General features: G+C 34.1%; 10 protein-coding genes and 1 pseudogene across 18 annotated transcripts in view; all 11 read right to left on the reverse strand.

Moving 5' to 3' along the window:
• Nucleotides 1-6618: 6618 nt before the first annotated feature.
• On the reverse strand, nt 6619-8314 carry LOC102627588 (deoxypodophyllotoxin synthase). The gene is made up of 3 exons (XM_006465359.3): nt 7703-8314; nt 7254-7575; nt 6619-7050 (listed from the first exon to the last, which is right to left on the reverse strand). Exons 1-3 carry the CDS (start codon nt 8074-8076, stop codon nt 6802-6804), a joined length of 945 nt encoding a protein of 314 aa, XP_006465422.2. The 5' UTR covers nt 8077-8314; the 3' UTR covers nt 6619-6801.
• A 1742-nt stretch (nt 8315-10056) lies between these two features.
• Nucleotides 10057-11937, reverse strand: LOC107177211 (probable 2-oxoglutarate-dependent dioxygenase AOP1). The gene is made up of 3 exons (XM_015530690.3): nt 11431-11937; nt 11021-11342; nt 10057-10508 (listed from the first exon to the last, which is right to left on the reverse strand). Exons 1-3 carry the CDS (start codon nt 11883-11885, stop codon nt 10266-10268), a joined length of 1020 nt encoding a protein of 339 aa, XP_015386176.3. The 5' UTR covers nt 11886-11937; the 3' UTR covers nt 10057-10265.
• Nucleotides 11938-15971: 4034 nt separating this feature from the next.
• Nucleotides 15972-17953, reverse strand: LOC102608457 (probable 2-oxoglutarate-dependent dioxygenase AOP1). The gene is made up of 3 exons (XM_006465452.3): nt 17383-17953; nt 16871-17195; nt 15972-16383 (listed from the first exon to the last, which is right to left on the reverse strand). The coding sequence occupies exons 1-3, from the start codon at nt 17754-17756 to the stop codon at nt 16138-16140; spliced, it is 945 nt and encodes a 314-aa protein (XP_006465515.2). The 5' UTR covers nt 17757-17953; the 3' UTR covers nt 15972-16137.
• A 1869-nt stretch (nt 17954-19822) lies between these two features.
• On the reverse strand, nt 19823-21587 carry LOC102608166 (probable 2-oxoglutarate-dependent dioxygenase AOP1). The gene is made up of 3 exons (XM_006465451.4): nt 21170-21587; nt 20753-21074; nt 19823-20326 (listed from the first exon to the last, which is right to left on the reverse strand). Exons 1-3 carry the CDS (start codon nt 21532-21534, stop codon nt 20084-20086), a joined length of 930 nt encoding a protein of 309 aa, XP_006465514.3. The 5' UTR covers nt 21535-21587; the 3' UTR covers nt 19823-20083.
• A 9345-nt stretch (nt 21588-30932) lies between these two features.
• LOC102625655 (pleiotropic drug resistance protein 1-like) lies at nt 30933-69064 on the reverse strand. 6 transcript variants are annotated; one of them, XM_015530592.3, is made up of 24 exons: nt 39171-39656; nt 37642-37762; nt 37456-37544; nt 37292-37376; nt 37012-37171; nt 36846-36922; nt 36545-36598; nt 36358-36448; nt 35952-36253; nt 35516-35797; nt 35112-35428; nt 34849-35009; nt 34661-34764; nt 34419-34575; nt 34213-34335; nt 33959-34122; nt 33515-33847; nt 33079-33369; nt 32872-32955; nt 32617-32750; nt 32265-32492; nt 32019-32190; nt 31677-31931; nt 30933-31570 (listed from the first exon to the last, which is right to left on the reverse strand). In XM_015530592.3, exons 1-24 carry the CDS (start codon nt 39506-39508, stop codon nt 31313-31315), a joined length of 4380 nt encoding a protein of 1459 aa, XP_015386078.2. In that variant the 5' UTR covers nt 39509-39656; the 3' UTR covers nt 30933-31312. The 6 variants fall into 6 exon arrangements, with proteins under 6 accessions (XP_015386078.2, XP_052300206.1, XP_052300205.1 ...); XM_052444246.1 differs by lacking the exon at nt 39171-39656 and adding an exon at nt 68476-69064 and having other exon boundaries at nt 30952-31570; XM_052444245.1 differs by lacking the exon at nt 39171-39656 and adding an exon at nt 49479-50170 and having other exon boundaries at nt 30999-31570.
• Nucleotides 69065-73116: 4052 nt separating this feature from the next.
• On the reverse strand, nt 73117-83758 carry LOC102626526 (pleiotropic drug resistance protein 1-like). 3 transcript variants are annotated; one of them, XM_006465355.4, is made up of 24 exons: nt 83253-83757; nt 79776-79896; nt 79586-79674; nt 79406-79490; nt 79117-79276; nt 78948-79024; nt 78641-78694; nt 78451-78541; nt 78066-78367; nt 77691-77972; nt 77293-77609; nt 77030-77190; nt 76835-76938; nt 76591-76747; nt 76418-76513; nt 76146-76303; nt 75701-76033; nt 75266-75556; nt 75096-75179; nt 74852-74985; nt 74527-74754; nt 74250-74421; nt 73911-74165; nt 73117-73808 (listed from the first exon to the last, which is right to left on the reverse strand). In XM_006465355.4, the coding sequence occupies exons 1-24, from the start codon at nt 83576-83578 to the stop codon at nt 73551-73553; spliced, it is 4335 nt and encodes a 1444-aa protein (XP_006465418.2). In that variant the 5' UTR covers nt 83579-83757; the 3' UTR covers nt 73117-73550. The 3 variants fall into 3 exon arrangements, with proteins under 3 accessions (XP_006465418.2, XP_024954224.2, XP_052300207.1); XM_025098456.2 differs by having other exon boundaries at nt 77691-78367; XM_052444247.1 differs by lacking the exons at nt 73117-73808; nt 73911-74165; nt 74250-74421 and having other exon boundaries at nt 74626-74767; nt 77691-78367; nt 83253-83758.
• Nucleotides 83759-86925: 3167 nt separating this feature from the next.
• LOC102626827 (pleiotropic drug resistance protein 1-like) lies at nt 86926-94950 on the reverse strand. Its single transcript, XM_006465356.4, has 24 exons — nt 94468-94950; nt 93468-93588; nt 93279-93367; nt 93113-93197; nt 92841-93000; nt 92629-92705; nt 92249-92302; nt 92059-92149; nt 91655-91956; nt 91279-91560; nt 90877-91193; nt 90618-90778; nt 90434-90537; nt 90201-90357; nt 90023-90118; nt 89766-89914; nt 89320-89652; nt 88939-89229; nt 88770-88853; nt 88523-88656; nt 88183-88410; nt 87913-88084; nt 87574-87828; nt 86926-87466 (listed from the first exon to the last, which is right to left on the reverse strand). Exons 1-24 carry the CDS (start codon nt 94791-94793, stop codon nt 87209-87211), a joined length of 4326 nt encoding a protein of 1441 aa, XP_006465419.2. The 5' UTR covers nt 94794-94950; the 3' UTR covers nt 86926-87208.
• Nucleotides 94951-105918: 10968 nt separating this feature from the next.
• Nucleotides 105919-107952, reverse strand: LOC107178109 (uncharacterized). Its single transcript, XM_052431265.1, has 3 exons — nt 106451-107952; nt 106147-106345; nt 105919-106053 (listed from the first exon to the last, which is right to left on the reverse strand). Exons 1-3 carry the CDS (start codon nt 107950-107952, stop codon nt 105919-105921), a joined length of 1836 nt encoding a protein of 611 aa, XP_052287225.1.
• Nucleotides 107953-112166: 4214 nt separating this feature from the next.
• On the reverse strand, nt 112167-113403 carry LOC112498861 (pleiotropic drug resistance protein 1-like; annotated as a pseudogene).
• Nucleotides 113404-118261: 4858 nt separating this feature from the next.
• On the reverse strand, nt 118262-125731 carry LOC102627299 (pleiotropic drug resistance protein 1-like). Its single transcript, XM_015530308.3, has 23 exons — nt 125270-125731; nt 124831-124951; nt 124646-124734; nt 124481-124565; nt 123935-124094; nt 123785-123861; nt 123363-123507; nt 122954-123255; nt 122550-122831; nt 122151-122467; nt 121906-122066; nt 121715-121818; nt 121474-121630; nt 121265-121387; nt 121010-121173; nt 120601-120933; nt 120161-120451; nt 119971-120054; nt 119716-119849; nt 119421-119648; nt 119143-119314; nt 118796-119050; nt 118262-118656 (listed from the first exon to the last, which is right to left on the reverse strand). Exons 1-23 carry the CDS (start codon nt 125596-125598, stop codon nt 118399-118401), a joined length of 4371 nt encoding a protein of 1456 aa, XP_015385794.2. The 5' UTR covers nt 125599-125731; the 3' UTR covers nt 118262-118398.
• Nucleotides 125732-137550: 11819 nt separating this feature from the next.
• Nucleotides 137551-144179, reverse strand: part of LOC102625002 (pleiotropic drug resistance protein 1-like) — a 9224-nt gene continuing 2595 nt past the window's right edge. Inside the window, exons 2-24 of one of the 2 annotated variants that reach the window (XM_006465350.3) lie at nt 144084-144179; nt 143862-143950; nt 143651-143735; nt 143403-143562; nt 143241-143317; nt 143004-143057; nt 142806-142896; nt 142397-142698; nt 141939-142220; nt 141524-141840; nt 141253-141413; nt 140994-141097; nt 140762-140918; nt 140561-140683; nt 140320-140474; nt 139877-140209; nt 139424-139714; nt 139256-139339; nt 139008-139141; nt 138679-138906; nt 138405-138576; nt 138069-138323; nt 137551-137965 (exon numbers count right to left, since the gene is read on the reverse strand). The exon at nt 144084-144179 is cut by the window's right edge and continues 25 nt beyond it. In XM_006465350.3, coding sequence (XP_006465413.2) covers nt 137708-137965; nt 138069-138323; nt 138405-138576; nt 138679-138906; nt 139008-139141; nt 139256-139339; nt 139424-139714; nt 139877-140209; nt 140320-140474; nt 140561-140683; nt 140762-140918; nt 140994-141097; nt 141253-141413; nt 141524-141840; nt 141939-142220; nt 142397-142698; nt 142806-142896; nt 143004-143057; nt 143241-143317; nt 143403-143562; nt 143651-143735; nt 143862-143950; nt 144084-144179 — 4008 coding nt within the window. In that variant the 3' untranslated portion in view covers nt 137551-137707. The remainder of the gene's footprint in view (nt 137966-138068; nt 138324-138404; nt 138577-138678; nt 138907-139007; nt 139142-139255; nt 139340-139423; nt 139715-139876; nt 140210-140319; nt 140475-140560; nt 140684-140761; nt 140919-140993; nt 141098-141252; nt 141414-141523; nt 141841-141938; nt 142221-142396; nt 142699-142805; nt 142897-143003; nt 143058-143240; nt 143318-143402; nt 143563-143650; nt 143736-143861; nt 143951-144083) is intronic. The other variant, XM_052431453.1, reaches the window with a different exon arrangement.

Below are 144179 nucleotides of genomic sequence, written 5' to 3' on the forward strand. Positions count from 1 at the left end.
TTTGAATTTTGCTTCAATCATTTCTACTACTAGATCGGCATATTGAGAATGAACGTTCTTTTGATTGTGTCTGTAGGTTTGTTGAAAATGAAGTAGAGACACTCTTGCTCAATACAGTATTCTTCAAGTTCTCTAATATCACAACATATGTTTTAGAAAAACGGTTTTTATGTTATTTCAATTTCCCTTGCTCCAATGCTCATAAAGTCTAGAGTTAGATTATCCAAAATAGCACTACAAGGATCTTTTCAGTTTAAAAGGTATTCTTTTTTCATCCGAGTGAAAGCATTTCCTCACTATCTCTTCAATGATCTAGTAAAACTTGTTATGAGTCGTCACATGGCAACCCGTTTGGTAATGTATAGACCTTTTTGACATTCTCCTTCATATGATGCTATCATTTACTCTATATATGCAAGCATATCTTTAGGTTCAACGTTATCAATATTCTAGAATGTCTTTAATGTCAAAGCATGGGGGATTTGTACTAATATTTTCCATTCTTTTGCATGTTCTGTTGGTGGTTCTTGTTGTTGTTGTTGTGATTGTTGTTGCTGTTGAGACTGTCGTGATTGTGGCTCAGTTGATAATGATACTCCTGAGTGTTCTCAATTGTTTCACTAAATCCAAAAATATCATCCGAGTTTTCTACTTCATAGCAAGCAGCTTTTGTAGGCCATGGTTGTACTGGTGGTATTTTATAATTTCTCCAAAATGCTTAGCTGTTGTTGCCCGAAGGACTTTCTTCTTAGATATGCACTGATTTACAAGGCTTATCATTTTTCCAAGAAATTTTCTTTTGCTGCATTTTGTAGTACTCCTGGTAACATTGCAAAGTTCTCATTCTTTCTTCATTACTATCTACTCTTGTTCTTTTGAGCATAGTGATTCTCCTAGGGAATTCTTGTAGGTCTGAAAATGGTTTGGTTGTGAATCTCTAAATTTTGCGAGACTCCTTGGTTTACTTTCACAGTTCTTTTATATGTCTACAAGTTGATATTATGAAGCAATAATTTCTTCTAATGCTTTATTTTTGTTTTAAAGCATTTATATTGCTCCAGTTGATGGCCTTTTCTACGGGTCCGAATTCAGTAGGATTTATTTTCTGGACTATCCACTTCATTGTTCCATAATCATCAGATATTCTCCTTAGGGATTCTTCACCAATTTCTGGGGCATTGATCACTTAGATTGGTCCCATGAATTTGGCTAAACAATAACTTCGTGGCATACATAGGTAAGACTCTAAATGTTTTCCTTTAATTTGAAATTTTTCACACGGATACAAGGGTTTTGTTTCTTTGGGAAAAGAGACTGATATTCTTTCATCCGTCAATATCCACCATAGGGTCTCTTGTATATGCAAGGGCCTGTTATTTTGCTCATACTCATTGATCATTTTGGTGGAAAAATCAATTCGTTTTGTTTGAAAGCTTTGGGTTGAATGATTCTTCCTTTTTCAGCAATAAACTTGGTGATGTAAAGGTTGTTGTAGCTCATAAAAAACATGTGGGTTTGGACTTTGTAAGCCATGATATGGTGAATTGCAAGGGCTGGCTTATTTGGTTTCATGGTTAATCTATTTCACTAGATTAAGACTTTGATGGTTACTAAGAGAGTGGGTTTATGCAAATCTAAGGTGAAAATTTGGTTCTACCTGGATGATTACGTGTCCCTGGTTAAGCCCTACTTCCACTACTAAGAGCAAGGCCTTTTCAAAAGTTTGTCATTTTATATTGAGGATGGCTAGAAAGCATATAACATTCTTGCCTCTAAGAAATAGTAGTTGTAGCTTAACTTTAATAGCATCAGGATAAAATCCTTTGTAACCTTTATTCCTGTATCTCTTGATATTCTGCGGAGAGAGAATAAGAAGATATGTTTCTTGAACTAGAGGAAATAGATTGTACAAAACTTTAGAAGATTTATATACAAATTTAAGTTTGTGTTGTTTAATAGTAACAACAAACTTAATAAAATAGATCATGGTTTTTACATCATAAAATTTATAAGGGTTTAGGGAATCTAATCTGAAAGGTTAGACGGCTTTTTGATTATTTTCTTCTTAGGTCTCAAAGTGAAAGTTTATTATAGAGGAATGAGAATTTGAAGAAGAAGAGAGAGCTTCCATATTAGAAGCATGTATCTCATACTGAGTTATATTCTGGTTGTCTATAGTCCTCGACTGCCCTAATTGTGGGTCTTATTATTTAGGAGGATACACATCAGACTTCTTTTATTAGTGATAAGCCCAAAATACACAACTCTCATTAACCTAATAACTAGTTGCCACACCTTTTAAAGAATCTTTTCTATATATCTTTAGGCTAAATAACTTGATCTGGAAACAAGCTTATTTTAATTTCCTAAAATATTTATGATATGGAAGATCTGATTGAACGGCAATCATATATCATACTTTATTATAAAAAAAAAACTATGAAAGACTCCCTTTGGGACTACTAGCTCTGATACTAAAAAAGAATATTTTTGGAAATGTATTTTATTACAAATAGAGAAGAAAATGGTACCAGACTCGGTGATCGACAATAACATTAGGGAGTCTCTCTTATAGGACACCAAGGGAATCTCTTTTTACAAAACACATCATTACGCCTTATCACTAAGGAATCTTACTTTACAATGCACTACTACTTTATGTTACATCATATAGTACAACATTATCATTAGAGAATCTTACTTTATGACTTATTAGATATTACCTGTGACTGTGGTATATTTTGATGATATTTTGGTGTATTCTGTTGATGTGGTGACGCATTTAGAGCATTTGAAAATGGTTACGGATGAATGAAAATAAGTTAACCAGGTTTAATTCTTCTCTTGATTATAGACCACTGAGGGTTACATCAATATATTGATGTATTTATAAGGTTTTAGTGATGCACTATGTATACAATATGAGGATAAATACGAGGATATAGTACATAAAATGAAAATACTAAGATAGTAAGATATGATCATTTGTGGCTGCTACAAGACAAAATGTATTATTTGATTCTTTACAAGTGGTATGCGTAGAAATATACACTTAAAATATATAAAAGCTTACACATTAAGCAATCATTGTTGGGTTCCAGAAATTAACTAAAAACCATTGTTGTAATTGAAGTAATAATCTCTGTGTATGTTTGTGGACAAATTAATTTAAACTGTGATTTGTGAATTTAATTAAACTTGAAGAATTGAATGAGATCATTAAAACATATCAACAGTCTTTGGATGAATTTAAAAGTAATATTCTATTGAGAATTTTTTCCTCTTTTTTTAAAGTGTATTAATATTCAAATAAAAAGAAAGTTAGGCAAAATACTGACATAAACAAAGATAAACAATTATCAGTACCACGATCAATTAACATATTTAATTAATGTTCCAATCTGTAATTTTAAAGTGCGGGAAAGTTTGAAAAATGCATTAATCGTGTGGTTTAAACGTTTTAAGTTTTAAACTTTTAAAACCGTACGATTTTAAAACTTTCCCAGACTTTTCCCGCACTTTAAGATTTTAAATCAGAAAACTACTATATAAGTGTGTGTAGCTTTTGTCAACATTTTATCTTTTTATCATTTGGAAATAAATAAATCTATAATTGAAGTGAAATTAATAAGAATTTTTTACGAACAACAAACACTTTACTGTAAATTAATTACCCAGTGCCCAAAAAATATGAGTGGGCGAGGTATGAGATTCTACAAATGCTGGCTGCAAATATTGGGTCCTCCGAATGGACAACTAGCATTGCCAAAATATATCGGAATCCCCATTGGATAGCCTGTGATTTAGTACTTTGGGCCAATAACATTTGGGCTTAGGCTTGAGCTCCCAGGACTTGAAAGCCACTCAAATTTCTGTGACAAACTAGGTGCCCTTAATTAATTACAGAGTTAGTGATATTTAACCACTTCAATATCTCTCAGCAGCCCCCAATAATTAATTTTATGTTAGTTCTATATTTTCCTTAGTTAAAATTTCTAAAATGGATATATCTCTTTTCTAATCTCTTTTTACTATAAACTTTCAGTCTCTTAGTAGATCTTTAGCAATTGGTAGGCCGGTAGCAATGGTGTAATCACATTTGTAAAGGTTAACGGGTTAGCCATTGCTGCAACCATAAAAAGAAGCCTTGCCATCTGTCGACATAAGGAACACCAAACAGATTAACTTTGAACCCCTTCTTTGTTGATGACAGTTACCAAGTGCTTAAAGAAGTACTAAATTTTGCTTGGATTAGATTAAAGTTAATGAGCAGAGTATTGGAGGTAAACAAGTGAAGTGTGTGAAAAATAAGAACAGGGATAAATTGGAGACGTGTGGGGTATATTGAGCTCCTAGGCCTTCAAGGCCACTCAAATTTCTGTGACAAGCTGGGTGCCCTTAATTAATTAAGTACTTCGCTACCGCTGCCAAAATGAGTCCACTTGTTGAATGATAGATAGTATCGTGGATCATAGAATACTAATTAGAGCGGTAATATAAACATAGGTTACATTTGCATATTGAATTAATATATTTCGATTTCTAATCTAACATATATTTTAAATGTGCTTGCTAAGTGGTCCACAACCCTAAGGCGATCCTGCTTTTTTTCATATATATTAAGCTTGTGCAGGTCACGATCACAATTTCATGTCATCAACGAGATATTAATTAATCCACAAAAAGAAGCAGTTATGAATGATTGATTGTCACATATTTCATTAATTGAAAAAATAAAAGCAAAAACATATATCTTTCAACTTGTTTGGAGTTATTAATGCGTCATTTAGGTTTGGATTAATACATGATAAAGGCAAAATTTTTGTTTTGGTGACTCTTTTGTGGTCCTTTGAAATAATGTTCTTTCAGGACCTCAATTAAATTTCAGCAATAGTATTATTAATTTAGTTCTCTCCAATCAACCGCCAAAATCAAAATTGATTTTCGGATGAGATTTGAATATATTGATTGAAAAAGAAATGTTATAACAACATAAACGTCTCATCATCTGATATATCATATTAGGTGAGAGGTCTTTTATAATTTATATAATCAAGGGGCCATTTCATTAAAATTGAATAGAAAACAAGAGATGAAAATAACTTTAGTATTCTTCCCCTTCTCAAGTCCTATGATAGAGAGATGCTGCCTAAATATTGCCTGAACAATTTTAATTCAACTTGTACTAAGTATAATTTGTTTATGCTTTACTTCTTTATCAATAGCTTTTATTTGTAATTATCAATATAATTACCTCGCACATGACAAATTTTTATTTATGTCGCCATGTATTTTTTACTATGATCTAAATAATATTGAAAGAGATTGATCGAGATGTCACATCCTCATAGAAATTCAGGAAAACAAAATCAGTTACATTATGGTCAGAATCATTACTGAATAAAATCGAGATGTTAATTTATGGTTGAAGTTTTTGACTATGTTGATGAGGGGCACCGGCACATTATGATCCTGGAAATATGATCTTAAAACTTCTCAATCAAGACCATTGTGATCAACAAATCAAGTGTTTTGAATCATGTATATATGGAAATAGTTATTGCCATTATGATATTTAAAATATGACAAGAACCACATATTCATTACTGAGATCGATTTGTTTCTATTGAGGTTAAAAATTTGTTGTGTTTTTCATTTTATTAACTTGCAATTTTTGAGTAGTAACTTCATCTATAAAACTTATTAAACTTAAAAGTAATGCTCTAGTAGTAGTCTTAATTTAATCTTATTTTAACATTCTCTTTCACGTACATGACTCATTTGAGCTCGTCCCGTGGATGTAGTACAAGCAGTCAATTTAATTGAGAACCAATCACTAAACTTTTAGGTCAAACTAGCCTTGATACTATATTGAGTTACTGGTGATAAGTACTTCGGAGATTGATTAGTCTGTAAACAATTGGTCTGGCTTAACTAGCTAGCTAGAGGGGATGCAAAAGGCGTATACCTGAGAGTTACTGTTAATATTTCCTAATATATGCTTGTCTTGATAAATACATACATATGTATTAGTGATTGGTTATTAACAAAATAGAATATAAAAGAAGGATGGACTGTTCAATTTTAATTGTTGGATTCAAGAGCTTGTTGCAATTTTTCAATAGGTCAGGACACTTAACAATGGAGTTTTGAAGTAAAGAATGCCGTATTCCTTTGAAAACTAATTGGTATTCAGAAATTAACATTAAACCATTTAATTTTATCTTTTTTGTAGTTTTAACGTGGTTGCCGGTCCCTTATAAGGCCAAAATTGATTATAAATAAGATGCGTCAAGAGATTTTTCGAAACTTAGAGAGGATCGTAAATCACACAAAAGGTTTTAATTTACTTCATAGATTAACGATTAGTTGTTAACAAAACTTAGAGAGGATAGAGAAATTTTTTGAACCAGGAGAGCAGCATTATGATGCTATAGATCCAAATTATTCTCTGCTTTATTGCTGCTTGTAGTATGAATTCGAACAAACTTTTAAAGTTCGTAATTTGTTATAGATGTAAGATTTTGATATGTAGTAAATTTTTTTTGGAATCTTATATTATCTTCACAACGCACAAGACATTTTTACAGAAGTAACCTGAAGAGGAGGGGGGGGGGGGGGGGGGGAGGCTGTTAAATAACACACGACACAAATTCAAGATACCAAGAACCCTTATTACAGAAGCTTATAGCTTGAAATGACCAACTTACACTTATCACAGAAGTACGTAATTGGCACCCACATATAACTATTGAGTATGACACGTTTTTTTCTTTTGGTAGAGAATTGAAGTTCATCAAATTAGATGCCGCAGTAGGCTTTCATCATGTTGCGTTCTCCCTTGTTTTGGTCACTATTTGATAGATAGAATTGGAGGAGTCCAGCATGATCAAATGGCTTATATTGTAATGGATGTTCATCGTCAACTAGCTCCTCCGGCGTCTGTATCACCCCACTTAGGAATGAAAATAAGCCGAGTGCATATCTCACTTCTGGCCCATCCACAATCACTCTATGATAACAAGATTTTATCCTGTCATTGCTCCAAGCCTACGCCAACCCGAAAAAATTGTGTTAAAAAAATTTAATTAATTGTTGGAATTATATTTCTATATACACTTATGATGATGAATGTTTATGAATTTTTTTGGTTACTGTTTTAACACCTCGATGAGATGATGGGTTTTTAAATTCATATATCAAGTTATCAACCACCCAAGATGAAATGTCTTTGATAAATGATGTTGGCTCACCATGCAAACGTCGCCGGCTATGATCACAAAAGAAGAAGGCGAGGGCTCAAAATGAATCCACTCACCATCTTTAGTTCTCAACTCCAAACCCTTAACATGATTTGAATGAAGAATGGACACCAAGCTCTTGTCCGTGTGACCCTTGAAAGCAAGATTAGTGGTGTCCGTCTGCGATTTTCGGTATTTCAAGAAACGGAGAAGGTAAGTGGTTGATTCCTTTTGAGACTCATACAGTTTCTCTACGCCATAGCTCTCAAACAACATTTTCATCACTAATTGCTGCAATTCTGCCACTATGTTTGCATATGTATGAGCAACTTCACTGAGGGCCAATTTAAGTATTAACCAACCAACAAGCAAAATTAGCACAAGGTTCCGATTAATGGAATTATAAAGGATAGCAATTTAATAATAATAATAATAATTAAGAACCATTAATTGTTAATTACCAGAACTGATAATTTCCTTGAGGCCACATGAGGCTTGTGAATTTTTCACATTCTCCACGGTTCGTTGCATACTCAATGCCCATGCCCTCATGAAGTGGAAACGCTGATATTTTGCCCATGTAGCCATGAGCAGGCTTAGGGTTAACATTTTTCATTTTAGTTTCTTGTGGTAGATCAAACAACTCTTCCAGGGAATCAAACACTTTGTTACGAAATTCGGGTAAGAGTTTGTCGTATAATGCGACAAAGCAACCATATTCTTCAAGCGCAAGCCTGATTTCATTGCATGCTGTTTGCCATGAACTTGAACCAGGCTTCAGGTTTTCTTGAGACAGATCTACAATGGGAAGTTTTTGAGCTGCTTCTGAACCCATCTTGGCTTTAGATTGTCTTTGCACTAAGCAAGAAAGTTTATTGGGGTCAAAGTTGACAACTCTGGGAATGGGATACACTACTAATATTGTTCATAATTTATACAAATGTTAGGGACTGACATATAAAATAACAAGACAAACCAAAATATATTGCTTTTGAGATGGATGGAGTCTGATAGAGACTTGATTAATTTTTAGTAAAAGGACTGCTCTTCAGAATTAGGTGATTGATGAATTGCCTCAAAAAGCCTTCTCTTCCCCCTCATCATCCTAAATACGACTGGTTGTCTATACATGCTTGTATTATAGACATTCCCCTTAAAATCAAATCATCTCATCACTTTTTGAGCTCAAATTATCAGAGATCATCAATCGTACGATGAAATTTTGTTTTTATGACTTATTTATGCATTTAACAGGAAAAAAAATGATGATGTGAACCTTTCATCTATTTTTTGATGATTATATCGGTCGATGGTTCTATATGTACCATATATAATCGAATTTAACTTTTGCCAATAAAATGGACCACCTTTGGCCAAAATTTTGAAAACAATGTTGATGCGACCTTCCGTGTCTAAAATTAAAAACTGGCCTCTTTATTTTTTAATTCATATGAACTGTGATTGATTGAAACTTAATTATATTCTCTTATGATATTACTACAAGGAACAATGATGAATTATGCCTTTATTTTCTTGAGAAATCGCTTTCCTCAGTGATGCATGCAATGTATGAGATAATGATAATGTCTGTTCTGTCTTTTTTTTTTTTTCCTCTTTTCTGAACTTCTTATATGTTATTTTAAGATAAATGATTAATCGATTTACGTTAGCTTATATGATTAAATAAAGAATAGATTATATACCATTAACATTATATATGTTGAATAATGTACTTATGGTATCTTGATATTTAATAAATTGTTAGGAGAACAATTTTTTCTCATTTAGATTAGTTGTAACCCAATTCCCTCCTTATCTAGGGTTCAAACCACAAACCTTACCCATAATTTAAATTGTTAGTGTATATATGTTTGTATATGTGTGCGTGCATGTGTGTGTGCGCGTGTATAATTGTTATTTTTGAATTATAGTTTCCTATTATGTAACTTATAAAATCTATAACAATCATGTATCAAACATACAAGGACATAAATGTTAAAACACCATATTTAAGATATTTTCATTTATTAAAAAAAAATTTAACACTTATAGTTAGACATAAAAAAAAAAATTAAACATGTCATTCAGACATCTGCATTCAAACCTATTTAGATTTTAGCCAAATACAAAGCTATTCAAATTTAAAAAAGGAAAAAAAAACACTAGCTAAGACTAAGAGTGAACTCATTGTCATTTTCGGCTTAAAATCTAAAGCACTATAATAATCTATAGAACACTTGATGTAGTTTAGAAGATAAGTTGATTTTTATCACACACTTATTTGATGAATAACTTATAATATTTTTAATATTTTTGTAAAAAAAGTCATTCAAAATTTATATTTACTACACACTATCAACTTTTATTTCATAATTGTTCTTTTCCACAGCAACAATTGTGTTTTTTAAGCCACATGGTGCCGATGCAAAACAAGGCATAAAAGCATATGTGTCCTCATTTTGGTCACATTTGATATGCCAAACTAAGACCAAAAGTGACTATATTGGATTGAATTGGATAAGACAAGATTGGGCTGGATTATATTTATTATTGTCTTGTGTTTTTTGTTAGTACATTATAGGATTGATTAAATTGAAAATTATTTTGCTTATAATAACAAATTAATAAATAAAATTTTATTTAAATGTGATGTATGACATGCAGTTACCATATCCAAAACATAGATGACATGTCATAATGGGAATAAAAATTGTTTGCCTTGTGTTTATAATTCGGCATATAGTATTGGTTAGATCTGGCTTTCCTATTTCATCCTTTTTGTTTTTCTGTTTCATAATATATATGGCTGTAAATAAGAAGACTAGAATAGGAACTTTCGGTTATGAGTAATAAAATAATACAGAATAGAAAGAGTTGTTTCAATACATACATCATGGTAGAAACCTAGTAACTAATACATAATAATCACACTGCATCACAATTCGCTTATGCCCTCAACGATTAGGGCCATATGATCAAATTGCTTTCGACAATTAAGTAGATTTTGTCTGAGATGCATAATTTTTAGATACCACAAAAAGAAGTGATAGAACCATCTGTTTTCTTTCCCTCGTCAGAATCATGGAACCGAAGGAATTCGTAAATATCGAACGGTCTATAACGCAAAGGGTGTAATTCATCAACGAACTCTTCAGGTATATGTACGATGCCCCGATTGAAGGAAAACAGTCCCATTGAATATCTTGTTTCATGTGCATTTATGATAACTTGATGCTCACAAGATCTTATCCTGCCGTTACTCCATGCCTGGCTTACACAATATTAACACTAATCAGGGCCTACTAGTTTGGTCATGTTTTGGGTCATTATTATTGAAAAGAAATATGTTTCGTAAATTAAAAATCAGCAGAAATTGATCAATTTCACATTTTGATCAGGATTTAAGAATTGAATTTGAAAGAAAATTTGATAATTTACTTAATGTTTCCTTAATTCTAGTGTATAAGCCTATTCTCCAAGTTTCTGCTTTTAAAAAAAGTCCTTTGTTCTATATCTTTCTCTTTTAAAACATAAGTATTCATTAATTTTTATCTGTTTCATATTAGATTTTCATTATATAGAACAAAAACAATACCACTTTACCCTTGAAAAGAGAGATTCAACAGCTCTGAAAGTACTTCTATGGATGTTTAATGTAATACTTGAAAATTAAGTAATTAGTCCAAACTCTAGAGAATGAAGGAGAATTTACCCTTTGAGAAATAATCTAGTAACATGCTGTGAAAACAAGTTTTTGAAAAAGGATATAAGAACTTTACCAAGAGCCCATCGGCTGCCATGATCACGAAAGATGAAGGAGATGGTTCCAAATCAATCCACTCGCCATCTTTTGCTTTTATCTGCAAACCATTGATATGATTTTGATGAATTATAGACACCATGTTCTTGTCCGTGTGAGGGTACAAACCAACATTATGCTCATTGATTTCCGGTTTTCGATACTTGAAGAACCGGAGAAGGTAGTTACTCGTTTCAATGTGAGAGTCATAGTACTTCTCAATGCCATAGCTCTCCATGATCATTCTCATAACTAATTGATCTACTTCCACTATTATCTTTGCAAAAGAATGAACACTTTCACTAATTCAAAAAAAAAAAAAAAACAAATGAGACAAAATTGGATCAAATAAGATATTAGAAAATTCAATGACCTCATTTCGTTTCATACCAGAAGGGAGGATTGCCATTAGGCCACATACGATCTGTGAAGCTTTGAGTTGCCGTGAGATTAGTTGGATCATCGATGGCCAGGGATTCGTAGAGAGGGATACCGGTGTATTGACCAAAATATTCATGATAAGGCTTATCGCTGGTGTTTTGCATTTTGGTTTCTATTGGGAGATCAAATAGTTCATCTGCTGCTTTAAAAATTTCATTGTGAAGCTCTAATGGAATTTTATTGTAAATTGCTTCAAAACAGCCGGTATCTTCCATGGCTTGCCGGATTTCATTGCATGTCGAGATCCACGTACTGGTCCCTGGCTTCAAGTTTTCATTGCACAAGTCTACGACTAGAATTTTTGGTTGTGTTTGTGAACCCATCAAGTTCGAGATATAGATGTATTTGTAGCATGTTACTATATATAAAGGAAGAGTTAAGTAGTTATAATAAAAGCAGAACATATAGTAGCAAACATTAATGATAAGATGACGAATGAAAGTCCATGGAGATCAAGAGGCTTGATTAATTATTTTGACTTGCCAAAAGTGTCATAGTGATTATAAATAAGGCAAAAAGATCAAACGTTAATAAACATGGAAGCTTTCGTTCTTTTTTTTAAAAAAAAAAAATATTACATTACAAATTTACAGGAACTTTAAGATTAACTCTATGATGACAAGGTCTAAATATCTATTTATGTTCAGACTAAGCAGATTCTACTATTAAATATTTGAAATAAATTCAATGCATGTTGAAGAAATGGAAATAAGCTAGTTTAAATAGCATCGGACTACACAATTGAGTAATAATACAAACATGTCATAATATTTTTTGCTGATTTATAAAAATAGTAAGGTAATAAGTGGCATATATTAATTTTAATATGGAAAAATCTGATAATCTCTCTAGAATTAAATGATGCTAACTAACTTCGATGTACAGTTAATTAATAGCTTGTATAATATAAACGACCTATTTATTATCTCAATTATTGCATAACATTGCTCTATAACGCGCAATGGATGTTACAAGATACATATATGTGTGTATGTGTTTATTAAAATTTAAATTGATTGTTGAATATAATTGTCATGGCTCTCATGCCTTTTTCTTTTTCTTTCGCAAAATACATAATCCTAGGTGATCATGCCTTGAAAGAGAAATGTTATAAAACATGTCTTGAAAGAGAAATGTTTATAAAACAAAACTAAGTCCTGTTTTCGGCGTCTTAACGGCTAAATAAATCTTATTGTTATATTGATTTGGGCTTTTTTTTTTTTAATAATTCTTCACACAATAGTGAGGCTCAAACCTAGGTTCTTGGTTTTAGGGAAGCTGCTTCTTAATATTGGAGTTAGAATTTGGTCTTTACTTATTTGAACTTTCATGTGATCATATATTATTATATTTTTTTTATTGAGCCCAACGGCATCCCTAATTTCTTTCTCCATCCAATGAGTGGAATTCGAATAGAAAACCTCTTGATTTTAATATAAATAATTTTACTAACTCAACTAGTTGGCACCCAGATGACAACTATTATTATGACATGGATGATAACGATTGAAAAATTGGAGAAAAGACTCCAGGAGAGTGGTAAAATTATCAATTACTCAAAATTGATAATCTATAGGAAGTCCTTATGAACATCTTATTGTCATGTTTACTTGCATACCCGTCAACGCAAATTGAGAGGCGTCAAGACCAAGTGAAGTGCAGATTGAAAGGGTTTCGATTAATTGAAAAACAAGTTTTGGGCAGAAGCTACTGTAAACAACAGAAAAGTTAGAGACCTTTATATAGCGACACCGATTAGCTTCAAAACCCCGTTTGAATGAATATAATCAGCATAATCAGGATGATTAATTGGCTTATACTGCAGAGGAACGTGTATTGTCCGATCGTAAAATGTGAACAATCAAGATGACTACATGAACGGTTTTGTTCGTTGCTCCATATTAATGGCTTGTAATGCAGAGGAACATGTATTGTCCAATCATGAAATGTGAACAATCAAGATGAGGAAATGAACGTCAACGCGAATTTGGGCTTTGTCCTTCCCCTTATCTTTAATTAAAATAAAATATGTAGTATTTAAAAAAAAAGCAATGTTAGATATCCAACATATAAGTTCCAATTTGAGTCCCAATTGCTATGACATTCATTTATTGGAATGTGGTTAAGTAATTTTACTAGATATAAAATCCATCATCCAATAAATGAGTGACATATTGCATTGGGACTCAAGTTAAAACTCAAATGTTGGGATCCCAAATATTATTATTAAAAAAATATTTTGTAGGCTTGAATTATAAAATTATTTGTGTGATTTTTTTTCTAGACGCGCTATAGCTCTAACACTAACTCTTATGATTCGTTTACTTTTTGGATTAGGGAATTGGAATTCAGAATCGAAATCATTAACGACGTTTACTTCGCAAGATAGAGGCGATAGTCGGAATTAGAATCAGAATCATGAGGCCCACCACAATTTGGGAATAGAGAATGGAGAATGAGAGATTGATTCCCATGGGTGGTTGGGAATGAGTCTCCCATTCCCTAAACTTCCAATTTACCCCCATTTACATTTCAATATTCCCAAAATGCCCCTTAATAATAAAAATAAATTTTAATAATTAAAATTTATTATTATTATTGTTGTTGTTATTTTATTATTAGTGTAGCAACAACACAACAACAATAATAATGTCATTATTTTTATTTTAATATTATTTGAGTAATGATATAGCCACAAAATCTTATACAAATTTATTTTGTACAAACTGATGTGGCATCATAAGATTGGTTTAATTAAATATCACTTGCCCCACATGATTTGTTTTTATTATTTTATATTTTCACTCAACCAATGAATTAATGCCACGTTAGTTTGTACAAAATAAATTTATACAAGAGTTTGTGGTTGTATCATCACTAGGGATGGCAATGGGCACCGCCCGTAACGGGTTTGCCATTACCAAACCCAAACCCGCACAAAATTTAAATTACCAAACCCACCCGCAACCCGCAGCGGGTTTTAATTTTTTTAAAAAAACCCACCCACCCGCAGCGGGTTTTAACAATTACCAAACCCGCAATGATACTTGGCAGATTTTTTGCGGGTTTTCGTATTTAAAATCACAAATGTTTAATATATAAATTTATAAAATAACTTCAAATTCCATATAACATACTCAATTTTATATTTAAACAATGTAAATGAAAAATTAAAATTTCAACATCAATCCAACACAAATTCCCAAATTTAAGTATAAATTACACAAATCTATTTAAAAAACACAAACTAGTATCTAAAAATAATAATTACATTTTATATTATCATTTAAAACAAGCTCCGAAAGAAGATATTCATTTCATTCACCACCATAAGCACCCATATAACACAATGCCTATAATAATAATTAAGATTAATATTTTCAAATACTAATTCGAAGGGAAATGCCTTTAGTTTTCTTTAGGTTATGACTTTAGAATGGGAAATGGACCACATACACACATACACAATTTTGAACCTTTGGCTATTTGGTAATTTGAATAATGACATTATTTTCTTTATACATTTTTAGATTTAAATTAAATTAAAAATATTTGGAAAAAATATTGTGGGTTTGGTGGATATCTATGCGGGTATCCACTGGATATAAGATTAATACCAAACCCACCCGCATCCATGTGCGAGTTTTAGTTTATAATACTAAACCCGCCAACAACGGGTAAAATTACCCGCAGCGGGCGGGTTTTGGCGGGTGGGTTTGGGCGGGTTTGTGGGTACAATTGCCATCCCTAATCATCACCCATATTATTTTATTCAAATTTATTAATTTTTATCAATTTATTCGTTATTTATTATTATAATTGTCATTATTATTATTATTAAAAAAATTAAGTTTATTATTTTAATTATTATTAACTATTGTTATTATTATTTTGATTAATATTGTCATTATTAAAATTTATTATTAATAATTTTATTCTTTTTTATTATTACTATTATTATTATTTTTTATTATTTTTATTGTTTTAATTAATATTATTGTCATTATTATTAAGGACTCTTTAGTAATTTGTAATAATTTTATTCATTTCGATTCCGATTTTTATAGTTCAAGTAAACAACTTATTTTAATTCTCACTCGCTATTCTCATTCTAACTCATTCTCATTTTTATCCACTTTGATTTCAGCCCATTCTAATTCCATATTAGTAAATGCACCATTAGTAAGTTGGGATCATTTTATGATATGAACTCACCTAAATTTTTAAAAATTTTATTTCACTTGTGTACCAATGATAGTTTATGGTTAATTCATATTTAACTGCTCTTACATTTGTATTTACTAACCATCTATCACTTGTATTTACGCAGAAGAAGTTAATGTGGACTGCACTCGTGGATGAGTTTAAAATCGTATAAAATCTCATGAGCTTAACTCTAGTCAAAAGTTAGTTTATGGATTAAAAATTGCCTCAAATTTATAATATTCACAGGATTTATTTTCGATCGATGTTTGATAATCTCTTTAACAATATATGCAATATATTCTTTTATTCATGAGAAAAATATTGGAAATAAGCCTTCACAACATTAATTAACGAGGAATCAATAATTTATTACACCGAACAATTATCTTGCACACGAATAGTGACCACAGCAGAATCATCGAATGAACCTTCTTCAGCTAAAAAGATTTCTCAAATACCACAGTAAGCTTTGATGGAAGAAGCCGATTTCTTACCCTCTTCTGATTGATTAAAATGGAGGAACCCAAAATGATCAAATGGTTTGTATTTTAAGGGCTGCGTTTCATCTCCAAGCTCTTTTGGTATATCCACGACTCCACTGCTGAATGAAAATAACCCTAGAGAGTATCTTGTTTCACTTGCATTGTCCATAATCACTTGATGGCGACAAGGTCGTATTCGATCATTACCCCATGCCTGAAAGGAAAATAAAAAAAATTATGTGATTAAAACAATTCATGTAATCAATTTTATAGGAAGAATGATGCTTAGGTCATTAATATTTCTCAGATTGACCACTTAGGTCCCTTTTTTTTTTATTACCCATTATAATTTTATTGTTGAACGATAAATAATAAATTTTTTAGTATACAAAACCATCGGCAAAATCACACATTACACTGACAACAAGGGTATAATATATGTAGTTTTTCAGTCACTACGTCAATTCAGGGATATAATGGATAATTAAATCATAATAATAAGGAACTATGTGGTAAAAATAAGAAAAGTCGTTAAGAACTGAAGTGAGTGATTTTCTTTTTAAGCAAACCATTTATGTGATAATGGAAGGGATTCTTTGTTAAATTAAAAAAATGGGGGAAATTCCCACTCTTTTACGAAAACAAAATTTCAAATATCTTATGAAATATTTTGCAAAAAAAAGAGTTAATTAGTGACTCACCATGAGTGCATCACCTGCCATGACAATAAAAGATGAAGGGGAGGGTTCAACATCAATCCACTCCCCATCCTTTGCTTGTACCTGCAAACCATTTATGTGATTTATTTGATGAATTATTGATGTCATGGTCTTGTCTGTGTGAGGAGTCAAGCCCATCTTCGTCTCGTTCGGCTCTGGTGCTCTGTATTTGAAGTATCGGAGAAGGTAATTGACTGATCCGATGTATGAATCGTAGTAACCCTCGACGCCATAGCTTTCAAATAGCATTCTTGTTACCATTTTGTCTAATTCCACTACTAGCTCCGACATGGAAAGAGAGCTTTCACTATAATTGTAAACCACAAATGAACGACATAGGCTTTTTAAGTAAGTTTTAAAAATATAAGACTAAAAGTTTAATTATAGCTTAAAATTTAGGGGAAAATTTAGCTATCTTAAAATATTTTTGGGACTGGTGTAAAAAGAAAAAAAATACTCAAATGCACACAGTAAGGAATAGGGGCAAATCATACCAAAAGCAATCATTTCCTGCAGGCCACATGAGGTTGGTGAAGCTTTGAGTCGCGTTGCGAGTATCTGGATAATCAATGGCCAAGGATTCATAGAGCGGAATGATGGTATATTGTCCATAATATTCAAAGTAAGGCTTAGTGCTTGTGTTCTTGACTTTGATCTCTATTGGGACATCAAATAATTCTTCTGTTGAGGCAAGGACTTCGCTCCGAAATTCTTGAGAAATTTTTTGATAAATTGCTTCAAAGCAACCGAATTCTTCAAATGCGTGGCGAACATCTTTGCATGTTGAAAGCCAAGTGCTTGTTCCTGACTTCAAGTCTTGTTTCGACAAATCTATAACAGGAATCTTGGACTTTGTTTGGGATCCCATGTTCTTGTTTTATGTTTTCTTTTTCTTTTTTCCCTTTTTTTCCTTCTCTTTATCCTTTTGGAGATGTGTTTATAATGTTGCATATGCATGTTACTTATAGATGTTCAATGGTTCACTTAAAATCATCAGTCCGATATTGGTTAGATATGGTATGGTATGAAAGATATATATGTTAAGTTGGTAAATGTATAGCCACATAGACTTTGATCTTGTTGACGACACATGTATTCATAAGAGCGTATGGTTAAATTTTAATTACATATAAATATGTATCCAACAACTACGTATCCAACAACTATTAATCATAATCATGTAAAAAGAAAAGAGCGAATCAAACAAGTACTAAATCTAGAACTGACTATGTATGACAAATTAATTTTAGATTTGGACACAATATTGGTCTTCTTCTTTTTTTTATTAGGTTGTAAATTTGTGGTTATTGGATAAACTAAAATGCATATATTATTAAATTTCAACATTAAACTATCATAAATAATGGATATGTGACATCAGATCTTTAAAAGATTAGCATAAATGATCAGTTCTATATCTAGTTAAATTCATACATTTTAATCCCTATATCATAGCCAGGTGGGATGGTTTTTGGTATCAAACCAAAACATCAGTTAATTTGGTGGTAAATAAGGTAATAGTTAGAGATAAAATTTTTAAAATATAAAAGAATTAATATGTGGGTGGTCGCAATTTTTTGGCAGTTGCAAATGTAACTATAGCATGTGAGTATTACTATAGACATAAACTCTTGCACAGATTTATTTTATACAAACTGATGTGGCATGATAAAATTGGTTAAATTAAATATCTCTTGGCCCACATGATTTATTTTTATTATTTTATATTTTCGTTCAACCAATGAATTTGTACAAAAGTTTGTAACTATATCATCACTAATAGCATGTATATATATGACTAGATTGGAGAAATTATGCATTATTAAACAATATTGTGACAAAGATGTTGTAACAGAGACAGCCAAATTAAGGACCACTAAATGATTGAAAGAGATTGGTCTGTAACGCTCTTATACATGAAAGTGAGCGACAATTGACCAGTTTTATAAATAAACAGATAATGCAGAAATTATGATAGCCAATATACTTTATTTAAAAATGTCAATTATTTAAAGTTCTGTGATATTATAAATTAGGAGTGTGGTCCTCTACTAGTTAGCTCATTTGCTGCGTCGTTGTGCCATGCAAATAAATAAAAGCTAGAAAGGACCGAGTCAAAATCGAATGACGAATAAAAAACTGAGTAATTGATAATCTATGTGGGACTAATGTCACGTTAAGTGAATATGGGGGGAAAATTTGGACGATATATAAATTAATGTCACCTATGTGAAAAATATTGGCGAGCCATGGATAGGACTAAAAACTACGTGCATTATATAGGTTGTGCTTTTCCACAAATGATGGTTGAGATTTAAGATGAAAGTAAGGTAAAACCAAATCTGTTTTGTAATAAAAGTTCTAACAGTTGAATAAAGGTCGATAATATTCGGAAAATTAAATATTTAAAAAATAAAAACTTTTATATAAGTGGAAAAGCCACCAAAACTCCCAATAGTCGTTATAAAAGTATAATTTAATGTTAGAAAGTATTCAAAGTCGAATTCAAAAAGAATGTTCGCCTCAACAAAAAACGGAAGGGGAAATTAGACTTTCATCATTCGTGGGACTTGTTTTTACTATTTAGGTATTTACCCATTTCATTCTTGGCGCTAAAATAGTTTTTACCATTTAGGTCTATTACCCATTTCATTAATTCTTGGTGCTAAAATAGTCACATAAAAAAACACATGGTTGAAGGGTAAACATGATATTTTCACTCGCAAATTAATTGTTTGAGAATCTACAAATTAAAACTAATTAATTAATTTGTTTGCTAAAATCTCACATTCACCTTTCAACAGAGGAATGATTAACAAAATGTAGAGTTCTAATAACAATTCAATGAATTAACTAAGCAGTAGCTAGTAGTCTTTGGTGTAATTTAATGTGTAACAAATAGTAGCTCACATAATATTAAACTCAGATAACTGGTTAAAGAAACCTACTTGAAAACCACTTGGTCAAACTCTTGGAAACGTTTAATCACATAACTTAATAACATATTGATAACAATTATATTAAACAGACACTCAAGATTACCGGTACCAGGCCAGAGAGAAGCTGCTTAAAATACAAATCTAGGAACCCCTAACACAATCGATAATTAACCCTAAGACAGTCGATACACACATTTAAGATTACTTGTGTTTATTTTCAAATCTAGTTTGGAGAGCTTAGAAGCACTAAAGAGTTTCAAATGCCACAATAGGCTTTAATTGGACACTTGGATTTGTAGCCCTCATCCGTACGAAAGTAACGTAACAGTCCAAAATGCTCAAAGGGTTTGTACTTTAATGGATGTTCGTCATCAACAAGCTCGTCGGGAACTTTCACGATCCCACTGCTGAATGAAAATAATGCCAGGGAGTATCTATCCACAGCCCCATTCATGATCACTCGGTGGCTTGGAGAATGTATCCTGTCATTGCTCCATGCCTAATCAACCAATAGATAAATAAATAAAATCAATATGGTGATCTATGATCAAGAGAGAATACTTGTTTTGTATTAGAGAAAATGACACCTCGATCCCTTATTAAATTTATAACTTTTATCACTTAACTCAGTGTTTTTAGTTATCCTATTACAATCTCTAATGTTATAATTTCAACATTTTTAACTTTATAGTTGAAAGATAAAAGTGACTTTTTAACCTATAAAACAATTGTATCTTTTTAAAAAAATATAAATATATATAACAAAAAAAGAAGCCAAAAAGCGTTTGTGTTGTTTTATTTATTTATTCATGGTTTTAACGTTAGAAATGTAATCGAATAGAAAATAAATAAAGACCTAAGTGATATAAATGTGAAACAATAGGAACCAATTTTAATTATCCCTTCATAATAATGCATGACTCACCATTAATGCATCGCCAGCAACGACAACAAAAGAAGAAGGTGACAGCTCAACATTGATCTTTTGGCCATCTCTTGTATCAATCTCCAGGCCATTAATTTGATTTTGATGAAGAATAGTGGTGAAGCTCTTGTCGGTATGAGTAACGAAACCAAGATTAGGCTCACCTCCAATTGGCGCCCTATTTTTCAACACTCGAAGAAGATAGGTAATCGATTCAATGTAAGAATCATGGTACTTCTCCAACGAATAGCTTTCGAAAATCATTCTGCTCACCGTTCGATCCAATTCTGCTGCTAGCGTTGCATACGAATGCACAATTTTACTAAGAAAAAGGAAAAATAATTAAAACAAAAATTTGCTTCTAATGTGAAACTTAGAAGATGAAATTATTAGTCATAAGTTCAAATATTAACGTACCAGAAACTATCATTTCCTTGTGGCCACATAATTTTGGTGAAGCTTTGTGCTGCTTCTAGGGATGTTGCATTATCAATTCCCATGCTTTCATGCAAAGGAAGCTTGGGAATTTGTCCCACATACCCAGTTAAGGGCCTTTCGTATTTGTTTTTCATTTTGGTTTCAGTGGGGAGATCGAACAGATTTTTCAAGGCACCGAAAACTTCACTGCGAAATTCCGATGAGATTAAATTATGATTGCACTCAATTATGAAGCAACCAAACTCTTCAAGGGCTTGCCTTACATCATTACAAGCTTTGATCCAAGAGTTGGTTCCTGGCTTCAAGTCTTTGTTGGAGAAATCAACAACAGGAAGCTTGAGCATGGCTTCAGCACCGATTGTACGTTTATTTGTTATTTTTCATTTTTTGGTTTGGATTCTTGATGAGTATGGGCAACATTAATATACATTATTAAGCTTTCTTATAGTTGTACTTTATGCCGCTATGTAAAATGCTCAATAGGAGACAAAATAATAAGTTCTTGGAGCTGTATTCTGTTGGGCCCAGCATGGTTGTTTCTAATTTATTGTATATATTTGGAGAATCAAATTGGTGGTTTCTGAAATGGGATCACAATCAAATCGTTTAAATCCTTAAAATTAAAATGGTGGGTCGAATTATTAGAATGGGCTGAATTTTTGTTAGAGGAGATAACGTTATTTTTGTCGCTCTTAGAACTTGGTTTTAGTTTCTAAAGATTTTTAATATGTTAATTATTTTATTCATGGTGTTGAAATATTTAAAAAAAAGAAAAAGAAAATGAAAAAGTAAAAAACTCACACACACAATTTTGAAGAATAAATGTGATATTTTTACATACAAATTGATTATATGAGACATCTACAAATTAAAACTAGTTAAATCTATTAAAAGATAACTTCACCTTCCAACCTCTTCATCAGTGTGCTTTTTGGCAACTATTTGAATATATGAGAGATAAAATGGGATAATAATCTATCAATGGCCATAGTTGTAAAAAGAAGAGTTCTAAGAGGGTCTAAAATGTCACTCTCCATTCTTAGAATTATGCCGAATAAAATGAATGATACTGACGTTCAAGAAAAACATAGGAGATATTACAAGTGATTTGATGGAAAAAAATTTGGATACTATTGTACAATATCCATCCTAATAAAAAGTTACAATTCTTTATAATAACAATATATGATTGAAATTTGAACACCATATTATATTCTTATATATATAACCACCAATCATCATGTGCATTATATCAAGTAGAATTAGTCAAGATTATGAGAGAATCTTGGTCTTCTAATAAATACTTGTCACTTGTAATAATAAGAGAGAGTTACTACATACTACATGGCAAAACATTGGTTGATAGGTGGATTTGCACAAACAACATTTGAAATGCACTCAAGAGACTAATCTCAAATCATTAATATTATAATCTGAATTATTCTGATTGGGAGAAATTATTTAACAACCAAAAGTAATGAAGTGCATGATTATGCATGTCGTTTTCCAATTGATCATTTATATTTCTCAAATTGAATAAGACATAAATTAATCAATTTTTTTCCCCGTAAAGACTTTGCATCAAAGAGATGAAACAAAATTTGTCATCGTTCTATCTTATGTTACTCGATTATTTTACAAACGCATGATAGGATACATACACATATATTTATCAATCAATGTTCTCAATTCACTAAAAAAATACAGATAGGTAACATCATTCTTAAAAGTTGAAGATTTTAATTACATTTGTATCTTCTCCATTTGAATTCTGAGTCCATAGTGTTCTTGATTATAGGACCACAGTAAATCTGGTCCCAAGTTAGAGAGATAGTGCTTGAAATATTAAAATATTAATCCAAAAAATATATAATTATTAAAAAATCGTACAAACGTGTATATTCAAAAGTTTGAACTCCCTTGAATTCACACTTCAATTTGCTTTGATGTAAGCTAATGCATTTATTTTCACAAAAGATTAGAATAGTTAATAATAGAATTAATTGACCATCAACCTTACAAGTTAGAAGATAAGACATAAATTATTTTAATTATTATTTTTATATTGTGGGGATGGAATGGACTAGTATTTGACAAATAGTATTTGTTTAAACGATAATATTGTTTATTTTTATTATTTTTATTTTTCATATTGACATGATGGATAATATAATAATCATCATGGTACTATGAATGTTATAAATCAAAGAAATGTCACAAGGTTACATAATAAAATTTTCATATTCTGACAGACAATGCAATGTGATTATGGAGAGGTAATAGATAACAATGAATGTGAAGGAAGGCTTGCTTAAACATTTACTGATGAACATATTTCCTTGTTAGATTGATGGGCTGGGCTCAGCTGATAAAGAGGACCCAACACGGGTTTTGGGACATTTCCAAATTGTTTTCGAACATTGAAGAATAAAACTACAATGTAAAGCATAGTGGTTTAAATTTTTTTTAAAAAAAAATCATATTTTTCTTTTCTCTAAACGTAGAAGTGCCTGTTTGGTATGGCTTATTTAAGAGCCATAAGTGCTTATTTAATCGCATAAGTACTTTTTAAAAATTTTTATGGTGTTTGGTTATTTTTATAGTAGAGTTTTTTTAACTTAAATAAGCTAATTTACCTCTACTAGCTTTTGGGAATAGAGGTTAGAGAGTTTTTCTAAAAAATATATAATATAAAAAATATCACACAATTTAATGGTTTAAAAGTACTTTTTTTATTGACAACCAAACACCCAATGATTTTTTGTCCAAAAACTCTATTGGTATAAGCTCTACTGCTATAAGCTCTACTGTTATAAGCTCTATTTAATAAGTTGTACCAAACGGAGCCGAAGTGTGATTTAAAAAGGGTTTTAAAAGACATTTCCAAAAGATGTGAAGACATAATGCTTTAATCAAAGCCCTCTTCTCGAGCACCGACTTCCTTTATTTTTGAGTTACTTTTAAAAGTTTTAACGTTGTCTCCTAATTCCCCTTCCATTAAATAATAGAAGAAAATAAATTCTTGTATTATATTATATAAAACAAGCTTTTTAAAAACTGGGTATCAGAGTTTTGTAAAAATAATCTCAGTTATAAATTCAGTAAAAATAATCCGATATGAGTACAATTATAATTTTCATCCACTCAAGGATGAAAAAAAATAAATAAATGAAGTCAAAATTGAGCAAGTAAATTGTCTTTTAAAGGGTAAAAGAACAAGGAAGGCATTTGAAATTGAAAATATTCTCGTTGGATGACCAAGAACTTTAAATTAAGTTTATGAAACGTTGCGTTGTCAAAGAATTTTGTCCGCATGGAAGATCTTGAGAGTAATAATTAATCGGATCGGATTGGAATAAACTGAATTTCAATTTTTATTGGTTTAGATTTAATAAGTGATTGGATTGGATTGGATTGGATTCAAAATATAAAATCTAGTATATGACAGATTGGACTTGGACTTGGTAAAATCTGATGAATCGAACCAATAACATACAAGGTTTATTAATTGATATGACCAAATTTTATTATCTTGTTATTGTTACTATAATTATGATTATATTTTTAGTTATAATCAATAGCTATAGTTGTAATTACTATTAAAATTAAAAAAACATGTCTATTAGATGGTAAATAAGTCATTTTATAAATTATTAAACTCATTATAGATTAGTGGCTCACAAGTTGGAATTCAAATTGAATTCAAATTTATATTCACTCTGATTTTTTTAAATTTTTTTCAATGGCAATTGTAATGATTATTATTTGTTAAAAAAAATCAAATTAACAACACTACGCGTCTACGCCATGTGTAAAAAAAATAAACAACTAGACATTTATTAATAAACATAAACGACAAGTCACCTAATCGATGTGTCGGCGCATACCATTTACGCATGTCGGTTAAATGAATTTAGAGGCCGACATATGGTTTTTATGATTATTATGGGAATGTCATCCAATTTCTATGCAAAATGTCCAACGAATACTATTTATAGAGTAATGAAAATTTTTCCTTTTTTTTAATAGTACCAATGATATAATTATATAAGGAGAAGGAAAAAGATTATTAGATTTTATTTTCCTTTTTAGAATATATATATATATATATATATATATATATATATGTTTACTGTATTACACTATCCTCCCCTTGGCTCTGATACCAGAAAGGATGGTTGTGCTTTCGTTGGAAATCAGTTATTAAGAATTTTGTTTAAACAATTATTATGAACGAGACGGCTTTATCAAATTTTAGTAGTCAAATTTTAGATATTTGAAGTACGTGACTCGTTTACCGACAGTGCAGACCAGACTAGCGCCTATTCAGGATCGCCTCTGGAATTTACGTCGCCGGATTCCCGTCGATATACTCAAATATTTTTACCAACTTTAAATATTAGGTTCTTTAAGCAAGCCTAGCAACAACATACATCTAAAGGCTCATGAGCAGAAAGGATGGATGTGATACCAGAAAGGATGGTTGTGCTTTCATTGGAAATCAGTTATTAAGAATTTTGTTTAAACAATTATTATGAACGGGACGGCTTTATCAAATTTTAGTAGTCAAATTTTAGATATTTGAAGACGTGACTCGTTTACCGACAGTGCAGACCAGACTAGCGCCTATTCAGGATCGCCTCTGGAATTTACGTCGCCGGATTCCCGTCGATATACTCAAATATTTTTACCAACTTTAAATATTAGGTTCTTTAAGCAAGCCTAGCAACAACATACATCTAAAGGCTCATACACAGTACCAGATCTGGATCCCAGAAATGGTGCTCTGAAGGAATGGAGGGAGAAGAGAAAAATACAACTGAGGATTGAAATCTGGTCTCGTTGCCTCAGAGAAACGTAGCAGTTGTATGGCAGATCTAATATAGACCAGTCTGCAAAGCATGCATAAAATTTTTAAATGCTTTAAAGTAAACAGCGGAAATTTAAATGCTTTAAATTAAATTACAGAAATTTAAATTTATTACAATCTTTAAAAGAAAGGAATTGCAAATCTTACATGTTTCTTTGGAAGAAAAGTCTTTTTAGAAGAATGGGAAATTAATCGTGAAGACCAGGAACTATTCTGTAAACAGAAAAATTTCCTCGGTGCCTTCAGATTCCTGATTCCCAGAGAGAGAGAGAGAAATGAAAATAGAAAGAGAGAGAGGGATTGGAAAAATCTGAGGAGTCTAAGTCTTCCTTTAGATTTTTATACAGAAATGAGTTTTAAACTGTAGACTGTAGTGGAGCTGTAGCATACAGTAATCTTTGGAACAATAACTGTAGACTGTAGCGGAGCTGTAGCATACAGTAATCTTTGGAACTCTCTACTGTGGACTGGAGCTGTAGCAAACAGTAATCTTTGGACAAAGGTATACAGGTTTAAAATACAAGTATAATACGAGTGAAGAGACATGTGCCCTCTCACTTGTGTCCAGGGGACCACCCGAAGATGCATACAAAAAAAATTCAAAAGAACATACAATTGGAAAATACAAAATGAATATTTACTCTTTTTTTTTAACTCTTGCTACAACTATTTACAATGCTTTATTGGAGAGAAAATTCCAAAACAGTCGTCTTCATTTTCATCTCCAAGTGAAATGAATGGCTCTTCTTCTTCGTCTTCATCTTTAGAGAAGTCTGCCACTGAGAACTTTGACCTAGAGGTAAGGAGCTGCTCCATAACTTTGAAATATTCATCTTCAGTTTTGGCACTGGCCAAAAGAGATTAGGCTTTGGATTTTTGGGTAAGAAAGGTCTGTTGGGCTTTGGAACCTTTTATGGTTGGTTGTAGAAAGCCTTTGGAACAGAGCCAATTTCTGATGAGGGTGTCAGTTAGTTTGGTCTGTTCGTCAAATTTCGACCACCATTTTACTTTGAAGGTTCTTTGAATAATAAGTTGGGTTTCTTGGGTATGAAATCTGAAATTCCACATCCATACCCATGGTAGGAAGAAATTTGTGCAGAAACAAAGAAAAGGAGGAAATCTTTTCTCTGATTCAGAAGGGATATAATGAGCTTTGAAGAGGTTTAGACAATGGGTGGCATTTGAAGTTAGAATTTGGGGTATTGGACCAAAGAAGTTCCACTATTGTTGAAACAAGTTTGGAAGGCTTTGGACAGTTATTTTTGAATTAAAGAAGAATAACCATGAATGGGATTTCTTTGGGTTTTGTATGAAGAATGTGTTAAACCAGGCTTGTTGATAATCCCAATAGGAATAGGTCAAACAGTGTGGTAAACGCATTTGAAAATTTGGAGGGAAAAATTTAAATTTGTGAAGTTGATCACCCCACTGGTTTGGGCTCAAGACTTTTAGGATAGTAGCCGTAGAGTAAGCCGGCTCTGAATAGGTTTCACTGAGAAAGAAATGCTTGAATTTTACTGACTCAGTGGCTTCTAAAATGCTTTGATAATAAGACAGGGGTTTTGTCAAATCCCATGGTTTGAAAAACCAGCCTTTAGAGAAAAACTTTGAAATAGCTTGAAAAGAATCAGTGTGGTAAAAACCATCTTCCATTGTTAAAATATTTTGGAAATGGGTTTATCATACCAATCGGAAGTTTTCTTTGAAGGTGTTGGTTGGGAAAGAACAATCTGAGAAGATGAACTTTCACCAGAGAGAACAACATTTTGAGAAGAGGGTTTTGAAATCTCTTTGGAAATTGGTTTTTCTTTTTCAATTTCTTCTTTAGGAGAAATTTGGCTTTGGGAAAAACTTTGTAAAGCCAGCATAAGCTCAGGGGATTTAGAAATGGATTTCATCCATTGATTTACCTGCTCATGAGTGGTAAAGGCTTTAGACTTTAGTTCTTCATCTTCAATCATGTCAATCCATGATTTAATTGGCATGGCAGATGAGAGTAATTTTTCTTTAGGAGGAGAGGTTTGAGATTCTTTGGAAGGTGTCTGGGCACAAGGTCTTTGAGGATCCCTTTCCCTTTGTCTTTTCTTTTAGGCGGCATTTATCTGCTTTGGAGAAATTCCCTAGTTAGAAAATCAGGGACATAATTTGTATCACCTTTAATGAATTCAATATCAAAATCAAAAATACTTAAAATAGCTTGCTATAGTGCAAAAATCTGTTTTGACGCAATGTTTTGAACATCCTTTTCTAAAATATGTTTTGCAGCTTTGCAATCAATTATAAGTAAGAATTTTTGATTTAGCAAATCACTTTGGAATTTAGAAATGCATAAAACAATTGAAAGAATTTCTTTTTTGATAGTAGAATAATTTTTCTGGCATTCATTCCAATGTACAGATACATATTGTACTATTTGTTCTTTATCATTTTCTTTTTGTTTCAATATACCTCCATATCCTAAATTAGATGCATCAGTTTCAACTATTTTAGGTAATGCAGGGTTTGCAAGATATAAACATGGAATGCTTTTAACAGAACTCTTTATGAGCTTAACTACTTTGGTATGTTCATCAGTCCAAGCAACAAGATTTTTCTTTAATCTATCATGCAAAGGTTTGGACATCCTATTGATATTGGGACAGAAATCGAGAACATAATTCAGACTTCCTAGAAATCTTTGTAATTGAGTTTTATCTAGGATTTTATCTGGGAATTTGTCTGCAAAGACAGGAGAACGCTCGATATGAGTAATGGTTCCTTTGGAAATGTGATGACCTAGGAACCTGATTCTTGTTTGAAACAAGGAAACTTTGGAACTAGAAATAGCTAGTCCAGCTTTCCTAGTGGCCAAGTAAAAAGTCTTTAAATGTTTGAAATGTTGGTCGATGGTTTGAGAAAAAATCAAAACATCATCTATATAAACAATGCAAAACTCAGAGTAAGGGTTATAAATATCATTCATGATTTTTTGAAATTCTGAGGGTGCGTTTTTTAAACCAAAAGGCATGACAGTCCACTCAAACTGTCCAAAAGGAACAGTAAAAGCAGTTTTGTAACGGTCATTAGGATGGATTTGAATTTGCCAAAAACCTGACTTCATGTCAAAATTTGAAAATATAAAAGCAGAATGTAGTTTTTGAAGCAAATCCTTTTTATTAGGTATTGGGTACCTAATCCATTTTAATGCTTTATTAAGGGGTATATAATTAATAACAAGTCTCGGTGTTCCTCTTTCAATTTCAGAATTTTTGTTTACATAAAAAGCAGCACAAGACCATGGGGATCTAGATTTCACAATGAGTCCTTTAGACTCTAAATCTTTGATCTCATTTTTACAATGTTGTTCCAAATCCATGTTCATTTGAATTGGACGGGCTTTAGTGGGAATTTGTCTTTTATCAAAAGAATTTTCATAAGGTAAATCTACCAAGTGTTGTTTTCTATTCCAAAAAGCAGAAGGTAGATCAGCACAAATTTCTTTTTCAATGAGAGTTTTGAAATCGGAAATTTTCCTTTTTATGAAATCACTTTGTAATTGGCTCTCAATTCTTTTTAAACTTAAATCCTTTTGTAAAAATATTAAATCATTTTGTCTTGATCTGAGAAGATTGTTGATTTGATTTTGATAAACAGAACAAGCTTTAACAATATTCAAATTCCTTATTTTTGGCTTTTCAATAAATGGGAAAACAATTTTTTTTGTTTTTTGCTTTGAAAGATATACTATCGTAATTGACAGTATATGGTGTAATAAGATTTATAAAAGGGGTTCCCAAAATGACAGCATGGTGTATGTCATTTGTAAGAACAAAAGAAGTTCTAAATTCAAAACCATTGTTATGAATTGAAGCTTCAACTTTAGAATTAACTTTAAGTTTTGAATTGTTGGCGGCAGAAAGTCTTTCTTTTGTTTTCTCATGAAATCTTTTGGGGACAATGTCCTCTCTTATGCAATTCAAATCGGCACCAGTGTCAAAAAGGGCAATGGCATCAATTGCAAAATCATTAGAAAAAATTAAGGTGATTTTAATTAAATATTTTCTCGTAGTGATTTGTTTTAAAACAAATAGAAAATCATTGGGTACAGACTCAATGTTTTCTAAGTTTTGATCATTTTTATCATCATTATCAGAATTGGATTCATTATCCGAATTATCTTGTAATTGCTTTTGTAAAAGAAGTTGAATAGTTTGAGAATCACTCTTTTGCCTTTTCTTTAACTCTCTTATCTCAAGTTTAATGTCTTTAATTTCTTTCTGAAGATTTTGGATACTGGGGATTGTGCTCTTTATTTTCTTTTTGTCCAAAATTTCAGTAAGATCATAAGAACTCTTTTTAACAATTGGATTTTTAGAAGTCTCTGTTTTATTAAAATCCAGAGTTTTTAAAAGCTTATCAAGGTACTTTTTTTGAAGATTTGAATAAGAAATATGCTTTACAAGCTCAAGAAAGGTTTCTTGATCTTTAGTCAAAACATTAATTTTCTTTAAATAAGAATTTGATTCAGAATCACTATTGTTAGATGCAGAGGTATCTGAGTCAATAAGTTCATCGACCTGAAGAGGGTCACTATCTCCCGACATGGAAGACTCAGAGTCAGAAGACGCATTTCTGGTATATATATATATATATATATATATATATTAAGTTTTATGTGGTGTGGTGTACTGCCACTCATAATATTTGGTTGGACATATCTTATAGTTTTGAATGTAATTGGACCAGGCCATGGTCGTGCTTCTTCTTATTATTATTCATTCTTTTTTATTTGTTATATATCTTAAAAAATTAAAAACATAATGCAAATTTAATTTTAAATTATGCGATTATATAATAAGGAATCTCACTCATTACCTGCAACTGCAATCTTGAACGTAGGAAACTTATTTACATGAAAAATAAGAAAATAAGGATGCACATTCCATAGTTACAGTGACACAATGTCTTGAGCACTGTAGTATATGTTAATAACACGTAAATTAGTAGAAATGATATATTAAGGGATCCGCACTTCATTGAAAGTGTAGGATTGACTTTCACACCATTATAGAAGAGTTAGATAATGTTGTAAAAGGTTTCAATACACTGTGAAATCTTTTCACAACGGTGTGAAAATCCATCCCACTCTTCATTAAAGTGTAAGAACCTTACACTGGAAAAGTACCCTCTAAACAAAACATCAAGAGAAATCATAACATTCTGGAGGAGGTAATTGACTGGGGAAATTCATCTTCAAAATGAAATTGAAATTTCTACCGCCTCTGGAAATTAAACTGCTTAATTCCGAGGGCGAAAAGAAATCCAAAGACTGCTGCAAACCCAGCAACAACAACTGCAACCACACCAAGAAAATCATGCTTGTAACCAAAGTAACTTCTAAGAAACTGTTTCACGGTTTCACCACTTTCCAGTTTGTCCTCTAAATCTCCAAACTGTGAAACAACCAGTCCATACAAGGTCCAAGCCATGGGATCTGCCCAGTAGTACCATCTCCACCATATTGGAATCCGCTGTTTTTATTGACAAGATTGAAACATAAGGAAAGAATTAGCAAGCAAATATCTATAAGCTAGCAAATGTAGCATCAAAAATAGAAAATGGGAAAATGATACTTACAGGTCTTGGGATTAAAAAACCAGTAAAGACGTTCCAAAATCCAAAAAATAGAGTTGAAACAATGGCAGCAATGTGGTGGTTTGGTGTCATAGCCACAGCCATCATGCCGTAGAAGGTGAAGTACAACAAAGTGAAGAACATGAAAAATATGTACCAAAAAAACTTCGCTGCTGTCCAGTCAAATCCAATCATAGCATAGACTAGAACACCGTACAGTGATGACTGAATAAAAATATAAGGTATCTCAATCGCAGCCTGGAGAAAAAGGAAAAAAAAATCAGTATAGAAACACAATTCTTAATACATTTCAAAATATTTGTAATCAAGTGTCAAGCAATTTACTTGTGCTAATGCCCATGGTTGGCCTGAGTACATTCCGGCAGCACTTTCTCTGTAAAAGATTGTTCTCTCTACAGATACTATTGGTTGCACTGAAAAACAGTATTGAACGCCGATGAACAGAACAGCAATGTACATGGAACCCATTGCATTAAACAGATCTTGGTTCTTTCCCCTGAAAATTGAAAAACTTAAGATTAAAAGGCAGATGAAACAACAGGCTTCAAATAAAATGTAAGAGTGGCTCACGTTTTAGTGCCCAAGTCCCAAAACAGTGTCCCAAACATCAATGATATTAAGGTCGTGAAAAAAAATCTAACGGCAGTGTATGGTGGATTCCGCCAGTATGACCAGTGTTGCTTCCATAAGCAGGCGATAAATTGGGTGAAAGCTGACTGAGAGTACTGAGTAGGAAAATAGAGGTCCTTTGAACCTGGAGTAGGCTTGCTTAAATCTTCAATAAGTGCTTTGTTTCCCCTGAAACACTTGCCACGCATCACTTCAGCTTTCATGGTGACATAAACAAATGCATTGGCTTAGGGGTGAATGGATTGTAGTTAATTAATAGTTTATGCAACTGATGAGTACCTCATGAACGTACCTGTATAATTCTGAGCGTTTGAAAATATCAGTAAAATCAACCCCCAAAGCTACCTCTTGGGATGCAGCAGTAACTTCCAACATCCAGGTTGCGGGATTATAACCATTTTTTATTTTTTCAATTCCGGGAATTGCCTTCATGAAAACAAGTACAGAAACATCAGCGAGTTTCCTGATGTAAATTATGCAAGTTACTTCAAAATTAAATTTCAAATTAGATTTCCATTGTAATATGTGAATGTTCATCAGGTCATACTTCAAAATAGCGGATAAGATGGCAAGAATGTCGACCCAATGGACCAACATAAATCTCTTGTCCCCCTCGCTTCATTAAGAATAACTGCAATGTATAATTAAACAATTGTAATCAACATACAGGTAAAAAACTAAAGAAAGGGAATAAGATGAAACTAAAAGGATAAAGTTTTGACTCCTTTGATCCAGTATTAACTTCTCTAATTACCTCATCAAAAGATTCAAATATATCAATGCTAGGTTGATGGATGGTGCACACTACAGTTCTTCCAGTGTCCACTGTGTTTCTAACAGTTCTCATAACAATTGCAGCAGCCCTCGCATCTAGCCCTGAGGTTGGCTCATCCATAAATATGATAGACGGGTTAGCCACGAGCTCAACCGCAATGGTAAGCCTCTTACGCTGCTCTGTTGACAGACCATTTACACCAGGCAAACCAACCAGTGATTGTCTCAATGGGTTCAGCTCCACAAGGTCCATGATTTCCTCAATGAACATCTGTAAACCAAGGGAGAAGCTATAAATTAGTAACAATATCCAGTAATGCATTCAGGGATTAGACCTGTTTCTCTTCTTCTAGTGCACTCAGTTCAACTTGTTTAAGCTCTCAATAATCCACACTCCAGGTGAATTCAGTACAAACCTTTCTAGTTTCAGAATCAACTTCGGGAGCTAAACGAAGCCAGGCCGAGAAGGCCAAAGACTCATGAACTGTAACAAAAGGAGAGTGGATGTCATTTTGTTCACAGTATCCTGAAATGCGAGCAAATGTTTCGTGCTTCTTTGGGTAACCAGATATTTTAATACTCCCTGTAATGTATCCACCCGTTTTCCTGCCAGCCAGCACATCCATCAAAGTTGTTTTACCAGCACCACTAACACCCATTAAAGCTGTAAGAACGCCTGGTCTGAAAGCACCACTGACGCCATTTAGAAGCACCAATTTGTCTTCAAGAACACCTTGAAGTTTCATTTCCTAAAAAGTTAAATTAGACCAATTATTCATCATTTCTGGACTACATTATGATTAATCAAGATAACATCAGTACTTATGAAATGTATTAATAGGTTTTAAAATTAAAGTTACCTGTGGCATGTCAACAGAGTACGTTACTTCATCAAAGATAAGAGAATGCGGTTCAAATGGAAGCACCATTCCTCTTTTCTTTGGTTGAATTACACCACCAGCTGCCTCTGTCATGGATAAGGACTGAGAAGAAGAGTTTCTCCCCCAAATGTCGCCTCCACTCTCTGAATGTTAACAACAATTAATAATTAATTAGCATCAGAAGGCATTCACAAAGTATCTTATTTTATATGTATTGAAAGGAGCTTTATCACCTGAGCGAGTTGTGAGACTAGAACTACTTCCAAGAGTTGATAACTCAACTGTTCCTCTAATTTTGGTATCTTGCTCATCTCTCTCAGAATCCTCAGTTATAACAGCCTGAGGCTTATCAAATTCTGTGCATGAATAGTTGCACAAGATTACAACATAAACTCACTACTTTTGAAGTAATTAAAGTGAAGATGGTAAAGATACCCACGGTCAAGAAAAGTGAGGGCCAGAGTAAAAGCAATGTGCAATAGTAGTACAAAACCAAACAGGGCCCCCAATCCAAGCCAATACCAATACGCATCTGGGAAAAACCCACGAGACTTCAAAACTTGCACTCCAAGTGGTTCATTTGAGTCTGGCGTAAACTATTATATGAAAAAATTTACAGACATCAGCACGTTACTAAAAGAAAAATACATAATCATGGACAAGGCTCATTCAGAGAATTACCTTTCTCCAACTGTGCCCAAGAAATTCGTTAGCTACTATTGCATTTTGCGCATACATCAAAGGAGAACACCAATAACCCCATATCCACCATTTTTTGATGTCCTCTGCAATATTAATAGGAAAAATGAGGATTCAGGTTAAACTTTAAGAGAGAATATTATTGTTGTTAATTCATTTTCCTATCGTACCTCGTGAAAGGAGAAATCCACCCAATGCGAAAAGCACGAGTAATGCTACTGTCCCAAACGTATTAGCAACAACCATGTTCCTGCCCATTGCTGCAATGAATCGGAACAATGCACAAGCCATTTGGTTAACTGCCAAGAGCAGAAAGTACTGCTTAAAAAACCTGCAATAAGAAAATCACCCCGTCAACTAGTTGGACAAATAAGTCATGTAACAAAAACTTCACTTAGTTACTTGCAAATCTGTTCTTTTTGTCTTCATTTACCTTCCAGCATTGGGATCATACCCAATAACATAATAGGATAAGAATACCCAAACAACAACCTCCACGAATGAGATAGGAATCTTGAGGATCCATGTGGGAAGAGCATATGCCCACGGTGGAAAGAATTGGAGGTCTCTTTGCTTGTAGAAGACAGGAATCTTTACTATGGTCATAGAAATCTCTGCATATCCATTGAACATGACTATTACAATAGCAAAGAACATGACACCAGCGTAAACTCCTCCATCAGCTACTGAATCTTTCTTCATCTTCGTTCTGAAGAACAGTGTCATAGTTACCAATGCGGTAATTGCAATCTAGTAGCCAGGATAAAAAGAACAATCAAAAGATCATTATCACTTAAAAGAAAAACTAAAACAATTAAGAACTAAGTTAATACTCACTTGGACGAGCTTAAAGATGTAGACAAATGAGTTTCTCTTCATCAGTAAAAACTCTCTTGAGAAGCAAGCTTTCAACAACTCTCTCTTGCCAACACCATACACTTTCTTAGCCAAAGCAGCTCGGTGGCTTTGGCTCTTATCAAATGGTATTCGAAGCTCATCAGCGAGTTTTTGTCCCACATGGAATGATTTGAATGCCTCAGCAAATTCTTGGACTGTAATAAACCTGTAAGGTATCTCTTTATGTGCCCAGTACTGCTGTTGATCTTTCTTTGATGTCACCTGCAACATATTATTTGAAAAGATTGAATATGAGAAGTTACAACTAAGCTACCGTATTATTTATAAATAAAGGAAATGAAGCTCATATTTTCAAAGAGCTTGCTTTTTTCGTGTCAATGAAAAATGTCAAAAGCAGAAATCTATTTGTGCATACTTCTTGCAAGAAGTCAGCCACTCCTTTCCTCTGGGGGCATTTAAAGCCCATGGATTCAAAAAACTCTAGCACTAGTTCACGGGGACCCTGGTACACAATCTGGCCATCAGATAGAAGGATAATATCATCAAATAGATTATAAGTCTCTGGTGCTGGCTGCAGGAGAGATATCACGGCAGTTTCACTATTGATGTGAATATTTTGCCTGAGACAATTGACAATTTGAAAAGTCGTCGAGCTGTCTAAACCAGTGGAAATCTCATCCATAAACATTGCCAACGCTGGTCCAACCATCATTTCACCTATAATTTCAATTACAAATTTTCATACATTTGAATAAAAGGGATGATCTTTTTCATTTATCTGTGAGCAAATTAGGAATGAATTTATGGAGTTTGTCTTATACCTGTGGTCACACGTTTCTTTTGTCCACCGGATATACCTCTTATCATTTCATCACCTACCAAGATATCAGCACAGTTATCCAGTCCCAGAACCTATATATTTGTGATGAAAAGTGTTCAAACAAGTGTGAGTAGTTACTTGTTATTGAGAATAATTTGCAATTTTAGAGTGAGTTATAGTTATGTTACCTTTAGGTAATAATCAGTGATCACATTGGCTTCTTGGCCTTCAGTCGCTACTGCCTGAGACATGAGAAATTAAAAATGAAATATGAGAAACTCAATCACCAAGAGTTCAAATACATCTCTATAAGGTTGACTCTAATTTAAGTCCATAAGGTAAATTTCAATTTAAGAAAACGATGCATATACTAGGATTCTTAAGCCACAAGAACATCAGACCGAATGAAAGGTTAAAATTGAAACCATCTATCATCAAATGGTTAAATGCTAAACATGTTCTAAACAAACTTCAGCCAACTTTTCTCACCTTCATGTAGACATCAATGTCGGGATCTGGCTTAATACCTGCTGCCTTCTCTCTTCTGGCTAACTCCATTAACATGTCTGCATTTCCCAGAAGCAATGATCTTTATGCTAATATTACATTTAGTAAGTCACCATACTGTAATCTAAATTCTCTATATAAAACCTACCATATCGGGTTCCAACCCCCTGGCATCTAGCAGAGAAGGCCAAGGTTTCCCTCACAGTCATTTCGCCTATATGGTTATCATGTTGACTGATATAAGCAGCTGTTCTCTGAGGCACAAACTCACCCATGTTGTGCCCGTTGTATGTCACCCTACCAGATACCTATAGAGAGACATTTTGATTCTCCAATCAGAGATAAAACCAAAGTGTGAACTTTACAATGCTAAAAGCCAAACCCATCCAATCCAAGAGCTTAATTTTCACAAAAGTTAAAAACAGCACCTTGAGACTAGAATCAAGTTTCCCGGCCAAAGCCAACAAAAATGTGGTCTTTCCAGAAGCTGGAGGACCCAAAAGCAATGTCATTCTGCACAAATTTCAGATAATTAAAGAACCCACAAATTACAAGTAAATTAAGAACAGTAGGAATCAATTTAAATTCCCACCTGCCAGGCTTTATGATTCCACTCACATCCTTGAGGATTGTAAAGTGTTTCTTTCTACTCGGAAGAATGTGGAGATAGTTCAAGAAATCCTTCAAACATGCACAGATTATTAAACTTAAGCCGAGAGATTAACTCAATATACTAAAATTTTTACAAAAGTAATTATTTGTGTCCGAAGATTGCTACCTCAAAGATGGTGGTATAGAATTTAATGAATGATGGCAAGGCTTTACTTGCTAAAACCGCTTCTCCCTCAATATTCAAATGTTCATATCGAACTTCCACTCTGGGAAGGTCTATTCCAACTCTGAGGTAAATCAAAGGAAGATGGAAAATCATTACTTAACACGCACGACACACTTAAAAACGTTTCATAACTTGAATACAACTTAAGACATGAAAAATCAAACAAAAATGGTTATCCATAAATTTTGTTTCTTCCATGTTGGGTCCAACCTTATATCATCACACGTTAAATAATGCACACACTAACAACAAAGTGAAGGGAGTTGAAACCTTAAACTTCTTGTAGCACTAAAAGGACATTGAGAAACATAACAGATCTAAAAATCATAAACTCAACTAAGTTAGATTATGGAACTTTGAAAAATGAGGGGCCAAATATAGAATATGTAAAAATTTGTATAAATTTGAATTCAATTACTTTCTTACTCAATTTCCCTTTTTAACTTCCACCCCTTATGCTAGTTATTAGGGTGCGGCTTTAATACTACTTTATCAAGGTTTAAGATCCAGTCTTCAACTCAAAAACTATCCTACTGAGTTCTCTACTATCCAATATTATTAAGTGATAACTCAACAGTTAGTTGTAAACAGAAATTCATGCATGCATACGCAATTTATGTTTATTGAAAATTTATTTAACTAATCGATTCAGGTTGGTCGAGATTTGAATTAATATGTTGATTGTGCAGCTACTGAGTTTATTTCGAATATTAAAATATTTTGATAGATTTCTGATTAAAATAATAATATATCGTAACTAATATAAATTTTTTTAAATAAATCTACTTGTTTAAGATGGGAGCAAAAATCGTTGACGGCATAAAATAATCATATATGAATATCAATTGTTGAAAAACCGTTGACCGAGAAATACTTTTACCGGGTGAGTGTGCCACCTCAGTTATGTGGGTCCCATGGTGATGTCATGAATTTGATGTTTTCCATCCAAAGAGATTAAAATAAAAGTTCAATGATACTATTTGACAAAAAATTAAATTATAAAATTTTAATAAAAAATTAAGTAATTGTGCATAACTTACTTTTAGTCGAGATATTTTAACATTTTCATATCTTTCTTTCGTCAAAATTTTGTTAGAGATTTTTTTTTTCCCCAATGGCTAGTTCTAATGGAGTGGGCTCATCATCTTAATACGGTGATGTAGTATACTCATCCCACATAAATATTTTACCCTTTAACGGTATCATTTGCAGCATCAAGAAAAGTAAAAAATTAAAAAAAAAAAAGGAAAATTTTACCAATCAATCACTTTAATACTATGAGTTTACATAATTTAAAATAAAATTTTGTGGGTGTACTGGCAGGATTCATTAAATTTACTAAAATAATATATTCTAATTGGTTGGACTTGGATGCACTATCTCAATATGGCGAGTATTTATCTTTTGACTACGGGAAATAGTCAACTGAAAATTATCAACAGCAGCTTCAGTAAAAAGAGAAATCTTACCTGTCAATACGGTTCTTAAGCTTCAACAAGAACTGCTCATTATCAACTTCAGCGATTTTCACCAATTTATCAACCAGCCTTTGCCTTTCTTGCAGTCCAAGATTGTTAACATCAATTTCACTAGCTTCGCCTCTAGAAGTAGTCAATATCCCTTTCCTCAAACGATTATAAGTAGGCAACTTCTCGAGAGCAGCCCATATTAGAGCTTCCTCATCATCTTCTTCTCTTGATGAAGACACTGAAAAGGCACCTGGAGAGTTGCTTCTCCATCTGGAAGCACTTCTGCGTAAGCTATTACTGGCCGTGTAAACCATATCACGACCTCCTAAACCCTCCATTACAACTCACTCGAGATGATAACCCAGAAGTGCTTTCTTCTTACTTTCTTAATTTGTTCAAGTGATCAAGAGAGTTAATGAGATATTTAAGCACACGCAAATGGTCGTAATTAATTGGTTTGAATTATACATAACAATGTCTTTTGTCTCTTTCTTTGACGAGTCGCGTTAACGTACTCATATATGCCACCAAAAAACGAACCAGTCACTGCCGGCAGCTATTATATTGTTCATATAAAATCATCCCAAACGTTTGATCATATTTTTTTAAATTCAAATGCTTACGGTGCTTTATTTATTTATTTTTTTTAAATTACTAGATTAAACATTGTTAGTGTCTCCCGGCATCGATCGATTAACAAATTTGTTTAAATGATCGAGTGGGGGGATATTCATATTCCTGCTTGCTGGCTTGCAAATCTGCTGTCGTCGCCTTGAAGTCTCCACTTCTTTAATTACTGTATTGAACAAGATTTTGGATCCAACGGTGATAATCTTAATGCTTTATCTTTTTAATAATTTTCTGTCATGCATGTACTGTATTAATAGCATGTACTGTATAAATTTTTTTTTTATCTTAGTTCATATATGCTTTGTCACACGACAGCTATGCAGCAATAATCTTTGAGCATTGATATTTAAATAGACAAATTTTAATAGAATGAAGACGGAACTAATTGATTTTAAAACTACATGGAGTTAAAAAAAAAAAAGAACAAAATAATCTATTAACACTGCAAACAGTACACAACTTTATAATTCATTCTGTCCTCGTTCTTTCAACTGTCATCTTTTTATCTCTAAAGTGTCTCAATGTATATTAAAACAATTGAAATTTAAAGAAATTAAAATTTTTAGAAAATAACTATGAGGGCATTTTGCCCAACGAAAATAAACATAAAACTCGTTTTCCGATTAAAATTCCATGTAAAAAAACCAATCAATGGAATTGAAAATCACTTTCTTCTCCTTCACTTTTATTTCGTGCCTCTTCTCCCCTTCAATCCAATTCAGCAAATACCACCTTATAGTTTTCATGTAAAAAGTTAAATTAAAATAAGTCATATAAAGAATACATCATACTTTTGACCCTAAAACTATTGCAATGGACGAAATTATAGTTTAAAATATTTTTACAATATTTTATTTTAGTTTTTCTTCCATTAAAGCAGCTCATTTTGATAGGTTTGTTCACATTTTTACATACTATGATTGTATTAAACTTCTTGAAAAGAGAGAGTGAGCAACTCAACGTTGTGTTAATAACACGTTAGAGTAAAAAATTTAACAAATAACAGTGATTTGGATAAATTTTCTGTGAAAATTTTGATATATAAAAAGTTAACAGAGTATTCTAAAAATTATAAGTTATTACTGTAATTCTCCATTTTCTTGTTAACGAACCGGACTCGGTTTTTTTTATTTTCTTTAAGATGCGGTCGGGTCTATGGGGGAAAAGTAAGCTCACGTTGACTTTGGAGATAACTCTTGCTCGGTGATCGGATTAAGTAATTAAGCTCAAGTGATGATTTTTAAATTCTTGTTTATTAAATGGACGTTTTTGACGGTTTCCATTGTTGAACAATGATTTGAAATTCAGTTGTTTTTTTTTTTTTTAATTTCCGGTAGCATTATGAATTTTTGTGGTTTTTTTTTTCCTGCGCAATATACTTTGACTTTTGCCTATGGTTGAGTATTTCAAACAATTTACAGGTTTGACTAATTAACCTAATTCGAATTTTAGAAAAATAAAAGGTTAAAGAATTAATTTAAAATTTTATCCACATAACAATTTAACTTGTACGATTTATATAATGACACAGGCATATGATATAATAAAATTAAAGTCGATATCATATTAATTAATCACTAAAAGTTCGAACAATAGGATTTTGGATAATAAAAACAAAGTTGACATCACATTGGTTATATTATTATTATTATTATTATTATTTTCCATGATATCATATTGGTTCGGTTATATTAAAAATTCTTATTATTTTGTCCACTTTGTAGATGCTTTATTTCTAATATTTTATCTTATAATTAGAACTAAAATTTTGTTGCAGCTTGTCTGGTCTGCTTGAAGGTTGTTCAAAGGAATATATAGTTTTAAAAAATAGATTGGTAGTTGTCAAAAGATGAAATACAATTATTTTAAATGTAACAAAAGCGTGATTTAATTAAAAAAAAAAAAAAAGTTAGAAACCACCATTTCACCCAATTTCACGCTTATCATTTGAGCTTTACCCACCTTCCTTCCTAAAATCAAAGTAATGCTCTTAATAATATTAAAAAATTATGTCAATTAAAGGATGATTTTCTAAACATTGATTTTTTTTTAATTTTATTATTATTATTATTATTATTTTCTTTTTTTGGCGAAGATCTTCACACGGTACTTCCTCAACACGTATGATTCTATTGAAGAAGTTAGGTCTATGGGCCAGTTGGCCCAACGCTCAACAGACGGCCCAGGAATCGGAGCAAACAAGCCCAGTACTGTGATTTCACCACTCTCCTGGAAGGCTGGAAGAGACTTGCAGAGCAAGGCTGAGTGAACTTGTCATTGAAGAAAAACGTAAACTTCACCAAAATTTTGTATGCACAGATACACGGTACACACCACATTGAGAAAAATCTGGGGCCGTAGAGTTTAGGACTAACAAATCCTATGGCTAGATGACATCAAGCGCATATGCTTGTTGATTACTCCATCTCTTGTATAAAAGAATCACTCATTGTGAACTTTTCTCACCTATCAATGTAATCTTTCTGGGAACTAAGATTCATAATCATTTCCTTCTCACAAAATATTAACTGCTATAGATAACCTTGACTGGCGAGGGAAAATTTATTAATCTAAAAAGATAGAAAACATATCTTGTATACAAAATATATCTTGCAATGCCAGCAATGAAAATGCTAAATCAAAATAAACAATACACTGACGGGACATTGCATGAAAAGATTATAGCATAGCCAAAACATCCGCGACGCGATTTCTCTTCTGAATCGCATGTTCAGCAGCAGTACCTATCAGAATTACTACCGCCTCTGGAAGTTAAACATCTTAATTCCTAGGGCGAAGAGAAATCCAAATAACACTGCAAAGACAACGAGAACAGCTGCAACTACTCCCAGAAAATCATGTTTGAAATCAAAATAGTCCTTAAGAAACTGTTTCACCGTTTCACCAGTATCCATTTTCTTGTCGTCCATATCTCCGAACTGCGAAGCAACCAGTCCATACAAGGTCCAAGCTATGGGGTTGGCCCAATAGTACCATCTCCACCATATTGGAATCCTCTGTTTTTTGACAAGTTGAAAGATGAAGAAAGAATTAGTAACAAAAATTATTTAACCTAAAGAAAAAATCTAGCATCTGAAATAGAAATGGGAAGACGAGACTTACAGGTCTTGGGATAACAAACCCAGAAAAGACGTTCCACAATCCATAAAATAAAGTTGAAACAATGGCAGCGATGTGGTGGTTTGGTGTCAAAGCCACAGCCATCATGCCATAGAAGGTGAAGAACAATAATGTGAAGTACATGAAGAATATATACCAAAAAAACTTGGCGGCTGTCCATTCAAATCCAATCATAGCATAGACTATAGCACCATACACTACTGACTGAACTAATATATAAGGAATCTCAATCATAACCTGCAGGAAAGAAAATTAAAAGTCAGTAATGAAACACGGTTATTTAACAATTCAAATATATGAAATGTGTCAAACAATTACTTGTGCTAATGCCCATGGTATGCCTGCATACATGCCGGCAGCTTTTTCCCTGTAAAAGACTGTCCTTTCAACTGATACTATTGGCTGCACTGACGAACAATATTGAACACCAAGGAAGAGAACTGCAGTAAACATGGAACCCATTGCATTGAAAAGATCTTGGTTCCTTTTCCTGAAAATTAAAAAGTCAAAATAAAGATCAAAACGAAGACGAAACCACAAGAGACTTTGAATAACATTCAAGTGCAAAACTGTTCCAGACAACTAGTTATAACTCACGTTCTACCACCCAGGTCCCAAAACAACGAGCCAAACAACAATGCTATGAAGGCCGTGAAGAAAAATCTAACAGCAGTGTATGGTGGGTTTCGCCAGTATGACCAGTGTTGTTTCCATAAGCAAGCCACAAATTGGATCCAAGATGACTGCGAAAATTGAGTAGGAAAATAGAGGTCCTTTGAACCAGGAGGAGGCCTGCTTAAATCTTCAATGAGTGCTTTGTTTCTCCTGATTCACATGGCATACATCAGCATTAATTTATAGCTAAACAAATGCACCGGCAAACTGTTGAATGGATTTTGGTTATGTAAACTAGTGGTACATGATAACATACCTGTATAAATCTGAGCGCTTGTAATGTTCGGTAAAATCAATCCCCAAAGCCAATTCTTGCGAAGCAGCTGAAACTTCCAACATCCAAGTTGCTGGATTGTAACCATCTTTAATCTTTTGTACTCCGGGAATTGCCTAGAAAAAACAAATGTACGTTCATCAGCTATTTCCGTATTATAAAATAAACCAGTCACTTGCAATGTTGTTTCAAGTTAGATTTCAATTGTAATATGAGAATATCCATTAGATCATACTTCGAAATAGCTGATAAGATGGCAAGAATGACGACCCAATGGCCCGACATAAATTTCTTGTCCCCCTCGCTTCATTAGGAATAGCTGCAACGTATTTTTGAACAATATTAATCAATGAGAGGAAAAGAAAAAACAAAGGGAAGAAAAAAAAGGAAAAAGCTTAAAGCTCGTTTGATCTAGAATTAACATTTCTTACCTCATCAAAAGCTTCAAATATGTCAATGCTTGGTTGATGAATCGTGCACACTACCGTCCTTCCAGTGTCCACTGTGTTTCTAACAGTTCTCATAACAATTGCAGCGGCTCTTGCATCTAGTCCTGAGGTTGGCTCATCCATAAATATGATGGATGGGTTAGCCACAAGCTCAACCGCAATGGTAAGCCTCTTACGCTGCTCTGTTGAAAGACCACTTACACCAGGCAAACCAACCAGTGATTGTCTCAACGGATTCAGCTCCACAAGCTCCATTACTTCGTCAATAAACATCTGTAAATCAAGGGTAAAACTCTAAATCAGTATGAATTATGTCCATTAATGTATTTAGGGAATCTAACTGTTTCCCTGCCCGTTGACTCAGTTTAACTAGTTTTAGCCCTTAATGACCTAACACTCTAGGTGACTTAGTGCCTACCTTTCTGGTTTCGGAATCAACTTCAGGTGATAAACGGAGCCAGGCCGAAAAGAGCAAGGACTCATATATGGTAACAAAAGGAGAGTGGATGTCATTTTGCTCACAGTATCCTGAAATGCGAGCAAATGTTTCTTGCTTCTTCGGGTAACCAGATATTGTTATGTTACCAGTAATATATCCACCAGTTTTCCTGCCAGCCAAGACATCCATCAAAGTGGTTTTACCAGCGCCACTGACACCCATTAAAGCTGTAAGAACCCCTGGCCGGAAAGCACCGCTCACGCCATTCAAAAGCACTAATTTATCTTCAAGAACACCTTGAACTTTCATTTCCTGTGAAGTTAAACAAACCAATTGATCATCATGCTCGACTACATAGTATTGAATCAAGAAATCAACAAAACCTCTAAACATCTTAAATGGTTTTCAAATTAATGTTACCTCTGGCATGTCAACAGAGTATACAACCTCATCAAAGGTAAGGGAATGAGGTTCAAATGGAAGAACCATTCCTTTTTTCTTCGGACGACTGGCCTCCGCTTCTGCCAGTGATAAGGATTGGGAAGAGGACTGTTGTCCCCTAATGTCATCTGTACTCCCTGCATTTTAAACATAATTTATTAGCTTCAGAAGGCATTTACAAAAGTATCTCATTTTTTTCCTCAAATATATCAAAATACTTTTATCACCTGAGCGAGTGTTGTGGTTAGAACTACCTCCAAGGGTTGATAACTGAACATTTCCTCCAATTCTATCATCTTGCTCATTACTTTCAATTTCCTCCGTTATGACAGCCCGAGGCTTCTCAAATGCTGTAAAAATTTTTTGGAGGAAATTAGAACAGAAACTCACTGCTATAGAAGTAATTTAAGAAAGTGAAGAAGGTAGGAGCAACCCACGATCAAGAAAAGTAAGAGCCAATGTGTAAGCGAAGTTCAAAAGCAGTACGAAGCCAAACAAAGCCCCCAATCCAAGCCAATACCAATATTCATGTGCGAAGAACCCACGGGACTTCAAAACTTGCACCCCAAGCGTTTCACTTGAGTCTTGAGTAAACTGTGATATGAAAAAGTTACCAGCATCAGTAATGTTACTAACAGCTAAATACACAATCAAGGAAAAAGATCAAGAATTACCTTTTTCCAACTATGCCCCAAAAATTCATTTGCCACTATTGCATTCTGTGCGTATGTCAAAGGAGAACACCAGTAAGCCCATTTCCACCATTTTTTTATGTCCTCTGCATTATGAAAAAATGAAATGGAAGTATTAAAGATAAATTTTTCTAAGGAAGCTAATTTAATCTGGTTTATTAGCATATTTTCTGTACCTCGCGAAAGGATAAATCCACCCAATGACAAAAGTACAAGTAATGCAAATGAACCAAATGTGTTAGCAACAACCATGTTTCTGCCGGTTACTGCAATGAATCGGAACAATGCAGAAGCCATCTGGTTAACACCCAAGAGCAGCACGTACTGCTTAAAAAACCTGCAACATGAAAACCATCACATAAACTACCTTGATAAAGAGATCATGGAACTAAAACTTTACTGGTTACTAAAAAATTTGGTTCATTTTCTCTGTGATTACCTTCCAGCATTGGAATCATACCCAACAACATAATATGATAGGAAAACCCAAACAGCAACCTCCAGGAACGAGACAGGGATCTTTAGAATCCATGAGGGAATAGCATATGCCCACGGAGGAAAGAACCGGAAGTCTCTTTGCTTGTAGAAGACAGGAAGCTTTGCTATGGTCATAGAAATCTCCGAAAATCCATTGAAATTGACCATTGTGATGGCGAAGAACATGGCACCAGCAAAAATTCCACCATCAGTTACTGTATCTTTGTGCATTTTTGTTCTCAAGAAGAGTGTCATGTAGACCACTGCAACAAATGCAATCTAAAGCCAGGAGGAAAAACCAATCAATAAATAGTTATCACATGAAGCAACAATTAAAACAATTCAAAACTATGTTGGTACTCACTTGAATGAGTTTGAAGATGTAGACAAATGAGTTCCTCTTCATCAGCAAAAGTTCTCTTGAGATGTTAGCTTTCAACAACTCTCTTTTGCCAACACCATATGTTTCTGTGGTCAAAGCAGCTCGATGGCTCTTGCTCTTATCAAATGGAGTCCGAAGCTCATCAGAAATTTTCTGTCCCACATGGAATGATTGGAATGCCTCAGCAAATTCCTGGACTGTAACAAACCTGTAAGGCTTCTCTTTATGTGCCCAATACTGCCTTTGATCTTTCCTTGATGTGACCTGGAACACATTATTTGTAAAGATTGAATAGAAATAGTAATGTGTGAGGCTCGTTATAGTTTTAGAATGTTATAAGCTTCTGTATTATCTATAAATATTTAGAAACTGAAACATCAAATATAGAGCTCTATCACCGCATACTTCTTGCAAGAAGTCAGCCACGCCTTTCCTTTTGGGGCATCTAAAGCCCATGGATGCAAAAAACTCTAGTACCAGTTCGCGAGGACCCTGGTATACAATCTGGCCATCGGATAGAAGGATAATGTCATCAAATAGATCATAAGTTTCTGGTGCTGGCTGTAGGAGAGATATCACAGCAGTTCCACTATTGATGTGAATATTTTGCCTGAGACAATTAACAATTTGGAAAGTTGTCGAGCTGTCCAAACCAGTAGAAATCTCATCCATAAATAGTGCCAATGCTGGTCCAACCATCATTTCACCTATAATTTAATTTACGATTTATCATATGTTTGAATGAAAAGAGATAACTATTTTTTATCTGACCACAATCAAAATGAATTTATGGAGTTTGGTATTTACCAGTCGTAACACGCTTCTTCTGTCCTCCTGATATACCTCTTATCATTTCATCACCTACCATGGTGTCTGCACAGACATCCAGTCCCAGAACCTATATGTTCATAAGGAGAACCATTCAAACAAGTGACATTATTTACTTGTTCTTGATCATAATTCGCAATTTTAGAGTGATTCATAAATATGTTACCTTAAGATAATAATCAGTGATCACATTGGCTTCTTGGCCTTCAGTTGCTATAGCCTGAGACGAGAATTGACAGAGAAATACAAGAAACTCAATCACCAAGAGTTCAAATCAATCTCCATAAGGTTGTTTCCGATCTAAATCTATTTTCTAGTGAGGTGAAAGGTAAAATGCCAAGCTTAAAATATATCTAATTCAACAAAATGATATAAAGAATTGAATCTCAAAGTTCATGTACTAGGATTTTCAGACATAGGAGCACTTGATTGAAGCCAGGCTTAAAACTGAAACTCATAATTCATCAGATTTTATTCTTTTTTCTCATCCAATAATTTTTTTTTTCTCTTTTCTGGAATCAAATTGGCTAAATGCTAAACATGTTTTAAAGTTTAAACAAACTTCAGCTTCTCTCACCTTCATGTAGACATCAATATCTGGATCAGGCTTAATACCTGCTGCCTTCTCTCTTCTTGCCAACTCAGTTAACATTTCTGCACTTCCCAAAAGGCAGAAACCTTTAATCTGAGTTCTTTACTTGAAGGAAGAAATTAAAATATATATATATATATATACACCTACCATAACGGGTTCCAACCCCCTGGCATCTAGCAGAGAAGGCCAAAGTTTCTCTCACAGTCATTTCACCTATATGATTATCGTGTTGACTGATATAAGCAGCTGTTCTCTGAGGCACAAATTCATCCATATCGTGACCGTTGTATGTAACCGTACCAGAAACCTACAGAGAGATGTTTTGATTCTCAAATTAGGGAGAAAATCAAAGATCGAAAAGCAAAGGTAAAAGCCAAACCCCTCCTAAATAATTAGAGCTTTTAACTATATAATCACCTTCAGAGTAGGATCAAGCTTCCCGGCCAAAGCCAACAATAGTGTGGTCTTTCCAGAACTTGGGGGACCCAGAAGCAATGTCAATCTGCGAGAAAAGAGATAGGCTCAATTTGTGATCACTACCAACATATTCATAGAAAAACAAGTAAATTAAGAAACAATAGGTATTTAATTTTCACCTTCCCGGCTTTATGACTCCACTGACATCCTTCAGGATTGTCAAGTGTCTCTTTTTACTTGGAATAATGCGGAGATAGTTCAAGATATCCTGCAAACAAATACAGATTATTTGAATTTGAGCCAAGAAATTAACAAAAGATGATTAAAAATAATAATAATAATTTTTGCATTTGAAGATTGGTACCTCAAAGATGTTGGTATAGAATTTAATGAACGATGGCAAGGCATTACTTGCTAAAAATGCTTCTGCTTCAACATTCAAATGTTCATATCGTACTTCGACTTTTGGAAGGTCTATTCCAACTCTGCCAAAAATCAAAGAAAAAAATCAGAATCATGACCAAAATACAACACGCTCTTGAAAAAAATAAAAATGGTGGACACAACATACACATGAAAAAAAAGAACTCTGACAAACACACACACACTCTCTCGAAAAAGGCCTGCTCTGACACCGAGTTTTTATCCAAAAGATTAGTCCATAAAACTGTAGATTGCTCCTTTACAATCCAATATGAGAGAAATCAATTCAAACTTAATATTTGTTTAAAACAAAGGCAATTCAAGATTAGCTTACGGATTATGTAACTTTTCTATTTGTTTAAGGTGGAAACAGAACATTACTGACAGCATGAAATAGTTATATGAATATCAGTTACAGCTGCTGAAGAACTGAAAGTTTTTTTACCTATCAATACGGTTCTTGAGCTTCAACAAGAACCTCTCGTTATCAACATCAGTAACTTTAACCAATTTATCAATCAACCTCTGCCTTTCTTGCAGCCCAAGGTTGTAAACATCAACTTCATTAGCTTCACCTCGTGAGGTAGTTAATATCCCCTTCCTCAAACGGTTATAGGTAGGCAATTTCTCGAGAGCAGCCCATTTTAGAGCCTCCTCATCGTCTTCTTCCCTTGAAGACCTCGAAAATGCACCGATGGAATTTGTGTTCCATCTAGAAGCGCTCCGACGCAAGCTAGTACTAGCCATGAAAATATCGTGGGTGCCCTCCATGGCAACTGAAGATGCTCAGAGCTGGTGAAACCAACCAAAACCGAGGAGTGCTTTTTTCTCTCTATTGTTGAACTCAACAAAGAGAAGTTCAAGCACGGAGAAACGGGTACTAATTAATTTGACAGAGCAATTGCTCCTACTATGACTTGATACATTAGTGACCCACATAACCATTTATTTATATCTTTATCTTGCATACAACAGCATAAATTGACTGGTATATGGCACCGGCGGCTCAAATAATCATTTCCCTTATCTACCCTCCGTGAACAAGTCGTTGTAGCAATATAAAATGATCGGGGCATAGACTTTTTTTTCTACTATAAATATCAATATTCCAGGGGTAGGCTCCGGATCTTCATTAATGCCGAGCTAAATTTTAAATTTAGTGTATAAGTTTACGTAAATTGCTGGTGCATGTCAAGGAATAAAACAAAAAAAATGTATTAAATAATAAATATCTAACTCTAATTTCAATGATAAATTACTCTTTTCATATTGAGTTTTTTACGTTCGCTTGTTTAGGAAGATATTTGAAAACTCTATTCTTAACTAAAAGAAAAAAAAATTCATGAAATTTAATTTTCTTAAGCCAACGGGCTCCAGCCACCTAATGGGTCTATATTCATTGCTATCTGATGTCGGGCAGTTGGGGAAAGTGATGGATTCTTGACCGTAGACTTTTGGCAGCAGAACAAAGAGTTACAAAAAATTTTTCTTTAGAAATTTCCAAGCAGCTGGTACCCGGTCACATTGTTTACCTATTTAACTTGTCATGAATTGACGGGGAACGGCCGACTCGTTTTATTAATTGGTGTGAAAAGATTTCCTTACCATGCTGCAAGAAAAGTAATCAAGACTTGATACAACATTACAAGGTTACTCAACAGACTTTGACTAATGACTATGACTGTTTCAATTCTAGAATGGGGATGGAATTGGAATACGAAACTTGTGCCTTGACTATTGTTACATTGATAAATAAATGCACCGTTTAAATACGAAACGATAAGATTTAATAAATAACATCCACACATAATCTTGTTATGATGAATTCGTTTATGATAAATTTTTCATTATTGATAATAACGTTATCGATGCGTAGATGAAATGTATAATTGATACACATCATATCTTTTTTTTTTCTTTCTAACATAAGAGATTTTACTATCTCAAATAGATGAAATGTACCAAATATGAAAATTGATTTAATTTTTTATTATTTTATTGTAATATAATATTTATTTAGCATACTATCAATTATTTGATTATGTAGAAAAAAATTATTAATTTACTAATAATAATAAGGTGTTAGTTTATCAATTCATAAAATCATTTTTGCTCATTTGAACAAGAATTTTGTATTTTTGGTTGAGTTTTTATCCTTAAATAAAAAAAATAAATTTAATTGCACACTTAAATAAATTGATTTTTGTTATTTCACCCCAATATTTTAAATAGCCATTAGCACACATCCCTAATTGACAAGGATATGACCAATTAAATAATAATTGTATCAAATTTACCACTCATATATATATATATATATATATATATATATATATATATATATATATATATCTGAATGGCTAAGTGTTGGAAAATAGGACCATGGCCATGAGCCCATGACTAATTTTTTTATTTTTTTAGTTTTTAGTTTGGTAGTGAAATGGATTTCTTATTCTGGTAAATTATGAATTCTCTTCTCTACATATATTGCAATACAAAAAAAAAAAAAAACTTATATTTGTCCAAATTGACAAGTCTGCGATGTCGGAGTATTGTGTTCATGTTGGCATCTTCAAATCGAAAGGTGTTTCTAAAATAGATTATGACTTCTAGAAGTATCACAGAACCTGAAAATTTTTAGGTGTAGGACTAATGTGTGAAAAAATAAAAGTCTTTAGTTTTTTTATTTTTTTAACAAATAAATGGATTTCACTGTAATTGACTTAGAAAAAGACAAAAAAGTGGGGTACGAAACCCGTGTGGCAACGTAGTTTTGGCCTTTTAGAATAAGTAACACTAATGTCACGTACTTGGACATTACCGACAAGACAACTGACTCAGACAAATGGCTGGACACAAACAACAATCAACGCTTGACGTGGAGAAAGTCAAAGCACGCCAATTTTGAAATGAAGATTACTTTAACCCTTCAATTTAATTTTCCAATTAAGACCCCTAAAACATGGGAGGTGGGGACCACAATCACCGGATCCGGATCCGGATCGTATAGCGAATTAGTGGCGTACTCTCTTACTGCCATTTCCCCGCATTAATTACTTTTAAAAAAAAATAATAAAACGAAAAATTTAATTATTAAATTAATTGTAGAGGCAACCAAGAATTTAATAATTTAATTATTAAAAAGGCATTTTCAACACTGTATTCAAGTAAAAAGATCCAATACTAAATTAATTAGCTCATGCCTTTCCTGATTTTCGTTGGTCGACATTATAAAATTATAAAAAAATAAAAAAATAAAAAAACATATTTATTTAACGTTAAACATAAGTTAAAAGGACATAATCTTAGACAAAAATTCGTGTTAATATATTTAAATTAAAAAAAAATACACACACACACACACAAAATCTTAGACAAAAGAGAGGGGAATTATAATATACCAGAAGCAGAAGCATTCATTTTCCGTCTCAGTGAACGTGAGCTTCTCTTCACCGTCAGCAAGTCCGTATGCTCATTCCCTCCATCACGACCGTCCATCTTGCTCAACTATAAAAAAAAAAAAAAAAAAAAAAAAAAAAAAAAAATAAAAAAAGCATCAAATCTTTTGTGAAGCTTCTTCATTTTAATTAATTAATTAAGGGAAAAAAAATCTCGTCGTCCCGGCACAGCATAAGGCTGAGCTTCTCCGCCGCCGCCGCCGTATTGAGAAAAATAGCGGATAATTTTGATTTAAAAGGCTTCTTGTTAGTCATCACATTACCCAATTCCCTCACTATCCTTCGTTATTCTGATGGATTTTTGTGTTTCGGAAGTGAATTTCAGTTCTAATTTTTTTTTTCCATTTTTTTTTAAGTTTTGGAAGCATTACATAAACTTTTTTTTTTAATATTTTACTTAAACGAAAAAAGAAAAAAAAAGATCGGTTCGGTGGACAAAGCCTCTTACTCCTGATTCAAACGCAAGACCAATTAAAGAGTAATGATACAACCACAAACTCTTGTACAAACTTATTTTGTACAAACTGACGTGGCATTAATTCATTGGTTGAATGAAAATATAAATTAATAAAAACAAATCATGTGGGCCAAGTGATATTTAATTCAACCAATCTTATCAAGCCACATCAGCTTGTACAAAATAAGTTTGTACAAGAGTTTGTGGCTGTATCATTACTCCCAATTAAATTAAGGCAAATGCTATGTTACAATTAATGTAATATACACACTCAACAACAACCACACAAATTGTGTGGGCCCATTATTTGTGTGGTTGTTGTTGAGTGTGTATGTTACATTAATTGTAACATAGGGGCTCCCTTAAATTAAATTCCTTCGAAAGCTACTCGGATGACCGGCCAAATTAAAACTCTTGAAAGTTTCGATAAAATATTAATTTTAATAGTTAAAATTCTCTTTGATGGGGAAATAATATATTATAATTTAATACATTATTATTTTAAAATGTTGATTTATAACAAGAAAAAGATTTACCATACCCCGATGTCTCGGTGAATAGTCAAACAAACTAACACATTTTTTAGTGAAGAAGAATATTAGGACCATTTTTTATTGTAGTACCATTTAAATAGAGCAGCTAAAATAGTTAGCTTTAAAATTTTTTAATAAATATGAATAATTAAATATGCTTAGTAGACTAATAATATTAAAATAATTTTAAAACATAAATATTATTTAAAATGTATAATTTATTAAGATAATAATTTTGATAGATAAAATAATTTTAAAACATAAATATTATTTGTATTTAAAAATATATTTTTATTTATTAAAATGTTTAAAACAAATCTTTCGGTTAAATAGATTTCACAATTAATTCAATATATGTTAATAGTATTAAAATTATTTTATATGATATTCAAAATAATTTAAATTTTTTTACAGTTTTTAATATTATGTTTCTATTTATTATAAAATTAAGTTTAATACAATAAAATGTGTCTAATAGGAATTTTTAAAAAATGTATATATTATTACATTTATTTTAATATTATATTTTTATCTATTACAAAATATTAGAGTTAATTTTTTCGAGTTTATAAAACCAAAAGGTATTTTAGTTAAATAGAGGTCTTAATATCCCTTCTTAAAAATTTAAGATGTGTGTAATTATTTTTTCAAGGATATAATTATCATTTGAACATTCATAAATAGAAAATGAGGATATCGCAAGTTTTAGCACCCATTTGATCGTTCAACGGAGGCGCATGGTCAATCAAAAGAATGAAAAATGCCAATTCTAAAGTCAAGTGTTTTTATTTTCTTTATCTTCAAGTTTAAAGTCAACATCAAAGAAAAAGGTAAAAATGTAAGACAAATTTGGTGTCTCTTCGCTATGAAGAAAATTTTGACAGTGAAGCCAGATAGAAAAAGAATTAGAATAAGGTTTGAATAGGGCACAAGAAAATTTCATGGGTTAGAAAGGAAACAAAAAGTAGGAGAATGAAAATGTGATCATGGTTAATTTGAAAATTATGAGAGCTTTGTAAAATGAGATTTTAATTTTTAATTTTTGTTAATGTGTGCATAGAATAAATGGATTAAATCGATTATTTTTTTTATGTAGTTTAAATAGCTTGATTTTTAAGATTATGATTGAGAGAGTCGCGGATAATGTAAGAGCATTTACCTTTTACCACGTGTGTACGAATACCATCATGATTAATTAAAAAACACGTATGATAAAAAAAAGTTAATAAAAATATGACAATTTTAAAAGCATGTGCATTTTGCTAAAATAGACCGGCACTTGTATTACATATGTGTATATATTTGAACACTAAAATTTTATCCACCCTCATTTTGCACACCCCTTTATGTTTTGAATCAAACTTTTCATGATTACCTCACCCAATTAAAATTATATATATATATATATATATTAAAATAATAAAACTTAAATTTGGAAACTTCGAAAAATCAAAATGCATGCGGTGACTAATGAATAAGGTTCAACTTACACATTAAATAAATTAAGAGCAGCGCTAAACAACTTGCACAACACGATGACAGTAGGTCCCTGAATTGATAGAAACAGCAGCAAAACGATGTTCTTTTCTTGTTCTTTCTCTCTATTTTTTTAATTCGGTAAGCCCCCTGTCCCCATCTGTATAATGTTTAATATTTTCACAAATTAAAATATCCAATTTGAAATAAAATTCAAGAAAATCTTAAATTGTGTGTCTGGTAAACAACCGCAAATATAAAATTCACGTTCAACATTAGTAGGAAGGGAAGGGGAAAATATATATATTAGATCCGCTCAAAATGTCGATGATTTTATTTTCTTTATTTTAATGTTTAAAGTCAAAAGAAAAGAAAGAGAAAATGGAGGAGAAGAAATTTGATATCTTACTGCTGGACAAAACTACGTTACAGAATCTGTAAGGTACAGACTGCAGCATCAGCCGTTGGATGTGGTTGGATGTGGAGTGAGAAACTAAACAAAAGAAAATCGGATGGTGGGATGACGGGAGATGTTTGTTACAGAATCTGTAACATAGACAGGTCCCTTACTGCTATGTAAGCATTTGTTTTTTAATTTGTTTGAAATAACTTTTCAAGTAAAATTTATTTTAGTAGAGCTTTTATAAATAGGGTTTGACAATTTCAAATTCGGATAAGATTATTCAATCGGATTTCGGATAATTTAGATTGAGAAAAAATTTATTCAATCTCAATCGAGACCTTATATCTAATCCAGTTCGATTTGAATTAGTTCAGATCAAATTCGAATGAGATGAATATTTTGAATAAGTTCAAATTTAAATCGGTTTGGATTGAAATTAGATTTGATACCTTTTAGACAATTTTCACAAAAAAAATTCATGAAATCTACAATAGTATAGGCGGTGACATCAATCATTGTCAGTCTCTTCTTTTGGTTATTGATAATCTCATTAGAAGAGAGCTGGGCTGGATTTTCCCATTGTGTCTAGGGATGGCAATGGGTACCGCCCGCAGCGGGTTTGCCATTATCAAACTCAAACCCGCACAAAATTTAAATTACCAAACCCACCCGCAGCGGGTTTTAACAATTACCAAACCCGCAATGGTATCCGGCGGATTTTTTGCGGGTTTCCGTATTTAAAATCACAAATATTTAATATATAAATTTATAATAATAACCTCAAGTTTCATATAACATATTCAATTTTATATTTAAACAATGTAAATGAAAAATTAAAATTTCCACATCAATTCAACACAAATTCTCAAATTTAAGTATAAATTATACAAATCTATTTAAAAAACACAAACTAATATCTAAAAATAATAATTACATTTCATATTATCATTTAAAACAAGATCAAAGAGAATATATTTATTTTATTCACCACCATAAGCACCCATCTAACACAATGCCTAAAATAATAATTAAGATTAATATTTTCAAATACTAATTCGAAGGAAAATGCCTTTAGTTTTCTTTAGGTTATGACTTTAGATTTCTTTAGGTTATGACTTTAGAATAAGAGATGAGCCATATACACACATACACAACTTTAAGCCTTTGGCTATTTGGTAATTTGATTAATTACATTATTTTCTTTATATATTTTTATATTTAAATTAAATTAAAAATATTTGAAAAAAATTATTGCGGGTTTGGTGGATATCCATGCGGGTATCCACCGGGTATAAGGTTAATACCAAACCCACCCGCATCCATATGCGGGTTTTAATTTATAATACTAAACCCGCCCGCAACGGATAAAATTACCCGCAACGGACGGGTTTTGGCGGGTGGGTTTGGGCGTGTTTGCGGGTACAATTGCCATCCCTAATTGTGTCTTGACTATCTTCGACATAGTGGGTCTCGAGGACGCCATGGTGGCTGGACGTCGATCAAGATGTAGCTGGGTTCATTTGGTTTATACTGTCGGTGGCGTGGGTCGCTGTGTGCGTCAGGTCATGAGTGTGGTTTGTGGTCATGGGTTGCGGCTACCTTGTATCTTGGTGATTTTGGAATTAGGTTTTCATTTTCTTAGTTTCTATTTTTCTATTTTGTTTTTTTTTTCCTTTTTTAAGTAGCAGTGCAATTCAATTCGGATTATTCGAATTGACTCGAATTCGATCTGATCCAAATCTAATCCAATTACATTACACAAATTATATTCGATCGTATTTGAAACCAAATCTAAATCTGCTAGGGATGGCAATGGGGTGGGGTGGGGGTGGGGAGGCCTACCACATTCCCCACCCCGTTAGAAATTTTTGCCTCCATTCCCCACCCCATTCCCCAATAAATTTAGTGGGGTAGGGATGGAGAATCCCCATGTGGGGAATGATTTCCCCATCCCCACCCCATTCCCAATTTATCTATTTTATAATATGTATAAATACATTATTTTAGTAAGTTAAAAATTAGAGACTTAAAATAAAATCATCATCATATTATAAAGTATTTAAATTCTTTTAAAAAAATATCTAAAAGTTTGAAATAATATCTTAAAATGATATTAAAAGTGAAAAATATTTAAAGAGCGTAGCACTTTAAAAGAGAAAAGAAAATATAACAATATTTCAGAGTTGAAAAATATTATAGGATTTTCTTTCATTCATATATTGTTTATATTGCATAAAAATTAAATTTTTTTATTAAATTGACATTATAATTGATAAAATAAAAATTATTAAATAAGAATTAAAAACATATTTATATTTAATGGGGATTGGGGTGGGGGTGGGGGTGGGGTGGGGAGTACAAAACCACACCCCACCCCATTAATCTGCTATGAATTTTTATAGATTAGATTGGATCTGTCTAAATCCAATCTGATGTCCAACCTTGTTTATAAATAAATATTTAAAAAAAATAGTTATTTGATTATCAATGAAAATTTTTATTAAAAATTATAAAATTATTTTGAAAGTAAGTTTCTTATAGTTATGCTATGAAAGAAAATGAAATAAAATTGTGAGATAAGAAAAGGATATTTTAGACAATTAAAAAAAAATTCCAATCTTTACTCTTAAAAGTGAAAAATTTGAGCTTTTACTAATATAAGATAAAATGGTTTATTTAACCTCCAAAAGCTCTACTCAAAATATAAGCAAGCAACATTAAAAATTAACAAAAAGAAAACTTATGGGATTGACCATTTGAAAGCTATACCAACCATGCACTTACTCCCATAATTATAAGAAAACTCAAACCCTCCATCTTATGGATGATACAAATGCTTTCTATAATAAAATATACATGTTTTCTTCATTAACGGTTCGTATAGATATTTTAGAGAGTAAATTTTAGTTTACCCCATTACCTTCAGATTAAATCTTAACCTATTGAAACTATCAATTCAAGTCTAAACTGATTGAAAATATCAACGCTCATATTTAAAAGACTAGGATAAAGAGGGACGTCTTAAAGATCTATTTTTATTTTTTATTTTTTTTGGTATTCATAATAATAAATGGGATTGTGTTAACATTTCGGTAAATTGAAAGTAAGTTAATTTATTTGGCTGCTGATTTGAAAATTCCCCATCTTTTAAATTCATAAGGTGCTTTTGCAGACAACTAGGTTAAGTCTCACATTTTAAATGAAGGTGTGTTACAAAGTTGAATTTTGTGTTATTTGAATTTTTCTGTGCCTTCACCTACCTTGCGTTTGGAAATTCTCATCCCATTTTGTGTTATTTGAATTTTTCGTAACACAAAAATTCATCACCCTAATCATTGAACCACAGCCTTTTCTCACAACAAAGTTGAAAGAGAGCGAGAGAGAGAGGGAGAGACAAAATGCAGAAACAGTTCTGCACTTTAATGTCAAATCGTTTTGTTTCACTTATTTTGTTTTTTAATCAAAGAGATGAATAATTCAAATACAGTAGGAAAAAAAGAAACTTTGTTTTTTTAATCAAAGAAATGAATAGCTGAGATAATGCAGATACAGTTGGATCAAAAAGCAATATTGTGATTTTCCAAACTACAAAGTCCCAACTTCTTGCAGTAAATTGGGGCTAAAAGTAAGTGACCTTTTGGTATGCTTTGTTGACCCCAACTCATTTCCTTTGAATGCTATTATTATATTCATTTCTCCCCTTTTCCGCATTTGTCTTTATTTCACATTGTCAATTATGCATATTCTAGAAGTATGAAATAAGCTAGCACCTAAAAATTAACCACAAAAAGAGAGTTATGATAAGATGCAGAAAAGAAAAGCATAAGCTGTGTCCCATATCAAAACTTAAACAAGTTCCATCTTGTATCTCATGCAACAGGACTCAACTTTCGTATGGATTCACACTCGGGGGGGACATTAACAGTATTATTTCTTGCATTGAAATCAAAACCACTATAATAACAGCAAGAAAAATGTCTTGGCATAGGTGTGAAAAAATATACACAAGCTATTTAGAGGGGAGAGAGAAAAACTAAGTGGGGTTAGAATTAATTTTATTACTTATTTATAGTAGCTCGATACAATCTTAGTTCTAATTTAGTTAGTACCCTTAATTATAACTGCAATAAGAAAATCTAATCTTAATAGGAAAGAGATTAAAATAAACTACAAGAGTCCTCATATTATTCCCCACTCCTTAAAACAGGCTTGCCCGCAAGCCTTTTACCTGGTCCTAAATCACAAACTTGATCTTCAAGATGCTATTAAATTTCTATCGCCTCTGGAAATTAAGCTGCTTGATTCCTAGGGCGAAGACAAAACCAAAGAGGGCTACAAAGCACGTAAGCACACCCGCAACTAATCCCAGAAAATCATGTTTGAAACCAAAATAATCTCTAAGAAAGTGCTTCACTGTTTCACCATTTTCCATTTGGTCCTCCACATCCCCAAACTGTGAAGCAATCAATCCATACAGGGTCCAAGCTACAGGATTTGCCCAATAGTACCATCTCCACCATACAGGAATCCTCTGCGGTTTGAAAAAGGTGAAAGATGAGGAAAGAATTAGTAGCAGAAATTCTGTAACTAGAGAATCTAGCATATGAAATAGAAATAGAAATAGCAGAATAGTACTTACAGGTCTTGGGATTACAAATCCGCAAAAGAGGTACCATATCCCGTAAAATAAAGTCGAAACAATGGCAGCAATGTGGTGGTTTGGTGTTATAGCCACTGTCAACATGCCATAGAAGGTGAAGAGCAATAATGTGATGTACATGAAGAAAAAATACCAAGAGAACTTCTCGGCTGTCCAGTCATATCCCATCATAGCATAGACTATAACACAGTACACTACTGACTGAACAAATATATAAGGAATCTCAATCATGGCCTGCCGAAAAGAAAAATCTAAATATCAGTAATGAAACACATTTCTTATAACATTTCAGATAGGCATGTGTCAAACGATTACTTGTGCTAATGCCCACGGAAGGCCCGAGTACATGCCAGCGGCTTTTTCTCTGTAAAAGACTGTCCTTTCAACAGATACTACTGGCTGCACGGATGAACAATATTGAAGGCCGAGGAAGATAATTGCAGTAAACATGGAACCCATTGCATTAAACAGATCTTGGCTCTTTCTCCTATAAATTAAAAAGTGAAAATTAATATTAAAAGGCAGATGAGAAAACAAGACTAAGAATAATATTTAAATTTATAATGTTCCAGTTTCCAAGGCTGTAACTAACGTTTTAGAGCCCATGTCCCAAAACAATGACCCAAGCAACACTGCTATAAAGGCTGTAAAAAAGAATCTAACAGCAGTGTATTGTGGATTTCGCCAGTATGACCAGTGTTGTTTCCATAAGCAAGCCATGAATTGAGTGAAAGCTGACTGCGAGTACTGGGTAGGAAAATAGAGGTCCTTTGAACCTGGAGTAGGCTTGCTTAATTCTTCAATAAGTGCTTTGTTTCTCCTGAGACACATTGCCAATTCAAAATTTTGAACTAAACAAATGCATTGGCAGAGAGGTGAATGGATTGCAGTCAGTAGTGTTAGTACTTCATGAATGTACCTGTATAATTCTGAGCATCTGAAAATATCATTAAAATCAACTCCCAAAGCTACTTCTTGGGATGAAGCAGTTACTTCCAACATCCAAGTGGCCGGATTGTAACCATCTTTAATTTTCTCAACTCCAGGAATAGCCTTATAAAAACAAATAAACATGCATCAGATAGTTTCAAGATGAAAATTATGCAAGTCACTTCAAAATGATACTCAAGTTGGATTTCCATTGTAATATGATAACGAGCATCGGCACATACTTCAAAATAGCTGATAAGTTGGCAAGAATGGCGACCCAATGGCCCAACATAAATTTCTTGTCCCCCTCGCTTCATTAGGAATAACTGCAATGCATTGTTGAACAATTGTAATCCATAGAAAAAAGGGGAGAAAAAAAAAAGGAACTTTACGTTACCTTGATCAAGAATTAACATTTTTTACCTCATCAAAAGCATCAAATATGTCAATGCCTGGTTGATGAATGGTGCACACTACTGTCCTTCCAGTGTCCACTGTATTTCTAACAGTTCTCATAACAATTGCAGCCGCCCTTGCATCTAGCCCTGAGGTTGGCTCATCCATAAATATGATGGACGGGTTAGCCACAAGCTCAACCGCAATGGTAAGCCTCTTACGCTGCTCTGTTGACAGACCACTTACACCAGGCAAACCAACCAATGATTGTATCAGTGGTTTCAGCTCCACAAGCTCCATGACTTCCTCAATAAACATCTGTAAATCAAGGGGAAAACTCTAAATCAGTATGAATTATGTCCAATAATGTATTTAGGGAAGCTAACTCTTTCCCTGCCCATTGACTCAGGTTAACTAGTTTTAGCCCTCAATGACCTAACACTCTATGTGACTTTAGTACCTACCTTTCTGGTTTCAGAATCAACTTCAGGTGGTAAGCGGAGCCAGGCTGAGTAGAGCAAGGACTCATACACAGTAACAAAAGGAGAATGGATGTCATTTTGCTCACAGTATCCTGAAATGCGAGCAAAAGTTTCTTGCTTCTTCGGGTAACCAGATATTGTTATGTTCCCAGTAATATATCCACCCGTTTTCCTGCCGGACAACACATCCATCAAAGTAGTTTTACCAGCACCGCTGACTCCCATTAAAGCTGTTAGAACACCTGGCCGAAAAGCACCGCTCAAACCATTCAGAAGCACTAATTTGTCTTCAAGAACACCTTGAAGTTTCATTTCCTACAATGTAAAATCGAACCAATTGGTCATCATGCCTGGACTACCTTGTAATGGATCAAGATATCATCGAACTTTCTAAATATTGCCTAATTAGTTTAAAATTAATATTACCTGTGGCATGTCAACTGAGTATACAACCTCATCAAAGGTAAGGGAATGAGGTTCAAAAGGAAGAATCATTCCTCTTTTCTTTGGATGACTGCCCTGTGCTTCTGTCAGGATTAAGGACTTAGAAGAGGAGTTTCTCCCGCTAATGTCTTCTCCACTCTCTGCACGCTTAAAACAATTTATTAGCATAAGATGGTATTTAAAAAATATCTCATTCTTTCTCAAAGGAAATAGTTTAATAACTGAAAAAAAACTACCTCCACGGGCGGACAACTGAACAGTTCCTCTAATTCTGTTATCTTGCTTATTACTTTCAGATTCCTCTGTTATAACAGCTCGAGGCTTCTCTAATTCTGTAAATATTTTTTTGCACAAAATTAGAACATAAACTCACTGCTTTTGAAGTATTAAGTGAAGAGGTAAAGATGCATACGGTTAAGAAAAGTAATAGCCATAGTGAAACCGAGGTTGAACAGTAGTATAAAACCAAACAATGCCCCCAATCCAAGCCAATACCAGTATGCATGAGCAAAGAACCCGCGACTCTTCAAAACTTGGACTCCAATTGATTCATATGAGTTTGGAGTAAACTATTACATGAAAAAATTAGACATCAGTATGTTACTAATAGACAATTACACAATTTTGGGCAAGGCTCATTCAAAGAAGTACCTTTTTCCAACTGTACCCAAGAAATTCATTTGCCACTATTGCATTCTGTGCGTATGACATTGGAGAACACCAGTAAGCCCATTTCCACCATTTTTTGATGTCCTCTGCATTATGAAACAAAGAAATAAAAATATGTTAGTTTAGTTATGAAAAAGAAGCTAATTGGGGCTCGTTTACTTTTATATTTTATGTACCTCGTGAAAGTACAAATCCACCCAATGCGAAAAGCACGAGTAATGCAAATGTACCAAATGTGTTAGCAACAACCATGCTCCTGCCAGTTGCAGCAATTAATCGGAACAATGCAGACGCCATCTGGTTAACTGCCAAGAACAACAAGTACTGCTTAAAAAACCTGCAACAAGAAAATCATCACATCAACTGGTTGGATAAAGATATCATGTAATGAAAATGCCATTGGTTAATAGTCAATTTGGTTGATTTTCTATCTGTTCACCTTCCAGCATTGGGATCACACCCAATTACATAATAAGTTAAGAATACCCAAACAGCAACCTCCAGGAACGAGATGGGGATCTTGAGGATCCATGAGGGAATAGCATAAGCCCATGGAGGAAAGAAACGGAAATCCCTTTGCTTGTAGAAGACAGGAAGCTTGGCAATGGTCATAGAAATCTCCGCAAGTCCATTAAACATGACCATTGCAGTGGCAAAGAACAAGGCACCAGCATAAATTCCACCATCAGTTAGTGAATGTTTGTGCATCTTTGTTCTCAAGAAGAGTGTCATAAAGGCCAATGCGACGGATGAAATCTAATATCAGGGGGGAAGAAATAATCAACAAATCTCAATCACATAAAGAAATGATTAAATTAATTCAAAATTAAGCTGATACTTACTTGGGTAAGCTTGAAGATGTAGACAAATGAGTTCCTCTTCATCAGCAAAAGCTCTCTTGAGATGCAAGTTTTCAACAACTCCCTCTTGCCAGCACCATACACTTCTGTGGTCAAAGCAGCTCGATGGCTCTTGCTCTTATCAAATGGAGTCCGAAGCTCATCAGAAATTTTCTGTCCCACATGGAATGATTGGAATGCCTCAGCAAATTCCTCGACCGTCACAAACCTGTAAGGCTTCTCTTTATGTGTCCAATACTGCTTTTGATCTTTCCTTGATGTCACCTGCAACACATTATATTTCTTAAGATTGAATAAAAAAAGGTTACGTGTCTTAAGCTTCTGTATTATTTGCAAATAGTACTAGGAAAACAAAAGATCAGATGCAGTGCTCTATCACCACATACTTCTTGCAAGAAGTCAGCCACTCCTTTTCTCTTGGGGCATTTAAAGCCCATGGATTCAAAAAACTCCAGCACCAGCTCACGGGGACCCTGATATACAATCTGGCCATCAGATAGAAGGATTATATCATCAAATAAATCATAAGTTTCTGGTGCTGGCTGTAGGAGAGATATCACAGTAGTTCCACTATTGATGTGAATATGTTGCTTGAGACAATTAACAATTTGGAAAGTCGTTGAGCTGTCCAGACCAGTGGAAATCTCATCCATAAATAGTGCCAACGCTGGACCAACCATCATTTCACCTATAATTCGAAATAAAAATTGTCATTTATTTGAATGGAAAGTTATAATTACATTTTTATCATTGTGAACAATAGAAATGAATTTATAGAGTCACGCATTTACCAGTTGTGACACGCTTCCTTTCTCCTCCAGATATACCTCTTATCATTTCATCTCCTACCATGGTATCTGCACAGACCTCAAGTCCCAAAACCTATATATTTATGTTGAAAATCATTCAAACAGGTGACATTAGTTACTTGAGAAAAATTTACAATTGGTTTATAGAGTTATTCATAATCACGATACCTTCAGATAATAATCAGTGATGACATTGGCTTCCTGGCCTTCAGTTGCTATTGCCTGAGACAAGAGAATTGATGGAGAAATAAGATACTCAATCACCAAGAGTTCAAATCCCTGTCCATAAAATTGATTCTAGTCTAATTCTATTTTTTAGAGGCAAAAAGGTGAAATCCCATGCTTCAAACTGATCCAATTCAGGAAAATGGCACAACGATTTGAATATCAAAGGTCAAATTCTAGGATTTTAATCCATAGGAAAACAAAAACGAGGCGAGGATTAAAAATAAAAGCCCACATTTCACTAAATTTTATTCTTTCCTTTTTTTTGGGGGGGGGGGGGGGGGAAATCAAGTTGGTTAAATGTCAAACAAGTTTGAACGAACTTTTAAATTTTCTCACCTTCATGTAGACATCTATATCGGGATCAGGCTTAATACCTGCTTCATTTTCTCTTCTGGCCAACTCAGTTAATAGTTCTGCATTTCTCAAAAGCAATGAACCTTAAATGCTTGTACTATATCAAAAAAATACATACACAATCTGAATTTTATAGTTGGAAGGAAAAAAAAAGAAAAAAGCTACCATATCGGGATCCAACCCCCTGGCATCTAGCAGAGAAGGCCAAGGTTTCCCTCACAGTCATTTCTCCTATATGATTATCATGTTGACTGATGTAAGCAGCTGTTCTCTCGGGCACAAACTCACCCATGTCGTGCCCATTGTATGTCACCCTACCAGAAACCTACAATGAGACATTTTGATTCCTCTAATCAGAGATAAAACCAAAGATGAAAAAGTAATGCCAAAATTAGAGCTTAATTTTAACAATGTAAAAAAATAAAAATAAAAATTAATCAATTAAAAAAAAAAAAAAGCACCTTGAGACTAGAATCAAGCTTCCCAGCTAAAGCCAACAAAAGTGTGGTCTTTCCAGATGCTGGAGGACCCAAAAGCAGTGTCATTCTGCACAATTCTCAGATAATTAAGTACCCATAAATTCAAGAAATTACAAGTAAATTAAGAAACAATAGGAATTAATTTGGATTCTCACCTGCCGGGCTTTATGATTCCACTCACATCCTTGAGGATTGTCAAGTGTTTCTTTCTGCTGGGAAGAATGCCGAGATAGTTGAAGATGTCCTTCAAAGACACTCAGATAATTAAGATTTGAGCCTCGAAACTAACAAAATAATGACTCTTGATTTGAAGAGTAATGCTACCTCAAAGACGGTGGTATAAAATTTAGTGAATGATGGCAAGGCTTTACTTGCTAAGTACGCTTCCCCTTCAACGTTCAAATGCTCATATCGAACTTCCACTTTGGGAAGGTCAATTCCAACTCTGAGAAAAATCAAAATAAAATTGAAAATCATAACTTAAGAACATGCTCGCACATAGATGACAAGAACTTTTGAAGTAGTTGTCAACACAGGTTCATGTAATAAACAATAGAGAGTAGGGGTCGGTGTTCAATATTTATTACCGATGACACAAAATATTATTTTATTTTTTAAAAATATTTAATATAGAATAATATTTGAACAAAATATGTAAATTTTTTTTAATAAATTAATATTTACGGTCACCGGCTGAATAGTCATTGATCGGGAAATTTGAAAATCACAAGTTAATATTGAGGTAATTTCATCTCAGATCCTGTCGAGTTCTACCAATTAATTGCAAATACGAATCAACATTCAAATACAAGTATTACTGTTCATATGAATATCAATTCCACAGGCGTATGATTTATTAGCCAACAAATCATTTTTAGTTGAGTCAGTTGACACTTCATTGCTTTATCCTGAAGATTATAAATTGGAGTTTTTTGTTATAGGAGTACAATTTAAATAAAAGAAGATAAATATTTGTTTAATTCCTATATTTTAAATTAAATATCTATTTAATCATTATATTTTGGAAAATATTTTAAAACAACTCTACCGTTAAATATGTTACACTCTTATCTTTATTAGTTCTTTGCTTTTACAATACATAATAATTTTATTCACAAATACCAAATTAATATCAAATTAACTTTAGAAGCAAAATAATATCAAGAAATTTTTACATTAATTTTTATTAATAGCAAGAAATTTTTACATTAATTTTTATTTACTTTTAAAAGTTAATGGATTGATTAACATTTTTTTTCTTTTTATTATGTCCCAAGATTATTGCAAAGATTTTTTTGTAAAGTTTGAGAAAAAAGTAAGAACAAAAGTGTAACATATTTAATAGTAGGGGTGTCTTAAGATATTTTTTAAAATAAGACTAAATGGTTATTTAATCTAAAATATAAGTACTAAGCAATCATTTACCCTTTAGAATAAAAGTTGATTTAACATAAAGTTCCTTTTGATTTTTCAAAATTTTTAAATAGCGTAAATTTTAATTTACTCCCTACTTAAAGTGGCAGTTTTCAATTTATCATAGGAAAGTATGAAATCTCAATTTATCCTCATTTACTATTAAAAAGACAAAAAAAAATCATTAACATGCATCCTATTTGCCTCATCTTTTAAATGAAAAACGAGGATATATTAAGGTTTTCATATTTTTGAGGATAAATTAAAAATTATAATTTTATTAAGGGATGAATTGAAATTTCAAATAGGGAAATATCATAGCAAAACCTCTCAATACATATCTAAGTTTAATTTGGTTTTTGATTTGAACTGAAAAATTGAGTTGAATTTGATTCAGGTTTTAAATTAACCAAAATAGAATGTAAAAATAAATTGTAAATAAGTGAATCAAACTTATTTTAATCAAATTCTTACTCTTTTAATTGATTAACTTTATAGATTTAAAGAGTTTGTGATGGGAAAAGAGGGGTTTAATTAGATAAATTTTAATTTCTAATAGGAAAAAGGACATTTATACCCTGAAGGTTTAGAGAAATGGTCACCAACACCTTTAAGTTCTCAAAAAAGGACATCAAAACCTCCTTTTAACCATAATACTTTACCTCTATTATACAATATTATATAAATTATTATATTTATTTTAATAATATATTTGTTTTCATTGTAGAGATTTTAAATAAAATTTTGCCTTAAATATATTTTACAATTAAAAAAATCGCACATACTAGTAATGTTAAAATTATTATTTTACATAACGTTCAAATTTTAATATATTTATTTTAATATTATATTTTGATTTCTTATAAAACATTAGAGTGATTTCTTTTTTGGATAATAGAGATAAATGATATTATGGTTAAAAGGGGTCCAGGTGTCCCTTTTTGAAAATTTGAGTGTTAGTGATTATTTTTTCAAATCTTAAGGGTACAGATATCTTTTTTTTTTAATATAATTTAAAAAAATAGAGGATAAAATTGTAAATACATTACAATAGGTGTTTTATAAGAGAAAGAGGGGGTTGCAGTAGCATCACTCTGATAATATAATATATTAGGGTTATGGTCAGTAAAATAAGTTCTTATTAATTTGTTAAAACAAAAAGGTCGAGGTAGAGACTCTAAGAGCGTTATTAATTATTTGAAGAATTATTTTATATAATACTTTTAAAAACAGCCCTTGCATAAGTTTATAAACTGTTGTGAAAATAGAAAAAATTACTATAAAAGAGAAAGATTTAAGAAAAAAAATTACTGTTGTTTTGAATGACTCTTCCTTCCTATATCAAATTTCTGAATACCCCCTTGAAGGTGCTGAAAAAAGAGAATTTTTACCTATCAATGCGGCTCTTGAGCTTCAACAAGAACTTCTCGTTATCAACTTCAGTGACTTTCACCAATTTATTGATCAACCTTTGCCTTTGTTGCAGTCCAAGATTAGAAACATCAACTTCGAAAGCTTCACCTCGTGAAGTAGTTAGTAATCCTTTCCTCAAACGATTATAAGTAGGCAGTTTCTCAAGAGCGGCCCATTTTAGAGCCTCCTCATCATCTTCTTCCCTCAGGGACTTCGAAAATGCACCCACAGAACTTGTTCTCCATCTAGAAATATTCCCACGCAAACTAGTACTCGCCAAGTAACTATCATGACTGCCCTCCATTGCAAAGTCAAGCTGATCAATTAGTACTGCTGAAACCAACCAAACTCACAAGTTATATTTTTCTTTCTTTTTGTTGAATGCAATAGACAGAAATTCAGGCACAGAAGAACTATTGTGTATCAGTTAATTAATTTGACAGGGCAATGTTATCTCTTACTATAAATGGCTTGGTATATATAACAACTCCGCTTATACTTATGTTTATAAAGGAATGGAACATGTCAGTGTCAGCTAAAATATTCAGAAAATGGTGGCGTACTGGCGTCGCGAAAGAGAAAGAAGAGAGAGGCAACGGAATTCATACGGGACCCGACTTAGAACATCTCCAAAAACCTCTATAAATTTTATTCTTCAAATACCTATTTACTTACCTATGTGACAAATAGAAAGGTGAAAAAATATGATATTCTCCAAATAGAAATAAGTTAATATTGTTTTAATCATATAATTAGTTTTTTAAAGGAAAAGTCAATAGCAATTAAAACACTTCTCTCTCTTTCTTCAATGAAAAGTAATAAAATATAAATTGAAGAGGGAGAAATTAACTCTCCAAATTTGAAGAGAGAGAATCAATTCTTATTTCAAAAATCTTAATTAGAGTGTCTCTTGGAGCTTTAAATATTAATGTGGCTCTTCAAATAAGTAATAAAATCTTATTTGAAGAGCATTTTGGTGATGCTCTTACAATCCAATCATTTAGTAGGGTAGACATGTAATATCCTATTACAACCAAACATTAGTCCACTATATTTGACCACTAAAATCTCTCTCAATTATTACAACGATAATCTCAAAGTAAAAGGTTGTTTGAATTTCGAAAAGAGTTATAAAGCATCCAAGATAATATCTTGTTGAGTCTAAATTCACCACCTCTTACAACAACAAACTTATGCTCATACTATGTTAAAATATCGTTTACTTCTCGAATTGCATTAAGAAATTTGAAAAGTGAGAATCTTGATATTAGGAGTGTGGAGTGAGAGGGGAAATAAGTTGTTTACTTATACTGGAACAGAGGTGTTGAACAAAAATCAAAATCCCATTTATATATTTACATCATCTTGGATTGTGAGTAAATTGTTTCATATTATAATTTTACCCTTATTTAAAAAGTACTAATTTTTAGTTAAAAAGTTGAATAATAGAATATATTTATAAAATAAACTATTTATTTTATTATTAATTTTAATTTTAGTTATGTAAGTTAAATATTATTGATAAGAGTAACAAAAATGAAACATTATTATTAATAATATAGTACAAAATTAATATTTTCTTAGAATAAACTATTTATTAGTAATATTAAATAAATATAATAATATTATATTATCAAACAAAGATAGTTTATAAAAATATTATCAATTCTCTACAAATATGATAATATTATTTTTAAATAACCTTAACTTATATTACATAAAATATTATTTCTAACTAAATATAATAATATTATATTCAAATAAGTTTATTATTATTATTTTTAAGTAAATGTAACAATATATTATTTTAATAAATATAAATTATTTTATAAAAGAAGGGTAAAAAAAGAAGATGGAAGTGAGAATTCCACTCCTCACTCCAAAAATAAGTGGGACATATGGAGTGGGACTCTCGCACCCCTTCTTAAATGAGCAAGTAAGCGCTGGAGTGAGAGAAATCCACGTTTTCCAATCCTACTCCAACAAGTGAACACTATACAAAAAGTGTGACTATCATGTGACACATAAGGCTAAGGGCATTTTTTTTCTACTTTGAATGCATAAGTGTCAATAATCACAGACAACCATTTGATCGACATTATCTTTTCTTGACCATCCTAGAGTAAAAAAGTTCGAGATGTCATTGTAACAATGAATTTTCAATTTAATTTTTCAACTCATATGCCAGGAAAACATGTTTACAAATTTTCATCGTGTACTAGTATATACACGTTTAAAGTCTTTAGCTTTAATGCACATTTTAAAGGTACACAATTAAAATGTGCAATATGGAAACTTGCATAGATGACAGAGTGCAAGATTTTGTCTTGTCTATATTATAAAGTCTTTATTTTTGTGGTTTGAATGGAGTCTCTGCAAGATTTTGAGCCACAAGGAATAAGAGGATCTCCTTTTTACCTTCACTGAGCTCTTATGTGCGCAGCTAGTGGGAATGGCTAGCGCCCTTTCTCTGCTTTCAGCTGCCTATCTCAACTAATACCCTCGCTATAAAGTGTCCAATTAATTTGCTGCTGGTTACGGTTATGTTTATTATATTAAGGAATTTTGATGGGCGTGAAAAATAATCAGATTCGATAATTATTTTGATTAAATTAGTGTAGTTTTATTTTTAAATTATAATAGCAAATATTTATCAAATATTTTAAAACCATAACTTAACTTTTAAACTACAATTGATACACCTGTATGGGAAACAGGCCCTTGATATGCTGCCTTCCTCCTTTCGGTTGGATTAAGGCCAAAATTTGGATGCGATGCTTCAGCTTATGGTGGAGTTTTTTAAAGCCGAAATCATGACAGTTATTTATGTTTTTTAGAATGCTTTTGCTCGACAGTGGCATTAGCTTTGGATTGAGTGAGACTCAATACTAGTTAATTTTCCTTGGCCTTCAGAACAGATGGCTTCTCCCTCGTTGGTCTCTCTATGTTAGACAGAATAAATTGCATTCAGAAGATGCTTCTGCTTTACTCCTAAACAAATTCAAATATTTTCTCTTACAAAAAATATGTTTTATTTGATTAATAATTATATTGTAAAAATTTGAACAATAGTGAAAAATTTTTTATTAATCATTTCTTACTTAAATAATTAAAAAAAATTGCGTTCTTTATTTAATTTATCTAAATTCATCAGGAATAAGACTTTTAAAGTTGAGAGAGAATGATGTGTTGATGCATTTTACAAACTATAAAAATATAATGAGCTATTAAACAAAACTACATGAATGTAAAGAACATTTGTCTATCCTTAAATCTTAATTTCTTTTTGAGGTATAAGACTTAGTCCTATCTGATATTGAGGTGTAGTACCTTTTAATTATAGTTGTTGTGGAAAAAAAAACCGTAATTATAAAATAAAATTTTATAATATATAGTAAATATGAATTTAAATAATAATTTTTATAAAACTGATAATTATATTGTAAGTTTTTCATCATATAATTGCGGGATCAAATCAATATAAGTTTCAAGTTACAGTAAATAATGTTTACCAAATATTTTAATACTATTATTTTAAAACTACAGCTGCATAATTTTAATACTAAACAAGCCATTACTATCCAAACATATATTTATATATAGGGATGATGATTTATAAAAACAGGGTTTAGAGGAAAATAGAAGATAATAATTATTATTTTTTTGTTAAAATCATCATTAGTTATGTTATACACTGCTTTTCAATAATTTGGTTATTATTTTATTTACAGGTTTTTTTCCCCCTTGTCTTGACTTTACGCAAGAAAAGTAAGTTAAACTTTCACATTAAACAGTGCTTCAACAGACTTCGACAAAGACCGGTTCAGTGCAAGACTTAAAAATTTCGGCTGTGATGGAGGAGTTGAATTGTGCGGCGCTGCATCAGCCGCGTCGCCCTGTCATTTTTGTGTTATCCAGGAGAAAGATTTCTGTACGACAGCGCCACCACCCCAATACGCTATCGTGGAGTGCTAATCACATAATAATCAAATGGTATATTTGGTAGGTTCCTTGATGGCACCACCAGTATAATCTTGGTAGATTTGGTAGGTCCCTTGACGGCATCCACCAATATAATGTTGGTGGCATACTGACTGGCATTGCAAAATTTAAAATTAAAAAAAAAATTATAGATCGCAATCCCATCACAAGGCTCATTAGATTTGTCATTTGACAAATTTTTATTGGACAGGAAGACCTCCTCAATCTACTGAAATGGTGTGCTTACCTTACAGAAATTTTTCTCATCATCTTTTGTCGTGAGTTGTGATCCATTTGATTAAAGTTATGATTTCTTGAACTCCAACCAGTGAGAAAAAATAAAAATAATAATAAACAATAAACTTTACACTTCAATTTTTCATCTCATAAAAAAATATATATTTAAAAATGTGACCTTTTGTTGACCCCAGACGTGCTTGGATGGCTATTATCTTCATTTGTTTTGATTTCCACATTGTTTGCTTCATTTGTTTTAATAAACAATAAACGTTTTTTTTTTCTCTAAAATTTGAACTCGTGTAGCCAGTCAAATAAAGTTGCTTGGAACCACTCAGCCAGGTCACTTTTGCTTCACATCATTAATTATGTGTAATCTAAAGTACGAAATGGCACCTGAGTAACAAATTAAAAAGTTCTATCTTCTTGCATCATATACTACATTAACCACCTCCTGCCATTAATACAGATGTAAATTCCTGAAAAGATGAAGAATAACATGCTCAATTTAGCCAAGGCATCCCCGACCCGATTCTCCTAATTGTGCCCCCCCCATGTTTGGTAGCAGTAAGCCAGACATCATCTAAGAAATGAAATTAAACTTCTACAGATTCAGGAAATTAAACTCCAAATAGCACAGTTAAGGATAACTTCCCACCCAATTTTTATAAGATGATACTATAGAGGAACCGTATTATTGGATACATTCTGGTGGAGATACTCCAAACAGCTTAGCTAAGCCTTCCGCGACGTGGTTTCCGTTGTACATCACATGTTTAGTACCAGTTCTTTTCCCATGAAGCACAAGCTTGATCTTCAAAATCAAATTAAATTTCTATCGCCTCTGGAAATTAAGCTGCTTAATTGCTACGGCGAAGAGAAGTGCAAAGAGCCCTGGAAAGCAAGTAAGGACACCCGCAACTACTCCCAGAAAATCATGTTTAAAATCGAAATAATCTCTAAGAAAATGTTTTACTGTTTCACCGCTTTCCATTTTATCCTCCATATCTCCAAACTGGGAAGCAATCAATCCATACAAGGTCCAAGCTATAGGGTTTGCCCAATAGTACCATCTCCACCATACAGGAATCCTCTGTGGTTTGACAAGTAGAAAGATGAGGAAAGGACGAATAACAAAAATTCCATAAGCAAGAAAATCTAGCATATACAATAGAAATAGCAGGATGGTACTCACGGGTCTTGGGATTATAAACCCGCTGAAGATGTTCCATATCCCATAAAATAAAGTCGAAACAATGGCAGCAATGTGGTGGTTTGGTGTTATAGCCACAGTCAACATGCCATAGAAGGTGAAGAACAACAATGTGACGTACATGAAGAATATATACCAAAAGAACTTTGCGGCTGTCCAGTCAAATTCCATCATAGCATAGACTATAGAACTGTACACTAGTGACTGGACAAATATATAAGGAATCTCAATCATAACCTGCAGGAAAGAAAAATTAATAATCAGGATGAAACACATTTCTTATAACATTTAATATGGACATGTAACTTGTCAAACGATTACTTGTGCTAACGCCCATGGAATGCCCGAGTACATGCCAGCAGCTTTTTCTCTGTAAAAGACCGTCCTTTCAACGGATACTATTGGCTGCACTGATGAACAATATTGAACGCCCAGGAAGATAATAGCAGTAAACATGGAACCCATTGCATTTAACAGATCTTGCCTCTTTTCCCTAAAATTTGAAAAGTGAAAATTAAGATTAAAAGGCAGATGAAACAACAACACTTACGAACATCATCTAAATATAAACTGTTCCAGACAACTGGTTATCACTTACGTTTTACCGCCCAAGTCCCAAAAAATTGACCCAAGCAACAATGCTATAAAGGTTGTAAAAAAGAATCTAACAGCAGTGTATGCTGGATTTCGCCAGTATGACCAGTGTTGTTTCCATAAGCAAGCCAGAAATTGGGTGGAAGCTGACTGAGAGTACTGAGCAGCAAAATGGAGGTCCTTTGAGCCTGGAGCAGGCTTGCTTAAATCTTCAATAAGTGATTTGTTTCTCCTGACACATTCATCTTTGAGTTAAACAAATGTGTTGGCACTGTTGAATGGATTTTGGTCCATTGGCTATGCTACCTAGTAGTACATCACAAACATACCTGTATAACTCTGAGCGTTTGTAAATATCAGAAAAATCAACCCCCAAAGCAACTTCTTGCGATGGAGCCGACACTTCCAACATCCAAGTTGCAGGATTATAACCATCTTTAATTTTCTCAACTCCAGGAATTGCCTTATAAAAACAAATAAACATGCATCAGCTAGTATCATGATGTAAATTATGCAAGTGTGATATTGCAGTTAGATTTCCATTGTATTATGAAAATGTGCTTCAGAACATACTTCAAAATAGCTGATAAGATGGCAAGAATGGCGCCCCAATGGCCCGACATAAATTTCATATCCCCCTCGCTTCATTAGGAATAGCTGCAACGCATTTTTGAATAATTGTAATCAATAGATGGGAGAAAAAGAACTTTTTGATAATTTGATCAAGATATAACCTTTCTTACCTCATCAAAAGCTTCAAATATGTCAATGCTTGGTTGATGGATGGTGCACACAACAGTCCTTCCAGTGTCTACTGTGTTTCGAACAGTTCTCATAACGATTGAAGCAGCCCTTGCATCTAGCCCTGAGGTTGGCTCATCCATAAATATGATTGATGGGTTAGCCACCAGCTCAACTGCAATGGTAAGTCTCTTACGCTGCTCTGTTGACAGACCACTTACACCAGGCAAACCAACTAGTGATTGTTTCAGTGGTTTCAGCTCCACAAGCTCCATGACTTCCCCAATAAACATCTGTAAATTAAGGGTAAAACTAAAAATTAGTATGACCATTTCCAATAATGTAGTTAGGGAATCAAACTTTTCTATTCTTTCTGACTCTGTTTAACTTGTTTTAGCTCTCAATGACCCAACTCTGCAGGTGATTTCAGTACCAACCTTTCTGGTTTCAGAATCAATTTCAGGTGGTAAACGGAGCCAGGCTGAATAGAGCAAGGACTCGTATACAGTAACAAAGGGAGAGTGGATGTCATTCTGCTCACAGTATCCTGAAATGCGAGCAAAAGTTTCTTGCTTCTTTGGGTAACCTGATACTTTTATGTTCCCAGTAATATATCCGCCTGTTTTCCTGCCTGCCAGCACATCCATCAAAGTGGTTTTACCAGCACCACTAACACCCATTAAGGCAGTTAGTACACCTGGCCGGAAGGCACCGCTCACACCATTCAAAAGCACTAATTTGTCATCAGAAACACCTTGAAGTTTCATTTGCTGCAAAGTAAAATCGAACCAATTGGTCATCACACCTGGACTACATTGTAATGAATGGAGATATTATCGAACTTTCTAAATATTGCCTAATAATTTTTCAAATTAATATTACCTGTGGCATATCAACAGAGTACACAACCTCATCAAATGTAAGGGAATGAGGTTCAAATGGAAGAACCATTCCTCTTTTCTTTGGATGACTGCCCTCTGCTTCTGTCAAGGTTAAGGAGTGGGAAGAGGAGTTTCTATCCCTAATGTCATTTCCACTCTCTGCATGTTTAAAGTAATTTATTATGATAAGATGATGTTAAAGAGATGTCTCACTCTTGCTCAAATGTATCAAAATAGTTTTGACATAGATGCGTGTTTAACGCCTGGAACTACCTCCATGGGTCGACAACTGAACAGTTCCTCCAATTGTGCTATCTTGCTCATTACTTTCAGATTCCTCTGTTAAAATAGCCCGAGGCTTCTCTAATCCTGTAAATATTTTGTGCCAGAAATTCGAACGTAAACTCATTGCCATAGATTCAAACGAAGATGGTAACAATACTCACGGTTAAGAAAAGTAAGAGCCAAAGTGAAACCAAGGTTGAACAGCAATACAAAACCAAACAAAGCCCCCAATCCAAGCCAAAACCAATATGCATGTGCGAAGAACCCACGAGACTTCAAAAGTTGGACTCCAAGTGATTCAATTGAGTTTGGAGTAAACTATGATATAAAAAATTTACACACATCAGATATCAGTAAGTTGCTAATAAATAATTAAACAATCATGGATAAGAGTGGAAGAATTACCTTTTTCCAACTGTGCCCAAGAAATTCATTTGCCACTATTGCATTCTGTGCGTACGACAATGGAGAACACCAGTAAGCCCATTTCCACCATTTTTTGATGTCCTCTGCATTATGAAACAAGGAAACGGCAATATTATAGTTTAATTTTGATAAAAGAAGCTAATTTTGTCTCATTTACTAGTGTATTCTCTGTACCTCGAGAAAGGACAAATCCACCCAATGAGAAAAGCACTAGTAATGCGAATGAACCAAATGTGTTAGCAACAACCATGTTCCTGCCTGTTGCTGCAATTAATCGGAACAATGCAGATGCCATCTGGTTAGCAGCCAAAAGCAGAAAATACTGCTTAAAAAACCTGCAACAACAAAATCATCACATCAACTTGTTGGATAAATATATCCTGCAGAAAAAATGTCATTGGTTACATGTCAATTTGGACCCTTTTCTTTCTGCTTACCTTCCAGCATTGGGATCCAACCCAATTACATAATATGTTAAGAATACCCAAACAGCAACCTCCAGGAAAGAGATAGGGATCTTGAGGATCCATGAGGGTATAGCATAAGCCCACGGAGGAAAGAAACGGAAATCTCTTTGCTTGTAGAAGACAGGAAGCTTGGCTATGGTCATAGAAATCTCTGAAAATCCATTGAACATAACCATCACAGTGGCGAAGAACAAGGCACCAGCGTAAATTCCACCATCAGTAACTGAATCTTTGTGCATCTTTGTCCTGAAGAAGAGTGTCATATAGACCAATGCGACAGATGCAATCTAATGACGGGAAACATAATCAATAAACCAATATAACATAAAGAAATGATTAGAACAACTCAAAATTAAGTTGATACTCACTTGTATGAGCTTGAAAATGTAGACAAATGAGTTCCTCTTCATCAGCAAAAGTTCTCTTGAGATGCAAGCTTTCAATAACTCCCTCCTGCCAGCACCATACACTTCTGTGGTCAAAGCAGCTCGATGGCTCTTGCTCTTATCAAATGGAGTCTGAAGCTCATCAGAAATTTTCTGTCCCACATGGAATGATTGGAATCCCTCGGTGAATTCCTGGACTGTAACAAACCTGTATGGCCTCTCTTTATGTACCCAATACTGCTTTTGATCTTTCTTTGATGTCACCTGCAATATATTATTTTTAAAGATAAGCCACAACATTTTTATTAAAATATTAAGAAAAAGACATATCATAGCAAGAGCTCTATTAGAACATACTTCTTGCAAGAAGTCAGCCACACCTTTCCTTTTGGGGCATTTAAAGCCCATGGATTCAAAAAACTCTAGCACCAGTTCGCGGGGTCCCTGGTACACAATCTGGCCATTAGATAGAAGGATAATATCATCAAATAAATTATAAGTTTCTGGTGCTGGCTGTAGGAGTGATATCACAGCAGTGCCACAATTGATGTGAATATTTTGCTTGAAACAATTAACAATCTGGAATGTCGTCGAGCTGTCCAAACCAGTAGAAATCTCATCCATAAATAGTGCCAACGCTGGACCAACCATCATTTCACCTATAATTTGAAATACAAATTGTCATTTATTTCAACAAATCATTGCAAACAATAGAAATGAACTTATAGAGTTATGTACTTACCAGTTGTGACACGCTTCCTTTGTCCTCCTGATATACCTCTTATCATTTCATCGCCAACTACAGTATCTGCACAGACATCCAGTCCGAGAACCTACATTTTATATTAAAAATCATTCAAACAAGTGACTTTCTTGAGAAAAATCCACAATCGTTTCACAATTGTTTATAGATTGATTCGTAAAAATGACACCTTTAGATAATAATCAGTGATCACATTGGCTTCTTGGCCTTCAGTTGCTATTGCCTGCAGAGACAAGAGAATTGACAGAGAAATACAAGATAATCAATCATGAAGAGTTCAAATCCATCTCCATAAGGTTGATTTCAAATTCTTTTTTTTTTTTCCAATTGAGAAAAATGTAAAATGATAGTATTTTAAGCTATAGGAAAACCTGACTGAAGCGAAGCTTAAATAAAAAAACCCATCTTTCACTAAACTCTATTCTATTAATTTTTAAACACCAAACATGTTTTGTACGAACTTCTGCTTTTCTCACCTTCATGTAGACATCGATATCAGGATCGGGCTTAATACCTGCTGCCTTTTCTCTTCTTGCCAACTCAGTTAACATTTCTGCACTTCCCAAAAATAAAGGCCTTTAATGCTTATACCACATCAAAAAATATATACTACAGTCTGAATTCTATGGTTTAACAAGAAGCTACCATAACGGGTTCCAACCCCCTGGCATCTAGCAGAGAAGGCCAAGGTTTCCCTCACAGTCATTTCACCGATATGGTTATCATGTTGGCTGATATAAGCAGCTGTTCTCTCAGGCACAAACCCATCCATGTTGTGCCCATTGTATGTCACCCTACCAGAAACCTATAGAGAGATATTTTCATTCTCGAAGTTGAGAGAAAACCAAAGAGTGAAAAGCAAAAGAGTGAACTTTACAATGCTCAAAGCCAAACCCATCCAAGAGCTTAATCTTAACAAAGTGAAAAACAGCACCTTGAGACTAGAATCAAGTTTCCCGGCCAAAGCCAACAAAAGTGTAGTCTTTCCAGAAGCTGGAGGACCCAAAAGCAATGTCAACCTGCAGCAAAAGAAACGAGCAAAATTTGTGGTGACTACCAACATATTGAAATAAGTACAAATAAATTAGGAGACCATAGATTATTTAACTCTCACCTGCCAGGCTTTATGATTCCGCTGACATCCTTGAGGATTGTCAAATGTTGCTTTCTACTTGGAAGAATGTGGAGATAGTTCAAGAAACCCTTCAAAAATTCACATATTATTAAACTTTGAGCCGAGAAATGAAAAAAACATAGTAAAATTTTTAAAAATTAATGACTTTTTATTTGAAGAGTAATGCTACCTCAAAGATGCTGGTATAGAATTTAGTGAACGATGGCAAGGCTTTACTTGCTATATACGCTTCTGCTTCAATATTCAAATGTTCATACCGAACTTCAACTTTGGGAAGGTCAATTCCAACTCTGAGAAAAATTAAATCACAGAAAAATTGGAAGTCATAACTTAGAAAGACAACAAACACATAAAAAACAAAAACATGAGCTTTCTCTGATACAACTTGTTGGAATCAGGCAAAGTTATTTCATCTCTAAACCAGGGAAAAATTGGAAGTCAAAGAGACAACACACAAACATAAATAACAAGAACTTAAGCTATTGGGTCCGGCTCTGATACAATTTATAAGAACGAGAGAAAAATTATTTCCTCTAGGTCTATCAATTAACTTTTATCCATAGCTACTGCCTAGTGCCTAGCGGTGTTTACCAAATACCCATGAGCTACTGCCAACTACTAACTTTTGCTGCACGGTTACAATATATCTTAGCACCAAATAGAACGTAAGATTGGATGACAAAATCATTAATAGCATGAAATAGACATACGAATATCAATTGCACAAGTGAATTCAATTAAGGGCCAAAATGCGTCTAGTCCATTGTGAGCTCTTAAAAATTTTGATTAAAATATCCTAATATTTAGTGGATTCGAGTTGAGTGTAGGAATGATAGAAATCTCTACGGGAACGGAGTCAGAGAAATTTTCTTCTGATGAAGAGAGAGGGTATAATTTTATATTTAATTTTTATTTAATGAAGGGATAAGAATAATTTAATACACAATATCTTATTTAGGAGTGGTTGAGAATTGGTAAAATCCTCATCCTCTCTTCAATTCCCATTTCTATTTTTATTTTTCATTTCTTCTAAAAGTTTCAGCACGTACATTTGAATTGTAATGGCATGGATATATAAAAGGAATTATCATAATATCTTATAAAAATAATATAAATAATACAACTAATATAGACATTTGAAGCTTGACAAAGATACTTTTGTTGATGACTTATACCGTGTGATTTTTATTGATGTATGTAACTTTGAAACTCTACTTTAGCTCAATTTATAAATTATCTTGTAATATTGATGACATTCAGTTAGTTTGATGAAAAAGATTTTAATTACTTTATTTATTTTTATATTTTTGTGTTGATAATACGATTTCATACTTTTACTTTTATAAGATTAAATCAATTTTGAAAAATAAAATTATCAGTTATTCAGGGATCAAGTACCCTCAAGAATCCCTATTACCTCCTCTCAAGTAATTTTGAAGAGAAGGGTAAAAAAAATTAAATAGAGTATTAAAGATAGGTATGGGATATCAATCTGCTCCCTTCCCCATTTCCATTTCTAGTTGAATCCTGTGTTGTTTGAGTAAAATTAAAGAAGTAGATTTATCACAAAGGCTTCATTTGAGATTGAGATTGAAACTCAATAAATTGTTTATTTTATAATTTATGACAAAAATAATGTTTGGTAAATTTTGTAAAAGCTGTTTATTTCATAATTTTTTCCATTTTGATAGTAGTTTTTAAAAGTAGGTAGAGGGTTGCTTTTGATAAGTAGCTTATTAAATAAGCTATCATACCTTTTTAAAGTTCCTATTATAACTTTAATATTTAAAAAATAATTATGTCTTACTTTTCCATACACCATAGTATTAAGCCATTATATATCATATTACCACCGCAATCAAATTATTGCTACAACTACTATATATTCTCTCTATTATCAAAGTTTTGATTTAGAAAGTTCATATTTTTTATATTTTACTTGTATTTTCTATTATAAGATTAAAAAAGGTTCACATATAATTATGTAAATTTTTTTGAACTTTGAACAATTTCACATGAAAATTAACCATAACTTTTAAAATTAATTTCATAACCATGGTTTTTAATATTCAATTTGTTTATATATATATTTTTTCTATAGTTATGATGTTTATTGCATCAAGTTTAATATAAATGTAATGCATATTACTTTTTTATTTTATTTGAATTATGTATTAGTGTGAATTTTTATAATATTTTATATAACAAATTTATTGAGTTCTTTTTTCACTTTATGTAATTGTAGGTGTTTTAAAAAGAAAAATGTATGTCTAAATATTATTAAATATGCTCCAAAAAAAGATAATTTAAAGTTTTAAACTTATGTCTAGTTTGGTCATTATATAATAGAACAATACATTTGTAGTAAAATTTACCAAAAGCATGTGCACTGTTTTTCAAACTTACATCAACTATAATAACATAGTTTACCAAAAACTAAGCTGCTTTTTTAATCAACTGCTTATTATATGCGCACAGTAAAACAATTTATTTAATCAACAATCGCAATCCCAAACTAGCTTAAAGACTCTTATGATTTTTCAAAAGAGTTGGACTATTGGCACCCCTTCATTAATCTTATAAAACCCCTATTATATTACAATTACATTTAAAAACAAATATAAGTAGGACTAACCCCATTTGCATTTTATTTCTCTCTTCAATATTATTTTGCTTGCAAAATATAAATTTTTTATTATAATTAAAATAATATGAATTTAAGAAGTAATCCTCTAAGTCAAAAGAATATTCTTATAATATACCTAGCAACAAAATTAGGATGCAACATAGTGGGAAAATAAATGAAAAAAATTTATCTCACTACAAATAATTTTTTAAGGATTCTCAAACTAATTGTTGCATCCAAAGTTTATAAGTACAATAAAACTATATTAGACGCATAAAATATTCATTATTTTCTAAAGTTTTTCTTACTTTTTCTTTTAGATTATTTTTCTTTACAAATCAAATAATAAAGAAAGTTTGATGAGAAAAACAATTATTAAGACTGAAAAAGATGAAATTAGAAATTGTAAGATCTATGAATGAAGATAGTGTTTATTTAAAAAAATAGTATTTTTATCATTAAGTGAAATATAATTAAAATAGGTGTGGTAATAGTTCGACTTTTTCAGAATTTAAATAATATCAATGCAAAAAGTTGATTGCAGATAACTTGTGGTTTGGTTCAGTTTTCAGTTTTGACTAATTGAAAAGATCGAATAAAAATGGAATCGAACCCGAACCACATAGTTCGCTATTTCGATTTATCTTCTTATTTTTATTTTCTTTTACTAAAATAGTGACACAAAGTTTGATATTTCGTTTCTAAAAATTGTGTCGAAAACCAAAATGAATTTTGGGTTTTAATAAAAAAAATTCGGAAGCTAAATGTAACTGATGAAAACTATATCGGTGGCTCTTTTTAATTCGGTTTGGTTTTGCCTAACCCTAAATATATGCTCTTTTTTTTTTTTTTGCCCTTTATACAAAAATTAGGATTCCCTTGCAATACTATTCTCTCGTATTACAATAAAGTTCAAATTTTGTTACTTCTTAGTTTATATTGTTGTTTGAACTCCCCCTTACTAGAACAAATTCCTGACTAAAGCTGCAGAAAAACAGAAAAAAGAAATCTGTATGTTACCTCTCAATGCGATTCTTGAGCTTTAACAAGAACTTCTCATTATCAACTTCAGGGACCGTCACTAATTTATTGATCAACCTTTGTCTTTCTTGCGGTCCAAGATTAGAAACGTCAACTTCAAAAGCTTCTCCTTGTGAAGTAGTAAGTAGCCCTTTCTTCAAACGATTATAAGTGGGCAATTTCTCAATAGCAGCCCATTTTAAAGCCTCCTCGTCATCTTCTTCCCTAGAAGACCTCGAAAATGCACCCATAGAGCTTGTTCTCCATCTAGAAATACTCCTTGGCAGACTAGTACTGGCCATGTAGATATCATTATTGCCCTCCATTGCAACTCAAACTGATCAACCAGTACTGCTGAAACCAACCAAAGGGTCCAAAACCCACAAGTTATATCTTTCTTTCTTTCGTTGAATTCAATAGAGAGAAATTCCAGCACAGAAATATTGTGTGTTAATAATTAGTTAATTTGACAGAGCAGTGTCCACTCTTACTGTTAATGGAGTGATACATCAACTTAGTATATATTTATATATACTTCATCTAACAGCATAAATGGACCGCCATACGGCAGTGGTGGCTATGAGATTCCTCAAGGGTTGGCATAATCATGTAAACCATTTTGCATAATTTTTATATTTTTTTTGAATATTTAGCTTTTTAACACGTTTTTAATATATTGTCTAGAAACTTTGTAGCACTACCTACTTAAACTCTTATCAATTTCATTTAAAATATAACAAAATGATTTTAAGAAATGAAAAGTATAATGTAGTTCTATTGAATAAAACGTAGGTCACTACAATATAATTAATCAAATAATTATTCGTGTCAGAAATTTTAAACCCGACACGAATATCAAACAAGCAACCTGAACCAAAAATTTGTAATCGTGTCAAGTTTAACCAATCCAGAGACAAATTTATTTTGTGTTCGTGGCAGGTTGGTGAATCGTCAAAAATTGCCACCTCTAACCAGACTTACAAATTTCAGTTGAGGCCAAGGAGCAGAATTGCGCGGTGTTGCAGCAGCCTCATTGTGTCCTGGGTTAGCATTGTTGAAGTCGTTGTTAATATCGTACTATTTTGGGGAGCAGAATCAATCTTATCTTTTGTCGACAATCGTGATCAATTTACTCGAAATAATGTTTCTCGAACTCTTGTAAAAAGTCAGAAGTGTCATTACAATAATTAATTTTTCAAATTTCAATTTTTCTACTCATATATTCTAGAAAAACGTATTTGTATATAATCTTTTTTTAGAAAATTACATGCGTCAGCCATACAAACATGATGTTATGACATTGTGCATTTATTTGAGAACACCACTATACAAGTGATGGTTATATTAAATTCAATTACACATATCATACATGCATTAGTTGGTTCAGGGCTAACATTAGAATTTTTGGAGTCTTAGGCCAATTTTTTTGTGAGCCGTGATTTTATTCTGCAACTTCAATACTCAAAGAAGTATAAGATCTTTTGCATAACGTGCCATGCAAGTTTTGGATGATTTTGGGCTGACATTCGTGTACGCAGGATGCGCGGGCGCACACGAGTTCAACCAAATCGGTCTAGGATTTGCACCCTCCCTGCGAACGCGCGTGTGGAGAGAGCCTCTATGCTTATTATTTTTACTCATGCATGGTTAAGTGTTTGTATATAAATACTAATCCCTAGGCTTCTTTTTCGCATGTGGGATAAACCTAATTTCCTTTCAAATTTCTAACTTCAAGGGTGAACTTTGAGAGACAATTTCTCATTCACCCAAGTACCATTTTTAGAAAATAAAATTACACTTTTGAAGTATTAACGGAATAGAATCCGAACCTCACAAGATTTCTCAATTTCGCTAAGTGAGACCCACTCAAAATGTGCCCTCAAAATAGCATATAGACATGCTATTTTTCAACAATTGCACCGTCCGTAGAGGTCTGGGTGTGACAAGATTATTACCCTAGGTACTTGTTTAGTGATAGTTTTGACATTTACTATTTGATATTATAAGTGTTATGATTTCTTTGATTTTATGCAGCATTATGTATTGTTGTTATATCAGTACATGATTTAATTTAAATTAGTTTATATAAGTTCTTATGATATTTGATGAAATTGCTTAGCGAAAAGATTGAATTTATTTTTAAGTAAGATTATTTTTAAAAAATATTATCCACTCACTGAGTTAACTGAGTTTTATACTCACCCTTTTTATTACACTTCGCTCTCCCCCCACAGGATATTTGCAATTACAACAATCAACCTAGCAATGATAGTTATTTTGAAATTATAGCAGTGATAGTGCTAGAAGTCGAGATGTTTTTGTTGAGATATTTTAGATTATATAATTTTGGTATATTTTGTGATTAAGTATAATCTATTGTATTTTGATATTAGATGTTTGGATGACATTTGGTATTTCAATTAAGGAAATTGGTTGTGAATGTTGATTGAATATTGAATCCTATTGGGAGTGTTCGTTTTATAAATTTGCAGGTTGAGAATATTAGATTGATATGGGAGACTTTGCCCGATTTTCAGTAGAATTCTCATTAATAAGTTTAATATCAATATAGTTAATCGCAACCAGATAGACTCGCCCCAAATGATTCGGGACGAGTCGTGTCAAAGATATTTTACACATTTCAATATTTTAAAAAAATTTCAACTTCTATTCTCAAAAGTCTAAAATTTAAGTTTTGCTAGTAGAAACAAAATAATTTATTTAATCTTCAAAGACTCTACTCCAAATAACAATAAAAGCTTTAAAATGAGCAAATTATATAAACACCTATAACCATTAGATAAGCCTTACCAAAAAAACCAATTAATCGTTACTATTTATTAAATTAGGATCAACATTAAAACAATATTTAACGTCAAATATAAATATTGCAAAACCACTCGTTGGTTGAGCCGGTAAGTAGCGGAAACCTTATTTTTTGTTCTTGATGTCAAGGGTTTGAGTTTTTATGCGTGTATGTAGGAGCACACATTTCTTCTTCTGTTTTCGAGTGGATTTTTGGACCAGACTTTGATACATGTATTGAGGTACATCATGACAAGCATCGAGATGGACTCTAGATTTCAAGGTAAACTTCAACTTTTATAACATTACGATAGGTTCTGGCAGGCACTGGGCTGGAAAAATTTTGCTGGATTTCAAGTCCCAACAAGATTTTTGATCCATTTATCAGTATCTGAAAAAAAAAAAAAATTCTAAACACAAGTACGAGACTAATTATAATTTAAAAGTTCTACATCTGGGTAAAAATGAAGAATTAAGTATGTGTGTTTTGCTATTTATGGAAAGCAATTTGGGTTTACAGGCTCACAGCACATTCGATTCATTCTCTCCGCAGCTATTGCTTCTTAAATCTTGGTTGCTGATCTTATTAATAAAGAAATAGGATATTGGAAAGATCGATTTATTAGACAAAACTTCATGATGGAGGAGGATACAATAATGTCAACTGTGCGGCCTGACTTATTTAATTTTTTTTAACAAAGGAAATCAATAATTTAGATGCAATTGGAAGAGCAAGAATGTGGATTTTCACATGCTAAGTTACAAATTTGTTGATTTGACTTAGTTAAACATGATCCTTTTTAGTCACATTAATTAATCACAGATTTCTTTTATTTATTTTCTGCACACTACTATTTTTATTATGAAGAAAGAAACAACATTTGAATATCGAACAAATAACAACCGCAGGCAAAAAGAGTAAACTTATAAAATGCAGAAAGGCTAGATGTGCTGTCCCCTAATAAAAAGAACTTGATGTTATTGCTATATGAAAACTGGGGGAAAAAGGTACCAACAGGTAAACTCAGGAAACTGAAAGACCGGGATTAGTTAAGGCATCTGCGACACGATTCCTCCGTGTGCCTTAGAATGTTTGATAGCAGTACATGTTCCATTAAGCCAGACTTGATCTTCAAAGCCAAATCAAATTCCTATCGCCTCTGGAAATTAAATTGCTTAATTCCTAGGGGAAAGAGAATTCCAAAGAGCGCTGCAAAGGCAATAAGAACACCTGCGACTGCTCCCAAAAAGCTATGTTTGAAACCATAATAATCTCTAAGAAAATGTTTCACTGTTTCACCAGTTTCTATTTTGTCCTCCACATCCCCATATTGCGAAGCAATCAATCCATACAGGGTCCAAGCTATAGGGTTTGCCCAGTAGTACCATCTCCACCATATTGGAATCCTCTGTTGTTTGACAAGTTGAAAGATGAGAAAAGAATTAGTAGCAAAATATCTGTAAGTTAGAAAAATCTAGCATATAAAATTGAAATGGGAAGACAATTAATACTTACGGGTCTTGGGATAATAAATCCGGAAAAGAGGAGCCACAATCCAAAAAATAAAGTCGAAACAATGGAAGCAATGTGGTGGGTTGGTGTCACAGCCACAGCCGTCATGCCATATAAGGTGAAGAACAATAATGCGAAGTACATGTAGAATATATACCAAAAGAACTTTGCAGCTGTCCAGTCAAATGACATCATAGCATACACTATAGAACTGTAAATTAATGACTGAACAAACACATAAGGAATCTCAATCATAATCTGCAGGAAAGAAAATCAAAAATCAATAATGAAACACATTTCTTTTAACATTTCAAATATACGTTTAATGTGTCAAATGATTACTTGTGCTAAAGCCCATGGAATGCCCGAAAACATGCCGGCGGCTACTTCTCTGTAAAAGACCATCCTTTCAACAAATACTACTGGCTGCACTGATATACAATATTCAAAGCCGAGGAAGATAAGTGCAGTAAACATGGAACCCATTGCATTAGACAGATCTTGCCTCTTTTCCCTATAAATTGAAAAGTGAGAATTAAGAACAAAGGCAGATGAAACAAGAAGAATTATGAATAACATTTAAATATAAGCAGACATCTAGTTGTAACTCACGTTTTACCACCCAAGTCCCAAAAAATTGAACCCAGCAACAATGCTATAAAAGTAGTAAAAAGGAATCTAACAGCAGTGTATGCTGGATTTCGCCAGTATGACCAGTGTTGCTTCCATAAGCAAGCCATAAATTGGGAGAAAGCTGACTGAGAGTACTGGGTAGCAAAATGGAGGTCCTTTGAACCTGGAGCAGGCTTGCTTAAATCTTCAATGAGTAATTTGTTTCTCCTGATACATATCCATACATCAACGTTAATTTTCAGTTAAACAAATGCGTTGGCAGTGTTGAATGGATTTTGTTCTATAGGCTATGTTGCCTAGCAGCAAATCGTAAACATACCTACACAACTCTGAGCGTTTGTAAATATCACAAAAATCAACCCCCAAAGCTACTTCTTGCGATGATGCCGAAACTTCCAGCATCCAAGTTGCTGGATTATAACCATCTTTAATTTTCTCGACTCCAGGAATTGCCTTGAAAATGCAAATACACATGCATTAACTAGTTTCAGAGTGATATTTAAGTAAGAAGAATGATATTCAAGTTAGACTTCCGTTGTAATATGAAAGTGTGCATCGGGACATACTTCAAAATAGCTGATAAGATGGCAAGAATGGTGACCCAGTGGCCCAACATAAACTTCACGTCCCCCGCGCTTCATTAGGAATAGCTGCAATGCATTGTTGAACCACTGTAATCAGGAGACACTGGAGAAAAATAATTTTATGCAATTTTAATCAAGATTTCTTTCTTACCTCATCAAATGCTTCAAATATGTCAATGCTTGGTTGATGAATGGTGCACACTACTGTTCTTCCAGTGTCCACTGTGTTTCTAACAGTTCTCATAACAATTGCAGCAGCCCTCGCATCCAGCCCTGAGGTTGGCTCATCCATAAATATGATGGACGGGTTAGCCACCAGCTCAACCGCGATGGTAAGTCTCTTACGCTGCTCTGTTGACAGACCGTTTACACCAGGCAAACCAACCAGTGACTGTCTCAATGGTTTCAGCTCCACAAGCTCCATGACTTCCTCAATAAACATCTGTAATTGAAGGGTAAAACTAAAAATTGGTATGACCATTACCAAGAATGTATTTTGGGAATCAACACTCCAGCTGATTTCAGTACCAACCTTTCTGGTTTCAGAATTAACTTCAGGTGGTAAACGTAGCCAGGCCGAATAGAACAAGGACTCATATATAGTAACAAAAGGAGAGTGGATGTCATTTTGCTCACAGTATCCTGAAATACGAGCAAACGTTTCTTGCTTCTTTGGGTAACCAGATATTCTTATATCCCCAGTAATATATCCACCCGTTTTCCTGCCAGCCAATACATCCATCAAAGTAGTTTTACCAGCACCACTGACACCCATTAAAGCGGTTAGTACACCAGGCCGAAAAGCACCGCTCACACCATTCAAAAGCACTAATTTATCTTCAGGAACTCCTTGAAGTTTCATTTGCTGCAAAGTAAAATCAAATTAATTGTTGATCATGCCAGGACATACGTTGTAATAAAACAATATATTATCGAACTCTCTAAATATTACCTAATTAACTTTTAAATTAATATTACCTGTGGCATGTCAACGGAGTATACAACCTCATCAAAGGTAAGGGAATAAGGTTCAAATGGAAGAACCATTCCTCTTTTCTTTGGATGACTGGCCTCTGCTTCTGTAAGGGATGAGGAGGAGTTTCTTTCCCTATTGTCATTTCCACTCTCTACGTGTTTAAAATAATTTTTAGCATAAGAAGAAAGTTAAAAGATAACTCGTTCTTTCTCAAATGAAATAGTTTTATAACATAAGCATGTCTTGTAACTAGAACTACCTCCACAGTTTGATAACTGAACAGTTCCTCCAATTCTGTTATCTTGCTCATCACTTTCAAATTCCTCTGTTATTACAGCCCGAGGCTTCTCAAACTCTACAACATATTTTTGCATGAAATTAGGACATAAATTGACTGCTTTAGGAGTAATATAAGTGAACAAGGTAAAGGTACACACGGTTAAGGAAAGTAAGAGCCAAGGCGAAACCAAGGTTCAACAGTAGTATGAAACCAAACAAAGCCCCTAATCCAAGCCAATACCAATATGCATGGGCGAAGAACTCACGAGACTCCAAAACTTGAACTCCAAGCGATTCAGTTGAAGTTGGAGTAAACTATGAGATGGAAAATCACAGACATGAGTATGTCACTAACCAAAAAAAAAAAAACTCAAATCTTTCAAATAATTACCTTTTTCCAACTGTGCCCAAGAAATTCATTTGCCAAAATTGCATTCTGTGCGTACATCACAGGAGAACTCCAGTAAGCCCATTTCCACCATTTTTTAACTTCCTCTGGAGTATGAAACAAAGAAATTGTTAAATTATGATAAAAGAAGCTAATATAGTCTCTTTTACTTGTACACTATTTGTACCTCGTGAAAGGACGAAGCCTCCCAAAGCCAAAAGCACGAGTACTGCAAATGAACCAAAAGTGTAAGCAACAACCAGGTTCCTGCCTATTGCTCCAAGGAATCTAAACAATCCAGAAATCATCTGGTTAAAAGCCAAGAGGAGCAAGTACTGCTTAAAAAACCTGCAACAAGAAAATCATTATATAAACTAGATGGATAAAGATATCGTACAATAAAAACTTCAGTAGTTACTAGAGAATTTTGTTTGTTTTCTTTCTACCTTCCTGCATTGGGATCATACCCAATTACATAATATGACAAGAATACCCAAACAGCAGGCTCCAGAAACGAGATAGGGATCTTGAGGATCCATGAGGGAATAGCATATGCCCATGGAGGAAAGAATTTGAAATCTCTTTGCTTATAGAAGACAGGAAGCTTTACTATGGTCATAGAAATCTCTGCAAATCCACTGAACAAGGCCATCACAATGGCGAAGAACAAGGCACCAGCATAAATTCCACCATCAGTTACTGAATCTTTGTGCATCTTTGTTCTGAAGAAGAGTGTCATATAGACCAATGTGATAGATCCGATCTAATAGCAGGGGAAAAAATTAATCAATAATCCTTATCACATAAAGAAATGACTAAAACAACTAAAAATTTAAGTTGATACTTACTTGAATGAGCTTGAAGATGTAGACAAATGAGTTCCTCTTCATCAGCAAGAGTTCTCTTGAGGTGCAAGCTTTCAACAACTCCCTCTTGCCAACACCATAAACTTCTGTGGTCAAAGCAGCTCGGTGGCTCTTGCTCTTATCAAATGGAGTCTGAAGCTCATCAGAAAGTTTCTGTCCCACATGGAATGATTGGAATGCCGCAACGAATTCCTGGACTTTAACAAACCTGTATGGCCTGTCTTTATGTGCCCAATACTGCTCTTGATCTTTCTTTGATGTTACCTACAACATATTATTTGTAAAGATAAGCCACAGGATGTTTATTAAAAATATTAAGAAAAAGAAATACTATAGTAAGAGCTCTATTAGCGTATACTTCTTGCAAGAAGTCAGCCACGCCTTTCCTCTTGGGGCATTTAAAGCCCATAGATTCAAAAAACTCTAGCACCAGTTCGCGGGGACCCTGGTATACAATCTGCCCATCAGATAGAAGGATAATATCATCAAATAAATTATAAGTTTCTGGTGCTGGCTGTAGGAGAGATATCACAGCAGTTCCACTATTGATGTGAATATTTTGCTTGAAACAATTAACAATCTGGAAAGTCGTTGAGCTGTCCAAACCAGTGGAAATCTCATCCATAAATAGTGCCAACGCTGGACCAACCATCATTTCACCTATAATTTGAAATACAAATTGTAATTTGTTTGAATAAAAAGAGAATTTTTTTTGAAATCATTGTGAACAATATAAATGAATTTATAGAGTTATGTATTTACCAGTTGTGACACGCTTTTTTTGTCCTCCTGATACACCTCTTCTCATTTCATCCCCTACCATGGTATCTGCACAGATATCCAGTCCCAGAACCTATATATTTATGATGAAAACATTCAAACAAGTGACTTTAGTTATTATTCTTGAGAAAAATTCACTATTAGTTTATAGGGTGATTCATAATAATGATACCTTTAGATAATAATCAGTTATCACATTGGCTTCTTCGCCTTCAGTTGATGCTGCCTGAGACATGAGAATTCACAGAAAAATATATGATATTCAATCACCAAGAGTTCAAATCTATCTTATAAGGTTGATTCTGATGCAACTCTATTTTCTAGTGGGGAAAGGTAAAATACCAAGCTTAAAACTGATCTAATTCAAGAAAATGTCATAAAGAGTTGAACATCAATGTTCAAGTACAATGATTTTAAGCCATAGAAACACCTGACTGAAGCCCAGGATTAAAACTGAAAACACATCTTTCTCCAAATTTTATTATTAAATATTTTTTCTTCCCGGAATCAATTTGGTTACAGATCCTTCAAACAGTCTTCAGCTTCTCTTACCTTCATGAAGACATCAATATCAGGATCAGGCTTGATACCTGCTGCCTTCTCTCTTCTGGATAACTCAGTTAACATTTCTGCATTTCCCAAACTCAAAGACATTTAATGCTTACACCATATCAAAAAAATTGCATGCTACCGTCTGAATTCTATAGTTGAACAAAGCTAAAATAAAAGAAGTAAAGAAATAAAAGAAAATATCAGAAACCTACCGTAACGAGTTCCAACCCCCTGGCATCTAGCAGCGAAGGCCAAGGTTTCCCTCACAGTCATTTCGCCTATATGATTATCATGTTGACTGATGTAAGCAGCTGTTCTCTCAGGCACAAACTCATCCATGTTGTGTCCATTATATGTCACCCTACCAGAAACCTATAAAGAGACATTTCGATTCTCCAATCAGAGATAAAACCAAAGTGTGAACTTTACAATGCTAAAAGCCAAACCCCTCTAAAATAATTAGAGCTTTTAACTATATAATCACCTTTAGACTAGGATCAAGTTTCCCGGCCAATGCCAACAACAAAGTGGTCTTTCCAGAACTTGGGGGACCCAAAAGCAACGTCAATCTGCAACAAAAGAAAAAAGCACAATTTGTTATTACTACCAACAGAATATTCAATGACAAACAATAGGAATTCGATTCTCACCTGCCTGGCTTTACGATTCCACTGACGTCCTTGAGGATTGTCAAGTGTTTCTTTGTACTCGGAAGAATGTGGAGATAGTTCAACAAATCCTTCAAGCGCATACAAAATATTAAAATTCGGGCCGAGAAATTAACAAATTACAATTAAATTTTAAACAATTCGTGATATATATTGGAAGAGTAATGCTACCTCAAAGATGGTGGTAAAGAATTTAGTGAATGATGGCAAGGCTTTACTTGCTAAAAATGCTTCTGCTTCAATAGTCAAATGTTCAAATCGAACTTCCACTGTTGGAAGCACTATTCCAACTCTGAGACGAATATAATCAAAGAAAAATGAAAAATCAGAATTTTCTTTTAAACAGAATTTTATTAAAATGACTCCATATCAAGTTTACTAAAAGCATGGTTCAGATTTCTGTTCTTAGTAATTTTGAAGAATATTTAGTTCAGTGAGGGAGATTTTTTTCCCTACCCAAGTTTATAATTGTGAAGGAAATAAAGTCCCAACTTTTGCTGAGAAGAGGGCGCCGAGCGGAAAATCAGAAATGAATTAGGCAGTCAACATACTACTTACTAAACCCAACTGTTGGGAACATTTGATAGAAACATCAGCAGTAGCCGTAAACAAAGTTCATGCATGCACACCCGAGCTCGAGTTTTAACAGAGAGTAAAAATTGATTTTTAGTGGCTGTAAAAGTTGGTAGTGTTTGGTGAAACACTCAAGCTGAAAGATTTTTAGCGGGTACAGGGCAGCGGATGAGAGAGATGGGCTGTGATTTTGTGCAGCCTCGCTCCCTTCTCATTTTTCAAAATTTTAAGTAATATTTGACCACCAGGAATACGACCAACATTACTATTTAATATGTTAAAGTGCCACTGTAACTATCTATTTCTGTCTTGGTAGTGTCTTATGGTGTTCAAATATCAATGCTCTTTAAATAATATTAAAATAAAGCATGTGAATATTAATTTATCCAAAAATGTCCTTTCTCTATATATAGCTTAATTATTGTAATATAAATAATATGACTTGAAAGAAGGGTAAATTAAGGTTTAGTTCTAGTGGTTAGAATAAGTCTTCTTAAGGCTCGAGTCCAGGATTTGAGCTTGATGAATGCTTGAGTTATTAATGTAAAAAAAAAAAAAAATTAGAGAAGAGAACAAAAATAATAGATAAGCTTATTACCTCTCAATACGATTCTTGAGCTTTAACAAGAACTTCTCATTATCAACTTCAGTGACTGTCACCAACTTATTGATCAACCTCTGCCTTTCTTGGAGTCCAAGATTAGAAACATCAACTTCAAAAGCTTCACCTTGTGAAGTAGTTAGTAACCCTTTCTTCAAACGATTGTAAGTAGGCAATTTCTCAATAGCAGCCCATTTTAAAGCCTCCTCGTCATCTTCTTCCCTTGAAGACATCGAAAATGCACCCACTGAACCTGTTCTCCATCTAGAATGACTCCTATGCGAAGTAGTACTGGCCAGGTAAATTTCATGGCTCTCCTCCATTGCAACTCGGAATGATCAGTCAGTGATGAAAACAACGAAAACCAGCAGGTGCTTTTCTCTCTTTTATTGAATTCGACAAAGAGAAATTCAAGCTCAAAAATATTGTGTATCAGCTAATTTGACTGAGCAATGTTATCTCTTACTATAAATGGCATGGCGTATCAAGTCAGCATATGTTTATATATTTCATCCTGTCATCGAGAAGCACAAATGGACCGGCATATGGCAGCGTCGGCTGTAATCATAAAATAATCATGTAGCGCATTTAACATAACTTTTATATTTTTTTGAGAACTACCTTTTGAACATGTTTTTAATATACTTTCTGGAAATTTTAATTTGTAGTGCTGCCTATTTAAATTCTAATCAATTTCATTTAAAATATAATCAAATGATTTAAAAAATGAAAAATAAAATGCAGTTTTGTTGAATAAGAAATAAGTCTTTACAAATTTATATTTCTTTGAGAACTACCTTTTGAACATGTTTTTAATATATTTTCTGGAAATTTTAATTTGTAGTACTGCCTATTTAAATTCTAATCAATTTCATTTAAAATAAAATCAAATGATTTAAAGAATGAAAAATAAAATGCAGTTTTGTTGAATAAGAAATAAGTCTTTACAAATTAAAAAAAAAAGAATTACAGATAAATCACTATAATATAATTAATCCGATAATTATTCGTGTCATAAATGAATTATAAATGGTGTCAGAAACTTTAGACTTGAACCGACTCAATTATTAAACAGGGAACCTTAGCTTAAAATTAATAACCACATCAATTTTGAGCGATTAGAAGTTGAATTGTGCGGTGTTGCATCAACCCCATTGCGTCCTGTGTTAACATTGTTCAAGTTATTGTTAACATCGCCCTTGCATCGCCATCAACAACCGGAGTGAGGATTAAAAGTGATTTTGAATATTAAAAATTAATTTTAATGTTTTGTAATTTTTTTTAAAAGTTATTTTTGTCAAATTAATTCTATTTTAAAGCAAATTTTGTAAAGTAAGAAATGAGTAATTTTTCAAAATCTAATTTTGAGAATTAGTTTTATATTTAATACAATTCCAAATATTTTCACATATTTATTATAGAACCCAGAAATTATTCTTATTCAAATTAGGAAATAAAATCATTAAATTTAAAGAGATTATTATTATTATTACTAATTTATATTTGAGATAACAAAATAAAAGAAATAAAATTAATAACACAAAAAAATTTTAGTTAGCAATTATTATATATACAAAATAAAAAAATTTCTTTCTCTCTCTCTCTCTCTCTCTCTCTCTATATATATATATAGAAAATATTACATTGTTACAGTAACTTAACACTAAGATTTATCAAACACATACAATTGATTTTAAAACTTACAGTATTTTTAAAAATAAATTATAGTAAACATTTAATTGATTCTGTTTATAATCGATTATTTTTACAATACATCAATTATTTTAAAAGGCATAGCATTACTAAATTATTACTTATTCAAAATGTGTGGGCTTTGTCTTGGTTTAACAAAGTTTGGTAACGAGAGAGGGATTTGGTTACTCATCTTAACCTTACACCATCTTTATGCATATCTACTAAGGTTTCCATCTTAGGTTCCATTTAGTGTTGACCTATTTGATATTGTTGTGTAGTGGTTTAGAAGGCACAATTGTTGTGGAAATGTCGTAGTTGTGAAATAAAGATTGATTGTGTGCTTAAACAAGATTTGGTTACTCATTGTAATCTTACACTGTCTTTATGCATAACTACTAAGGTTTCCATCTTAGGTTCTGATTGGTATTGGCCTATTTGATATTGTTGTGTAGTGGCTTACAAGCCACAATTGCTATGGAAATGTTATAGTTGTGAAATAAAGATTGATTATGTGCTTGAATAATATTTTTTAAAAAAATGGTTAAAATATTATAGGTTTTTCATCATATAAACATAAAATAAAAATTAACTTATCTTCTGAAGCACATCATCAACCTATCAAGTGCTAGAACTGTAACTTTTAAATTACAACAGCCCATTCTTATTACTAAACTAGCTATTTACATCTCTATAGTTTGGTGTAATAAATCATTATATTGTTATAGTTTATAAAATCCCTCAAACATCCCTCTTTCTCAAATCTTTTATTATTTTTCAATTTTACCGTTAATGAATACAGAAAAGTCTAATAAATGAAAAAAAATGTATAAAAAATAATAATAATTTTTAAATTTTCAATGTTAATTTGTAAGGGAATTAAAAATTTTATCAATTATTTTAACTTATTATTGTATATAATAGTTGTGAACTTGTTATTTCTTTTCAAATTAATTTTTTTGTATGTTCATATATTAATCAATACAAAATTCTATTAGAAGAAACATTTAAATTATTTTTTATTTTCATTTGAAAATTTAAATAAATAAAAGTAGTATTCCTAATCAGATATTTATTTCCATTTGTATTCAATGTTTTTCCGTAGTAGGAAATATGTTTTACATGAATAATAATTATAATGTTAAATTGAATAAAAGAGAAAATCTTTTTTGATTATTAATCATTCTTAGTTTACTTTGGGGAATAAACTTTATTATATCTCCTCTAACAAGATGTCATAATTATTTTTTATTACATTAAATTTTCCATTGTTCCGCCAAATTTTATTTAAAAGTCTTTATTTTACATTTAATCATACGTGAAAGATGAATTGCACTTGCAAATTTTGCGCATTTAAAGCGAAGAGGATATTTACACCCCCAAGATTTAAAAAAAATAATTATCAATTCCCCCAAGTTTTTAAAAAGAAACACAAAGACTCCCTTTTTACTATAATCTATTATCCTAAAAAAATTGACTTTAAAATTTTTTAACGAATACAAATATTATATAAATAATGTAATCTATACAATAGACTAACAATATTAAAATTTTTAATTTTTTAATAAATTTAAATATGTAAATTATTATATTTATTTTAATATTATTTTATTTACTGTAGAGATTTTAAATAAATATTTGTATTAAATACATTTTACAGTTTAAAAAAATCTCAAATAATAATAATGTTGAAATTATTATTTTACATAATATTCAAAATAATTTAAATCTAATACATTCATTTTAATATTGTGTTTCTATTTATTATAAAATTTACTTTAATATAACAAACTATATCTAATCGGTTTTGTAAAATATTAAAATATCTTTTATATATTGAAATTATTTTAAAATGTATATATTATTACATTTATTTTAATTTTATATTTCTATTTATTATAAAATATTAAAGTTAATTTTTTTAGGATACTAAAAGTAAAAGATATTATGGTCAAAAGGGAGTCTTAGTATCTATTTTTTAAAATGGGATGATGGCGACTATATCTCCAATTTTAGAGTGTTGATATGCTTTTCTCATGTTTAAATGCATACAAAATCTTTATCTTATATTTTTGTCATTAAAACGTCCAAAACTCATTGACATCTCTAGATTCGTTTTCATCAATGTCAAGTGTGAAAAAGCGGAGCACGGGAGAAGCGTTACTAGTCGCAAAAAAGTCAATCGTGCAATTTTGACAAAAATTTCGTTAACTTTCGAGAGAGCTTAACACGTTTTAAAATAAAAGGGTGTTAAAGGTGAAATCGGGGGAAAAGAAAAATGAGTTTAGTGTTCCTCTTGTTAGACCAAAAAACGGAACGGATCAACTAAAGTGTAAATAAATATGGCCCAACAACGTCTAAGAATAAATTAATAAAAAATCTTAGAATAAATATCTTATGTTCTTAAGATTTTGGATCCTAGAACAAAAGTGTAACGTGTCAAATCTAACATGTGTTGAGTACATGGTGTTAAGTAAATAAAAGCACCAGGTCGGCCATGTTGCTATTTCCGCCCCGGCATGGATCACCTCAGCCAAATTGTATGAGCAGAACACGAGGATAAACATGAGCTAACCAGAGGTGAGGACCGGCCAGGGTAATATACCGACCAGAGTTATATACCGAGCCGATACCAATCCCCCAAAAAGCGGGAACACGATCCCACAGAATCACGGTAGTTACGCTTTTCTCAGAACCGTTGCGGGAGACGCAAGATCCCACGTTTGCCCACAATGTAGCAGTTAAAGTCCCATGAGGGGCTGCCACTACCCGGAGAAGGGGGGATGAAGGGTAAAGGAAAACGTGGGACAGCGGCTATAAAGGAAGAAGAAATCGATGAAGAAAGGGGACAGAAAAATTGAGAGAGGGAAAACGCTGCCAAATTGCAATCAGACCTTTTTTCTTACAAAATTCGAATAAATTAGAAACCATTCTTGAATCCAAATTGCGCTGTTTTTTCGTAAACACCTTGTGCTAACTTAGGCATCGGAGGGTTTACGCTGGCAAAACCACCGGCGTCTCTAATCCGTTTTTGGTGAACGCAGGTCTAGTAAGAGAAAGGAGGGCGATTCCAACCCCAGTGGTTCGAGCAACAACTGATAACACAAACGTTGGTGAAAGAATCCGGTCGGTCCAAGGGCGAGCAGATTTAAGCATCAACATTTTGGCGCCGTCTGTGGGGAGCTGGATAAAAAGCTACCACCGAATTAGTAGTTACCGAAGAAACAGCGAACGATTAGATATGGATGTGCCAAGGAATGACGCTTTGAGGGAGGATAACGAAGCTGGGGAGACAATCACTCTTCGGGAAATTACAAATGAAGCCCGGGAGAGGATGATGCAAGATCGATTAGAGCGGATGGAGAAACAAATGGAGACTCTCGCGACCATATTGCACGAGCTGAGGGATGAGCGGAGAAGGGATTGTGAAACCCCCGTGGGAAGAGATGATGTTGGAGCAGAACTAAGCCTCCGGAGGCGTAGAGTCGAGGAAATCCCTCTGCCGGCAGACCAAACTAACGGGGTGCATCCCCACAGAAGCACTGGTCGGGTTTCAGGAGAACGAATAGATGAAGGGAGGGACCAACCTCTCCCCGGACGGGTACTGGAAGTCAATGGCCGAGGGGGCAGTGTTGATGAAGGAGAGCTCAGACAGCGGTTGCACAATGTCGAGCTAGAACGAGACCAGATAGCTACACGTGATCCTGACCGTGCAGTAGAATTGGAGGGGGAGGTACGCAGACTGGCGGAGGTGATGGAGGAGATACAGGGCAAGAGAAAGCCCTCGAGCTGGAGGATAATGCTGGATAAAGAATCCCCGTTATCAATGGAGATCATGGGTACAGTAATCCCAAGAGATTTTTGCCTCCCCGACCTCAAATACTCCGGTCGAAATAACCCGCTGGTGCATATTGAGCGTTTAAACGACATGACGGGGGTGCAGGGGTTGACACCAGCTCAGAGGTGCAGGGTGTTCCCATTGACACTCGAGGGACGAGCCCGAGAATGGTACCGCAAGCTGCCCCCAGGAGGTATAAAATGTTACAAGCACATGTGCCAAGAGTTGGCCAAACAGTTCCGATGAGCAGTAGCCCCAGAGGACGACATGATGGAACTGATGGGGATGAAACAGGAGGAGCATGAGTCCCTCCGGGATTTTGTAAAGCGATATCACCAGGCCGTGCTAGATTTGGGAGCTTTTAATCACCCACAGGCGTTGAGGGGATTAAAAGAAGGTGTAAAAATCGGTCGATTGTGGTATAACTTAAGAAGCCCCCTAGTGCAGAATTATTCGGCGGGGCACGAACAGGTGAGGCGAGATATAGAAATCGAAGAGGAGAAATCGGCAATGATAAAGAGTGAATAGCTGGAAGAGCTGAGGCGAAAAGAACAGAGAGCCCCAAACGGGAGCGGATCGGGAAAGCGAGCTGAGGAATCCTCCGTTATGGGCGGAATATCAACTCGATCCCGCCCTTACCCCGTAGCTCAGAGATCCCAACAGTTCCAACCTCCGCGCACCTCGTTCCCGGAGCGGCAACGAGAATTCAGGCGGATGGCTGCCCACCCTTATCACAACACTCCCAGAGCGTTACATGCAAATGGTTCCAGGGCTGGACAACCAGATCAGCTAGTGACTATACCAGCCCGAGATGGCATTCAGGATAGCCGAGCAGTTCAGCTGATAGACCAGAGCTTGGCATATAGACAGTACACTCCATTGAAGATCTCCATGGAGGAATTGTATGAGAGGATCGAAGGACGAGGCCAGCCCCTATAACAAAATCGGCTCACCGACGGGATAAGAGTAGATTCTGCAAATTCCACGACACTCATGGTCACACTATCAGCCAATGTCGTGACCTGAAGATTCAGGTGGAGGATTTAGTGAGGAACCGATACTTGGATAAGTATGTAGATGGAGTGTCCCCTGTTATTGAATCACAATACACGCAGGATGAAGGAGTTGAAAGGGGTCTGGAACGTGAACAGCCGACCATCCGTGTGATAGCAGGAGGGCCAACATTGGCCGGGGATTCGAACAGAGCACGGAAGAACTACGAGAGATACGCCATGACTAGCAAAGAAGTGCTTTTCAATTTGCAAGCAGCCAAGAAGACAAAATTACTGTAAGTTCCCATTATATGGACAGATGACGATGAAGAGGGTATCTTATATCCTCATGAGGATGCACTGGTGATCAAGGCAATGGTGGCTGGTACAGAATTGCGACGAATACTAGTGGTAGACACGGGCAGCTCGGTTGACATCTTGTTTAAGTCGGCCCTATATGATATGGGAATTGCAGACTTAAAATTAGAACGGACAAATACATCCTTAAAGGGATTTGGAGGGGGACGGCTAACTCCCATGGGGATCATCGAACTCCCAATTACTGTGGGGACAAAGCCGTTTGAAAGAACGATGATGCTGAATTTTATCGTGGTAGAGGAAAGAAGCTCTTATCAGATGATACTGGGGAGACCCTTCATGAGGATAAGCCAATGCGTTGTATCTACGCATTATCTGGTACTAAAATACAGAGTAAACAGAGTGGTTGGCGTTGTAAAAGGCGACCAGAGGATGGCAAGGAGTTGTTATGCTACAGTGGCCAAGGAGACACTACAGGTTACTTCTCTAGATAATCGAGGAGAGTCTAAAAAGGGCCGCCAAGAGCCTGTTGAGAAACTGGAAGAAGTTGCGGTAAGCAAAAATAACCCGAGCAGAGTGGTGAATATCGGATCAGGATTGGTTGGGGCAGTAAAAGGCGAGCTGGTAAATTGCTTACAGTCTCATGCAGATATATTCGCCTGGTTTCACGAGGATATGCCAGGAATTGATCGCGGGGTAGCCTGCCACAAGTTGGCAATCAAGGAGGGGGCGAGACCGGTGAGACAGAAGATGAGATGCTTTAACCAGGAAAGGTACGAGGCCATAAACGCCGAGGTGGAGAAACTGTTGAAAGCAGGGTTTATAAGGGAGGCTAGGTACCCAGAGTGGATTTCCAATGTAGTATTGGTAAAGAAGGCCAACGGGAAATGGAGAATGTGTGTGGATTTCACAGATCTTAATAAGGCATGCCCGAAGGACAGTTTTCCCCTACCAAAGATAGATCAATTGGTGGACTCAACAGCGGGTCACAGTCTGCTCAGCTTCATGGATGCGTTTTCAGGATACAACCAGATACCCATGGACGAGCCGGATGAGGAAAACACCACTTTTATAACTAACATGGGTTTGTTTTGCTACAGGGTGATGCCTTTTGGCCTGAAAAATGCATGAGCTACTTATCAAAGGTTAATGAACAAGATCTTCAAGCCCTTGATCGGTCATACTATGGAGGTATATGTGGACGATATGATAACAAAGTCCAGAGAACCGAGGGATCACGTGAAACACTTGGAAGAAACCTTTGAATTACTGAGGAAGTATGAAATGAAGCTAAACCCGGAGAAATGTGCTTTTGGGGTCAACTCGGGCAAATTTTTGGGATTCCTAGTGAGCCACCGAGGGATCGAGGCCAACCCGAAGAAAATACGGGCAGTAACAGAAATGAGATCCCCCCGAACAGTTAAGGAGGTGCAGAGCCTTACAGGGAAAGTGGCAGTATTGAACCGATTCATCTCGCGGGCCACGGATAAATGCCACCATTTCTTCCAAACCATAAAGAAATGGAGGAAGATGGAGTGGACATCAGAATGTGATGAGGCGTTTGGGCAGCTGAAGGAGTATCTAGCCCATGCCCCGTTACTATCAACTCCGAGTGAGAGTGAAGGTGACCGGCTGTTTTTGTACTTGGCTATCTCAAAATGGGCTACCAGCTCAGTGTTAGTCCGAGAAGAAGAAGGGAAGCAACACCCCGTGTATTACACTAGTAAAGCCCTGGTAGACGCAGAAATTAGGTACCCATTGATGGAGAAATGGGCATTGGCGTTAATAACAGCAGCACGAAAACTGCGACCATATTTTCAGGCCCACCAGATAATTGTGATGACTGACCAGCCTCTTCGGCAAATGCTCCAAAAACCAGATGCATCAGGGCGGTTAGTGAAGTGATCCGTGGAACTGAGCGAATTCGACCTATCCTACAGGCCCCGAGGAGCAATCAAGGCCCAAGCCCTGGCTGATTTTATAGTTGACTGTGTTGAACCAGGGGAAGAGGTTCAAAAGGGACAACCAGCAGAGCAGGAGGATAAAAAAGGGGTATGGCTGGTAATGGTTGATGGATCACGTGGTGAACATGGATCCGAGGCAGGAGTTATAATACGAAGTCCAGAAGGTGTCGAGGTATCATATGCTGTAAAGTTCGAGTTCCAGCTTACGAACAACCAAGCTGAATATGAGGCCTTCATTATTGGGCTCGGTCTTGCACATGCACTACGGGCAGAAAGAGTAGAAATCCGAGCAGATTCCCAGCTAGTATGTAACCAGCTCAGCAATCAATTCCAAGTAAGGGAAGAGAAATTGGGGCTTTATTTGAAGAAGGCGAAGCAAAGGGTTGAACTCTTCAATAAGGTAGAGGTGAAGCAGATATCCCGAAATGAAAATTACCGAGCTGATATGTTGGCTAGAATGGCTGCAACTGGAGATCTGAAATTACCTAAGTTAGTCCCACTGGAGGTAAGAACCTTGCCAAGTATAGGGGAGGAAGTAGAAGTGATGAGAGTAAGCACTGGAGAATCCTGGATAGACCCGATTCGCGCATATGTCCGCGATGGAGTTTTACCAGGGGACAAAAGGCAAGCAAGAAAATTAAAATGCCGAGCAGCGAGGTACACGCTACTAGATGAGGTGCTGTACTGCCGAGGGTTCACCTTGCCCCTTTTGAGATGTTTAGATGAGGAGGAGGCAGATTATGTACTAAGGGAGATTCATGAAGGAATATGCGACAATCACTCGGGAGCAAGAACTTTAGCCTTCAAGGCACTCCGCCAAGGATACTTCTGGCCGACCATGCATCAGGATGCGAAAAGGATGGCAAATAACTGTAAAACCTGCCAAAGCTTCTCTGAAATTCCTGCACAACCCCCAGAAAAGCTGACCACTATGGCATCCCCGTGGCCTTTCGCTCAATGGGGAATCGACTTGATTGATCCGTTACCTAAGGGCCGAGGAGCGGCGACACATGCAATTGTGGCAATAGATTACTTCACCAAATGGGTAGAAGTGGGAGTTCTCAGCCAAATCACGGAGAGAAAGACAACGGTTTTTATTTGGAAGAATATCATCTGCAGATACGGGATCCCCTATGCCATCATTACAGACAATGGGAGGCAGTTTGACAACAGCAACTTCAGGGAATTTTGCTGAAATTTGGGGGTTGACCTGAAGTTCTGCACCCCCGCACATCCCCAGGCAAACAGACAAGTGGAAGCAGCCAACAAAGTGATAAAGAAGCTCTTGAAAACTAGATTGGGAGAGAAGAAGGGAGCTTGGGTTGACGAACTACCAGGAGTATTATGGGCCTACCGGACAACTTACAAAACCGCCACAGGGGAAACCCCGTTCGCTTTAGCTTTTGGTCATGAGGCGGTAGTCCCAGCAGAAATTGGAGTGGGGGCACATCGAACGGAATATTTCACTAAGGAGCAAAACGACGAGCAGATATGCTTAAGCCTGGACCTGCTTGAGGAGAAAAGGGAAGGGGCCTCGCAGAAAGTGGCCCAGTGTCAGCAAAGGGTCATGTGTTATTATAACAAGAATGTACGCGTGAGGCAGTTTCGAGCAGGAGATTGGGTACTTAGAAAGGTGAACCAAAACACCAGGGATCCCAACCATGGCGTTCTTGGTCCGAAATGGGAAGGCCCGTACAGGGTGATACGGGCCACTGGACCAGGAGCTTATAAGTTAGCGTACCAAGATGGACGAGACGTGAAGAGGTCGTGGAACGCCGAGCACTTGAAGAAGTATTTCCAGTAAGCAAAGTGCTATATTAAATCCTCATTTTGATAAGTTATTTCTGTTAACTACATGATGGCTTGTTGCGCATGTATATATCATGTATTTTTGTAATACATTCAAAGTTCAAATAAAGATGAATTCAGCATGAAATCCCCCTGCTAGCGAGCCCAATAACAATTTCCCTTAGGCAAGTAAGTGCCTACTTCTGCTCGGTCAACGAAAGACCAACAGTTAATTTTATGAGAATTTTACTAAGGCAAGTAAGCGCCTGCTTCTGTTCGGTCAACGAAAGACCAGCAGTTAATTTTACGAAAATTTTGCTAAGGCAAGTAAGTGACTGCTTCTGCTCGGTCAACGAAAGACCAGGAGCTAATTTTATGAGAATTTTACTAAGGCAAGTAAGTGCCTGCTTCTGTTCGGTTAACAAAAAACCAGCAGTGAATTTTACGAGAATTTTACTAAGGCAAGTAAGTGCATGCTTCTGCTTGGTCAACAAAAGACCAGCAGCTAATTTTACGAGAATTTTACTAAGGCAAGTAAGTGTTTGTTTTTACTCGATCAACGAAAGGCCAGCAGCTAATTTTATGAAAATTTTACTAAGGCAAGTAAGTACTTGCTTCTGCTCGGTTAACGAAAGACCAGCAACTAATTTGACGAAAAGTTTACTAAGGCAAGTAAATGCCTACTCCTGCTCGGTCCACTAAGGAACCAGCAGGCAAAACTAGATAAGTTGTCCAATTATTTTTCAGAAACAATCTATGAGCAAAAACCAGACAAGAAAGCCAATAGAGAGCATCTAAAAATTTATAAATGTTCAATTATTTACAAAACAAATGCGAGTTTATACAAAAAATGAACTTAAAGATTAGGAGAGTCAACGGCTCCAGCAGCTGAAGGATCAGCAGTCTCAGGAGGTGGGAGATCAGCAATACCGGGAGGAAGAGGCACGGACCCTTGACCCACTTCGAAAGCACGTCCCCCAGCTTCCCCCTCCTGCACCCCATCCAAAGGAGCCTCCACCTACTCCTGCTCACCCTGCTCCTTATCTCCCTGGCCGGCCCCAGCCATATATCTCTCCACCCCAACCTCCAGCTTGCTCATGTCGAGCTCAGGGTATTCTTCCTTAAGCATAGACATGATGCATTTATAGCTGAAAGCAACCCCGGAGTTATACTCGGCATCCAGCCGATCATCCACATCAGCGGATTTGCCTTTCTCCTCAGCCAGCTGTTCATTCAGGGATTTGATCTCTCCCTCAAGGGCGGTCCTCAGAGTATCTCTTTCACTTTGAGTAGCCTGAAGATCGGACTTCAGATCACCCAACTCACCCTCAAGGTTGGAGGAAGTGGACTCAGCAACCGCAACTTTCTCCTCCAGCTCCGTAAGCTACTTGTTCAGCTCGGCCAGCTTCTCCTTGGAGCGATCAGCATATTCAACTTTCTTCCTCAACTCCTGATTGTCAGCTTGAAGCTTCCTCTCATGGCGGGCGGACCCGGTCTTGTAACATGAAACCATGGTGGCCAGCCTGAAGGAGACCCTTTGAACAGAAGCAGCTAACTCGGAGAGGTTCATACTCTCGATGTCCTTCACCATCTTGGGCCCCACCGATTTTTTGTAATCCTTCTGATACGGGCTCAGGTAGTCACCTTGATCCCGAGATGGTAGAGGAGAAGATCGGTCCCCAGACTGGAAGCTGACCTCAGGACTCTTGTCGGAAGTTTTCTCCCCACCACTCTTACGGGGTGGGGGAGGGGGTAGAGCAGCAACAGGAGCCTTGGAAGGACCGACGCTGGTTTTCTTCGGAGGAGGAGGAGGGTTGCTGGAGTTGCTTGGAGCCCAACCACGTGTTCTGCTCATCGCGCTGAGGATCTTGTTATCCATTCCAGCAGCAATATCTACCAAGCCCGAACCGACCAAGTTTGTTAGCGATAGGAGGTCTTGGCAAGTAGACGCGTTCACCAGAGCAGTTTCCACCTGAACCAAAGGTTGGTCTTCAAGATCCTTAATAAAACCCCACGATTCTGAAAAACAAACAAGGTTAAAGAACCCAATAAGTGGCAATTGGAAAAAAACATAGGCAAAAAATAAACGACCTTGGGTGACAAAATGCGTTGGAAGGTAAATATCACCACCCAACGAGTGGGCCGCTGGACACCAATTTCCTCCAGCAAAGAAGAATTTGTTCTTTTGATTTTTGCACGAGGAGGGGAAGTCGGTGATTGGCTTCCTCTTCGCAGAGCTCGACACTGATCCACACCTCTCCCATAATACAAACATAGCTGAGAGAACCCTCCACCCATTCGGATGTAACTGACCTGGGGCCAAGTGCATACCCCCCAGTATCTTGGCAAAATAACGCTGAAAGGGCAGCCGAGCTCCTAGTCTGAAACTCTCCAGGTGCATTGTCACATACCCCCGCGGAGGCCGACTAGGAACATCACCCTTCCCAGGGACTACAAGGAGAACCTCCTCAGGAATGTCATAGAGATTCCTAAGCTTGAACAGATCAGTTTGGGTGGTGGCACAGGCTATGTAATCGATTGGATAAGAATCCGTCTCCACCCTATGGCCAAGGTTTCTTTTCTGAGGAGGTCGGGTCGGCTTGGAACTGCTTCCCTCACCATCACCCACTTCTTCAGGGACCTCTACCCCACCAGAATTGTGGTTCTCACCAGAGCTCAACGCAGGTCCACCTCTATTCCCTACAAGCTCTAGTTCGGGGGAGGGAGAAACAGCCAAAGGGCGTGGGTACTCAAGAGTATCCCTGCCATGGGAGGGGCCTACACTACCCAAGGGACGTAAGAAATCGGTGGGTATTGACAAGTTAAGGTCTGAATCCCCTGCTTCTTCGTCACTCTCATCGACAATTAACCTCCTTTTCCGATTTGACATATCGAAATCCCAAGAGAATACAAAGAAAACTCGAGTATATGGACACAAAAAGGGCAACACAGAACCCAATCAACAACAACCAGAGGAGAAGTTAAAAGCAATACCTAGATTGAATTGGCACTGATAGCGCGGCCGTGATAGAGAAAAAACCCAGCAAGTGGATACTCCAGACACGAGGAGTGTAAGCAAAGTTCTGAGAGGGGGTTAGTTAACAACGGAAAGATGAATAACAAAACGATGAAGATGTAAGTCTAGGGATTTGAAACGAAAAGGGGAAAATGAAAGCATTTAAGTGATGAGGATGCCAGCTCACTCACCGGATATCGAGGACAGATAGCCCGTCGTTTCAAATTTCAAATACGAAGAGTCTGGAGAGGCCACGTCATTAACCGTTACAAAAGGCCAGGATAGATGTAAGCCCAGATATGCAATGGACATGCTCATTTAGGCCCATGCTCAGGTCGGAATCTCCCCAGAGGAAAAATGGTACCTCAGGTCCGTCCCGGTAAACAGAAAACCGGGTGAGAAACTCCCCGGATTGGTGAGATTTGACTATCAGTTTCTACTCTTAACTTATTTCACTCGCAAGACCAGAAACTGGGGGACTGGTGTTAAGTAAATAAAAGCACCAGGTCGGCCATGTTGCTATTTCCGCCCCGGCATGGATCACTTCAGCCAAATTGTATGAGCAGAACACGGGGATAAACATGAGCCAGTCAGAGGCGAGGACCGGCCAGGGTAATATACCGACCAGAGTCATATACCGAGCCGATACCAATCCCCCAAAAAGCGGGAACACAATCCCACAGAATCATGGTAGTTACGCTTTTCTCAAAACCGTTGCGGGAGACGCGAGATCCCACGTTTGCCCACAATGTAGCAGTTAAAGTCCCATAAGGGGCTGCCACTACCCGAAGAAGGGGGGATGAAGGGTAAAGGGAAACGTGGGACAGCGGCTATAAAGGAAGAAGAAATCGATGAAAAAAGGGGACAGAAAAATTGAGAGAGAGAAAACGCTGTCAAATTGCAATCAGGCATTTTTTCTTACAAACTTCGAATAAATTAGAAACCATTCTTGAATCCAAATTGCACTGTTTTCCCGTAAACACCTTGTGCTAACTTAGGCATCAGAGCGTTTACGCCGGCAAAACCACCGGCGTCTCTGATCCGTTTTTGGTGAACCCAGGTCTAGTAAGAGAAATGAGGGCGATTCCAACCCTAGTGGTTCGAGCAACAGCTGATAACACAAACATTGGTGAAAGAATCTGATCGGTCCAAGGGCGAGCAGATTTAAGCATCAACACATGGTAAATGAGATTACTTATAAATCGTGATTTTTACAAAAGACCTTAAATTGAAATACTTCCAATTTTTTAAAATAAATCCTTGATCTTTTTTTTTTTAATTACATGAGACTATTACTCAAGAGTACAACTCATATTACATGAGATTACCACTGATATTTACAAATCAGATTATTACTGGGACTAGTTCACTTCAATTCTTATGATGCATCGCCTAGATTTTTACCCTCTCTAATATCCGAAGGACTTTACTCCACTTATATTTCGAAAAAATAGAGAAAATTATCTTCACTCAAATTGAGAAAGAAAATAAAACCCCTACAATACATTATGGAGGCTCGAATCTATGACCTCACAATTGTGAGGTTTAGGTTCTAACTACTAGTCTTTAGCCTAGTGGCTAATAAATCTCTGATTCTATTACTAAACATTTTCTCCCAAAGCCATAAATATAATAAAAGTCTTAAAACTCTCAAATTACAAGTTTTAGAAGATAAACAAACTTAAATGAAATAGAAGGTCATCATTCTCTTGTTCAACTAGCAAAAGTAAATGAATTTCTAACTCTAAAGATAAACATACCTGTCAACAAGATTCTTAATTTGTAAAAAGTAATGATGAGAAGTGAGCCGTCAACTCGGTAAGTAAAATCATTCCTAACACACTAGGATTATCAAGTGCCAAAAGATTTGCAAGCCTTATTTCTTTATCAAAACACATACTAAAAACATAAGTTTTACAAAAGTACATATAATAATAGGACACAAATTCATAAGTGATTCAGGACATCAAAAATATAATTAGCCATAAAAAGAAATCATATTAAATATATACACAAAAAACAAGAGGTTAGTGTCACCTATACTCCCGGTGATCTGGCCAAAAATAGAAACAAAATTAAAACCAGAATATCATGTGAACACTCATAACATAAACCCAATAGTGGACCAGAACATACATATATCATATAATACTATCAAAATCAGAATCAGAATTACGATGGACAATGAGCCAAAACATTTAAGTTCATTTTTCATATGTAATGACTTGCACAAGGTACTTTATATTGTATATAGCACTTCATGGCACTCTGACCCTTGAGAGGTGGCCCCATACAGCTTCAAGAGTGACCGCAGCACAAATTCTATAAATAATCTTAATTGTATGCGGAAACAAAACATTCATATAAGATTCATAAGTTAAAAGATCATAACAATGATTTAAGCTTGTAAAAATAATTCTAGTCTAACATTTTATAGACAATGTCATAAAAGATAATCATTTAGCAGAATAAATTACACATTTAAAGGCATTTAGAATATTTTGTTAAAACCATGAAAAATGACATAATTTTCATATTTGAAAACACTTATATAAACTAATTTTATTATGAAAATCAATTAATTTTTGAAGAATTACAAAAACACATGCACTAATATATATATGAATGAAGTTACTTACTTCAGTAAAAGTAATGATGAAAACACACCTCTAAACCTCCAAATGCCTCAAACATGTTAAACAAATGCAAGATATAACTACTAACAACTTATTCCAACATCTTGATTTTCTAACTCTTACTCGTACAACTCTGATTATGTGAATTATTACTCTTAACTTAGTTATACTATGAACTATTAATCTTAACCTGGTAATAAGAATGACATAATATTATAATGAACCATTTTGGACATCCATGGGTATTTCCCATAAAAGTTTTAGGACTATACAATGCCAAATACATTTTCAAAACTATTTGTTTCCTAACAAGTTCAAAACTGCCTCTCAGTGCCTTAACTAAAGAATAAAGGTTCTGAGATTTTTATAAAATTTTATATTAATAAAAAAATTATGAAAATAAAATTAGAAATACTAGACACATATAGTAAACTCTATTTAAAATTTCAGAAATTTTTGAGTTTATTTGGCACTACAAGTAATTTTGTGAATTTGGTCATTCTGTTGAAATCATAGTTTTCCAGTGCAATAGTATCTATTTCGAAAATCCATATAAAATTGAGAAGAAGGTCAAATCTTATGAAATGAATTTAATCAATAAGTTTACATGTCTAGTTTAAAAAAAAAAGATTCTTCTCAAGAATCATTTTTAAAATATATGTTTTATTATCTATGCTATCTAGAAACTGCTTGGTGCATTTATTATATCATGGATTAACTAACAAGACTCAACAATAAACTAACTCACTAAACACAACTTCAACAAATCATAAATTGTGCATAAAGGCCTTTAACATTCTAAAAATCATGCAAAAATAAGACTTTTAATAGAATACAAAGATAAGAAATCTAGTAGAGCATAAGGAGAGTAAAACTTACCAACTGTTAAGACTCTCCCCTAAGCAAGAGTTTGAATCCTAGGTATGAGAAAACAGTGATAAGCAATTGGGAGAAAAAGGCCGTGGTAAATTTGGGGTTATGAAAGAGGGAACAAAAAGTGTGAATTTATGGGAAACCGTAATAACTTTGGAAAAAATAAATCTTTTCCAAAATTATCCTATGAATCCTAATGAGGAATATAACAACCCTCAATTATAAGGAAAGAAAGTTTCTATGCGTAAGGATTCTTCTCCTCTCGTAATTCTTTTTTTTCCCCAAAAATTTTGGGTATTACAAAAATAGCTTCATCACCTATTAAAAGTATAAAACTCTATTTTCCTGTATCAATCTATACTATTTTAATTAATAAGATTAAATGCAGATATAAATTTTGAAAAGCTGTACAACAACTTGACACCTCTTTTTAAAATAAATGATGATGTTATATATAATCTGGGAAGGAAATTGCGGATCAAGATTAGCCAAGACATCCGCAACCCGATTCCCCTTGTACCTTAGAATGTTTGGTAGCGGTAACTTTTCCACTAAGTTAACTTGACGTAAGAAATGAAATTAAATGTTTTTTCGATTCTGGAAGTTAGACCTCTTAATTCCTATCGCAAAGAGAACTCCAAAGAGAATTGCAAAGGAAGCAACAACAGCTGCAACCACTCCTAGAAAATCATGTTTGAAATCAAACTAATCTCTTAACAAATTGTTTCACTGGTTCACCACTTTCCATTTTGTCCTCTATATCTCCAAACCGTGAAGCAACCAATCCATAAATGGTCCAACCACAGGGTTTGCCCAATAGTACTGTTTCCACCATATAGGAATCCTATGTCATTTAGCAAAGTTAAAAGACAATGAAAGAATCAGCTACAAAATTTTGGGTAAGCTATGAAACCTAGAATCAAAAATAGAAATGGTGAAAACAATACTTACCGGTCTTGGGATAACAAACCCGGAAAAGACATTCCACAATCCATAAAATAAAATCGAAACAATGGCAGAAATGTGGTGATTTGGTGTTATAGGCACTATCATCATGCCATAAAAGGTGAAGTGCAACAAGGTGAAGAACATAAAGAACAAATACCAAAAGAACTTGGCGACTGTCCATTCAAATCCAATCATAGCATACACTATAACGCCATACACTACTGACAGAACAAATAGATAAGGTATCTCAATCATAACCTGCAGAAAAGAAAAATAAAATATATCAGAAAAGAAACACAATTCCTTTCGAGAAGTGAAACAATTATATATCATGTGTCAAAAAAATTTACTTGTGCAAATGCATTTGGCATGCCAGAGTACATTCCAGCGCCTTTTTCCCTATAAAAGACTGCCATTTCAACAGCTACTACAGGTTGCACTGACGAACAATATTGCGCGCCAACGAAGAAAACAACAGTATACATTGAACCCATTGCATTAAACAGATCTTGGTTCCGTTTCCTACAAATTTAAAATGTCAAAATTTAGATTAAAAGGAATATCTAACTACGAGGCTGTGAATAACATTTAAGTATATAATTTTACAGATTCCTAGTCGTAACTCACATTTTAGTGGCCATGTCCCAGTAGTTTCAAATACGGCAGTTGTAAAAAGAAACATAACGGCATTGTAAGGTGGATTTCACCAGTATGACCAGTGTGGTTTCCACAAAGAAGCCATAAATTGCATGAAAAATGACCGAGAGTACTGAGTAGGAAAATAAATGTCTTTTGAACCTGAAGCAGGCTTGCTTAATTCTTCGTAAAGCGCAATCTTGGGATGTCTACTACATGCGGTATTCTTCATGATTACCAAGGTATGGTCTTGGCCGCTTGTAGTTCTTTTGTGAGCCATCAGGCAATCCTTTATGCTGAGCTGATGGCCGTTTGTGAGGGTTTAGAGTTGGTTGCTCAACTTGGTTACTCTGTGTTGGAGGTAGAGTTTGACTCAGCAATTGCGGTCTCTTGGATTCAATCTTCGGCCTTTGTGTGCTGGTTTTATGCATATACTTTGGTTGGGTCTATATTCTAACTTCCACTCCCTCTAATATGGTCAGGCATGTTTTCCAAGAGGTGACTTTTGCTGCTGATTTTATGGCTAATTCGACTTCCACTCATTGACTTCGTCAGTATTTTCCAAGTCCTTGGGGTATTCCACTTGAGTTTATCTAGCATTATTTATCTAGTTGCGCATGAAGTCCCCTTATTAGACCATAGTGTTGCATCTCTTTTTTGTTTTTGTTTTTAATGTACTTACATGCCTTTATTATGCATTTTCTTTTGTGATCGGAGGTTTTGGCCCATGTCGTCCTCCTTATGTTTCTTCCATTATTTGATCTATATTATAGGTAGGGGTTCAACCTAATCCCACGCCATCTTCATAGTTTCCAAAAAAAAAAAATTAATATTTGCTATTCCGGGAATTCTCTTAATAAAAGTAATGGTATTATGCATCAGCTTCTTTCATAATGTGTAAATTATGCTAGTCGCTTTTTTGTAGGGTCCATCTTACTTCGGTGGACCAAAAAGCCCAAAGTCCAAAATAATTAACTTGATGTGTAATTATTGTAAAATTTTAGACTTGGATAAAATAAACCAATAAATTCAAAGTAATAAATCAACCACAAGAGACGTTGATTTTTACATAGAAAACTCAAATTGGGAAAAACCACGCGACCGTAGTCTGATATAATCTTCCACTAGATTAATGGGATTACAGTATAAATTCTTCTCCAGATAACACTAGAGGCTAACAATATCAAGATTCTCAACAACCTTAAGTTACAATAATAGATCTAATATATATTTCTCTAATAAGAGGGTATCTCAAATAACAGCTACCGAGATGATAAAATACAGATCAACACCAATAGGAATGTAGAGGGCGATGTCAGGAACTTACCCTCTAAATTTGAGAGAAATTAAAGTTAAAATCATCTTCTAATCATTTAATCAAAGATTGAAACCTCAAAGAAATACTTATGTCTTTCTCTCTAACAGCGTCTTCTCAATTCGTGAAGTGGCTATAGCTCTAGTGAATCTTCACTTACTTTCTTTGTATATTTTCTGGTTAATTTCATCGAAGTTCAAAATTTTATAATAATTACACATCAAGTTAATTATTTTAGACTTTGGGCTTTTTGATCCACCAATGTGAGATGGATCCTACAAATCTCCCCCTCCATCTCATTTGAGGGGCACCACCAAATCCGTTCTCTATTTACAGCTTTCCAGCTTTTCCTTGGGCACTACTCACTTAGGATTTTTTAAAAAAACTTTATCTCAGTTATTAGTGGATTTTGTCTTAATTTATCAGTATTATTGCAGGAGATCTTTTTTTAGTTTTTAAGTGGACGAATTGGTATCACCATCTTTTACTATGAACCATTGTTTGCACCGTTTAGATCTTGTTTTGGTAGTAATTTCTCTTCCAACTATCACAGTTCTTTCAATATATACGATGCACTTTATAATTTGTAACACTATAATTATAATATTAATTGATAATTCATACTTTTAACTTCATACAATTGTCGAGGAATTTTCGTGTTTTCAAAGTGATGCATGATAGTTTCAATGTTAATATAAACATTTTTTTTTTTGGCAAGAACTCATATACAACTAAGTAAAAAAAATGTTTATTATTATTATTATTATTATTATACAATCAAAGTAACTAATCAAATTAAAAAGAATCAGGCTTTTAGACTAGGGGATTTCAAAATCATATGGGGTTTTAAAGAGCCTTTTTTGAAATTGTTCTTTAAAAGAATCCAAAATCCAGTTGGGCCGTTCCCACCTAGTCCGAGATAAGCCCATATGTTTGATATTTAATTGTTGTGAAATGAAAAATGTCAAGCTGTGAAATAAAAATTCATAATATTTAGTAAATCGGATTTTTTTTAAGGGTAAATATGACTTTAAGAATTTTAAATAAAAATTTTGATAAATTAATAGGAGTTATGAAAATTATTTTATTCTTTTTATCAAGTATAAAACCACCTTAACTTTTAAATCATAAATTTATCAAACACTTTAATATTATAATTTAAAAACTAGATGAAATTCTAGTTATGCAACCCAAGAAGGGGGGGTGAATTGAGATTCTAAAAATTATTCAATTCTAAAACAAAATATCATGCAAATCTAAAACAAATTTAAAGCAATAACAATTAAATCAATCACAATATAAAAGGATAAGGGAAGAGAGATTCGAACACGAAGATTTTTACGTGGTTCGACCAACCTCGCCTACGTCCACGTCTCCAAGCTTTCCGGGCTTGAGGATTTCACTAAGCAAGCCTCCAAGGTTTCAAATGCTTACACTTGACTTCCAATGTGTCAATGAACCTTTACAACAAGAGATTATCTCAAATCTCTTAATCCAAGTGTATCTCAACACTTACAATCACTCAAGGTAAAAGATTACAAATTGTTTTTCTCTCACACAATATTTAAAATTACAAATCAATGCCCAATGTGTGAATAGATGAAACAAGAATGTGTTTAAAGCTATATGAAGATTGTATTCTTGAATATAAGCATAAGGGTCGTGTTGTGATCAATTTTGTTTGAATTTAAATGAGCTTATTTATAGTTGGAGTTGAAAAACTAGCCGTTACAGACTGTCTGCCCAAAAACGGTTCGCCGTTAACCATTAATGGTTAACCGTTTAGGCTGGTCAAAAGTTATCGTTGGGCCAAATTTTAAATAAACGGTTTGCCGTTTAGGCTTACCCTTTCGCCGTTAAATTCCAGAGACCTATAAAACAAATTTGGTTTAACCGTTTTTACTAAACGGTTCAAGGTTAGCAATCTAGAAATAATCGGTTAACCGTTTTCAGTAAACGGTTCACCGTTATTTTTCAGAATCATCATTTTAACAATACTTTACAGAACATGCTTTCTAGAAATTATCAGTTAGCCGTTTTCAGTAAACGGTTAGCCGTTTGCTACAGTGATTACTACAGTGAAATTATTTTCTAAAATTATAATTTTATCCTAAAACTTTCTATAATTATACTATGGCTCAAATTGTCATAAAACTTTACAAATAAGTCCATTTCCAGAGTTTCAAAACTTTTTCAATTTAGACCATTAATTAAAAACAACCAATTTCATAAAATCATTTTTAATCTTGTTTGTTATCATCAAAATCAACATTATGGATACACATATGCTAACACTAGAGTTGTTAAAAAATAATACCAAAACGTGCTTTATCCAATTTAGCTTAAGAAACTCAAGTAATATCTTTTTGGGTGAGCTTAATCAAATATTAAATTCATTGATTTGAAAATCAATATTAATCACCTCGACTCAAGTAAAGTGAATACGAGAATAACAGTTATAAATTTGAGCTTGACACGGGATATTGAGCTCCTTATTAGACTAATCATGACTCAAGCCATAGAACAAACAATGATGGTTTAATTTATTCCATATTGAGGAAAAATGGAATACGTATGATAATAAAATCTTGTAACACATTTTGTAGTTTTATTTATACCAATCTTGAAGAGTTTGTTAAGAGATTTAACCATAAATATTCCCAAAATACTATTTTTTAAAAAATTTTATAAGATTGTATGAAAACAAAAGAGTTGTTAGAAAGAGTGAAAACTAGATGTATATTCACTATTTGCACTACAATCTTCCTTTATTTCAAAGAATAATCATTATTTATACACTCGACGATTAGTGCAAATGACGAAAGATTGTAGTATCCTATAAACTCTGGGTTGGGCTTGACTTGCGTTTAAATGTCAACCCAACTCTTTTACAACCCAAGTATCCAACCTAATCCAAAGCTATTTTAATTATTTTGGGTTTCGTTTGAACTTTTCTTCCGAGTGTAAATGTCTTAGCTAGCATTGGTAAACCCATCCATCCTATAATTGCAATAAATTATCAATTGTCAAACCATATATTAATTACTAAATAATTATTAAAAATGGAAATATTTCAAATATATAAATATATAACGGATTAAAAATCATAAATTTTTAGAACATTAAAACAAAGTTTATCACAAAAATCATAATTTCTATATAAATAGAGGGTCGGGGTAGCAACTTAAACTCGCTCATCAACATTATATTTACAAGCATTAAGAAGTACATATTAAAAATTAATGCTTAATTTTTCTTAATTAAAGTTTTTTTTTCAATTTTTACTATAAAGCCAACCGCACCGCCTAGTGGTTCAAATTCTGGTTTTGGCGCTAAAATCTAGCTGACGTGGCATTAGTGGTGGGGCCTACAGGCTGGGTTAGTTAGAAAGTTGGTTAGTAAAATCGCTTTTACTTTGTTGACTTGAGCTATTAAAGCTGATTAGCAGTGCTGCTTTGGTAGATTGTATCTCGAGTTGTAGTTGGAGCCAGTGAGGGAATCAGAGCTCTTTGGAAAGCTTGTAAATCCCTCTTGAATTCCGGTTTGCTTTCTGTCAATAAAGATAGAGCGAGATGATTGTTCTTGTTTCATGAATTCGCCTGCTTTGTGCTGTGTGTGCTCTCTGTTGCACATTCGGTTCTCGCTGTTTCAGTTAGTTTCTGGTAATTCTCTAAATTCATTTGTTAGTGATCTTGATTAAGAATGAAACAACATTTGAATACTGACCAAAAAGAAGAAGGAAGGCAAAAAATTCCCATAAATATAGATATTACTGTTGAAAAGCTGTACAAGTGATTGATATCCTCCTTTCATTACACTGGATGATGATATATATATATGTGTGTGTGTGAAAGTTTGGTAACAATTATTTTTCCATTCATCAGATATGATCTCAAAAATGAAACCAAAGATCTATCGATTCTGGAAATTGAACCTCTTTATACCTGCTGCAAAGAGAACTCCAAAGAGCACTGCAAAGGCAGCAACAACAACTGCAACTACACCCAGAAACTCATGTTTGAAATCAAAATAATTTCTGACAAACTGTTTTACTGTTTCACCGTTTTCCATTTTGTCCTCTACATCTCCAAACTGTGAAGCAAACAATCCGTACATGGTCCAAGCTACAGGATTTGCCCAGTAGTACCATCTCCACCATTCAGGAATCCTCTGTTGTTTGACAAGTTGAAAGACAAGAAAATAAATAGCTACATAGTTTCGGAAAGCTATGAAATCTGCTACATAGTTTCGGAAAGCTATGAAATCTATCTAGCATCTTGAATAGAAATGGAGGAAGAAAAATACTTACAGGTCTTGGTATTACAAACCCGGAAAAGACATTCCACAGCCCATAAAATAAAGTCGAAACAATGGCAGCAATGTGGTGGTTTGGTGTCATAGCCACTGTCATCATGCCATAGAAGGTGAAGTACAATAAGGTGAAGAACATAAAGAACAAATACCAAAAGAACTTGGCTGCTGTCCACTCAAATCCAATCATAGCATACACTATAACGCCATACACTACTGACAGAACAAATAGATAAGGTATCTCAATCATAACCTGCAGAAAAGAAAAATAAAATATATCAGAAAAGAAACACAATTCCTTTCGAGATGTGAAACAATTATATATCATGTGTCAAAAAAATTTACTTGTGCAAATGCATATGGCATGCCAGAGTACATTCCAGCGCCTTTTTCCCTATAGAAGACTGCCCTTTCAACAGCTACTACTGGCTGCACTGATGAACAATACTGCGCTCCAACAAAGAAAACAGCAGTGTACATTGAACCCATTGCATTGAACAGATCTCGGTTCCTTTTCCTACAAATTTAAAATGTCATAATTTAGATTAAAAGGAATATTCAACTACGAGGCTGTGAATAACGATTAAAGTATATAGTTTTATAGATTCCTAATCGTAACTCACACTTTAGTGCCCATGTCCCAGAACATTGTTCCAAATGTCAAAGCTATGGCAGTTGTAAATAGAAATCTAACGGCGTTGTAAGGTGGATTTCGCCAGTATGACCAGTGTTGTTTCCACAAACAAGCCATAAATTGCATGAAAAATGACCGAGAGTACTGAGTAGGAAAATAAATGTCTTTTGAACCCGGAACAGGCTTGCTTAATTCTTCAATAAGTGCTTTGTTTCTCCTGGAGCATATGGCATAGATTAGCGTCAATTTTGAGCTAAACAAATGACGGTACTGTATTAGTATACCTGTACAAGTCTGAGAGTTTGTAAATATTATGAAAATCAACCCCCAAAGCTAATTCTTGTGATCTAGCCGTAACTTCCAACATCCAAGTTGCTGGGTTGCAACCATCTTTAATTTTTTGGACTCCAGGAATTGCCTTCATAAAAATAAATGTATGCGCATCAGCGACTTTCATAATGTAAAGTAAGGAAGTCAAGTTATAATGTGATTTCAAGTTAGGTTTCCTTTGAAATATGAGAATGTGCATCAGGTCATACTTCCAGATAGTTGATTAGATCGCAAGAATGGTGGCCCAGAGGCCCAAAATAAATCTCCTGTCCCCCTCGCTTCACTAGAAGTAGCTGCAACGCATTGTTAAACGATGATAATCAACATGCGGGTAAAGAAAGGAAAAGGTAAAAAGGAAAAACTTTTGGCTCCTTTAATCCAGTATTTGATATTTCTTACCTCATCAAAGGATTCAAATATGTCAATGCTTGGTTGATGGATCGTGCAAACGACTGTTCTTCCAGTTTCTACTGTGTTTTTAACAGTTCTCATAACAATTGCAGCAGCCCTTGCATCTAGCCCTGATGTTGGCTCATCCATAAATATGATGGACGGGTTAGCCACGAGCTCAACCGCGATCGTAAGTCTCTTACGCTGCTCTGTTGACAGACCACTTACACCTGGCAAACCAACCAGTGATTGTCTCAATGGGTTCAGCTCCACGAGCTCCATGATTTCTTCAATAAACATCTGTAAATCAAGGGTAAAACTGAAAATTGGTATGACCATATCCATCCAAGAATGTATTGAGGGAATGAAACCGTTTCTATTCTTGTTGACCGTGTTTAACTTATTTTAGTTTTCAATAACAGAACACTTCAGGTGACTTCATTACCCACCTTTCTGGTTTCAGAATCAACTTCAGGTGGTAAACGAAGCCAGGCCGAGTAGAGCAATGACTCATAGACAGTAACTAAAGGAGAGTGGATGTCATTTTGCTCGCAGTATCCTGAAATGCGAGTAAATGTTTCCTGTTTTTTCGGGTAACCAGATATTGTTATGCTCCCAGTAATATATCCACCCGTTTTCCTACCAGCTAACACATCCATCAAAGTGGTTTTACCAGCACCACTGACACCCATTAACGCTGTAAGAACCCCGGGCCTGAAAGCACCGCTCACACCATTTAGAAGCACTAATTTATCTTCATGGACACCTTGAAGTTTCATTTCCTGCAAAATTAGATCGAACCAATTAGTCTTCATCAAACCTTTTGAATTTCCTATTTGGTTTTCAAATTAATGTTACCTGTGGCATGTCGACTGAGTAAACGACCTCATCAAAAGTAAGGGAATGAGGTTCAAATGGAAGAACCATCCCTTTTTTCCTAATTAGATTTCTGATCTCAACAGCTGTCTCTGTCACAGAAGAGGACATAGAGGAGCTTCTTTCCCAAATGTAATCTACACTCTCTGCGTATTAACAATAATTGATTAGCACCAATTCCACTGCATGCCACAAAATATCTCATATTTTCTCAAATAAACCAGAAGACTTTACCACCTGAGCGAGTTCGGAGGCTAGAACTACTTCCACTGGTTGATGACTGAAGAGTTCCTCCAGTTCTGTTATCTTTTTCATTACTTTCAGATTCGTCAAATATAACAGCCCGAGGCTTCTCAAATTCTGCACATATATATTCACATGAAATTACAACATAAACTCACTGTTTTAGAAGAAGTGATTAAAACGAAGAAGGTAAAGATACCCACTGTTGAGAAAAGTAAGTGACAGAGTGAAACCAACGTTGAACATTAGTAAAAAACCTATCACAGCCCCCAATCCAAGCCAATACCAATATGCATGTGGAAAGAACCCACGAGACTTCAAAGCTTGCACTCCAAGTGATTCATTTGAGTTTGTAGTGAACTATGATATGAAAAATTACAGACATCAGAATTTTACTAAAAGACAAATACACTATCATGGACACGGCTTAAATCTGGGAATTACCTTTCTCCAACTGTGCCCAAGGAACTCGTTAGCCACTATTGCATTCTGCGCATACATCATAGGTGAACACCAATAACCCCATATCCACCATTTATTGATGTCATCTGTGTTTTTAGAAATGAAATGGAAGTATGATAGTTATATTTTGATAAAGTAGCTAACTAGACTATTTTGCTTGTATATTTCTGTACCTCGTGAAAGAACAAATCCACCCAATGCAAAAAGCATAAGCAATGCAAATGAACCAAATGACATAGCAACAATCATGTTCCTGCCTGCTGCTCCAATGAATCGGAACAATGCAGTAGCCATCTGGTTAACAAATAAGAGAAGCAAGTACTGCTTAAAAAACCTGCAGCAAGAAAATCAACTCTTAAACTAATTGGATAAACAGGTCATGAAATCAAATATTCTCAGATTATACTAGCAAATTTACCTTCCAACGTTGGGATCAAACCCAATTACATAATAGGTGAGGAATACCCAAGCGGCAACCTCCAGGAATGAGATAGGGATCTTGACTATCCATGCAGGAAGGGCATATGACCAGGCAGGATAGAATCGGAGGTCTCTTTGCTTGTAGAAGACGGGAAGCTTAGCTATGGTCATAGAAATATCTGACATTCCATTGAACATTGTCATCATAACAGCAAAGAATGAGGCACCAATGTAAATTCCTCCATCGTTTACTGAATCTTTGGGCATCTTCGTTCTGAAGAAGAGTGACATAGATACCATTGCCACAGTTGAAAGCTTGTAGCGGGGGAATGTATCAATAAATCATTTATCACTTCAAGAAAAAACTAAAACAGTTCAAAACTAAGTTAATACTCACTTGTGTGAGCTTGAAGATGTAGACAAATGAATTTCTTTTCATGAGCAAAAATTCTCGTGAGATGTTAGCTTTCAATAATTCCTTCTTGCCCACACCGTACTCTTTCATACTCAAAGCAGCTGGGTGGCTCTTGCTCTTGTCAAATGGAGTTCGAAGCTCCGCTGTGAGTTTCTGTCCCACATGAAACGATTGGAATGCCTCACAAAATTCCTGAACTGTGACAAACCTGTAACGCATCTCTTTATGGGCCCAATACTGCTGTTGGTCTTTCCTTGAAGTCACCTGTATACGAGAAGTTACAGTTTACTTCCATCTTTGCTTGTGAACAACTTAAGCCACCGCATTATTTTATTTGAAAGACAGGAGACTCATATTTTAAAAGAAACAGCTTTATTTGCTCTTACTTCTTGTAAGAAGTCAGCCACGCCTTTCCTTTCTGGACATTTAAAGCCCATGGATTCAAAAAAATCTAGCACCAGTTCGCGGGGACCCTGGTACACAATCAGGCCATCAGATAGAAGGATAATATCATCAAATAGATCATAAGTCTCCGGTGCTGGCTGCAGTAGAGATATCACTGCGGTTCCATTAAGGATATGAGTATTTTGCCTAAAAGAATTCACGATTTGAAAAGTTGTCGAGCTGTCCAAGCCATTAGATATCTCATCCATAAACAGTGCCAAAGCTGGTCCTACCAATATTTCACCTATACTTGAATGAAATTTTTATATGTGTAAGTATAGGCATTGATATTTTTTCTTTTTTTTAACCTGTGAACGAAACAGAAATGAATCTACGAAGCTTAGCATTTACCTGTTGTCACACGCCTTTTTTGCCCACCTGATATACCTCTTATCATTTCATCACCGACCAAGGTATCAGCACAGATATCAAGTCCTAAAACCTTTAGATAATAATCTGTGAGTACATTGGCCTCTTGGCCTTCAGTTGCTGCTGCCTGAGACATTACAAGATAGAGAATTACCATAACTTATTCAATCACCATGAATGTGACTCCTTGTCAATAACAATGATTCCCTTCCAACTCTATTTTTATCGGACAAAAGTGAAATGGGCTAATTGAACATCAAAGTTCATATATTAGGATTCAATTTAAGCCATGGGAGCACAAGATTGAAGACTAGCTTAATTGAAACTCAACTATAACAAATGATTTTTATGATTCAGTTCGCTAGATGCTAAACATGTTTTAAACAAACGTCGGCTGCTCTTACCTTCATGAAGACATCAATATCAGGATCCGGCTTTATACCTGCTTCGTTTTCTCTTTTGTCCAACTCTGTTAACATGTCTGCATTTCTCAAAAGCAACGAGTTTTATAGCTGAAGGGAAAATAAAAGCTAAAAAAAAAAAATCAAACCTACCAAAACGGGATCCAACCCCCTGGCATCTAGCAGAGAAGGCCAAAGTTTCCCTTACAGTCATTTCGCCGATATGATTATCATGTTGACTGATATAAGCAGCTACTCTCTGAGGCTCAAATTCGTCCATGTTGTGACCATTGTATGTCACCCTGCCAGAAACCTACAAGGAGACAGTTTGATTCTTCAATTAGACATAATTAAAAAGAGTGAACTATAGGCTTATTTGGGATTGAGATTGGGTAGTTGTATCTTAAAAAATACAGTTCTAAAGTATTTGATAAACACTAGTTGATGTAATTTAGAAGCTAAATTGATTTGATTTTACATTAATTATGATGAAAAATCCATTATTTCTTTACTGATTTTGTCAAAATATTTATTTAAAAATTATTTTTACTACATAATATTAACTTTTATTTTATAGTTATAAATTTTTTCACACTAGTGATAATTTAAAAATTACAATGCCTCAATCCCAAATAGGGTCTATAACTGTTGAGAGCGAAAACTCTCTGAAATAATTAGAGACTTTTACTAATTAGTCACCTTTAGACTAGAATCAAGCTTCCCGGCCAAAGCCAACAGAAGTGTGGTCTTGCCAGAACTTGGAGGACCCAAAAGCAATGTCATGCTGCAAAAATTTTGAGATCAGTACCCAAAAATTCAATAAAACACAAGTAAATTGAGAAGCAATAGGAATTAAATTCTCACCTGCCTGGCCTTATGATTCCACTTACATCCTTCAGGATTGTCAAGTGTTTCTTTTTAGTTGGCAGAATTTGGAGAGAGTTCAAGGAACCCTTAAAACGTATGCAGGTTGTTAAAAAATAAATAAACTAAACACAAAACACAACCAATTTTACAAATATTAGTGATTTCTACTTGCAGAGTGCTACCTCGATGATGTTGGTAAAGAAGTTAGTGAATGTTGGCAAGGCTTTACTTGCTAAAAATGCTTCAGCTTCAACATTCAAATTTTCATATCGAACTTCGACTTCAGGAAGTTCTATTCCAACTCTGCCAAAAAAAAAAATGACAATCATATCCTAAATACAAACTCACAACTTAAAAATTCAACATCCTTATAAAAAAAAATAAAAAGGTTCTTCAGTTATAAGATCACCAATCATTGAAGCATTCAACTCAGAAAACTAGTCTATTAGATAAAGTAACCAATGCCCATACAGATTGCTTATTTTTATTTTTATTTTAACAAAAACTTATAGACTGCATGCATACCATCTAAAGAATACACATGAAAAGAACAACTTCAGGAACCAGAACAGAACTCCTCTGTTTGGCTACCGAGAAAATTTTGATAAAAAAGAAAATTACGCGTCAAAGCGGTCCCTGAGCTTCAACAAGAAGTGCTCATTATCAACTGAAGGTTCTCTGACCAATTTATCAATCAACTTCTGCCTTGCTTGCGGTCCAAGAGTAGAAACATCATCAGCTTCAGTAGCTTCACCACTTGAATTAGTTATCATTTTCCTGAAAGGACTATTATAAGTAGGCAAATTCTCAAGAGCAGCCCGTTTTAGAGCCTCCTCATCATCGTCTTCTTCTTTTGGAGACCTTGGAAATGTACCCTCGGAAGTGCTTCTCCATGTAGAAGCACCTGGACTTAAACAACTAGTAGGCCGGTATGTAATGTCACCCTCCATTACAACTGAAACCAAACAAAACCCACAATTATTCGAAACTGGTTATGCAAACAACTAATTTCGATATTAGTGCATAAGACATTCACTCAAAACTTTTTGAGCGATTGAAAATTTTGTCTGAAGTTTGCACCGTCTTTCCAAATTTTGAGTATTACGACCATATTTTAAGAGCCATTTTGTTTTATAACTAGCGATAGGTGGCCGTCCAAAAATTGTTGTCAAAGTCAACGCGTACCGTTATACAACAACAGCAACAAAACAACATAACAATGAAAAATTATTTTTCTACATTATCGTAGACAATGGATTCAACGTATTGAATTCCTAAAAATGACACCAATGTTACTGTCCTTTTAGAGGCAGGATTTAGCAGGGTGGGTAAATCCGAATTTGACTCTTTTGCTTTGCTTGTACGTAATTTTTAGGTTTAAACACTCTAAATTTAGAACTGCGGATGGTGATCAGATTCACCCTTGTGACGTCGGAATACAATAATGAAGGTTAACATAAAAGTAATTTGGGGATACACTTGCTAAATTTTTAAGTATTTTTGTGTCATGTTTATGAAAATTTTAGTGTTTTCTTTTTCTTTTTTTTTCAATATTGTCCAATACCAATAATTTCTCAGGGATGATATCCCCCTCCCCCATAATTTTTGCCAACTCTAAACTAAAAATAATTAATAAAATTAATTTAAAATTCAAACAAAGAAAAAGTTTAGACAATTAATCAGTTATATCCTTCTTTCTTTATTTATTTTCTGTGACTAAACATCTTTTACCATTAAGGTTGCTTTAATATTAGTTGAATTTATTATTTTACCATTATAAAGTGCCAAAATAACTGCAAATAAATAATTTTAACTTCAAGAATTTTTTATTTCGTATAAAATACATTTTTTGTAAATTATTGGATTTCATTTTAAAATATTGATTATGTAAGTTATAAAACTAAATTACTATTGCACAATATCATAAGTTATACTTGTAGTCTGAATTGATATTTAAATATTTAATAGCCAATTAAGTTTTACTTAGATTAGTTGAAAGTTTAAGAACAATACTGACTTGTAGGTGCCAGTTAGTTTAATTGTTTGAATCTTTTAAGTGAAAACAAGTGTTTAAGGTTCGAACCCTACTCACATTTTTTTAGAAGTGATCCAAGGTGGCGTTTGTTTTTTTGTTTGAAATCTGAATAGAGTTAAATTAGTTTGAGGGTTGGATACCTGAATCTAAATGATACCCTTGTTTCTTTGTCTGAATTGCTTAAAACAAATATTAATTTTTTTTTAACTTAAAAATCTGAAAATGAATTTTTTTACTTTTCTACCATTACAAATTATAAATATCAAAAAAAATAAGAAACATCTCAAAGAACTTAAATAAGGTAATATATTATCATAATATAAATCATATTTAATTGAATACAACCATTTATATTCTAAATTAGTATATGTTAATCAACTTTGTTATTAGTTTATGATGTTTTTATATGAAAAATATTCATAAAATATGAAGATAAATAATGCTAATTTGAAGAAAATAAAAAGAAAAAAATAATAATAGTCCATTACTATATTATCACAAGTTATAGATACTGGTAATAATGCTAATTATTAAATTTTATTCAGGTATAGATGAAAAATAATTAGTTAGATAGGGATATTTTGGAGAATATCTTTTAATAATATCATTCTGACTTTTTAAATTAAGCAAAAAAAATTAAAAAATTAGCTTAATAACTTAATGACTGAAAATTTTCATTAAATTGAAAAAACAAACAAACTTAATAACTTAACTAATTGAAATTAAGTAAAAAAAAAAAAAAAACAGCTCCTAAGTTATTATTATAACTATTTTGAAAAAGAAAGAAAATTATCAATTATCAACCTTAAGTTTAGTATCTTATAAAAAATATTACAAAAGCTTGACTTTGTTCAATTTTCAGTCCAAAGTTTGCAATTTACATCAACTATCCACTAAAAAAAGTATAACTACCCTTACGAAATGACAAACAAAAGTAAAAGTAAAATATATTAATAGTTATTTTGTAAGAGTAATTCTATTTTTTCGATATATGGTTGATATAAATTCAAATTTTTAGAGTATTTTTATGATATTATAAGCTTAAGGTAGATAAATGATAATTTTTTAAAAAAGAATAAGAGTAGGCTTCTTGAACATTATCTCATACTTTTATCCTATGCCCATGTTCATTTGGAAAAAATAGTAGGAGAGAAAAGGAATAGAAAGGAAAGAACGGGAGAGAAAATTAGTGAGAAAAAGGGGGTTAATATCATTTTTATTATTTGGTTCGACATAGAATTCAATTTTCCATGTTCGGTCGAAAATATCATGTTTGTTACATTCATGATTGTTGAATTGAAATGAAAATGAAGGGAACCCTTTTCCAAGAAGTATGGACAAACTAAATTTTATAGAATTGAAGCATTTCACAAAGTGTCGGGAAATTTAATTGATTGATTTGTTTCTATTCTACCAGCATTATAGAACAAAAGCTTATCATCAAATTGTTAGATGAAAATAATATATTTTTTTCGTTTGATTAATTGTGACATGTTGTAAAATAATACCGTCATTCTTTGACTAAGTCTTCAATCGGTCTTTATCTTTGATCTCACAAAATTAAATATATTTATATATTTTTTTGTTTGATTAATTGTGACATATTGCAAAATAATAACACTATTTGACCAATTATTGGTCTCTTTATCCTTTACATTATATAATAATATCAAGATTATAAAAACAAATTTAGTTTGGCTTTTATAAGCATCTCATACATCCCTAGTGAGAAAATTTATGCACTATTTTATAAGCATTGGACTCTCCTAATTAAGTAAACTTACTCTAAGTTACAAAGGCTACTAGCCTATTAACAAAATATTGATTATGTGGGTTATAAAACTAAATTACTAATTTGCTTCTACACTATTTTATAGGTATTGGGCTCTCCTAATTAAATAAATGTGATTTAGGTTGCAAAGCCTAATAGCCTAATAACAATAAAATTTCATAAGACCAAATTCAAAGGAAAATTTTCAAGTTCTATAGGTACCATTGCACTCTCTAACCATATACCTCCTTCGCTCCTGCCCTGTAGAATCTAAGACTTTTGGCAAATCGCACTCTCTCATAGCCGGCTGCATGTTTTACTCATGTTGTGCTTTTAATCGTAAAGCGGCAAAGCATTTAAGATTATTGTTTTATATGATTGTCCAGGTCATTTCAAGTTTTATGTATAATTTCAAAAAAAAAATTATTACATGTTTAATGTTTTTCATAATATATCCCTTATTTTCTACATGCCTCAAAAATTTTCTATTACATCTAAACTACAATGCCTTAAAAAGAAATAAAAAAAAATTTGGGGTACATATATATATATATATAAAGACTAGACATACATAAATATAACTAACTCGAGAAGATCACAATATAAAAAAAAAAAAGAATTTACTATTAGGGAAGTTAATGATGCATGATGACATATGCATAGGAGACATTAAATTTGAGCAAATAGTATATGCTTTTGAAGCTTTTGGCAAGAGAATAAATACCGAAAGTCTTGCGAATTGAGTTCATGTCATTTTCACTATGTTCCGCTGTTTTTTTTTTTTTCCCTCAAATTCAAAGTTGAATGGTTTGCTAATTCCGAAAACTTTTCGAATTTTTATTTCTTTAATTTAATTGTCGTTTCCTTTTGTTTTTTCCTTTTTCGAACTTCTTTTATTCTATAATTGAGTCGAATAACAAATCCTCAAAACTTGAGAATGCGAGTATTTTAAGGGTTTATAGCCCTACAAGGAGTGTAATTAATTAAGATTATATTAGTATGAAAAGGCGTCCTAGTCTTGTTTTCTTTAATTAGATAAATTTTTTTATTCGTAGTCTCAATTTTCTTTTATTTCTTGATGTCTCTGCTAGTCAAATAACAAAATTTATATATGGAAGAATATCATTTTTAGTCCCTCTGAGAAATTGTTTTTACTACTAATTCTTTGATAAACTTTTAATACCTTATTGCATCCCTACCACTAAAACAACCACATAAAAAAAAAAAAAACTGTTGAACATTAAATCTAATATTTTGAGAAACAAATTAATTTAATTTTTTCCCCCTTCAACAGTGTATTTTAATTACTAAACAGCTTGCTGTACAGTAAAAAAGGATCAAATGAAATTAGGGATAGCAAAATTTTGCGAGAATGGCCATGCTTAGGTTGTTCAGTTTTGGCTGCCTTAACAAAATTATCGACAAAACAAAAAACGCATTACAGGACAGCGACTTCAAAAAATACGATTTAGGAAACGCTCGCATCACTTCCCCACATTGAATTTGAAGCCATAATCATTTTTTTTTTTTTTTATGTTTTTCTATGAAAGATTCAATATATATATATATATACATAGACCTCATAAGCTATATTTTTATTATCTGATCACAAACCAAATCTTAGCAGTGCTCTCCTTTGGACACGTTATAACAACACATCATATTCATAAACTTTTGCTTTTGATTGTCTTCGTCGGTTTGTGATGTATATTTTCAATCGTTTCAAAATGCAGATTCTCTTGAACTTTTATCGGAGTTCAAATCGGTGATTCACATTCTTTACTCATCTTGTCTCTTATTTATTTTTCAAAAATTTATTAAGATGTCTTCCTTATTTATGTAAAATAATAATAATAATAATAATAATAATAACAAAATAAAATAAATGAGTAGATGATCTTCAATTCCTCGAATACCTACTGATAAGTCAACGAATCCAAACATACCAAATCAACCAGAAACTCATATGGCAACATGTTCAACGAATCCAAACATACCAAATCAACCAGAAACTCATGTGGCAACATGTTCAGCGATTGACAAGACGGTCATGGCCAAAGATCACTACCCAAGATATTCAACGATTCTAAATCAAAGTGATTGAGTCTTTTCATATGTAAATATCTCTACAATTAAGGCATACAATTTAGTTGCCTTTTACAATATACCATATGCATGTATAAATACCTTACATATTATTCAATAACAAATCATCCAGTGAATATAATTCAAAATCACGAGTTTCTTCATGGTATCAGAGCCTATGGCTTCATCTTCATCCTCTCAATCTCAACCCAAACTCTCAATTCAATCATTCCACCAATGCTCTAGTCTTATTTCCATTAAGCTAACCTCAAACAATTATCTTATCTGGAAATCCCAAGTACTTCCACTTGTAAGGAGTCTTGGATTAGAGCACCATGTAATAACCGATGCCTCATTTCCATCAACTGTCAACACCGATGATGGAAAGAAAGTCCCTAATCCTGAATTTTTGCAATGGCAAAATAATGATGGATTGCTTATGACTTGGCTTAGGGGAATGATGTCTGAAGAAGTCTTGAGTATGGTAACTGGTGGCCTCACTGCTCGTGAAGTGTGGCTTGCCATTGAAGAGCAAATGCTCCTTGCAACCAAAGAACAAGAATCTTGGTTGAAGGATAGTTTCTATTCACTGAAAAAGGGGTCCCTCAAACTCGAAGATCTTATAAAAATGTTCAAGAATATTTGTGATCAACTTGCTGCGATTGGGAAACCTATTGCCGACGAAGACCAAGTCTTTCAACTAGCTCATTCTCTTGGCCCTCAATATGCTGATTTTAAGACAGCAATGCTGACCAAACCTCCCTATCCTAATATGAAGCGTTTTGTCTTGGCCTTACAAAATCATGAGCAAACTGTTGTTGCCCAGAGGGAAGTAAATAAGTCTGCTCAAATGAATCATAATGAAGCATTCTTTGGACAGCGGGGGCGAGGAGGCAAGAATCAACGTGGTGGTAGATACAACAATTTTCGCAGACGTGGTAACGGTGGAGGAAGAGGAAATGTGAACAATCAAAACAAGTTGAATTCTCAGCCTCCACCAAAACAAAACAAAGTAACGAACCAACAAGAACACGAAGAAGAAATAATTTGTCAAATTTGTGGCAAAAAGAACCATTCGGCTGTTAATTGTTGGTATCACTATGATTACTCTGATGAAGAGGACACACCCAAGGAACTTGCAGCCATGAATCTCCAAGATGGAAACGACCCTAAATTCTATGCAGATTCGGGTGCAACCTCTCATATGACAAATAACAAAGGTAATATTGACAAACCAGTTCCCTACGAAGGTAATGATAAAATATTTGTGGGAAATGGTCAAGGTCTTCATATTACTCATGTTGGTAATGCATCTCTAAATACTGATTATGGGAAATTGAAACTAAATAATGTGTTGGTTGTCCCTAAATTAAAGAAAAATTTGTTATCTGTTAGACAACTTATTAAGGATAATAAATGTTCATTTGAGTTTAACTCTGATGGCTTTGTTGTTAAGAATCAGGAGAAGCAGGTCCTAGCAAGGGGGCTTAAAAAGAGCAACCTATATGCCTTAGAAGAAAATAAAGAATTAACATTTGCTGCAATAAGAGGAGATGCTGCCAATTCAGACGTCTGGCATAAACGACTTGGCCATCCAAGTCCCAAGGTTCTACATGTCTTAATAAGAGAAAGGAAAATCGATGTATCCCAATGGATAAAGAAGTCATCATTATGCATTTCTTGTCAGTTAGGGAAACATTGTAAACTTCGTTTTTCTCCTATTAATAATAAAACAACAGTTTTTCCATTAGAAAAAATTCATGGTGATTTATGGGGCCCAGCACCTATAGCTACTAATCAAAACTATCGTTTTTATGCATTATTTATTGATGATTTCTCAAGATTCTCTTGGATTTTTCCTTTAAAAAGAAAGTCTAACTTCTTTGATTGTTTTGTTAAATTTCAAAAACAGGTAGAGAATCAGATTGAAAGGAAAATTAAAATATTTCAATGCAACGGTGGAGGCGAATTTTCCTCTACTGTATTTGTTAATCATCTTGAGCAATGCGGTATTACAAGACATATATCATGCCCTCACACGCCTCAGCAAAACGGTGTTGCTGAAAGAAAACATCGTCATATAGTGGAGACAGCCTTAACCATTATGTTTAACGCTTCAATTCCTTTGTCTTTGTGGACTGATTTTTTCTTGGCTTCAGTATATTTAATTAATAGGACACCATTGTCTACACTTAGTTTTAAGAGTCCCTATGAGGTTCTATTTTTACGTACTCCTGATTATAGCGGCATTCGAATTCTAGGGTGTCGGTGCTTTCCTTGTTTACGAGATTATAGAAAACACAAATTTGATGTAAAATCTTTCCCTTGTGTTTTTATTGGATATAGCCCCTTGCATAAAGGATATAGGTGCTTAAATCCTCAGACTAAACGTGTTTATATTTCTAGGCACGTAATTTTTGATGAATCGGTTTTCCCATTTGCTGACAATAATTCATTAATATCTCCTATGCAGGAAACATGACATATAGTGGAGTTTCCATCATGTGATGAGTGGCTAGAATTGACTTCGGCTGCCCCAATTTCACAAGACACAAAATCCAACCATACCACTTATCATGCTCATGCTCAAAAGGAATGCTTGGGCATATTAAATCCGCATACAATACCTCCTTAAATTCAAATGCCACTTGCACAAGCTGCTGTCCCACGTCCTTCCACACTAATTTTCGGTTCTCCTGTGACACTGTCTTCCACTCAACCATAAAATGTTCCAGTTACTGCTCCAATTGACAACCTCAACGACAATCAGATAAATGCGCCCGTTCCATGCAAACCTGTGACTCTTCAACTTCTGCCTGCAGAAGAAGAAGAAAACTCTACTCGTGAGATACACCAGAGACAAAATGCTCTTGATCCTCCAGATATCTCTCAAAATTTAGTTGTTGATCTCTCTGGATATCCACATCAAGTAAGCCAGCAAGAAAAAATCACCACTGAACATGCTACTAACATTCATCCTATGGTGACTAGACAAAAGGCTCGAGCTAAATCTCATCTTGCACTTCTCTCTGCTGCCACCACTACCAATGAACCTAAGACTCTTAAAGCTGCTTTGAAACACCAACATTGGGTTACTGCCATGCAAGAGGAACTTATTGCGCTCTACCAAAATCAAACATGGTCTCTTGTGCCAAGACCTCCAGATAAAAATGTGGTCGGGTCCAAGTGGGTTTACAAGATTAAACATAAAGAAGATGGCTCCATTGATCGCTTTAAAGCATGACTTGTAGCTAAAGGGTTCACCCAAATTCCTGGTGTTGATTTCGCTGAAACTTTCAGTCCTGTGGTCAAACACACCACTATTCACCTTGTGCTTGCTCTTGCTGTTCGTTCTTGTTAGGTCCTGAAACAATTAGATGTTCGCAATGCCTTTCTACATGGACACTTAAAAGAGGATGTCTACATGGAGCAACCTCCTGGTTTCATTGACTCATCCAAGCCGTCATATGTGTGTAAACTTCACAAGTCACTCTATGGACTTAAACAAGCCCCACGCGCTTGGTTTGAATGCCTTTCTCAAGCTCTTCTTGATTTAGGCTTCAAATGCAATAAAGCGGATACATCACTCTTTACATTACATAAGCCTAACATTACTATTTTCATTTTAATATATGTTGATGACATTATTATTACAGGAAACAATTCGACTGTCATTCAGGATATTATCACCACTCTTGGCTCTCAATTTGCTCTTAAAGATCTCGGAAAATTAAGTTATTTCCTTGGCATTGAAATTAAATATTTTAACAAGGGTATATTTTTGTCTCAGGCTAAATACACCATGGATCTCCTTGCAAAGGCCAAGATGGAAAATTGTACCCCCATTTCCACGCCAATGGCAGTAAAGGAAGTAATCTCACCAACTGATCGTGAACCAGTCAATCCAACGGAATATAGAACTCTTGTTGGTAGTCTTCAATACTTGACATTCTCTCGTCCTGACATTACCCATGCAGTCAACCGTGTCTGTCAACATTTCCAAAACCTTACCAAGGCTGATCTCAGGGCTGTTAAGCGAATACTACGCTATCTCAAAGGAACTCTTGATTTTGGCTTGCGGTATCTTTCACAAAGTTCCAATCATGTGTATGCATTCTCTGACTCTGATTGGGCTGGCTATACGGAGACCAGGCGCAGCACGACCGGATATTGTGTTTACTTGGGTGCAAATTGTGTCTCATGGAGTTCAAAAAAACAAACCACTGTTGCTCGCTCTAGCGCTGAAGCTGAGTACCGTTCTATTGCCTCCGCTGCTGCTGAGCTCACATGGATCACATTTCTCCTTCATGACCTTGGTATTCCTATTCATCAACCTCCTACACTTCTATGTGATAATCTGAGTGCTGTTTACATGACCAAGAATCCTGCCTTTCATGCTCGTACCAAGCATATAGAACTTGATTTTCATTTCGTTCGGGAAAAGGTCAGCCAAGGATTACTCATCACCACTCATATTTCTTCTGCCAAGCAAGTTGCCGATATTTTTACCAAGCCATTGCCTACAGCTATGTTCTCTGGTTTCCGCTACAAGCTGGGCATTCATTCTATGGTCATTCCCAGCTTGAGGGGGGCTGATAAGTCAACGAATCCAAACATACCAAATCAACCAGAAACTCATATGGCAACATGTTCAATGAATCCAAACATACCAAATCAACCAGAAACTCATGTGGCAACATGTTCAGCGATTGACAAGACGGTCATGGCCAAAGATCACTACCCAAGATATTCAACGATTCTAAATCAAAGTGATTGAGTCTTTCCATATGTAAATATCTCTACAATTAAGGCATACAATTTAGTTGCCTTTTACAATATACCATATGCATGTATAAATACCTTACATATTATTCAATAACAAATTATTCAGTGAATATAATTCAAAATCACGAGTTTCTTCACCTACACTATACTAAGAGTTTTTTTCTCATCATCCGAAGTTTTAAAGAGTGCAAGAAAAAGCATAATAGAACTCAAGACATACATATTTTTTTGCCCCTTTAAGTTGATCAATCATAATGAAGTAAGAATTATTGGGTATCTCATTGAAAGTTACAAACCATCCTAACTAAGTTTTGGGTCATGCTATGTTACAACATGAGTAATTTATGGCCTAATCATTTTGTACAAGTATGGGCATCAAAAATAGGGCAACGCCTTCTAAACATGCGTTTGGTGGCAGTGCAGCTGCTCCCTACCTTTTATTCTGGGGGAATATTCCTCAGAATATAGGTTGGAGAGTACCTGCGCTGCCACAAATGCAACCTAAATGGCTGTGCTACAAGTTGCTGACGCTATAACTTAACAAAAGCCATAAGCTTTTCTCTACAATTACTAATCTTTAATTATCTTTGTAATAAATAAAGTAGGAGTATTTTAGAGTATTTCACTTTTCTTATGTTAGTTTAGTTATCATTTTTTATGTTAAACATCGACACCAACAAGGCAATAACAATGACCTTTTTGTGGAGTTAAAAAAATAAAAAAAACAAAGACATTTATTGTAAGGTAAAGATAGTTTGACTTTAGAAATGGCGTGAGGATGACTGCTTTTCGGGGAAAATAAAAAATCAATATGACTTATGAGCTCTTTTAAGAAATTAATAAAATAAGGATAAATTTCATACTACTCCTCATGAACTGATAATTTTTAAAGTATACCCAAATCATTATAAACTTCAACTTAGTCCCAGCTTTACTAAGAAGACAAAAAAAATTTCATAATGCTCCTTCATGTTTTTCTTATCTTTTAAATAAAAATAGAGATAAATTGAAGTTTATAATAATTTGAAGGATTTATAAAATATTATTATTTTATAAAAGGTAATTGAAATTAACAAAAAAGAGTATTACCGCATAGAGGTTTGTATGCACATTGTGAAGTTGTGAAACCCTCTCTATAAAAATCAATCATATAAAGTAGTTGGTGCTTAAAGAATTAATTGATTTTACAGGGATCATATACTGTTCAACTAAAAAAATAAGGTACAAAAAGGGGCTATTTCAGTTAAAGAACCGGCCCCAAGAGGTGCATATCTATGTGTTTGTGTGTGTGTGTGTGTCAACTTAATATAGTTCTTTATGTAATCTTTTGTTTCTCAACAAAAAAAAAAAAAAAAAATCAGTATGGAAACAGTTTTGGTGCTTTGATTCTCTAATTGTCGGTTCATGTCAATCGACTTGGAGCTGAAGTTGCTTCAACTAAACGGTCACTGAATCAATGGCTTACAGGCTTTGAATTCTTATCCCGGTGCTTGTAAGAGTCAGTTGTGAGAACTTTGCTTTGAGGCTTTGAGCATACTGACCACAAACTTGTAACAGTTTTATTTCGATGGGGACCATATTGAAAAGTCTATGAACTTAATTAGGCCATAACGAAAAGGAATCTAAAATTGAGGGGGCGAAATGCAAATCATATTATATATATGTACAATTATTCTGAAGTACAATTATCCACATGATTGTTCATGCAGATATACAAATTTACGAACTCGCAAAATATTTTACGACATTAAAAAATATTTTGCAAGAATCCTAAATATTATTAAAACCCAGGATAGATTTACGATTCCGTAAACCTTCTTTTTTTTCATAGTTCGACAACATTGTCAAATAGTTTATAATGTTGTAAAAATCTATTGACAGCATTGCAACTCGTCCGCATTTTAAGTCTGGACTGAAATTTTTTTTGTATATATTAGACATGGCAAAAAACTCGGATTTTATGTTTTATAATTTTTTATATATTTTTTAATTATTTGAAAACTTAATTTAATGAAATTACACTTGAAAATATGAATTTTAAAATTTAAAATTTAAAATAATATATAATTTTATTACTATTTATCATAAAATTTGGGTTTTCGGACCGGTCACTTATATCAGTACATATAGACAATTTTATTTCAGTCATTTATTACGACCTTTATTAATTCACGTGTGGTACAGCTTTTGAAGGACCAACTCTCTGGGTTTGGGACAATTATAAGGTTAATGAACTCGTTAATTGCGTTGACATTAATCAAATGCCATGGGCATTATTTATATAACTTTGAAGTACAAGAACTTGAAACTATCCTTTTACGTACAGAGACGATGATCCAACGTGCAAAGTTTATAGAAAATATATATATATATATATATATTTCTATCGCTTTTGGAAGTTAAGCACCCTAATTCCTAAAGCAAAGATAAAAGCAAAAAGCGATGGCAATACAAAAACAACAGCTGCAACAGCTCCTAGAAAATCATGTTTGAAGCCATAATAACTTCTCAAAAACTGTTTCACTGTTTCACCTGACTCAAGCCTATCTTGTACATCTCCAAACTGTGATGCAAAAAATCCATACAATGTCCAAGCTATAGGGTTTGCCCAGTAGTACCATCTCCACCATACAGGAATCCTCTGTTATCTCGAAAGATGAAATGAAAGAATTAGTCATTCAATCTTCTATTAGCTATGCAAAAGAAGAATTTAATTATATGAGTAATGGAAAGTCGATACTCACTGTTCTGGGGATAATGAACCCTGAAAAGATGTTCCATAATCCGTAAAATAAAGTTGATACAATGCTAGCAATGTGGTGGTTTGGCGTCCAAGCCACAAGCATCATGCCAAAGAATGTGAAGTACAACAAGCTGAAGAACATGAAGAATAAAAACCAAAAGAATTTCGCGGCAGTCCATTCGAATCCAATCATTGCATAGACTATAAGACTATATGGTGCAGCTTGAACAAATATATAAGGGATCTCAATTAAAACCTGCAGGAAATACTAAAATGTTCAGTAAAGAAACAGAACGAATTTTACATTTCAAAGCATGTCATCTGTTGTGAATATTACTTGTGCAAAGGCATATGCCATGGGTGAATACATTCCGGCACCTTTTTCTCTGTAGAAGACTGATCTTTCAAGATCTACTACTGGCTGCACTGACGAAACATTTAGGACACCAAGGAAGTAAACGGCAACATACATGAAGCCCATTGTATTAAACAGATCTTGTTGCTTTGTCCTATAATTAGAAATCTCAAAATTATGACTAGTAGGCAGATCAAACTACAAGATTTTGAAATAATAATTAAATATAATGCTTCAATTTCCTAATGTGACTCACGTTTTAGTGCCCATATCCCAGAACATTGTCCCAAATATCAAAGATATGAAGATCGTAAAAAGGAATCTAACAGCAGTGTAGTGTGGATTTCGCGAGTATGACCAGTGTTGTTTCCACAAGCAAGCCATACACTGAGTGAAAAATGACAGTGGGTACTGATTAGCAAAATAGAGTTCCTTAGAACCCGGTGCAGGCTTGCTTAATTCTTGAATGAGTGCTTTGTTTATCCTGACATATATGGCGTAGATCAATGTCAATTTTCAGCTAAAAAAAAAAAAAACACTTTGGCATTCTGTTGAAAGGGTTCTGGCAGAGTATCACAATTCAACCTGTAGAGTTCTGAACTTTTGTAAATGGCAGCAAAATCAACTCCCAAAGCTATTTCTTGTGATGGAGCAGTAACTTCCAACATCCAAGTTGCTGGATTATAACCATCTCTAATTTTACTAACCCCTGGAATTCCCTTCATAAAAAAGAAATTGTATGTGCATTAGCTAGTTTCATAATGTAATATATGTATCTCACTGCTAGTTAAATTTTCCTTGCTTATAATTGGAAAATGATCAGTATGTCCTACTTCAAAATACTTGATAAGATGGCTAGAATGGTGACCCAATGGCCCAACATATATTTCTTGTCCCCCTCGCTTCAGAAGGAACAGCTGCATTTTCAAGTTAAATAATCATAATCATGTCATAGAAAGAGAAAAACTTAACTCCTTTGATCCAGTATTAATACTTCTTACCGCATCAAAAGCTTCAAATATGTCAATGCTTGGCTGATGGATTGTGCATACCACCGTTCTTCCAGTGTCCACTGTGTTCCTAACAGTTCTCATAACAACTGCAGCAGCTCTTGCATCTAACCCAGATGTTGGCTCGTCCATAAATATGATGGAGGGATTTGCCACGAGCTCAACTGCAATAGTAAGCCTCTTACGCTGCTCCGTTGATAGACCATTTACACCTGGCAAACCCACCAGTGCTTGTCTCAAAGGGTTCAGCTCCACAAGTTCCATGACTTCCTCAACAAACATCTGTAAACCACGGACGAAACAATAAATATCCAACAGTGGATTCTACAACTCAGGCTGCTTCTCTTCCAGATAACTCAATTGGCTCAAACTGTTTAAACTCCCAATGATATGTGAAGAAAAAATGACAGCAAGTCTGAAACACCAAGGGATTTCAATACCAACCTCTCTAGTTTTGGAATTTACTTCAGAGGATAGACGAAGCCAGGCCGAGTAGAGCAAGGACTCGTATACAGTAACATAAGGAGAGTGGATGTCATTTTGCTCACAATATCCAGAAATGCGAGTGAATGTCTCTTGGTTCTTTGGGTACCCAGATATTGTAATGTTCCCAGTAATATATCCCCTAGTTTTCCTACCAGCCAACACATCCATCAGTGTGGTTTTACCAGAACCAGTTACACCCATCAGAGCTGTGAGAACACCAGGCCTGAAAGCACCGCTTACACCATTTAGAAGTACCAATTTGTCGTCATGAACACCTCGACGTTTCATTTCCTTCAAAGTTAAATCAAACCAATTAGTCATCGTGTATTGAAAATGTAATACTTAATCTAGGTGTCATCAAACTATTGAAATATATCCCTTGGTTTCCAACATAGTGTTACCTGTGGCATATCAACAGAGTATGTAATTTCATCAAAAGTAAGGGAAAACGGTTCAAATGGAAGAACCATTCCTCTATTCTTTGGTTGGTCGGTCTCGATGGTTGTTTCCCGGGACTGGGAAGAGGAGTTCCTCCTCCTAACGTAATCCCTACTCTCTGCATTTTAAAATAATCAATTGTAATCACAGGGCAACACCAAATATTTCATGCTTCCTCAAAAGTATCAAATTTTTCTTTATGACCTGAGCGAGTTATGTGACTTGAGCTACTTGCACAGGTTGATAACTGAACTGTTCCCCCAGTTCTGCTATCATGCTCAGTACTCTGAGATTCCTCTGATATAAAAGCCTTACTCGTACCAAATGCTGCACATCTTTTCAAAATTTAGATCAGAAGCAGTCAATTTTAGAAGTAAGTAAACTGAATAATGTACAGATACAGACGGTTGAGAAAACTTAGAGCCAGAGTGAAACCGAATTGGAACAGTATAATAAAACCAGTCAGAGCCCCTACTCCCAGCCAATACCAATAAGCATCAGTGAAGAACCCACGAGAATCCAAAACTTCAATTCCGAGTGGTTTGGTTTTGTTTGGAAAAATCTTTATATAAAAGGAAGACATTAGCACATTATTACGAGATAAATTAAATAATACAGAGCACATTGGAGGCATTACCTTTTTCCAACTGTTACCAAGGAATTCATTAACCACTATTGCGTTCTGGGCATACATCAAAGGCGAACACCAGTAACCCCATTTCCACCATTTTTTTATGTCATCTGCATCATTATACAAGGAAAGTAATAATTTTTGTTAAACTTTGAGAAGAAATGATGATTCTATTCTCAACTTACTAAACAAGAAAAGTAATAATTTTGGTTAAAACTTTGACAAAAAATGATGTTTTTGTTCTCAACTTATTCATTTCTTATACCTCGTGAAAGGACAAATCCACCTAGTACAAAAAGTAGGAGCAATACAAGTGAACCAAATGTATTAGCAACAACCATGCTCCTGCCTACTGCTGCAATTAATCGGAACATTGCAGAGGACATCTGGTTGACAATCAAGAGCAACAAGTACTGCTTGAAAAACCTGCAGCAAACATAACCACCTTGTAAATAGTTGGGTCAATTGATATTAAACATGTAAAAAAATCTTCAGCAGCTCCTACAAAGTTTAGGATTTTGTTTTTATCTTCTTACCTTCCAGCATTGGAATCAAAACCAATTACATAATAGGTCATAAATACCCAAACAGAAACCTCTACAATTGAGATGGGGATCTTGAGGATCCATGCGGGAAGAGCGTATGCCCATGAAGGATAGAATCGGAGGTCTCTTTGCTTATAGAAAACAGGAAGCTTTGCTATGGTCATAGAAATCTCAGCCATTCCATTGAATGTGATTGTTGTAAGAATAAAGAACAAGGCACCAGTGTAAATTACACCATCAGTTAATGAATCTCGGTGCATCTTCGTTCTTAAGAAGATTGTCATACCAATCACTGCTAAGAACATGACCTTGTAGTAGGGAAAATTCAATAAATCATCATCCTTAAAAAAATAAATAAACAAATAAATAAAAGATTGAAACAATTGAAAATAGAGTTAATACTCACTTGAGTGAGCCTGAAGATGTACACAAAAGAGTTCCTCTTCATCAGCAAATGTTCTCTTGAGAAGCAAGCTTTCAACAGTTCTTTCTTGCCAACACCATACTTTCTAGTAGTCAAAGCAGCTGGATGGCTGTTCTTCTTGTCAAATGGAATTCCAAGCTCATCACCAAGTTTCCGTCCCACATGGAATGATTGGAATGCATGAACAAATTCCTTGACCGTGACAAACCTGTAGGGTTCATCGTTACGCACCCAATACTGCTCCTGATCTTTCCTCGATGTAACCTGAATCATATTCATTATTCACTGAGATTTAATGAGTAGTTGGTCATCTCAGTTGTCGAATGTATATTTAGATGGTAAATCAGATAAATAAAGCTCAGCCTTTAAGGAAAAAAAATAAATTTATATCTTGTTTCTGTTATTGGAAAAATCATAAAAAGAGCTTTAAAGGCACCTACTTCTTGCAAGAAGTCCGCAATGCCTTTTCTTTTTGGACATTTAAATCCCATGGATATAAAAAACTGTTCCACATGTTCAAGGGGACCCAGATACACAATCTGCCCATCAGATACTAGGATAATGTCATCAAATAGATTATAAACCTCCGGTGCTGGTTGCAGGAGAGAGATAAGAGCTGTTCCATTAAGGATGTGATTGAACTGCCCGAGAGAATTCACAATATGAAAAGTTGTTGAGCTGTCTAAACCGGTAGATATCTCATCCATGAAAAGTACATGTGCTGGTCCAACCAGCATTTCACCTGTAATACAATTATTGAAAATTCTCACATGTTTAAATCTAAATGGACAGTAAGAACTTTTTATCTCTCTGTTCTACAGTAATCAATCGACAATATTTTGCATCTACCTGTTGTAACACGCTTTCTTTGTCCTCCTGATATGCCTCTTAACATTTCATCCCCTACTACAGTATCAGCACAGACATCCAAGTCGAGAACCTGTAAATTTATGAAGAAAATTTATCAAAATAGTGACATAACATTGGGAATTCTTCACCCAAAAAAAAAAAAAATCATAAATTTAAAGTGATTCATAATGCTGATACCTTTAAAATATAATCTGTGATCACATTTGCTTCTTGGCCCTCTCTTACCACAGCCTAATACATGATAATGGCCAATGTAAGTCATAGAAACTCCAGATTGAGGACAAGTTTTAAAAAAGAAAACACATACATTTTATTAGATACAACAACAAAAAAATAAATAAATAAAAAAGACTTGTTGGATTGTAGTCTAATATTTTCTACTTGGCTAAATGCTACGGGTAGCCTCTCTTTCACCTTCATGAAGACATCAATATCAGCATCAGGAATAATTTTTGCTGCTTTCTCTCTTCTGGACAACTCAACTAACATGTCTGCATGTCGCAAAAGCACTGACCTTTGATGCTTATCCAAAAGTGAAAGAAAGAAATTAAGGGGAAAAAGAAAAATGAAACCGACCGTAGCGGGATCCAAACCCCTGGCATCTAGCAGAGAAAGCCAAGGTTTCCCTCACGGTCATTTCTCCTATATGAATATCATGTTGACTGATATAAGCAGCTGTTCTTTGAGGTACAAATTCATGCAAGTCATGGCCATTGTATGTCACCCTCCCAGAAGCCTAGAAAGACAAATTTTGATTCTCCAATTAGAGATAAAACCAAAGAATGCAAGACGGTGCCAAAAGCCAATCCCTCTGAAATAATAACCTTTAGACTAGAATCAAGCTTCCCTGCCAAAGCCAACATAAGTGTGGTCTTTCCAGAACCTGGAGGACCCAAAAGCAATGTCATTCTGTACCGAAAGAAAAAAAAAAAATCTCAATAAGAAATTAAAGACTGCCCATATATTCAAAATTTGCTATGAAGTTGAAGGATATATTAAAAAAATAACGAAATTATTTCAGTTCTAAATTCTCACCGGCCTGGCCTTACGATTCCACTGACATCCTTGATAATTGTCAAGTGTTTCTTTTTACTAGCAAGGATATTCAGAGAGTTCAACAAACCCTTCAAACACATATACACATTGGTACAAATTGAGCAGAGAAATTAATAAAATTAAGAAGTTGAGCAGAGAAATTAACAAACTTAACAAAACTAATTTTATAAAAGCTAATAATTTGTGCTTGCAGGTGGGTACCTCGATCGTGTTGACACAGTAGTTAAAGAATGTTGGCAAGGCTCTACTTCCTACATATGCTTCTGTTTCAACATTTAAATGCTCAAATCGAACTTC

This window comes from Citrus sinensis, chromosome 7, assembly GCF_022201045.2.
Source record: "Citrus sinensis cultivar Valencia sweet orange chromosome 7, DVS_A1.0, whole genome shotgun sequence".
In the NCBI taxonomy this organism is placed as follows: domain Eukaryota; kingdom Viridiplantae; phylum Streptophyta; class Magnoliopsida; order Sapindales; family Rutaceae; genus Citrus; species Citrus sinensis.

Bases quoted from the DNA above. Each gene is read 5' to 3' on its own strand.
- LOC102627588 (XM_006465359.3), bottom strand. From the start codon at position 8,076: ATGGGTTCAGAAGCAGCTCAAAAACTTCCCATTGTAGATCTGTCTCAA. The intron at 7,576-7,702 runs GTAATTAACAAT...ATTGGCCCTCAG, and splicing joins CAAGGAAATTATCAGTTCTG to TGAAGTTGCTCATACATATG. The intron at 7,051-7,253 runs GTGAGCCAACAT...GGGTTGGCGTAG, and splicing joins TAGCCGGCGACGTTTGCATG to GCTTGGAGCAATGACAGGAT.
- LOC107177211 (XM_015530690.3), bottom strand. From the start codon at position 11,885: ATGTTCTGCTTTTATTATAACTACTTAACTCTTCCTTTATATATAGTA. The intron at 11,343-11,430 runs GTATGAAACGAA...TTTTTGAATTAG, and splicing joins AATGGCAATCCTCCCTTCTG to TGAAAGTGTTCATTCTTTTG. The intron at 10,509-11,020 runs GTAAAGTTCTTA...TGTGTAAGCCAG, and splicing joins TGGCAGCCGATGGGCTCTTG to GCATGGAGTAACGGCAGGAT.
- LOC102608457 (XM_006465452.3), bottom strand. From the start codon at position 17,756: ATGGGATCCCAAACAAAGTCCAAGATTCCTGTTATAGATTTGTCGAAA. The intron at 17,196-17,382 runs GTATGATTTGCC...TTACAATTATAG, and splicing joins GCAGGAAATGATTGCTTTTG to TGAAAGCTCTCTTTCCATGT. The intron at 16,384-16,870 runs GTGAGTCACTAA...TTTTCCTTTCAG, and splicing joins TGGCAGGTGATGCACTCATG to GCATGGGGTAATGATCGAAT.
- LOC102608166 (XM_006465451.4), bottom strand. From the start codon at position 21,534: ATGCTCAAGCTTCCTGTTGTTGATTTCTCCAACAAAGACTTGAAGCCA. The intron at 21,075-21,169 runs GTACGTTAATAT...CCTTTTTCTTAG, and splicing joins CAAGGAAATGATAGTTTCTG to TAAAATTGTGCATTCGTATG. The intron at 20,327-20,752 runs GTGAGTCATGCA...TTGGTTGATTAG, and splicing joins TTGCTGGCGATGCATTAATG to GCATGGAGCAATGACAGGAT.
- LOC102625655 (XM_052444244.1), bottom strand. From the start codon at position 49,804: ATGGAGGGCACCCACGATATTTTCATGGCTAGTACTAGCTTGCGTCGG. The intron at 48,696-48,789 runs GTGAAAATTAAA...CTTTTCTCGCAG, and splicing joins GGAGTCATAAAGCCGGGAAG to ATTGACATTGCTTCTGGGTC. The intron at 47,669-47,764 runs GTAACATATTTA...ATGAACATATAG, and splicing joins TCACTGATTATTATCTTAAG to GTTCTGGGACTGGATGTCTG.
- LOC102626526 (XM_025098456.2), bottom strand. From the start codon at position 83,578: ATGGAGGGCAATAATGATATCTACATGGCCAGTACTAGTCTGCCAAGG. The intron at 79,025-79,116 runs GTAGCTTCTTGT...TGGGAAGTGCAG, and splicing joins GGGGGTTGGAACCCGTTATG to AAATGTTAACTGAGTTGGCA. The intron at 77,191-77,292 runs GTAAGCAGAAAG...TTGTTGTTGCAG, and splicing joins TTGGATCCCAATGCTGGAAG to GTTTTTTAAGCAGTATTTTC.
- LOC102626827 (XM_006465356.4), bottom strand. From the start codon at position 94,793: ATGGAGGAGAGCCATGAAATTTACCTGGCCAGTACTACTTCGCATAGG. The intron at 89,915-90,022 runs GTAGTTCTAGTT...TTAAACACGTAG, and splicing joins TCAGTTATCAAACTGTGGAG to AGAGTGGAAATGACAATAGG. The intron at 87,829-87,912 runs GTAATCATTTGA...TCTTTCCTGCAG, and splicing joins TTCCATGGGCTTTAGCACAA to ATTATGATTGAGATTCCTTA.
- LOC107178109 (XM_052431265.1), bottom strand. From the start codon at position 107,952: ATGTCAAATCGGAAAAGGAGGTTAATTGTCGATGAGAGTGACGAAGAA. The intron at 106,346-106,450 runs GTAGCTTACGGA...GGCTACTCAAAG, and splicing joins AAGCTGGCCGAGCTGAACAA to TGAAAGAGATACTCTGAGGA. The intron at 106,054-106,146 runs GTTGGGGTGGAG...GATGGGGTGCAG, and splicing joins TCGACATGAGCAAGCTGGAG to GAGGGGGAAGCTGGGGGACG.
- LOC102627299 (XM_015530308.3), bottom strand. From the start codon at position 125,598: ATGGAGGGTGACATTACATACCGGCCTACTAGTTGTTTAAGTCCAGGT. The intron at 123,508-123,784 runs GTAAGAGCAGCC...GTAATGTCTCAG, and splicing joins ATATTGATGTCTTCATGAAG to GCAGCAGCAACTGAAGGCCA. The intron at 121,388-121,473 runs GTGGGTATCTTT...ATATATGTGCAG, and splicing joins GTCACTTACTTTTCTCAACA to AATTTGAGAAGCCTCGGGCT.